This window comes from Felis catus, chromosome B3 (assembly GCF_018350175.1).
Source record: "Felis catus isolate Fca126 chromosome B3, F.catus_Fca126_mat1.0, whole genome shotgun sequence".
Lineage (NCBI taxonomy): Eukaryota > Metazoa > Chordata > Mammalia > Carnivora > Felidae > Felis > Felis catus.
This window is the reverse complement of record NC_058373.1, coordinates 83,336,552-83,480,730: the sequence shown is the minus strand read 5'-3', so window position 1 is coordinate 83,480,730 and position 144,179 is coordinate 83,336,552. Positions and strand designations below refer to the sequence as shown.

At 42.3% G+C, this 144,179-nt stretch overlaps 2 long non-coding RNA genes and 1 other non-coding gene across 8 annotated transcripts in view; all 3 read left to right on the top strand.

The window, feature by feature from the left end:
• The window catches only part of LOC102899197, a 146,462-nt gene extending 126,555 nt beyond the window's left edge, over positions 1–19,907 (top strand). For both annotated transcript variants that reach the window (XR_006599510.1, XR_006599511.1), the window contains 3 exons: positions 2,270–2,407; positions 6,119–6,204; positions 18,665–19,907. This is a non-coding gene — a long non-coding RNA (uncharacterized LOC102899197). The remainder of the gene's footprint in view (positions 1–2,269; positions 2,408–6,118; positions 6,205–18,664) is intronic.
• A 15,925-nt stretch (positions 19,908–35,832) lies between these two features.
• Positions 35,833–35,939, top strand: LOC111561028. The gene has a single exon (XR_002743398.2). It is a non-coding gene; the product is annotated as a U6 spliceosomal RNA (small nuclear RNA).
• A 31,707-nt stretch (positions 35,940–67,646) lies between these two features.
• LOC109500802 lies at positions 67,647–133,729 on the top strand. 5 transcript variants are annotated; one of them, XR_006599507.1, is made up of 8 exons: positions 67,647–68,150; positions 69,676–69,761; positions 79,901–79,975; positions 114,831–114,924; positions 118,872–118,946; positions 121,194–121,399; positions 131,246–131,334; positions 132,726–133,729. It is a non-coding gene; the product is annotated as an uncharacterized LOC109500802 (long non-coding RNA). The 5 variants fall into 5 exon arrangements; XR_006599506.1 differs by having other exon boundaries at positions 67,648–68,150; positions 118,872–119,054; positions 132,729–133,729; XR_006599505.1 differs by having other exon boundaries at positions 67,648–68,150; positions 118,872–119,054.
• The last annotated feature ends 10,450 nt before the right edge of the window (positions 133,730–144,179 follow it).

Genomic DNA, 144,179 nt, shown 5'->3' with positions numbered 1-144,179 from the left:
AGTGTCAATTTTGGAAGGTAGCCAGATACATGATCAATTAGAAAGGAGAAGAATTTGCTTAAGACATTTCTTAATCAGAAAAGTAAAATCTAGTAATGCCCTATGAGTGCTGGCCCCTCAGCTCAGGAGCAGGACTGTGACTGACCTACTCATTCCCCAATTTCCTAAGTGGCTGCCTCAGGGGAGCCCTGGGGAGCCTGATACCAAGTGGAGGAGCTGGATTTGCCTTTATGTCCCATAAAATAAATATTTGGGCTTCCAGGGAAATTGGAATAATCTGGGTAAGGAAGAGTGAGATACTTTCCCAGGGCTGGAAGCCCCAGAGAGGCAGGTAAACCCTGGGTGACCTGGACAGAATCAAGACTGATACTGCCTAGCCAGTCAGAGGCATGAGGCAATGAGCCCATCCCTGGAGCGGTGTGCAGACAGGGAGGAGCCTTTTCTGATCTGCCTTTAGGAGGGGAGGAGGGCTACTCCCTGGGCTTCAGGGCCAGCCCCAAAGCCAGAGTGGTGCTTGCCACTGTCTAGGAGGAAATCTGCAAAACGCAATGAGCAGAAGCTTTGGAGAATTGCCCTCGCTTAGAGGGAGGTGGTAGAATGTGATGGTTAGAGCTGGGGTTCAGGAGTCTAGCTGCCTCGATTCAAATTCTGACTCTGCCCCTTGCTGCCTGTGTAACCCTGTTTAACGCCTCTATGACTCCATTTTCTCATTAGTAAAATGGAGATAGCAGTGCATACGATGTGCAGCTTTTGTGAAGGATAAAGGAGCCCCTGACACACACGTAGGGAAACGGTGGGATGAAGCGGTTGAAGAGAACAGGCTCTGGAGCCAGGCGGCTGGGTTTGAATCCTGACTCCAGCAGCGACAATATGCATGATGTGGGGCAAGAATCTCTGTGTCGTGGTGTCCTTTTCTGGGGGGGGGGGGGGTAATAACAGCATGCACCTCCTTTATTTGGCTGTCATGGAGACTAATGAATTCATCTAGGTGAAGGGTTTAAATATATTTTTTTAATGTTAATTTATTTTTGATAGAGCACAAGCAGGGGAGAGGCAGAGAGAGGGGGTGACAGAGGATCTGAAGCAGGCTCCGTGCTGACGGCAGCAAGCCTGACGCAGGGCTCGAACTCATGGACTGTGAGATCATGACCTGAGCCAAAGTCAGCTGCTCAATCGACTTAGCCACCCAGGCGCCCCTAGATGAAGGGTTTAGAGTGGGAGGTGGCTGCACTTAGGGAGCACTCCCTCAGCTGTGATGATCAAGATGCCTTCTCCATCTCTGCGTGAGTGTTTGGGGCCTACAGTAACAATATTTGCATTCTGCTGGAAGCACTAGCTAGAGGGAGAAATCCATGAGCTCAGTTCAGATTTAGCAGGAGATCCCTGACTGCCCTGCCTCTGGGCGGGTGGCTCTGTGGGTAGTTGAGCTGTCTGTTCCCTGACCTTGTGGTCACACGGACTTCTTTGTTTTCTGCTCTGTCCCAGTCTTATCTTAGCTTCGAGGCTGTCCACCAAAGACATTATTCCCCTCCCACTGCCCCCAGCGGCATTCTCAGACCCAGCTGGGCAGAACAGGGCTGCCACGGCCAGTGTGGGGTGACTGATGGCTCACCGGGAGCGGGGCTTCCCTTCTGCCCTGGGGCCTGGTTGTGGAAAGAAAGCAAATGAAAAATGGCAGCAATAAAGAGGATTGTTTCTGGTAGACAATGCTTCTTTGCTTCCCAGTTAATGATGTGACTTAGGCCTAAGACGAAGGAGTCTGGAATCTGAGCAACCTGGTTGTCCTTCCAGCTTCTGGAACCCACTTGCCATATTGCCATTCTCCTGTGCCTCAAGTATACCTTTCCTTAAATTAAGATCTTGCCTTACAAGGGCCTCATCACGATTTGCCTGTTCCTGGGTGGCTTGCTTTGATAGACTGAGGGGCAGGATGTGGCTGAGACCCACAGCAGCTAGTGGTAAATATTCCAGAACACCAGCAGGCAGGAGAGGAGACACCATCTTGGCCCATGCTGCCAAGCTGGAGAAAGTCACATTAGTAGTTAACCTCCTGGGGCCCCTTTTTATAAAATGAAGGTAACATGAACTGGCTTTGGGAAGTGACCTGAGGCTAATGAAATCCTTGGAGAAAGAGCTAAGGAATATCAGGTGGTGGTATTTATTGTGTTGACAGAACAGCAATGCTCGTCAGATCTTGTGATTTTAAGGCCTGAGAGTGGTCATCCTCAGGTGGACAGTTCTTCCCGCTTCTACTCCTCCCTCCTTTCAGCCCCAGCCCTTCTCTGAAGATCAGGAAGATTCTCAGGAATGGTTGCCCCTTGGACTGGTGGAGGAGCAGGAATTCTGGGAAGAGAACCGTTCCAGGAGCCTGGCCTGCCCTTGAGATACAGTGAGTTTTCCTCTGGAGGTGAGTCCTCTGAGAGCCCAAAGAAGGCTGCCCTCATCCTCCTCACCTGGGCTGACCTGGAAAAACTGCAAAGCACAATTCATGCCGTTTCTTTGCTCTGCCCTCCCTTGCTTGCTTGCTTTCCTTTCCAAAAAAAATTTTTTTAATCTTTATTTACTTTTGAGAGAGAGAGGCAGAGCGCAAGCGGGGGAGGAGCAGAGAGAGAGGGAGACACAGAATCCGAAGCAGGCTTCAGGCTCTGAGCTGGCAGCACAAAGCCTGACGCAGGGCTCAAACTCACGAACCCAGAGATCATGACCTGAGCCACCCAGACGCCCCTGCTCTGCCCTTTCTGTAAAGTGTCTTTCCTCCGGAGCGGGCAGAGCTACTGTCCTGGCCTCCAGCTCAAATATCGTGTGAGGAAAGACGTAGTACAAAGAACAGCAAATAAGCTTATAGCTTCTAACCTCCAACCAAAGAGCGTGACTGCAAAAGAGAGCCTGCAACGTCCTGCTAAACTGCAACTTTTGCAGGTAAAATTTTCAGTCAGCCACCAGAGGGTGCCCACAGAGTTCTCTGAAAATGACCAAAACCTGAAGAATTAGGGGAGAAAGACAATTTTCAGTGCATGTAAGACCAAGACAAAATAGAGCTCGCCCACACCTGACTCGAACAGATACACAGGCCAGCTGAGGAGCCAGGAGTTTGCAGCGGGGAGGAGAGCCAGGGTGGGAGTGATAGAAATCACCTGAGTTTTAGCTAAACAAGTTGCTTCTTGATTTTCAATTGGCAACTGCAATAGTACTTTGAGGATTGGCTCAGGGTGCATGTTCCTTCTTTGGCAAAACTCCCTTCCCCACCCTTTCCCCATCCTTGTGTACAAAGGAAATGCAAATACATGTAAATATTAGCCTAAGCCACAGGCTTCTTGGAAGGTAAGGCGCTGCCCCTGCTGCTGCTGCTGCTTTAAAAAAAAAAAATCCTATAATGCAACTGAAAAGACAGATTTTCTGAGCCACTGCTCCTGCACCAGGGGGAGGCTCTGAAAGAAGAAATGGAGAAGCCATGGTTCTCTGAAGAGAGGGCCTTGTGTGGAGCGTGCCTGGAATGAGAGGAGCAGAGGGAGGCTCCTACACTCTCCCCGGCGGGGTCTGGCATCCCTGGATCTCCAGGGCCTGGCACCGTGACTGACACACAGTAGGTGCCTGTGGATGTTTGTTGAATGACTGAATGAAACGAATGGGAAGTAAGCCGGAGTGGGTGGGTCACTGCCTGGGCTGGCTGGGAGCTTTCACAGGGTGAGGGGAGAATTGGGAAAGGGGTGGGTGAGGGTGGAAGGTTAACTTTCCAGGGAGGAGAGATCCCGTGTTCTGGTTTGCCTCTGCCTCAGGCCTTTTCCGTGGACGTCTGAGACTCCAGAACAAAATGTTTTGACTTTATCCTAAGGCTGGTCAAACCACCCAGGGGCCCCCCCAGCGGCCCCATTTATTCATATGGTCTACTCATTCACAGTTACTGAGTAGTGATGGGGACCCTGGCAGTAACCCTGTGTCCCCACTCAAGGCACCTAGTCTCCTTTAGCCATTCCTTGGTGAACTGGGTATGTAAATGTTGGGGGGAAGTGAGCCCATTAAATACTGGGAAGGGGTTTTGGCTCTCTGGAAACCCAGCTAGTGGGGAAATGGGCTTAGGCCTTGGTTCCTGGGCAATTGAGCCATTGATCTTTCTGGACAAGTGCGAGCAATATGTGTATATATGCCGTGTGTGTGTGTGTGTGTGTGTGTGTGTGTGTGTGAGCGCGCGTGCGTGCGTGTGTGTGCGCGCGTGCACGAGGCGTCTGCAAGCATGAGTATCGGTTGCAAGAATGCCTTGCCCTTGATGTAACAAATTACCACAAGCTGGATGACTTGAAATAACAGAAGTGTATTTTCTCACAGCTCTGGAGGCCAGAAGTCTGAGATCAAAGGGGCAGCAGTGTTGGCTTCTGCCGGAGGCTCTGAGGGAGAATCTGTTCCATGCTTCTCTCCTATCTTCTGGTGGCTGTCAGTAATTCTTGGTGTTCCTTGGCTTGTAGATACATTGCTCCATTCTCTGCCTTTGTCTTCACATGGTGTTACATGGCTTACAATTCTGTTTCCGTCTCTTATAAGGACTTGTCGTTGGACGTAGGGCTCTCCCTAATCCAGGATGATCTCACCTGAAGACCTTTACCTTAATTACATCTGCAAAGGCCAAATAAGTTTACATTCTGAGGTTCTGGGTGGATATACCTTTTTGGGGAACACCGTTCAACCCAGTACAAACAAGATGCAAATGTGTTCATTGTTGGATTACTCTACTGGTGGACCATGTGTGTGCTTAAATAAGCAACAAACGGGTACTGAGAGTGAGAGAGACTGATTTTGTTTTTGAAAGAATTTGATACTTCAAAAAAATGAAGTCCTTGTGGAACAAATATGATTTAAGATAGTTTTAAATTTGAATTTTACACAGAAGTGGGAGAAAGAAAGCATATTTTTCCCTGCCTTGGTCCCTAAAGATGTTGATCAATGTAATTAGTGAATTATAAATAGTTCAGTATGGTGACAAGGTAGAATGTGAAGGAGTCTTTTTGTTGGCGGTGTTTTTTTTTTTTTTAAAGTTTATTTATTTTGAGAGAGAAAATGCATGGGAGCAGGGGAGGGGTGGAGAGAGAGGGAGAGAGGGATCCCAAGCAGCCTCCCGGCATCAGGCTGTCATTGTAGAACCTGATGTGGGATTCGATCTCACAAACCGGTAGATCATGACCTGAGCCGGAATCAAGAGTTGGCTGCTTAACCGACTGAGCCATCCAGGCACCCCATGTTGTTGGTTTTATTCTGTTTTGTGTCTTGCAATTATTGAGGCCACTGGTGACCTTAGCAGGAGCAACCGCCATGTCCTTAACATCCTTGGGTTGGGGTTGAGGATTGAATGAAAGTGAGAAGATTGTTAGTGTGGGTATCTTTTTGCAAGGAGCTTGATTGTGAAGTGAGAGAAGAGACATAGTGGTCTCTGAGATGCGGTCTGTGACCTTAGAAGGTTAATTAATGATTTGCTATTTGTGCTTGCCACAATTAACTTTAACTGCTGCCAGAACTTCTTAGGGATGGTATCCACTGATGACATCTCTGAAAGGGTGCAAACTGAGGTTGCTGTCTAGCCCAAAGCTTCCCCTCAGGTGTGCCTTGGGTAAAGCAGCGGCTCCCCACCAAATTCAACAGCTTGACAGAACCTCAGTGTGCCAGCCCAAGCCCTCTCTGTCCTTTGTACAGTGTCTCGCCTGCCTGGCTGTTCTTCCTCCGTTACCTGCTTATCTTTTAAAGCTCAGCTGGAATATTCCCTGTTTATTCTACCCTTCCCCCTTGAAGTTGCTCATTCTTTAGAACCCCCATAGCACCTGTAAATTACATACATAGCACTTTTCATGATAAGCATTATCAGCACCAATGACCTGTTTCCATTACTACTCGAATCCAGGTTTTGTGCAGTAGATGTATTCTTCTAAGCAGCAATGTGCCTCAGACGAAACTCACCCTTCCCCAGGCCAAGGGTGGGTCTGATGGGCCTGAAGGTAATCACATTCCTGTTGCCAGAGGTTGATTCAGGGATGGTCATGTCACCCAATTCTGGCCAATGAGACATGGGAGACTTTTGAGAAATGTTTTCTTGCTCCTAAGCGAACAAAAGAGATGTTGTCTCTTCTTTCTCAAGGTCTTGTCATGTCTGGAAATATTGAAGCCATCTTGCCATCACCTTGAGAAGGAGTTGAAGCCTGAGGATGGCAGAGCAGAAAGACGGTAAGAGCCTCGATCTGTAATCACATAGCTGGGCCACTGAAACTGCCTACCCAGCTCTCTGCCCCTTAAGAATTACAATTATTGCAATTAATGCATTTCCTTATTGTTTAAAGATGCTTGAATCTGTTTCTCTGGCTCGAGGCCAAAAGCATCCTAACTGAAACAACTTGCCATATAATAAATATTGGTCAATTATAACTTGATTTTAAAGTGATGGCCTTCGAAACAAAAGAGCATGTTGTCTGAGTTCTTGTCATGCACTAGGATTTGGAAAAGTAAAATACGGTATTCCCGTGGCCTTCTCCTTAGAGGCCCAAGGTTATTTCATGTATTTGACTATGCCACTCAGATGGTAGAAGCAAAATTTCTTTTTCTGGAAGATTAAGAAAAAATTGGTCTTGAGCTATTTGAGGGAAAGTAAACAAAGTTATAAGACCCAGAGAAGAAACCTCATTTCCATTGGATCGCTGACCCAAAGGAAAGTCTCTTTGGGGAGATACATAAGTAAAGCTTTAAAAATTGAAGTACAATTAATTATAGTTCACTTTGTTTTGTTTTGTTTTTTTCTTTTTTTTTATTCTCAAGTTATGTTAACATACAGTGTAGTCTTAGCTTCAGGAGTAGAACCAGTGATTTCATCTCTTACGTATGACACCCAGTGCTCATCCCAAAAAGCACCCTCCTTAATGCCGGTCACCCATTTAACCCACCCCCATCAACCCTCAGTTCTCTGTACTTAAGTCTCTTCTGGGTTGCCTCCCTCTCTGTTTTTTTTTTTATTTTTTTATTTTATTTTATTAAAAAAAAATTTTTTTTTTCAACGTTTATTTATTTTTGGGACAGAGAGAGACAGAGCATGAACGGGGGAGGGGCAGAGAGAGAGGGAGACACAGAATCTGAAACAGGCTCCAGGCTCTGAGCCATCAGCCCAGAGCCTGACGCGGGGCTCGAACTCACGGACCGCGAGATTGTGACCTGGCTGAAGTCGGACGCTTAACCGACTGTGCCACCCAGGCGCCCCTCCCTCTCTGTTTTTATCTTATTTTTCCTTCACTTCCCTTATGTTCATCTGTTAAGTTTCTCAAATTCCACATATGAGTGATATCATATGGTATCTGTCTTTCTCCGACTAACTTATTTCATTTAACATCATACCCTCCAGTTCCATCCATGTTGTTGCAAATGGTGAGATTTCATTCTTTTTCATTGCTGAGCAGTATTCCATTGTGTACGTGTGTGTGTGTGTATATATATATATATATATATACACACACACATACACACCACATCTTCTTAATCCATTCGTCAGCTGGTGGATATTTGGGCTCTTTCCATAATTTGGCTACTGTTGATAGTGCTGCTGTAAACATTGGGGTGCATGTGCCCCTTTGAATCAGCATTTTTGTATCCTTTGGATAAATTCCTAGTAGTGTAATTGCTGGGTCATAGGGTAGTTCTATTTTTAATTTTTTGAGGAGCCGCCACACTTTTCTCCAGAGTGGCTGCACCAGTTTGCATTCCCACCAACAGTGTAAGAGGGTTGCCCTTTTTCACATCCTCACCAACATCTGTTGTTTCCTGAGTTGTTAATTTTAGCCATTCTGTGTGAGGTGGTATCTCATTATGGTTTTGATTTGTATTTTCCTGATGATGAGTGATGTTGATTGAGCATTTGTTCATGTGTCTGTTAGTCATTTGGATATCTTCTTTGGAAAAATCTTCTGCCCATTTCTTCACTGGATTTTTTGTTTTTTGGGGTATTGGTTTGGTAAGTTATTTATAGATTTTAGATGCCAACCCTTTATCTGATATGTCATTTGCAAATATCTTCTCCCATTCCATTAGTTGCCTTTTAGTTTTGCTGATTGTTTCCTTTGCTGTGCAGAAGCTTTTTACCTTGATGAGGTCCCAGTAGTTCACTTTTGCTTTTATTTTCCCTTGCTGATTATAGTTAAATTCTAAAAAATTAAAATAGGATACCACTGGCTCATGAAGAGAGAAATGAAACAGAATCAATATCGAGAAGTAGAGCCCTAAACATAGGGGGATTTAACATATAATAAAAGTCTCATTTCAAATCACTGAGGAAAACTAGATGTTTTATCAATGCTGTTTGGACAACATGGTAGCCAGCTATAATAATAAATACATAAATAAATTTGAAACCATACCTCACACTTTACCAAAGAAATTCTGAATGGGTCAAAGATTTTAAATATAAAAATGTGAAATCACAAAAATATGAAAGGAAATATGGACTATATTCTTGTAATTTATGACCAAAGAAAACTTAAAATTTTTTTAATGGTTATTTATTTTTGAGAGAGAGAGAGAGAGAGAGAGAGAGAGAGAGAGAGAGCATGAGTGGGGGACGGGCAGAGAGACAGGGAGACACAGAATCTGAAGCAGGCTCCAGGCTCTGAGCTGTCAAGACAGAGCCTGACGCGGGGCTTGAACTCACAAACCAAGAGATCATGACCTGAGCTGAAGTCAGATACTTAACTGACTGAGCCACCCAGGCACCCCCGAAAAAAACCTTTTAAAATATGACACAAATTATAGCAGATATAAAATAAAAGATTGAAAAATTCAACCATGTTTTTAAAACTATGCATGCAAAAACAACCATAAGTGGTGTCAAAAGTCAATGGACAAATTGGGAAACATATCTGCAACTTGTTCCTACATAACCAGTAAGAAAAAGACCAACAGCACAATACAAACGTGGATAAAGGATATTGTGTTAGGTGACATAGACTGGCACTTTAGAAGTTATCTATCAAAATTACAAATATGTATAATCTTTGATTCAGAAATTATATGAATTATTTGTACTAATTCTATTAGTAGCAATTCTTTTAAATTACAGACATATTCCTCGATATGGGAATCCCTTATTGAACAAGATTATTCATTGCAGCGTTATTTGTAGCATCAAAAAATTGGAAATAGTGGAAATGATCACTAACGGGAGAGAAATAACCGGTGGTTAGACAAATGGTCCTATGTTAATATAATGGGTTACTACTTGTCGTGGAGGAGGATTGAGGAGCTCTTTGTTACTTGTGTGATCTCTGATACATACTAAGTAAAAGTAAGGAATGGAACAGAATAGTAAGTTACTATTTGTGTAAACAGAAGATGGTGGGAGGTGCTTTGCGCAAGTTTACTTGTATGTTTCTGAAAGGAAAAGTAGGAAATCAGTGATACTGAAGCCTCTGGAGAGGAACTGGAAGGCTAGAGCATGTGTGTGGAAGGGAGGCATCACTGTATAAAATTATATGCCTTTGACTTCTGAACGATGTGAGTGTATTACCTATTCCAATTCCAAACCGAATAAATTACACTTAAAAAGATATTTTGAGCAGTGCGTGGGTGGCTCAGTCGGTCAAGGGTCCTACTCTTGATACTGGCTCAGGTTGTGAGATCAAGCCCCACATTGGGCTGTGCACGGAGCATGGAGCCTGCTTGGGATTCTCTCTCTCCCTCTCTCTCTCTGCACCTCCCCTGTTTATGCTCTCTGTATCTCTCAAAATAAGTATATAAACTTAAAAAAAAAAGGATATTTTGAAAGCAAGGAAGAGGAATAGAAAAGCCCTCAATGCTTTAAAAACCAAAACTGAGGGATGCCTGGGTGGCTCAGTTGGCTGGGTGTCCAACTTCGGTTCAGGTCATGATCTTGTGGCTTGTGGGTTTGAGCCCTCCATCAGGCTCTGTGCTGACAGGTCAGGGCCTGGAGACTGCTTCAGATCCTCTGCCTCCTTCTCTCTGTGCCCTCCCCCGCTCGGGCTCTGTCTGTGTCTCTGTCTCTCAAAAATAAGTAAACATTAAAAAAAAAATTAAAAAAAAATAAAAATGAAAACTGAAAATGAGGAACTGTAGATCTAATTCAGTAAATGGGGGACACCCCTGTCTAGCAGGAGTAGGGCCCAGCATCTCCACCTTCTGCAGCTCTCTACCGACCTCAGATAGGGTGGGGTTTCATTTGCCAGCCCTAAGCCCTCTCCCTACCACTTCCCATTCCTCCTGCCCCAAGGTCAAGCTGTCTGCCGGGGATTCGCCTCTATGCTTCTGTCTTCTTCATACCCAGGGCAGAGCACTAAGCTGAGGGCATCCTACTTTTCTTTGCTGGGCACAAGTCATGGGTGCAATTGTTTGCCTGAAGGGTGGAAGAGTAATTGAGACCCTTAATTTTGGAAAATTAGACTAAGGCAGAAGAGAATGAAAGCCGGTAGGATGTAGGAAGTTTTCACCCACAGAGTATTGTAACAGGGTGAGTGAGAGGAAATGGTAATAAATCATAGAAAGGAGAACCACCTGCTTGCCACACTTTGGCTGAATTTTTCTCTTCTCAGAGTTCTGTAGTTGATGCCTTATTAACATCAGAGAGGATTTGATGACTTGTGGTATTCAGTCCTGACTACTGAAATGAAAAGGATAGAAAATGAAAAGTATGGAAAATGAAAATCAATTGCATTCTCTAATTTTAGTCAGCCCATTCCTGGAGCATATTGAATACTACTTTGGGGTCTTTCATTGTTCAGGTTATTAATAACAAAGAACCAAAGTATTTCACATTCCTAAAGAGCCTTTCATCTCAAAGGAGCCAATGTAATTCACTAATTCAGTTACCTGAACTACATTTGGTAATTATTTGAGGATCACTTCACCCAGGGGTGAATTTCAACGAGTTGTGTGACACCGCCAACAGTCACTTCATTCTCCAGTCAGTGCGAAAGAAAAATGAATAGCTAATGGGGATGTCCTCCTGAAGGATTTGCCCAGTGAAAACTTCAGGGAGATGGATGCTGAAAGAATGTAATTAACTGCCCGAAATTAGTACCTCCACTCTTACTCAAGGTTTCCTGACCTCTTTACTAGAGTCAGGGTGGAGAGGTGTCTTATCTCAGAATGGGGCTCTCTAGCAGCCAAGAGACCTGTGAACAGCCATCACTCCATTGCTATATTTTTTTGAGTAGCTATAAATGGTACTGTATTTTTAATTTGTTTCCACAAATTCACTGTAAGAATATAGAAGCGCAATTAATTTTTCTGTTGTTATAACTGATTTTTGTATGTTGATCTTATATCTGCGATCTTGCTGAACTTACTAGTTTGAAGAACGTTTTTTTAAGATTCCTTAGGATTTTCTATGTAGACCATGATGGCATCTGCAAATAGGGACATTTTTAGTTCTTTTGTCTTATCTGTATGCCTCTATTTTCTTTTCTTGCCTTATTAAGCTGGCTAGATCACAGGAACAGCAGTGGTGATAGCATACATTTTTGCCGACATCTTTACCTTGTACCTGATCTTTGGGGAAAAACATTCAGTCTTTTACAATTAGAAATAATGCTAGCTATAGGTTTTTTGTTGGCATTCTTTATCAAACTGCTGTTCCTAGTTTTCTGAGAGTTTTTTTTTAATTGCAAATAGGTATTGAATTTTTATCAAAAGTTTTTTCTGCATCAATTGATACAGGCGCATGAAATTTCCTCTTCATTAATATGGTTGACTACATGGATTGACTTTTGAACATTGAACCAGACTTGCATCCTGCAAATAGCAGTTATTCCAATACTATCTATATTAAAGTTCATTTATAAGGAATAGTGTCTCAGTTATTTGGGGGTGGGGTGGGGAGAAGAGAGAGGTTAAGTAGCTGGAGCTCTTCCTGCCGAGGGCATGGGGCTTGATCCACTTTACTGAATCCAGTAAGACTTCTTCCTCTCTTTCATCTACTCTCTACAATTAACCAGAGGTCAGGAAACTGTGGCTAGCATGACAACTGCTCATTACCCTTGAGTCTGGTCATTAGAAAGTATAACATGGAGTCTGGCCACTGCAAAAGCTTGTGTTTGTGGGAACAGGCTCATCAGTCACTGCTGTCCCAGAAAGAATGATCTCCACTTCCCTTCTGCATGCCAGATAACACATGAGTACATTTTAATGGCAGACGATAAATCATATCTAAAACCCTAGCAGAGGGGCACCTGGGTGACTCAGTCAGTTAAGCGTCCAACTTCAGCTCAGGTCATGATCTCGAGGTTCGTGAGTTCAAGCCCCGCCGTTGGGCTCTGTGCTGACAGCTCAGAGCCTGGAGCCTGCTTTGGATTCTGTGTCTCCCTCTCTCTCTGCCCTCCCTGCTGATGCTCTGTCTCTCCCTCTCTCTCAAACTAAATAAACATTAAAAAAAAAAGTTTTTTTAACCCTAGCAGAAAAGGAGTCAGGAAAATAAGGTTTTAAGCCTTCCAACCCCTGTGATGCAGAGGGGAGCATAGAAACAGGCAGAAATAGATGCTGAGGGCCAAAAGACAAATTTTAGCACTTCCATCTGCCTCACTGAATCTGATAGGAAACAGAGACCTTCCATCTCCTCTTCTTACTCTAAATTTTTCCTCTTAAATTTTAATGTCCTCTTTCCTCTTTTATTTCCCTCATCGTCATTCAAAAACCTACTCAGAAGGATGTATTTGCAAAGGTGGACTTGGGGTGGAAAAGAAAGAGGTGAGATGCAATGCAAATAGGATATCTGTTATTTGAATGATCTATTTGAATGTGTGGAGATGTTTGAAAAGATGAGAAAAAAAGAAAGAAAAGAAAAAAGAAAGAAAGAAAGAGATTGACTATTTCCAGAAGAGTCTAAATTTGGGCAGCTGGAGTGGTCTGAGTGGGCACATATGTAGGCTGGAGATAGTGTGCAGAGTGAGCAAGGGTTAAGTAAAAACAGGGCTCATGAAAGGCCTGGGGCTCAGTAATGGGACATGACTCCAACAAAGTGAGAGGAATAGATGGGCAATGATCATGTTCAGAGAAATCGAGCCAAGGACTTGAGTAGGACAGCTATAGCTTAGCTGGCAAGTCAAAGTTGAAATCGAGTCAGTTGGGAAGGAGAATTTGGAGTCAGGGTCTGGGATTGCTCCAGGGACTCTGATTGAGCAGGCTCTGGTTCTCAGCCCTCAGCTGCTGCTTATTATTTGAGGTGGCATGGTGTGAATAGGAGTCTCTATAATCAGTGAGCCTTGTGTGTATCACTTTTGATTCAGGGTCTGAAGTGATTTCTGTGGATGGGTGGGGGCATCAACCAGACAGTTGCTGATTTCCAAGACCCCAAGATCTTTGTACTTTAGCTCTTTCCCCAGGTCCCAGGTGAGATATTCTGCCAAGAGAGAGCCTGATTAGAAGTCAAAGTTGTGTGAAAGGCCCAGAGATGGACTTCCTTCCTCCCTTGCCTTCCTCCCTTGCCTTCCTCCCTTGCCTTCCTCCCTTGCCTTCCTCCCTTCCCTTCCCTTCCCTTCCCTTCCCTTCCCTTCCCTTCCCTTCCCTTCCCTTCCCTTGCCCCGCCTCGCCTCCCCTCCCCTCCCCTCCCCTCCCCTCCCCTCCCCTCCCCTCCCCTTCCCTTTCCTTCCTTCCCTTCCTTTCCTTCCTTCCTTCCTCCCCTTTTCCTGTTTCTTTCCTTCTTCCTCCTTCCCTTTCCTCCCTTTCCCTTCCTAAAAAAAAAAACAAAAAACAAAAACAAAAAACAAACAAAAAAAAACCAGTTAGGAACTTTTTCCCATGTGGAAGACTACCGAACCCTTGAATAAATAAGTATATTAAGTCTGATGGATCAAAGAGGTCTGGACTATGGGAGGTAACAACAGCCACTGAGTAACAAAATACCTTCCTTAAGGACTCAGCTCCCTAGATTCCTCCAGTCTTTATGTAACACCTCAGAGCACAGCTGCCCACAGCTCTCCAGCTCATTAGTCTTCAGGGAGTTAGAATGCAGCTTGAAGGTATTGGGGATGACTGATTTTATTCTTGCATGGATCAGGGCATTTTGTACTGCTTGGTGGCCCCAGACTGCTCCTTAGACTGGTCTACAAGTATGGGATATTGGTTTCAAGAAGCATGAAACTGGCATCATCAGATTCATTGGCAAGTTTGGAGAAGTATCATCTCAGGAGCAGTGATATGCCCCAAGTGTCCTTCTCACATGTGAAGTACTAAATGTTTTTTCATGCCAGTGATTTTCAAATTATTTTGCCTTTAAATTATTTTTTTCTCTATCCAGATAAAATCTTACTTGGAAACTGAATATAAAAATCAAATGAAAGAGGAACTATTTCGATTGAACATTGGTGACATTCAGAAACCCATGTATTTACCCCCTCACTCCTTTGGACTATTTCCAAAAATTTTGCAGGGCTTCAGTAAACAGAATATTAAAACACTGTATTAAATGTTCGTTAAATCTGGTTAGTACTCTTAGTCAATTTTAAAGAGGAAGAAACAGACACAGAGGGGGCTAAAGAACTTACTTTGCCACAATCATGCTGTGTGACTGTATAAGTTGGGAACTGTACTTGGACGATCTGAAAATTGGTTTAAGCAAGACAGATCTTTATTCCCCTCTCATCGAATAAGATGGCTTAGTCAGTTAAGCCTCCAACTCTTGATTTCAGCTCAGGTCATGATCTCATGGTCATGAGATGGAGTCCTGCCTCGGGCTCAGTGCTAGACGTGGAACCTACTTAAGATGTGTTCTCTCTCTCTCCCTCTCTCCCTCTCTCCCCTGCCCCCACCCCTCCCATGCTCTCATGCACATGTGCTCTCACTCTCTCTCTCAAAAAAAAAAAAAAAAAAAAAAAAAAAAAAAGATGTCCAGAAGTGGGCAGTGTAGGACCGATGTGGTGGTGCCATGAGATTTTGGGGGGACCTAAGGTCTTTGCAGCTCACCATTCCAAAATCCCTGGCGTGACTCTTCAGCCCATGTTTATAGCATGGTTTCTAGAGCTCCAGCCATTTGATCAGCATCTAGAAGGTATAGAGAGGAAGAAAAAGGGCCTGCCATCTGAGTTAGTCTCTTCAAAGGGGGCTTTCTAGAAAGCCTCAGTGTCTTTTACTTACATCTCACATAGTCATAAAAAAAACTTAAACTGGGCATTTTGTCAGTCCTGGAGCTCTGCCAGTGAGGAAGAGGAGAACTGTTATTGGGTGGGTAACTGATGGTCCACCACGAACTTGATGCTTTTGCCCTCCAAGTGAGCATGTGTCTTAGCTTTTGGATTAGTCCCGATTGGAAATGACCTGCCTGTCCTCCTCCTAAACCCACAAAATCAATATTTTGGCACCTAAATAAACATTTTTCCTACTCAGAAGAGGCTCAGATATCCTTTGTCAGATTCATGTGTCTTGCATTTTATATAACTGAATTTGTTATTTGCTCAGGTTGCTTGACACATGTCACTTTTTGAAAGAAATATCGTACACGTTTTGGATTCTCTCCAGGTGGCAGGTGGAAAGGTATAGTTACATGGGGTTTGTGACCAAAAGTAAGAGCCAGGTTATTCCTCAGCGCACATTAATCCCCATCTTTTGACCCTTTACTGCAAGAAGATCTTCACTAGTTTCTCACTGAGATATTGCATTCCCTATATGCTTAGGAAAACATCCACCTGTCATGGGTGATGGGGCACTATTGGTTCACGCTGTGCCACCACTGCCTGTGGTGTGGTGTGAAGGATGAATACTGGACGTGGACTAAAAAAATCTGGACTCAGCTCTGTCCCTTACCAGGGGCCTAGCTGTGACCCTCAGGCAAGCCCCTTCATTCCTCCAGGCCTCAGTTCCTCCTTCAGTAAAATAGGGGGTTAGACTAGAGGAGCTCTGTGGACCCTGCCAAGGCAAACATTCTGATTGTATCTTCTGCTCCCATCCCCCTTCCCTTGCCCTCACTTGGATTGGAATGTGACCGACAAATGCTTCCGGCGACTGTGCTAGGGTTCTGAAAAGTCACCTGTCCCTTTTCTTCCACCAGAAAGAATTACAATAAAAACAAACAAACAAACAAACAAACAAAAAAACCCAGCCTGTTTTCTTTGAGTTTCCCTGAGGAAGATTTGTTTTCCAGACTCTAGGAGGTTTTCTTAATGTAGGTCTTTAACTAAAATGCCTCCAGTTGTAATTTAGTGCCTGTTTGCTTTTGTCCTGCTGTTAGTATCATTCTTGTCTGGTTATTCATAGGAAAACTTCAGACAAAATCAAAATTGCAATAGGATGAGGAACATTTTCCAAACGAAGATAGTAGATCCAGATTTCTCATTGTCTATTCATGAGTTCACTTACAAGCTAATTCCTTCGACCCAGAAACCAGGGTGCCTGTGTACAAGTCACTGCATGGAAGATGTGGGCTCCCACCCTGACCTGGTCTATACTATAGATAAAAGTGCCATTAAGGGTCAGGGCCTGCCCCATGTGTACCACGTTCATAGTTAATCTTTACAACAATCGTATGATGTAGGCATTTATTATGGAATTCAATTGCTTTTGTCTGCCTCATCTTTATTTTTTTTTTAATTTTTTTTAACATTTATTTATTTTTGAGACAGAGAGAGACAGAGCATGAACAGGGGAGGGTCAGACAGAGGGAGACACAGAATCTGAAACAGGCTCCAGGCTCTGAGCTGTCAGCACAGAGCCCGACGCGGGGCTCGAACTCACAGCCCTCATGGACCGCGAGATCATGACCTGAGCTGATGTCGGCTGCTTAACCGACTGAGCCACCCAGGCGCCCCCTCTGCCTCTTCTTTAGACTGGAGAGCCTACACAATCCCCCTTCCCTAATCATTTTGTTTACCTAATTTGGGGACACTTATTATGTGCTAGGCATTAGGGTTATGACCAAAAAAACAGAAAGGGTGTATCTGACAGGTCTGCCAATCTGTTAATCCTAATCCCCCCCAACTACTCCCAAGTGTGTCAAGCTTGGCCCATCATGAAACTTTGTGTCTTTTTCGATAGTGATTGGGCTGGGGGTTGGGAGAATGACCAGTAGGGCCAGTTAGAGTTTCATATACCATATGATCTGATTCTGGTTGCTGGAAAAGACAGATCATATTCATATAAAGATTCAGATGTGTATGGTACCTACTCCACTATTATGCTTTGTAGTTTCATAAACCAATAAAATCTCTTTTTGTTTAAATCATTGGTTTGAACCATATAAAACTGCCATTTTTTTCAGATTAGATGTGAACAATTTCATCTGGTTTAACCTAATGATTTGAATTTCTGCTGCCTGCGATGGAAAGAATCCCCATTAATGTGGTAGTATTGTTATCTCCCATGCAGATTAGGAAAATGAGGCCAGGTGTATTTGTTTACCCCAGGTCATTTAGGTACTAGGCATAGCAAGAACTGAAACCCAGGTAACTTCAAAGCCTCTGTTCTTGATTACTCCGGTGCCATCCCATAAAGTCAGACAACGACTGAAGAGAAGAGACTTCTCCTCCAGGAGTGGTCCGCAGGCAGTTGCCTATCAGTAAAGTCTTTGCTACTGATCCAAGAGGAGGTAAGAAATAATGAATCAGAATGTAAATACAATATGTCACTGAGTATACGCTTTAAGTTCAGCTGACATTTGTTTTTTTAATTGCCAGACTTTCTTGATAAAGTAAGCAGTGCACTGACTTACATTCTGATGCATGCTCTTTATCCCCTCTTGAGCTGACATCAAACTACGGACCGGTACTTGGAGGAGCACTGGTAGAGGACCGGGTTTGGTGCCCACCTGACAACCATCCTCCTGTCTCTCGGGACTTCCACAGAAGCCATGTCTATGCCATGCGACCCTGTCCCCCTCTTCTGTTAGTCATAACTGATTTATTCAGGTCATTTGTGTGAGTCACGCTGGACCAACCAGATTTTCTTGTTTAAGAATATAGAATCTGAAAAAAAGAAACAAAGGAACCAGGAGGTGTTGGTTGCTGGGCTACAAAAATAGAAGAATGAGCCCAGAAACTCTTGTTTTCATGTCTCTGGAACTGGTGTGGTTTTTGACTTCTGAGGAGTGGGTGTTCAGTCTTACATCTTGTAAGGTTATGAATATCCTTTCAAGTAAATTCCCTTTGGTCTTAAGCTAGCCAGAGTTGGTTTCGAGAGAACTTTAATAGTTTTGAAAAATATAGGCAAGACCACCGGTTTCACGACTCAGAATTCTGTTTATGATTTCAATTATGTGTTAGCCTGGCTGACACCATCCTCCATGATTTTAGGTCTCAGTAATAGCTGGAAACACTGCTACCTGAGCCAGGGGGCCCCACTGTAAAACGGAAACAAAGATGTACATAACCAGTTACCCCTGGCAACTATAGTTACTCCGATAAAGACTAAACATCTTAGTTAAAGCAAATAAATAAGCAACCTTTGTCTGTTTAACTATGGATAAATAGGAACCAAATGATTGAATTAACTCATTGCTAACTTTAGGACCAGTACTGCTCTGGGGTGCAGCACTCACATCTGCCCATCTAGCTGGCTCTCAAGGAATGACCGTGAGCTCTGGGAAAACAAACGTTATCTCAACCTGCCAAATACGAGCAACAGTTTCCTGAATTCACGTTGGCTTTTTGGGAAACAACAACAACAGTGGAAACACAACCTAAATCCTCTTGTTACGTGACCATATCTTTTTTAGATGCAATGTTTGATTTAAACAAATACTTTGGTCGTCTCCTGAGATCATCTCACTCGTTGAGGCTCCAAGTCCCGATAGAAGCAGACCCTTCCGGCTCAGTGAAGGAGGCAGTGAAAATGGAGGTTTGAAGCTGCATCCTGAGCAGCGTGGAAGGGGCTGCATGGAGTGATAGCAGAAGGAGAAAGGAAGCAAAGCACCATGTGCCCGCTGCTCTTACTTAAGTGGAGGAAAAACAGTGCTGGAAGGTGTTGGGGTGGGGGGGCTTCAAAGCTTGAAGCTTTCATCATTTATTTCTGAATCCGGACAATTGTCTCCTCTGTGCTTACCTAGAATCTCTGTGATCTTGGTTCTGAATAGGTTAATCTATTTTTAAAGGGTATCCAAATGCTATTAGGATAATTCTTGCATTCCTTTGCTCTTTCTATTTAAAAATTAAAGTGCTCGCGGTAATAGATTTCTCTGCCAGTATAGCCAAGAGGATCACCTACAGATGCTCTCTGAGTAGAAAAAACCCTCGAACTTGAGATGCAAATACCTGTGCTTATAATTTTCTCCGTTTAAAACCTCTTCTTAGTCTCTGTTTAAATTCTAATGATTTAGGTGCAGAGTTCTTTTTTCTTAATTGTATTGCTGGACATATATTAGGCATAATCTATAAGATTTTCAACATGATATCATACATCCAGCATTTTTATTGTACTAAATTTCAGGGCTAATTTAAGTTTAAACTCTTTATTTTAGAAAATCAGTAACAGCAACTAATTAGCACATCTCATTCTGGATGTATTTGCCAACCAATTTCAGAGACTCATTTGCCTGTTAAGAGATTTTATTGAACACCAGCACCACAGACTCTCCTTTTTTTCTAGTAAACAGCTCATGCTTATTATCTTATTACAGGAATGCCACTGGTTAAATCAGGCTCTGAATATAAATAGCCATATTACTGCCATCAGGCATCAATGTTTATTTAGTGGCTGTGAGTCATGCATACCTCTTTGATCGGCTTTGGAATGAGCCGTTGCAGTTTTTGTTCAAAAAGGTTATTTGCAAAGGCTACAGAAGTATCAGTTAGATTAAACATGAAATTAATCAGTGTGGAATTTTATCAGCCATTTCTGCCACCAAACACCAGGTGTCAAGAGCATGTGCAAATGAGGGCTGAACATAATGAAGCTGGGGGACAGCTTAGTAGGGAGGTCAGAAAAGATTCCAAGAGGTCTACCATGCTCGGGGAGGAGAAATGAAGGGAGGGAGGGAGGGAGGAAGGAAGAGAGGAAGGAAGGGAGGAAGGAAGGAAGGAAGCAAAGAGAGAAAGAAAGAAATATTGAAGGCCTATGGAATCATCTGGAACTCATTGGCAGTTTCACACTGCATATCTCATAGCACAGTATATGGAAAGAGAATCAAGTGACCTGAGTTAGTGTGAGCTCTGCCCTGTCCTACCCAGTGGTCTTTGGAAAACTGTTTAATATGCATATATGTGTTACAAAGCATATATTTTTATAACCTCTGATAAATTTGTACAAAAGCGTATTTTTCACCTCAACATTTCTTGAGGCTAAAAATATCAGCGAGAGACCCAAGATAGCTGTCATGTGGTTTTAGTTGATGAAACTAGGTTGGCGGAGGAGATGAGGCCCTTTGACTGGAGGGCTCATTTAAAGCGGGTCCATTCAATCGTTCAACATTTAGTGGGTGCTGCAGCCGGTCAGGCACATGTGCTGAGGGAGGCCTGTAAATAACGATAACACACCACGTTTTGTACTAGGATGATCGCCACTCTAAATTCCTGGTGACCTCACTCTCCACCAGCCCTCATCACTGCGTAGCGATTCTGCAGTATTCTGCCAGGCGACTCACCCTGCTGGTGCCTCAGTGCCTGTTTCCAATGTTCTCCACTGTCTTCAAGCTTCCGGCTTTCCCTGAGTTCCTCTTCCTCTCAGCAGATGATCTAACCTTGGCTACAGTGAAAATGAATTCACCTACATTCACGCTCATCTTTTCCTTATTCAGTCTCACCAAAGGGAACGTCTTCCCTCTTATAGTGGGCGATCCTTCTTCTGTGATTTGGACCCCATTTCTTCCCAGCGTTCTTTTGCCCACCCGGAATCTTCCCTTCTTCCCTCTCTCACTGGATCTTGCCTGTCAGCAGATAAAAATGTTTAGTGTTTCCAAGTTAAAAAAAAATCCTCCTTTGAGAGTACTTCTTGCCAGGAACCTTCCTTCCTCATCACAGACAGCTCCTTGAAAGAATTTCCCCCCTAGAACTCTGACTTCCTCAGGTTCTGCTTGACCTTGAGTCAGGTTTTCTGGGAGACTCTGACCCAGAGATTTGTATGAGGGTGGTATATGGAGGCAGGTGTTCTAGAAACCACCTTGGGAGTGGGATGAAGGGGGCAGGATTGGCAATGTAGGTACAACAGTGGCATCATCCAACTCTAGGAAACTCTAGAGCTGGCATGGCCTCTCAGAGATGACCTGAATTGAGGCAGAGGGGACAGGCCTTTGTACCCCACAACAACCTGTCATTGGATGCACAGGACAGGTGTATAGACTTGGGCAAGGCCGCTTCCTTTGATAAAGGGTAATTCTTGGAGGGGGATTTGGCCATGGGCCACTGGCAGACAACAGTCCTTGCAGCTGGGGGAATGAGTGCTTCATCCCTAGATGGGGTTTGTGGGTGGCATAGCCCAGTACACACTGCTTGCCCAGCCTTCTAGAACCTGGCTTTCTCTTGAGCTCCAGACAACATTTATATTCAACTGCCTATTGGATATTGCCATCTGGACACCTCACAAAAGCCAATCAGACATATTCACATTTAACTCATCACTTTCTACCCCTCCACTCACTCCTTCTTAGGGTTCTTTGTCTTAGTAAATGAAAGATAGAAGATAACTTGTGAGGGTTATCCTTTGTCTCCTTGGTAGGTTACTTCAGGGTCTGTTTGTTCTTTGCAGCCCTTCTAAGGAGTCTTGTGTGCTGAATAAACATGCCCACTAAAGAACCCACCCACTGTCTGTTTTTGCATCCTGTCATGAAACAGGAGCCAGGCTGTCAAGGCAGCACACTGCATTATGGTACGGCTGTCCTTGCTCACTTCACTTGTCTTCATTCTCACTTCCTTGGGCTTGCATCTGCCAAATATATTGTTATGGCCTTAACTCTGGTCTCAGGCCTTGCTTTCTGAGGACCTGTGAAAAGATACCACCTTTTCCCTGATGGCCTGTTTTCCAGTAAGTCCTACTGATCCTAACTTCTAAATAACTCTTCAGTCTATTCTTTCATCAACATCTCCATTTGCCATCACCCTTAGTCAAGCACCATCAGTTCCTCTTGGATTGTTACCTCAGCCTCCTAACCAGTCTCCAGGCTTGCTTCCCTATAAGCTATTTGCTACTGTCTAGCCCTGACACATAGTAAGAGCTTAATATTAAATTTTTTTTTTCAACGTTTATTTATTTTTGGGACAGAGAGAGACAGAGCATGAACGGGGGAGGGTCAGAGAGAGAGGGAGACACAGAATCGGAAGCAGGCTCCAGGCTCCGAGCCATCAGCCCAGAGCCTGACGCGGGGCTCAAACTCACGGACCGCGAGATCGTGACCTGGCTGAAGTCGGACGCTTAACCGACTGCGCCACCCAGGCGCCCCAAGAGCTTAATATTAGTTGCAAGAGTGAATGAATACCAGAATAGGTGTATCACAGCGTGCTGCGTATTGTAACTGAACTACTTTATAACCTTGATGTAAGATTTTTTTCTAGAATTTTTAACATTTCACGCTCGATCTTCCCCTCTAGGAGAGATCACATATTAGTGGGCCATCTGGTGACCTCATAGATAGGCCCAAGGGCTTTAAGATAGGACACTAGAATTCTTTTTTTCTGCTTAAACTGAGTTATAGTTGAAGTTCTCTTTTTTCCTTCCTTCCTTCCTTCCTTCCTTCCTTCCTTCCTTCCTTCCTTCCTTCCATTTCCTTTCTTCATTTCTTTCTTCTTTAGTTTCTCCTTCCTTCCTTCCTTCATTCCTCCTTCCTTCCTTCCTTCCTTCCTTCCTTCCTTCCTTCCTTCCTTCCTTCCTTCCTTCCTTCCCTCCCTCCCTCCCTCCCTCCCTCCCTCCTTCCCTCCCTCCCTCCCTCCCTCCCTCCTTCCATCCATCCATCCATCCATCCATCCATCCATCCATCCATCCTAGATGGGGGTAATCCATACAACACTTTTACTCTTCTGTGCTGTTCTTTGTTCTTCTGCTTCTAACATTTCATGGGTTTTTAGGTTAAGTGAGTGGTAATAGATGTGGAGCTCTTAGAGCTGTGCTGGGTATATACTAGGGACAAAATAAGTTTTAGTCATCATCATTACCATTATCATCCTATCATGCAGTTTTTTCCCTCCTATTTCCTTTCCATTTCCTGACGTTTAAAATGGTTTTAAAATATTTAAATTGGGGGCGCCTGGGTGGCTCAGTCAGTTAAGCGGCCAACTTCGGCTCAGGTCATGGTCTCGCGGTCCGCGAGTTCGAGCCCCCACGTTGGGCTCTGTGCTGACAGCTCAGAGCCTGGAGCCTGTTTCGGATTCTGTGTCTCCCTCTCTCTGACCCTCCCCCATTCATGCTCTGTCTCTCTCTGTCTCAAAAATAAATAAACGTTAAAAAAAATTTTAAAAAATACTTAAATTGAGTAAATTGAGTAAATTCTATATACAGCTCTCCTAGGAAACAAAATATGGTAGAAATCTAAGTGGTCATCAACCTAAAATTGGCACTGTCCAATGAGTTATGTAGTGTCTGTACACTATGTTTTTTGTGGATATAAAATACAACTTAAACCTCAAGATTTAAGAATTAATATTCAATTTAGGAAACTTACAAAGTAAAAATAATACTAGTTTTCTTCAAGCCTTCATGTTCAAATTATAATTCTTACTTTAAAAATAAATATAATAAATCCAGGGAGGTATTTGATTCTAATTTGATTGAGTAGCTGAACAGACCAAATTCCCTAAAACATTCTGTTCTATTTACATCACAATTTTTAAAATTCCCTTGAACATTTTAAATTGCATTTATAAATTGAATGTATCTGATTATTTAAAGCACTTCTACTGCCCAACCTGCCCACCAAAGCCTTTCCAGCTCTAATTAAGCTAATTAAGTTAATGAATGTGGTCCATCTCAAGCTAAAATCCATCCACTGGAATATCCATTCCAGTTTTGCTTACAAACTTTGCATAATTCTCTTTATCTTTCAACTGAAGAGCGAAGTCTAAAATAAACTGCTCAGTGGTACATTTCAGATTAGAATCGAAGACCAAATCTATCAAATTCCCTAAAATCTCCTAAACACTTCAAATACTTCAAATATAAAATATACACAGATCATTCCTAAATGCATGAACAAACTATTAGTAGCAAACTATGAGTATGGTCTATTTCGTCATCTCTATATTTAATTCTAAACATTCCAGAGTTGACAGATAGCTTTTACCATCTCAAGCAAGTTGGTGTTGCCTTTGGACAGGAATTTTGGCTGGGATACAGTTGTAAGGTCTGAATGCCAGGGTGCCCTGTCTGGACACTGAACGAGATGCTGAGCACCTTTTGAATAGCCACAGTGATGACAAAGGGATTCCTTGTCTGTGCCCTGCACACGGGGCTGTTTTCACAGCTGACCATCTGGTTTCAAATTAGACCATTATCCAATTCTTTCTCCTGATGCAGAGCCCGTAGTTCTGGCTAGTTTACCTGTTGATAGGTATTGATTAATCTACTTACCACTGATTAACTTGAAAAAATTTTTAAATTTACCTTTCATATTTGAGTATTGGCCACAATCCTAAAGATATTTATACTGACAGGCTCATTCTTGTCATTTGTGGGAAAGGAAGAGGAAAAAAAGACACATTGAACATACTTTAGGTACAAAACACATGTCATCATATATGTATATATGTTATTTAATCTTTTTCACAGTTGTGTGATGTAGGCACAATTATGTTCATTTGACAGAAGAGAAAACTGAGGTTCAGACAGTTAAGTAGCTATTAAGTTATGAGCAGGGTTACAAGCCTAGTTCTGATTCTGTAACCCCCAGTTTGTGCTCTGTGGGGAACTTCATGTAAGCCTCCTGAGACTTCTAGCTAGAAAACGAGTTTGGCCACACATGCAGAAGGGTCTTGGGGTTGTGTTTTTTAAAAAATTATTTTTCCTGCTCTCTTTTTTATAATAAAACAGTCACAAATAGTTTGAGGCCATGGCTATGAGTTGAACATCTGACACTCGCTCTTTCCTTCTGGGAGGGATCACACATTAGGTGATCTCAGAGACAGAGGCCAAAGGGTTTTGAGATAGGAGACTAGAATTCTTTTTTTTTTGTTAATAAAGTACAGTTGAAGCTTACTCTTTTCCCCTCCCTCCTCCCTTCCTTCCTTCCTTCCTTCCTTCCTTCCTTCCTTCCTTCCTTCCTTCCTTCCTTCCTTCCTTCCTTCCTTCCTTCCTTCTCTCCCTTTCCCTCCTCCCTTCCTCTCCTCCTTCCTTTTCCCTCTCTGTTCTCCCCCACTTCCTTTCCCTTCCTCCTTTCCATTTGGAAATAATTTCAAGCTTTTAGAAGAGTTGTAAGAACAGATTTAAAAAATAGGGGCGCCTGGGTGGCGCAGTCGGTTAAGCGTCCGACTTCAGCCAGGTCACGATCTCGCGGTCCGTGAGTTCGAGCTCCGCGTCGGGCTCTGGGCTGATGGCTCAGAGCCTGGAGCCTGTTTCCGATTCTGTGTCTCCCTCTCTCTCTGCCCCTCCCCCGTTCATGCTCTGTCTCTCTCTGTCCCAAAAATAAATAAACGTTGAAAAAAAAAATTTAAGAAAAAACCTTCCATATTCCCTTCACTCAGATTCACCAGTTGTTAATATTTATCGTTCTCTGAACTCTTTGAGAGTGTGTGGCACACATCATACTTCTTTGCACCTGAATACTTCGGTGTATATTTCCTAAGAATAAGGATATTTGTTCATACAAGTACAGTTCAAATATGAAATCAGGAAATTTAGAAATTGACATAGTATCTAACTTGCAGATCTTATTTAAATTTCACCAGTTGTGTCCCTTTTAGCAATTTTGCTTTTCTGGTTCACAATCCAATACAGGATGAAGTATTATATTTACTTATATGGCTTTTTCGTTTGCACAGTCTGGAATGATTCCTTGGCTTTCTCTGCCTTTCATGTCATTGACATTTTTTTTTTTTTTGAAGAGTGTAGGTCATATATTTTCCAGGATAGTTCTCAATCTGAGTTTGTCTAATGGTCCATCATGATTAGATTTAGGTTATGCCTTTTTGGCAGGAATCCTACCTAAGTGATACTGTGTCCTTCTCGGTGTGTTCTGTCAGGAGGCACTCGGTGTCAGTTTGACCCATTATTGATGATGTTAATTTTGATCACTTGGTTAAGGTGGTGGTGTCTCTGCCAATTTCTCTCTTGCAAATTTACGACTTTCCCGTTTGTAATTAATGAGTCTTTTGTAGTAGTTTTTTGAGACTTTGTAAATAAACTATTTCTCATCAAGCTTTTACCTACTAGTTCTACCATCCATTAATGATCCTTATCTGAATCAATTATTACTGTGATAGCTGCAAAATGTTGATTTTCTTTTTTTCAACGTTTATTTATTTTTGGGACAGAGAGAGACAGAGCATGAACGGGGGAGGGGCAGAGAGAGAGAGGGAGACACAGAATCGGAAACAGGCTCCAGACTCCGAGCCATCAGCCCAGAGCCCGACGCGGGGCTCGAACTCACGGACCGCGAGATCGTGACCTGGCTGAAGTCGGACGCTTAACCGACTGCGCCACCCAGGCATCCCCAAAATGTTGATTTTTCTAACTCCATCATTTTTTCCCTACATTTATTAGTTGGCATTAGAGGGAGCACTTACTGGTATCATTCATTGTAAGTCTGGGCTAGTGGGTTCTTATTTTTGTTCAATGGGTTATTGTTCATTACTATAAGTATTAATTTTGGTGTTCACACTGTCTCAGATTTGACCAGCAGAGGCGAAGTTAAGCTGGTTCTTGTGTTCTTTTAACATGTCCTCATTATTTGGGCACTTGTTTACTTTCTGACACAAGGTAGTCCAGACTCATCTTTTACTTTCTCTGCCTATGCCCTTGAATCCGTTGTTTCTCCAGAGAGCCCTTGTTCCTTTTAGTGGGGAATGTTGTCTAGAAACCAAGATTTGGATGCTCCTGGAGTGTCAAAGCTGTGAGGCCCTTTCAGCAGACAGACCTAAGAAATAGACACATACATCTAGTTCTATGTTCATATCTATGTTAAAGCTATAAATTCATACTGTGCACAAACACACACAAATAAGCGTATCTATTTCTATACTTATACATACACTAAACTACAGATTCATACTGTATCCAGTTTCACTCCAACAACACAGAATTCTTTAAAGCCTACCCCCTCCGTATTTGTATATCTTCTCCCAAAGCGAGAAATCTGGTTCCCCACATCCTCAAAATATTTATCCATTTGCTCCATTTTACAACACAGAAAATAATTTCAGAATTATGCATCCATACCACTGAGAAAAATGTACATACCAAAGTGGAGGTCAGTGTTTGTAACTTGTTTTAGTCTTTAAATCGAGGTTATAGAAGCAAAGTATTATGTTCAAAAGGTATTTGGCTTAATTTATTTTTCTTCGGTGTGCTTAGGTTATTTGTTTGAAATATAGTGAGACTCCTGTTTCTGTTTGTATTCCATTTTAGATTTTTCATCCATCCCATTCTTGTGGGCTTAATTTTATGTATTTGAGTAAATAGAAAAGTAATATACTCCCAAAAGCCAAAAGGATACATAAAAAAGGATATTCCAGGAACGTGGAGTGTTCCTTTATCCCTTTATACCTTGTTTTTACCCACTGAATACACAAACTCATTAGTTTCTCCTTTATTCGTGCTGTGATTCTTTCTGTGAAAATATGTAGATGAATGTCTGTATTCTTATATCACCTTTATTTTCTTACACAAAAGGCACCATACCATCGATATTATTTGCACCTCACTGTTTTAAAGCTAAATCTATATTCTGTAAATCACTCCATATCATTTCAGAGAGAGCCTCCTTATTCTTTTTTATAGCTGTACAGTACTCCACTGAATGGATGTGCTGCAGTTTGATCAACTACTTATTTTTGTCGATACGGCTTTTCATTATGGTAGAGGTATAGTTTCAGGGCAAAGTGATAAAAGTGGGTCAAAAGGTAAACATACATGTAGTTTAGTTAGACACTGCTAGATTCCCTTGTATAAATGTGTATCATTTTGCATTTCCACCAGTAATTCATAAGAGTGACTATTTCCCCAATGTCTCGCCAGCAGAATGTTTGGTCAAGGCTTTTAAATTTTGACAACCTGATAAGAAAAAAAAAATAAATAAAAGCTATTGCAGCATTGTCTTATTTTGTATTTCTCTTATTATTTTGAAGCTGAACAGTTTCTATATGTTTATGATTTGTTTTTATTTCTTTTTTTGGTAAATTGTTGATATCTTTGTACAATTTTTAGACATTTATTCTTCAGCTTTTCAGGGTTCTACATATATTAGGGGTATTAGGTGGATACCCCTAATATTGAAAGATCTCTCCATCTCTTTCATTGTCCATTTCTTTATCTTTATTTCTATATAATTTTTATTTTATTATTTTATTTTTTATTTTTTAAAAAAATATTTTTATTTTTTTATATTAAATATAATTTTTTATCATATTGGTTTCCCTACAATACCCAGTGCTCCTCCCAACAGGTGCTCTCCTCAATGCCCATCACCCACTTTCCCCTCCCCCCTACCCTCATCAACCCTCAGTTTGTTCTCAGTATTTAAGAGTCTCTTATGGTTTGCCTCCCTCTCTCTCTGTAACTTTTTTTCCCCCTTCCCCTCCCCCGTGGTCTTCTGTTAAGTTTCTCAGGATCCACATAAGAGTGAAAACATGTGGTATCTGTCTTTCTCTGCCTGACTTATTTCACTTAGCATTATACCCTCCAGTTCCATCCATGTTGCTACGAATGACCAGATTTCATTCTTTCTCACTGCCAAGTGGTATTCCATTGTATATATAAACCACATCTTCTTTATCCATTCATCATTTGATGGACATTTAGGCTCTTTCCATAATTTGGCTACTGTTGAAAGTGCTGCTATAAACATTGGGGTACAAGTGACCCTATGCATCAGCACTCCTGTATCCCTTGGGTAAGTTCCTAGCAGTGCTATTTGCTGTATCCTTTCTTAACAAAAACCCTTGAAAAAGTCAGGATAGAAGGAACATACTTAAACATCACAAAAGCCACTTATTTATTTATTTTTTTAACGTTTATTCTATTTTTGGGACAGAGAGAGAGACAGCATAAACGGGGGAGGGGCAGAGAGAGAGGGAGACACAGAATCGGAAACAGGCTCCAGGCTCCGAGCCATCAGCCCAGAGCCCGACGCGGGGCTCGAACTCACCGACCGCGAGATCATGACCTGGCTGAAGTCGGACGCTTAATCGACTGCGCCACCCAGGCGCCCCACAAAAGCCACTTATGAAAGGCCCACAGCTAATGTCATCCTCAATGGGGAATAACTGAGAGCTTTTTCCCTGAGATCAGGAACACGACAGGGATGTCCACTCTCACTGCTGTTGTTTAAAATAGTGTTGGAAGTTCCAGCATCAGCAATCAGACAACAAAAGGAAATCAAAGGCATCAAAATTGGCAAAGATGAAGTCAAACTTTCACCTTTTGCAGACGACATGATACTCTACATGGAAAACCCAACAGACTCCACCAAAAGTCTGCTAGAACTGATACATGAATTCAGCAAAGTCGCATGGCACAAAATTAATGTACAGAAATCAGTTGCATTTTTATACACCAATAATGAAGCAACAGAAAGACAAATAAAGAAACTGATCCCATTAACAATTGCATTAAATACCTAGGATATCATTAAATACCTAGGAATCATTAAATACCTAGGAATAAACCTAACCAAAGATGTAAAATATCTGTATGCTGAAAACTATAGAAAGCTTATGAAGGAAATTGAAGAAGATATAAAGAAATGGAAAAACATTCCGTGCTCATGGATTGGAAGAATAAATATTGTTAAAATGTCAATACTACCCAAAGCAATCCACACATTCAATGCAATCCCAATCAAAATTGCACCAGCATTCTTCTTGAAGCTAGAACAAGCAATCCTAAAATTTGTATGGAACCATGAAAGGCCCCAAATAGCCAAAGCAATGTTGAAGAAGAAGACCAAAGCAGGAGACATCACAATCCCAGACTTTAGCCTTTACTACAAAGCTGTAATCATCAAGACAGCATGGTACTGGCACAAAAACAGATACATAGACCAATGGAATAGAATAGAGACTCCAGAATTGGACGCATGAATGTATGGCCAACTAATCTTTGACAAAACAGGACAGAATGTCCAATGGAAAAAAGACAGTCTCTTTAACAAATGGTGCTGGGAGAACTGGACAGCAACATGCAGAAGAATGAAACTAGACCACTTTCTTACACCATTCACAAAAACAAACTCAAAATGGATGAAGGACCTGAATGTGAGACAGGAAACCATCAAAACCCTAGAGGAAAAAGCAGGAAAACACCTCTCTGACCTCAGCCGCAGCAATTTCTTACTTGACACATCTCCAAAGGCGAGGGAATTAAAAGCAAAAATGAACTATTGGGACCTCATGAAGATAAAAGTCTTCTGCACTGCAAAGGAAACCATCAATAAAACTGAAAGGCAACTGACAGAATGGGAAAAGATATTTGCAAATGATATATCAGACAAAGGGCTAGTATCCAAAATCTATAAAGAACTCACCAAACTCCACACCCGAAAAACAAATATTCCAGTGAAGAAATGGGCAGAAGACATGAATAGACACTTTTCTAAAGAAGGCATCCAGATGGCCAACAGAAACATGAAAAGATGCTCAACGTCACTCCTTATCAGGGAAACACAAATCAAAACCACACTGAGATACCACCTTATGCCAGTCAGAGTGGCTAAAATGAACAAATCAGGAGACTATATAGATGCTGGAGAGGATGTGGAGAAATGGGAACCCTCTTGCACTGTTGGTGGGACTGCAAACTGGTGCAGCCACTTTGGAAAACAGTGTGGAGTTTCCTCAAAAAAATAAAAATAGATCTACTCTATCTACTTTTTTAAAGGACATAATTCTCAGGGGCACCTAGCTGGCTCAGTCAGTGGAACATATGACTCATGGTTTTGGGGTTGTGTGTTTAAGTTCCATGTTGGGTGTAGGGATTACTAAAAAATAAAATAAAGGACATAATTCTCTCTTTTGTCCCTTAGTGACACACTTTTATAGTAACATTGTTTTAGAGACTCTTTTCTTTTTAATGTTTGCTTATTTTTGAGAGAGAGAGTGTGAAAGTGCCCACGCATGGGGCAGGAGCAGAGAGAGAGAGAGAGAGGGAGAGAGAATCCCAAGCAGGCTCTGCACTATCAGCACAGAGCCCAACATCCAGCTTGAACCCATGTCATGAGATCATGACTTGAGCCCAAGTCAGACGCTTAACCAACCCAGGTGCCCCTGTTTTAGAGACCGTTAATGACAAGTATCTTTGCCTAGATAATTATTGGTGAACAGAGGCCCTGTGAAGATGTAGAAAATCACATTCACCTTCAACCTCGGGGTCTTTCCTAAGTGAGGCGTTGCTCATCCAGCACTTAAGGGACGATACCTATTGGAAAGGAAGGGGTGATGTGAAACCAAGGCATGTCACTGGCACATATACCAGAAACCCCCTCAGAGATCACACGGTGATCTGTAGATGAGACTGAGCCTTCTGCAGGAATTGGCCCCACTGAAACCTCAGGCTGCCACACGTCTTGTCTTAGGGAAGGACTGGAAGATGTGGGGCCACAAGATTCTAGGCTGGTGATAGCAGCAGGGGTCCCTGTGTGTGCATCAGGTAAGAGATGGTCACATCATAGAACCAAAGAATTTGAGGCCTGTAGGAGAATTTACACATTACCTGGACTCAGAAACAATCTGACCTTATTTCATAGGCAGGAAACAGGCCCCCACATGTAAGCAGCTTGCCCAAAGTCATAAATGTGACTTATAACTAAAAGGCCTTTTCAAAGGTAATCCGTGTTGAAACATCTGCATTCAGATGCGTTTTATATTTTATTTATTTTTAAAAATTTTTAATGTTTATTTATTTTTGAAAGAGCGAGAGAGAGTGAGAGAGAGAGGAGAGGAGGGGCAGAGAGGGGGGGGGGGACAGAATTCCAAGCAGGCTCCATGCCATCAGCACAGAGCCTGATGTGGGGCTCAAACCCACAAACCATGAGATCATGACCTGAGCTGAAACCAAGAGTCAAATGCTTAACCCGCTAAGCCACCCAGGTGCCCCAAGATGATTATATTTTAAAGGTGTCATCCTGGTCAGCTGTGTACTTAATTCTAACAACTGCCATGGCCAGAACTTTTCTGAAATTCTCTTAGCAAAGGAGAGCTGAAAATTTGCTTTGGCTGGTCTGTGCATTCATTCATTCCTTCGCTTTAATAATACTGACACATGTTTCTGATTTCTTTTTTAGACTCGAGTCTAACACATACTCTTCTATCAGCACAGGTTTTTTGTTTGTTTTCAAAAATGGATCTCAGTGTAAATAATTAGGTTGGTTTTCTTTAGTTACATTCTTGTTTTAAGGATACACCCTAATTAGCTTAATTGGACTCCTGTGTTTCCTCAGTCTCTTATACAACCCATTTCTATCTAGATTAATCTCATCCATTATGTTAGTGGTTCCCAAACTGGTAATCATCAAGTGTGCTTGTTAGACATACATATTCAACCCCACGACGACATCCTGAATCAGACTCTCCACGTGATTGGAAATAAGAAATTTTAACAATTTAAGGTGAATGCAAATGTTGGAAAATGATGATTCTGTGTTAGTTTTGGGAGCTTAACTCTCAGCTGGCGGCTTCACCCCAAATCCTTACATGTGGATTATTCCTAGGTTCTGAGGGCGATGCCAGTAAAACTTTGCGGTCTATGGCAGAATTATGGGAATAAACATACAACTTCTCAACAGAGGCAATTCATCAATCTGTGGGAGGCTACTCTGAGAGGGAGAGAACTTCTCAGGATGATGAGGCACGTGTCTAAGTCACAGTGCTTTGCAGTGAGAGCCATTCTTCAGAAAATGCAGGAGGCTCTGGGTAGTCAGTTCTTCGTCCATTACAGAATTGCTTGACATAAGGCAGTCATTCCTTCAGTCATCAAGATCTGTTGACCAGAGAGCTTGATCAAGCACCAGGACTGATTGACTGACATCAACAACACCGGTGTTCTGGTGAACAGACTGACATCCTGGCTGGGACTGCTTCTCATCCCCGTTGTCTTCCATACTACCACTGGGGCTGTCTGCTTAGGCTGTCATGAATTCACTCTCTTGATTTCCGTCTCTTATCTTGGAACGTCTTGCTCTTCCCACTCTAACACTTAAAATTTAGTAAATGTTTGCTGAGTGATTGCTTTGTGTAAGGCACTGTGGGGTGGGGAAGCAAGATGGAAAGCCACTAAGAAAAATGAATACTCAGCCAAACTGTCGAGGCTAATAAAAATGCTTAAGCAACAGTTCCTGCTCTCAGGGAACTGAAGTTCACTAGGGGGATAAAACAAAGAAAGAACTATTAAAACTTGGCAATGAGAATAGGCAAGGAAAAAGCAGGTATAAGGCAAGTAGTTTTGGTGCAATAATTAAAATAGTTTGGTACTGACGTAAGAATAGATACATTAATGAAATTGAATAGTGAGCATAGAAATATACTCAAACATAAAAATAAATAAAATTTGATCATCTCATTTTGAATTGGTAAGGAAAATACAAAATATTTAATAAATTATTGCGGGACAACTGGCAAGTCTTCTGGAAAATGAATTAAACTGAATCCTTACCACAGTCCTTACACAAAATTAATTCTAAATGGATATAAATGTAAAGAAACCATAAATGCATTACAGAAAACACAGGTGAGAGACTTTCTAATTTTAAGTACAGGCAGCCTTGTTTTATTGCTGGATTGTGCTTTGTAGATGCTGTGTTTTTTTTAAAATTGAAGTTTGGGGGTACCTGAGTGGCTCAGCTGGTTGAGCATCTGACTTCAGCTCAGGTGATGATCTCGCAGTTTGTGAGTTTGAGCCCCACATCAGGCTTACTGCTGTCAGTGCAGAGTACTAAGTTAAAAAATTTTACAAATAAAAATTGAAGGTTTGTGGCCACTCTGGTTTGAGCAAGGGCACCGGCACCATTTTTCCAATAGCATTTGCTCACTTCAAATCTCTGTGTCACATTTCAGTAATTCTCGCAATTTTTCAAATTTTTCATTATTATATTTATTATAGTAATTTGTGATCAGTGATCTTTGATGTTACTATTGCAAATGTTTTGGAGTGCCATGGATCACACTCATATACAATGACACACTTAAATTAATAAATGTTGTGTGTGTTCTGACTGCTTCAGCAACCAGCCATCCCCCATCTCTCCCCCTCTCCTCTGGCCTCTACTCATTGAGACATAACAATATTGAAATTAGGCCAATTAATAACCCTACAAAGGCCTCTGAGGGTTTAAGTGAAGGGGAGAGTCGCACATGTCTTACTTTAAATCAAAAGCTAGAAATGATTAAGCTTAGTGAGGAAGGCATGTCAAAGACCACGATAGGCTGAAAGCTAGGTCTCTTATGCCAGATGGGACAAGTTGTGAGTACAAAGTAAAAGTTCTTGGAAGAAATTAGAAGTGTGACTCCAGTGAACTCACGAATAACAAGACAAAACAGTCTTATTGCTGATACAGAGAAAGTCTGAGTGGTCTAGATAGAAGATCAAACCAGCCACAACATTACCTTCAGCCAAATCTTCAACTCTGTGGAGGCTGAGAGAGGTGAATATATTGCAAAGGAAAAATCTGAAGTGAGAAGAGTTGCTTCATGAAGTTTAAGGAAAGAAGCCATCTCTACAACATCAAAGTGCAGGATGAAGCAGCAAGTTCTCCAGAAGACATAGCTAAGATAATTAATGAAGGTGGCTATACCAAACAATAGATTTTCAATGTAGATGAAATAGCCTTCTATTGGAAGAAGAGTCCAGTTAGGACTTTCATAGCTAAAGAGGAGAAGTCAATGTCTGGATTTAAAGCTTTAAAGGACAGGCTGAGTCTCTTGGTAGGGGCTAATGCAGTTGGTGATGTTAAGTTGAAGCCAATGCTTATTTACCATTCTGAAAATCCTGGGGCCCTTGAGAGTTACGCTAAATCTCTTTTGCCCATGTTCTATAAATAACAATAAAGCCTGGTTGACAGCACATCTGTTTACAACATGGCTTATTGAATATTTTAAGCCCATTGTTGAGACCTACTGCTCAGAATAATAGATTACTTTCAAAATACTACTGCTTATTGACAAGTTACTTGGTCAGCCAAGAGCTCTGATGGAGATGTACGACATTAATGTTGTTTTATGTCTGCTAACACAACATCCATTTTGCAGCCTGTGGGTCATTTTGATTTTCGAGTCTTATTATTTAAGAAATACATTTCATCAGGCTACAGCTGCCATAGACAGTGATTCCTCTGATGGATCCGGGTAAAGTAAATTGAAAACCTTCTGGAAGGGATTTACCACTCTGGACACCATTTGTGATTCATGGGAAAAGGTCAAAACATCAACATTAACAGGAATTTGGAAGAGTCGATTCTAACCCTCATGGATAACTTTGAGGGGTTCAAGACTTCAGTGGAAGGAGTAACTGCAGATGTAATCTCGTGATACAACGTTCACAAGTGAGGAGTTGTTGCTTGTGGAGGAGCAAAGAAAGTGGTTTCTTGAGGTAGAATCTTCTGTTGAAGATACTGTGAAGATTGTGGAAACAACAACAACCAAGGATTTAGAACTTAGTTGATAAAACAGCAGCAGGGTTTGAGAGAACTCTAATTTTGAAAGAAGTTCTGTGAGTAAAATGCAACCAGGCAGCATTGAATGTTATGGAGAAATCGGTGGAGAGGAAGGGTCAACCAAGTGGCAAACTTCATTATTGTATTATTTTAAGAAATTGCCACAGCCAGTGCTTGCTCTGGTAGCACATATACTAAAATTGGAAAGATACAGAGAAGATTAGCATGGCCCCTGCGTAAGGATGACACGCACATTTGTGAAGCGTTCCATATTTTTAAGTAGTTTTTGAAAATTAAAAAAAAAAAAAGAAATTGCCACAGCCACCCCATCCTTCAGCAACCTGAACAGTCAGCAGTCAGCAGCCACCAACATGGAGGAAAGACCCTCCACCAGCAAAAAGATGAAAACTCACTGAAAGCTCAGATGATGGTTAGCATTTTTTAGCAAGAAAGTATTTCTTATGTACTTAATTTTTTAAGAAATTATTTATAAATTAAGGTATGTACATTGTTTTTTTAAACATAATGCTATTGCATACTTAGTAGACTCCAGTGTAGTATAAACCTAACTTTTACTGAAAAACCAAAATATTCATTTGACTCACTTTGTTGTGATATTTGCTTTATTGCAGTGGTCTGGAACTGAACCTACATTATCTCTGAGGTATGCCATAAAGTCTTTTCCAAGCATGAAAAAATAACCTAAAGGCATTTTTAAAAGAGTGATTTTCACTACATAAAAATCTAAAACACACCATAAACAAAGTCAAAGACCAATGACAATGGGAAAAATATTTAAATCACATATGGAAAATAAAGGGCTGATATTTATAATATCCAAAGAAATTTTACAAGTCTATAAAAAGATAACTGAACAGAAGTTTAAAGAGACATGAATTGTGTATTTATAAGAGAAAAATTACGAATGCAAATAAAAATACACTTCAATAATTAAAGAAATGTAAATGAAAGCATTTTTTTGGCCTATTTGATTGGAAAATGTATTTTTTTAATTGACAAAATGTCCAGTAAGTTTTGTTGTGAATGGAGTATAAATTAGTGTATAATTTTAGAAATAAATTGGCAACATTTATTTAAAATGGGAATGTGGCTTCTTTGTGATTCAGAAATTGTATGTTTATAAAATTACAGGTTTACTCCAATAACTGCAAAGGTGTATGTACAAGGTCATTCACTGCAGCACTGTTAATTAAATGAAACACTGGCAACAATCAATAAGGTTAAATAGATTATAGTACATGCATATGATAGGATAGAGTAACAATGCTCTGAACTGATGAGGTCTGCAATGGGTAGTTGCTTAATTGAAAACTTTAAAATGGGGAATCATAAAAAATGAGTCATATTTACTTTCAACATAAAATTTTCACCTAAACTCTCTAAATGTAAAATCATTCATCAGTCCTTTTTTAAAAAAATATTTATATTTTAATTTACATCCAAGTTAGTCAGCATATAGTGCAATAATGATTTCAAGAGTAGATTCCAGTGATTCATCCCCTATGTATAACACCTAGTGCTCATCCCAACAAAGTGTCTTCTTTAATGCCCTTTACCCATTTAGCCCATCCCTCCCACCCTCTTTTTGATTGCCAAGTAATACTCCATTGTATATATATACCACATCTTCTTTATCCGTTCATCGACATTTGGGCTCTTACCATACTTTGGCTATCGTCAATAGCACTGCTATAAATATTGGGGTGCATGTGCCCTTTCGAAACAGCATACCTGTATCCCTTGGATAAATACCTAGTAGTGCAATTGCTGGGTCATAGGATAGTTCTATTTTTACTTTTTTGAGGAACCTCCATACAGTTTTCTAGAGCAGATGCACCAGTTTGATTCCCATTAGCAGTGCAAAAGAGATCCTCTTTCTCTGCATCCTTGCCAACATCTGTTGTTGCCTGAGTTGTTAATGTTACCCATTCTGACAGATGTGAGGCGGTATCTCATGGAGGTTTTGATTTGTATTTCCCTAATGATGAGTGGTGCTGAGCATTTTTTCATGTGTCTGTTAGCCATCTGGATGTCTTTTTTGGAAAAGTGTCTATTCATGTCTTTTGCCCATGTCTTCACTGGATTATTTGTTTTTCTGGGTGTTGAGCTTGATAAGTTCTTCATAGATTTTGGATACTAGCCCTTTATCTGATATACCATTTGCAAATATCTTCTCCCATTCTGTTGGTTGCCTCTTAGTTTTGCTGATTGTTTCCTTTGCTGTGCAGAAGCTTTTTATCTTGATGAGGGCCCAATAGTTCATTTTTGCTTTTGTTTCCCTTGCCTCCGGAGACTATTGAGTAAGAAGTATTGATCAATCTTTTGATGTTAAGAGAAGGTCTTTTCTTTGAGTAAGGGTTTGCTGACTAGAGTTCCACTCACCTTTCCTGCATAAGACCTATGATGTCTCTGCTCATCTTCCCCATCTTGTGTCCTACCTTTTTCCACCTTGCTCACATTGGCCTCCTCTAAGTTGCTCCAGTTGCTAAATTCCCACTAAATGGTCTCTGCAGTATTTTCTCCTTTCCTTTTTCTGCCTCTTTGCACGATTGTCTCTTTCCCATGCTTTAAATGTCATTCTAAATGTCTTTTTAGAGTCACCTTCTTTGATGACCTCAGTCTATCACTAGGGATAATTTTTCTTGCAGTAATTCTAGCTTAATTGACTTATATTATAAAAATGTAATTTATTGTCTCATCTATCTATTTATCTATCTATCTATCTATCTATCTATCTATCTATCTATCACCAGTCATAGATCTGGCCTAAGAATACACCATAGCCATAGTTTAAACTAAATGACCAAGATTTGTCTTCTATTTTTCACCCTGCTTCCTTAGTGTTGGCTTGATTCTTCTCTTCTTTCCAATGGCTGTCAACAACTCATGTAACATCTGGGTACTAAGATAAACACAACTTGACTCTGATGGTCCTTATATGGGTCTTGTGCTTGTTTATCTTAGGCCATTTTTCCAAAAGCAGAGTCTGATGCATGTGTAAGTGCTCTATAAGAAATACTTATAAAGTGTCAAGTATCTTCTGACCACATAAGAAACTAGCAACCACTAATAAAGGAAATTCACAAATATGTGGAAATTAAAGAGCATACTCCTGAACAACCAATGTATCAAAGAAGCCATCAAATGGGAAATAAAAAAATCTTGAAATAAAGGAAAATGGAAATACAACATACCAAAACTTGAGGGAAGCAGTAAAAGCATTTCTAAGAGGTAAGTTTATAGTGATAAACACCAAATTAAGAAAAAAGAAAGATCTTAAATAACTTCAGGGAACTAGGGGGAAAAAAAGAACAAACTAAGCCTTAAGTTAGCAGCAGAAATAACAAAGATCTGATTAGAAATGAAATAGAGACTAGAAAAACAATACAAAAGAAAAAAACAATAGAAAACAATAGAAAAGAACAAAACTAAGAGTTGTTTTTCTTGAAAAGAGGAACAAAGTTGACAAATCTTTAGCTAGACTAAACAAAAAAGAGAGAAGACTTAAATCAGAAAAAAAAAAGCAGAAACATTACAGTTTTTGCTACAGAAATGCAAAGGATTGTTAGAGATTACTGCAAGCATTATACACCAACAAAGCCATAAGATAACCTAGAGGAAATGGATACATTCCTAGAAATAGACAATCTATTAAGACTGAATCATGAAGAAGTAGAAAATCTGAACAGATTAGTAATGAGTAAGGAGAGTGAATCAGTAATCAAAAATCTCCCAACGAAGAAAAACTCAAGACCACAGGGGCTTACTGGTGAATTCTATCAAACATTAAAAAAAAAAAAAATTAATACCAGTCTTTTTCAAACTTCTCCAAAAAAAAAAAAAAAAAAAAACTGAAGAGGACGGAATATTTCCAAACATTTCACAAGCCAGCTTTACTCGGATAGACAAAGACATGACAAGAAAACTATAGGCCAATATCCCTGATTAGCATAGATGTAAAAATCCTCATCAAAGTACTAGCAAACCAAATCAACAGCACATTAAAAGAATCATATGCCATGATAAGTAGGATTTATCTCTGGGATGCAAGGATGGTTCAACATATGCAAATCAATAAATGTGTATTAACATAAAGGATAAAAATGATCTGATCATCTCAATAGATGGAGGAAAAGCATTTGACAAAATTGAGCATCCTTCCATGATAAAAGCTGTCAATGTATTAGGTGTAAGGTAATGTATCTAAACATAATAAAGGCCATATATGACAAGCCAACAGCTAATGTATTCAACAGTGAAAAGCTGGAAGCTTTTTTTCTAAAATCAGAAACAAGACAAGGATGCCCACTCTTGCCACTTGTATTTAAAATAGTATTCAAAGTCCTAGTCAGAGCAGTTAGGAAAAAAAAGAAAAAGAAAGAAAGAGCATCCAATCAGAAAGGAAGAAGTAAAATTGTCACTGTTTGCAGGTGACATAATCTTGTATATAGAAGACTCTAGAGACTCCATCAAAAAACTGTTAAAACTAATAAATTCAGTAAAGCTTCAAGATATAAAAACATAGAAAAATCAGTTACATTCTATACAGCAACCATAAACTATCTTAAAAAGACATTAAGAAGACAATCCCATTTATAATAACATCAAAAAGAATAACATACTTAGGAATAAGTTTAACCAAGAAGGTGAAGGATCTGTACACTGAAAACTATAAAACACTGATGAAAGAAATCAAAGAAGACACAATGAACGGGAAGTTATCCCATTTTCATGCATTGCAAGTATCAATTTTGTTAAAATGTTCATACAACCCAAGTGGTCTACAGATTCAATGTAATTCCTACCAAAATTTTAATGGCATTTTTTCACAAAAATATGAGAAACAATCATAAAATTTATACGAAGCCATAAAAAAAATCCAAATAGTTAAAGCAATCTTGGGCAAGAAAAACAAAGCTAGAGGCATCATACTTCCTGAGTTCAAATTATGTTACAAATTGTAGTTATCAAAACAGCATGGTATGGGGCATCTGGGTGGCTTAGTTAAGTGTCTGACTTGGGCTCAAGTCATGATCTTATGGCTTGTGAGTTAGAGCCTCGTGTCAGGCTCTGTGCTGACAGTGCTGAGCCTGGTGCCTGCTTCAGATTCTGCGTCTCTGTCTCTATCTGCCCCTCCCCTGCTTGTATATTCTCTCTCTCTCTCTCTCTCTCTCTCTCTCTCTCTCTCTCTCTCTCTCTAAAAAATAGGTAAACACTAAAAACAATTTAAAAAAATTAAAAAGAATCCAGCATGGTACAGGCATAAAAACGGGTACATAGATTAATTGAAGAGAATCAAGAGCCCAGAAATAAACCCACTCATACACAGTCAACTAATCTTCAACAAAGGTGCTAAGAATACACAATAGGGAGAGGATAGTTTCTACAGTTAATTGTGTCAGGAAGACTGAATACACACATGCAAAAGAATGAAACTGGACCATTTTCTAACACCATACACAAAAATTAATGCAAATGGATTAAAAACATCAATGTGAGATCTAGAAGTATAAAACTCCTAGAAGAGAACATGGGAGGAAACCCCTTAGCATTTATTTTGGCAATGATTTTTTTTCGATTTGACACCAAAAGCACAGGCAACTAAAGCAAAAATAAACAAGTGGGACTACATCAAACTAAAAAGTTTCTGCACAGCAAGGGAAACAATCAATGAAATGAAAAGGCAACTTACAGAATTGGGGGAAATATTTGCAAATCATGTATCTGCTAAGAGGTTAATATCCAAAATATGTAAGGAATTCAAACAACTCAGCAGGAAACAACAACAACAACAACAACAACAACAACAAAACAAATAACCTGACTAAAAACTGGTCAAAGGACCTGAACAGGCATTTTTCCAAAAGACATACAAATGGACAACAGGTACATGAAAAGAAGCTCAACATCATTAATCATCATGGAAATACAAATCAAAACCACAATGAGATATCATGTTGCACCTATTAGGATGGCTATTATAAAAGTAAAAAGATAACAAGTGGTGTTGAGCATGTGGAGAAAAGAGAACACTTAAACATAGTTGGTGAGAGTGTAAATTTATACAGTCATTATGGAAAACTGTACAGAGTTTCCTCAAAAAATTAAAAGAAGAACTACCATATAAGCCAGCAATCCTAATTCTGTGTATATATCCAAAGGGAATGAAATCACTATCTTGAAAAGGTATCTGCACTCCCACGTTCATTGCAGTGTCATTCAGGTAGCCAACGTATGGAAACAGTCTACGTATCTGTCAGTGGATGAATGGATAAAGAAGATGTAGACTATTATTCAGTCTTAAAAAAAGAAGGACATCTGGGGGCACCTGGCTGGCTCAGTCAATGGAGCATGTGGCTCTTGATCTCATGTAAAGATGAGCTCTTGATATAGATGTAAATATTACTTAAAAAAAAAGTAAAATCTTTAAAATAAAAATTACATTTTAAAAAAAGGACATCTTACCATTTGCGACAACATAGATGATTTTGGAGGATGTTCTACTGAATGAAATAAACCAGACAAAGACAAATACTGCATGATCTCACTTAGATGTAGAATCTAAGTAAGTCAGACTCAGAGAGACAGGGAGTAGAGTGCTGGTTATCTGGGGCTGGAGGGTGGGAGAGGTGGGGAAATGCTGGTCAGAATACAAACTTTCAGTTATAAGGTGATTAAGTTTTGGAGACCTAATGTGCAGTATGATGACTATTAAAATCCTTCCTTCCTTCCTTCCTCACATATTTGTGAGGGAGAGAGTGGAACAGGATAAGGAAGGGAAAGATACTGAAGAATTAAGAATCTCAGGTCAATTCTAGCCTTGGCGTGATGCACAGAGGGAACATAAACCTCAATGCAAGGATAATGTAGCTTTTTTTTTCCCAGTGTTTCTTTATTTTTGAGAGAGAGCGACAGAGTATCAAAGGGGGTGGGGTGCAGGCAGAGAGAGAGGGAGACACAGAACCTGAAGCTCCAGGCCCTGAACTGTTAGCACAGAGCCCTGTGTGGGGCTCAGACCCATGAACCATGAGATCATGACCTGAGCTGAAGTCGATCACTTAACCCACTGAGCCATCCGGGCACCCCAAGGGTAATGTAGCTTTTTGTGTCTATGTATCAGTCAGTTGTTGGCTGAGGACTGCTCCCAGGTTGGGCAGATCCCATCAGCCAGGGCAATGAATTCTCTGGAGACAAAGGGCAGGTGTGTGCCTTTGGCAGTCAATACAGCACCTGGGGGATATGTTGCTGCCTAGCAAAGGACATCTGAACTGGGCACCACAGCATCTATCACACCACTGGGGCCAGGAAGATTGCTGTGCTAATTGGTTTAAGCCAGTTAGAGTCCACTTATGAGCTATGGATGGGGTCAATCCCATCCACCCAACGTTGCTGAAAAATTCATGATAAGTGTAAGCATGGAAAATGAGAAGAATGGATGGTGATCAGGTATCCAAGATATGTTCATATACTTCCTACTCTTAATTAGTTGTTGTCGTATAACCCTGTTTATTTCCTTCAGAGCACTATCCATAGACTATAATTCTCTTAATGATTGCTTGATTGCCTGTCTGACTCCTGGAATGTAAGGCCCAGGAGGATAGGAACCTCAGTTGTTTTTTGTTTTGTTGTTGTTGTTTTTGGTTCACCGTTGTAGCCTAAAAATCTATTGGCATGTCTAGTACTAAATATGTTGATTGCCTTCCAGATAGTACTCTAAATGTGCAAAGGCACCATTATAAGAAGGAAAAATGTTGTGTAGATAAAGAAGATAATTCTACACCATTAGTTCTCTAACTGTAGTCCCCAGACCAGCAGCATCAACATCACCTAGAAACTAGTTAGAAATGAAAATTCTTGGGGCGCCTGAGTGGCTCAGTCAGTTCAGTGTCCTACTTCAGTTCAGGTCATGATCTCATAGTTCGTTTCATGAGTTCGAGCCCCATGTCAGGCTCGCTGCTGCCAGCCTGTCGGTGCAGAGCCAGCTTCAGATCCTCTGTCCCCATCTCTTTCTCTGCCCCTCCCTGCTTATGCTCTCTCTCAAAAAATAAATAAAATATTTTTTAAAAAAAAGAAAATTCTCAGGCCCCACTCTGGACCTAATGACTAAAAAACTCTAGGGGTGGGAATCAGAAATCTCTGTTCAGTAGGCCTGCCAGATGATTTGGATGCATAACAAAGTTTGGGAACTACCAGTCTAGAACAGTTTGACTAAAATATGGGATTTATGCAGGGTGGGTAGTGGTAAATAAAGTGGTAAGAAAAATTTAGGACCATATTATTATCAGTTTTAATGTAGTAAACAAGTACCCTATATGCTGTTGATTTGTTTTTACTTTTCTGAAATAAAACCTTTTGTTGGAAAAGCCATGAATTCTTTGAATTCTAGACACCCTTGTTGGTGTTTGGAAGGTAGGAGTGGGTGGGATTAATGGTGTTTTGGTTTTTCAGGACAGGAGGGGTATAATACTCCTGATAATTCATCCTCACCCTTACCTTCACCCACAGGCAGCTCCTTGCCCTATGCACACAATTTCCCTTTTTTTTTTTCAAGTTTATTTATTTATATTGAGAGAGAGAGAGAGAGACAACACATGAGCAGGAGAAGGGCAGAGAGAGAAAGGGAAAGAGAATCCCAAGCAGCCTCCACACTGTCAGTGCAGAGCCCGACGTGGGGCTCGAACTCACGAAACCGTGAGATCATGACCTAAGCTGAAAACCAAGAGACAGAGGCTTAACCGACTGAGCCACCCAGGTGCCCCGCAAAATTTCCTTTTCTTTATTCTTTTTTAAAATAAACTTATTTTTTAGCATGATTTTAGACTTAGAAAAAAATTACAAAGATAGTCCAGAGAGTTCCCATATAGCATCCCACCTAGTTTCCCCTATTATTAACATATTCATTTGTGTGGCATATTTATTACAATTAATAAGCCCATATTGATCCATTATTGATCCATTCTTTTTTTTTTTAATTTTTTTTTCAACGTTTTATTTATTTTTGGGACAGAGAGAGACAGAGCATGAACGGGGGAGGGGCAGAGAGAGAGGGAGACACAGAATCGGAAACAGGCTCCAGGCTCTGAGCCATCAGCCCAGAGCCTGACGCGGGGCTCGAACTCCCGGACCGCGAGACCGTGACCTGGCTGAAGTCGGATGCTCGACCGACTGTGCCACCCAGGCGCCCCGATCCATTATTCTTAACTAAAGACCATATTTGACCCAGATTACATTAGTGTTTATATAATGTCCTTTTTTTTTTTTTTTTCCTGTTCCAGGATCTACCCAGGATGCCACATTATATTTAATCACCATGTCTCCTTAGATTCGTTTTGGAATTTCTCAAACTTCCCTTCTTTTTGACGATCTTGACAGTTTTGAGGAGTACTGTTTGGGTGTTTTGTAGAATGTCTCTCACCTTGGATATGTCTGACGTTTTTCCTAACAATTAGATAGGGTTTGGTTCTTGGTTACAAGATTAACAGAGGCAAATTGTGTAATTTTTGGCACATCCTATCAAGGGTACATACTATCAATGTGATTTATCACTGTTGATATTGACCTTGATCTGAAGCCTCAGCTAGGGTATCTGTAGAAAGAGGATGGATTTATGAAATGGTACACAGGGAAAGTTTTCAGAACTTGAATTTAACTTAGATTTTGGGAAGATGTTCGTGGTAATGAAAAGGAGAGGAGGAGCCAAAACCTTTGGTTAGGGTACTTTTCTAGTATGTGTGACTGGGCCCATGGCTGGTGTTTGACAACTACAGCAGCTGGTCTTCCAGGTAAAGAAATTTGGTCTGTAGTCAGTTTTCTCCTCGGGACCTGGGGAGAGTTCGGGCGAAGAGTGTTTCATGGTTGAAGCTCTCAGTGCCCTGGAACACAGGGGTAGAGAGTGTGATTGGTACAGAGGCCCTACTGGCTATGTCTGCCAGTCAGATCAGCTAGCACAGTCCTTCCCAGAATGACTTAGACAGTCACCTGGAGGTGATATCAGGACGTTTCTAGGGCCTTAGGCTCTGGAGGGATGAGTCTGGGGATATTCCGCAGTAATATCCCAGCTGCTTAGTCATTTGAAAAAGCAATGGATGCCTGAAGTCAATTAGGAGATGTAGAGCTGGAATTTTCCCCCAGACAGATTGGCCATCTATTTCATAAGACGAATTTGACTACAGAAAGAATCAAAGGGCATACATTAAAATATTAATATTGTTTATCTCTGGGTGTGATGGGTTTTGGGGTTGTATGAGTTTTCTAGGGCTGCCATAACAGAGTACCACAAACTGGGTGGCTTAGAACAACAGAAATGTATTGTCTCATAGTCCTGGAGGCCAGAAGTCTGACATCAAGGTCAGCAGGACCGTGTTCTCTCTGAAGACTCTTGGGAAAGATCTTTCCGTTTCTCCTCGTAGCTTCTGGTGGTGGCCAACAATCCTTGGTTTGCAGCTGCAACACTCCAGCCTCTGCTTCTGTCATCACACGGCATTCCCCCTGTGTGCCATGGCCAAATTCCCTATTCTTATCAAAGCACAAGACATATTATATTTAAGGCCCACCCTAGTCCAGTATAGCTTCTTCTTGATTATATTACAACGACCCAATTTCCATTCACAGGTCACTTTCACAGGTTCTAAAGAGACGTGAATTTGAACAGGGGTGGTTGGTATTTTCTTCTTCATATGTTTCTGTTTCACTTTGGTTTCTTTTTGCAACTTACATGTGTTACATCTATACCAGCAAAACAACAACAAAAAAACAAGCAAACACACAAAAACAAAAAAAATGCAATCCCTACCAGGAATACTCTGAAAAATAATAGAAACTGCATTTGGTGTAGGGGCCAGAGCTGTCCTGGAACATGCAGGAAAGGTTGCTTATGCCAATGATGGTATCCTGTGCCAGGAGGCTTCCTACATAACCCAGCCAAACCCTGGTCAAAAGACAGGGAGGGGTGCTGGGGTGGGATGCCTGGGGAAATGTTTGGGCATCTCTGCTCAGGCCAGGGCTGAGGGTGGAGGCTTCTCTGTCTTGCTGTGGGCTGGGCTGCTGGCTTCCTAGATATGGGGCTTACCCAAAGAGATCATTTAGGCTTCCTGTGGCAGCACCCCCTTCCTGAACAAACACAGGAGGGCAGCTTCAAAAAGTGTGAATGTGATAACTAAAGCCACATTCACTCTGGCTGGGTAAATACTGCCTGGGAATCAGTCGCTGTTTTCCCAAACTTTCTTAGGTACTGGGGCCCTGCGGGGAGGTGACTTCTCTCATGACAGCCACACCCCAGGTCGCCCTTTATTAGTCACAGCACATGCTTTACTCTGCTTGGTTATGCTCCCCTGACGTTCTGCACGTCCCACCATCCAGCAGTACGTGTTTACCCCTCCCCAGGGCTGGTTGGACTGAACAACATTTTGTGCAACCCGTTCTAAAGGAGCAGCTGGGAATCGGGTTTAAATCATAGATATTCAGCACGGCAGAATTAAAAATCCCTTAGACGCTTTTGTTTATGGGTGCCAGGGAGAGAGAGCAACCAAGGGAGAAAGAAGGAATTCTTAGTGTGTTTCATTTAACCACAAATTCTGTCTGCTTCCTTCAGAAGGCACTGGTGTCCGACTGATTTTTCAAATGTAAGAGCATCCTGTTTGGAGATGGGGGCTTTGAGTGGATAATTCTGGCTATTAAGGAACAAAAACAACGGGTTCTTTAAGGGGGGGATGGGCATTCTTCAAACAACTGTTCCTAGGCCTGAAAACTCTCTTAGAATGTCAATATCAAGTTCAGTCCCACGTGACTGAGGCAAAAGGCTTTCATCCTTTTTCTACACAGCTATTTAACCCTTTACTAGGGTAAAGGACAGCCACAAGAGAAGAAATAAGACTTCTCTTCCTGATCCACATCTAGCCACAACTGATGGAGGGCTCCCATTCTGTACCTCCCCCCCACCCCCAGCGCCATTGTTCTCCTCCTTTCAGAAAAGAGAAAACAGGCTCAGAGAAGTTGAGTAGCTTGCCCCAAATTGTAGCTGTTGGCAAACTTGAGCCTCCATCTGAGTGACTACAAAGGCTGGATTCTTGACCATTACATCGAGCTGCTTCTAGAGAGGGTGACATCCACCAAAGTGTCCTCAGCAGAGGCTCAGGAGAAGAGCAGGCATTCACAGATGGGAGTTGGATATGTTTCCATTTCTATCTTTACTGTTCACTTACTGTGTGAGGTTCCATAGCTCACTTACATGTAAGTTTGGTGTGTTTTCTTCCAGCATTGAAAAATTCACATAAATATTATATATACGGACTTTTTGGGTGGGCATGCTTTATAGAAGTGGGATCACGCTGCGTGCGTTATTTTGCAACTCAACTGTTTTCAGTCAATATATTTTTGAGATTGACCCATTTTGACACACATAGATGTGATGGAATCCTCTTAATGGCTCTCATATTACTCCATTGTATGAATGTACGTTTTATAAATAAGTGCACTTAAATTTTCAGTTTTTTGCTATTATGAACAATATTAACATAGATATACTCAGGACTCCCACATTGCAGAGCCCTGGAAAGTTCCATTCCCATTTCTGTGTATGTAACTTCTGGAGTTCTGCAGTACATACTCGGTGTACCTTGCTGTACCTTGCTGGTGTCTCCTTCCTTCATTTTCTTTTTTTTTGTAAACAATATTTATTGAGTGCCTAGTGAACCCAGGGCATTGTTCAAGTGCTTTGCTTCTATTAAGGTATTTAGTTCTCCGCAAAGTCCTAAAAAGTATTGTTTTTACCATTCTCATTTCTCAAACAAGGACAGTGAAGGGCGTTGAAGGCATCTGTTGGCTCCGAAAGCTGCAGAGCTGGCATGGGAACTCGGACGGCCAGGCTCCGAGTGCGGGTGTTGAACCATTACACTAATTCTCCCTTATGTTTCACTCTCTACTCGGTTGATGTTCACTCTCAACTGTACCCTGGAGAGTAGGGACCATGGGGGGGCGCTTATTTCGCATTCCAGTGCCCAAGCATGCCTCACCTCCCTTAGGGGCTCAATAATACTGTGTTTATCATTTTACTCTTTGTTCAGTGCTCCTTTCCTAATTCACATTTCCTCTTTCTCTTCCCCATCTAGCTCTTTCCCCTCATAAGCATCCTTTCTCCTGCCCTCTCCCCATAACATGGCTACCCCATGGCTTACAGGCTTTCAAAGATGACAAAGGCACATCACAGATCCATCAACAGGAAAGCTTTATAACTTGCCCTATTTGGGAGAGAATATTTTACCAAAGGGCAAAGGAGGACTTGACTTTTTTCTGCCCTCAGGAGGCCCAGTTTTGCAACCCTGTAGGTCTAGGGCTGAACAGGAGGCACTGCTGTGTTCACACGTTCAGTCAAGAGTACTTCTAATTCTGTCCTTCAGCCGTCAGGCACGTAGGCAATTTCCTCTTATAAAGTTGGTGGTTGTAACTAAACAGGTGCAGATTTGAGGAAATGCAGGCCGTCTCCACTAAACCCCGGCTGCCTGTGCGATTAGGTTGATAAGGGACTTCCCCCTCCCCCCTAATGTATTCACCCCAGGCCCCCTCCCCCAGTCTGCCCCGGCAGGAGCCCCCGCAGCTGGGCCCCACAGCCCAGGCGGGGAGGAACAAGCGAGTCGGGCCAAACGTGAGCAGGCGAGTGTGCGGCTCAGAGGAAAGCACACAGGGACAAGAAGGTCGAGTTCCCGCTGGGGAAGGACCACCGTCCAAGGCTCTGTCCTTCCCTTCACCCTGCCGCCCCTCCTTCCCGAGGGGGCGCTCGGCGAGGGAAGGCGAACCCCACGGCCGCGTGGCTTTCCCGACGGCTACCCCCGGGGCCCCTCGCTCCGCCTCGGCCGCCCACGCGGAGAACAGCTCGGCGGATCGGCCCGCGGAGCTGGGCGGCGGGACGTGCGGCTGGCCGGCGCGGTTCCAGGGAACCCTCCCCGGGCTTAGGGGTGCGGCCGAGCGCGCTGACTCACGCTCTCGCTACGTGAGCGGCGAGCCGAGCCGGGCCTGGCGGGGGTGGCGGGGAGGGGGAAGGAGGGGCCAAGCCCGCGCCGCCCGCGCGCCCTTGTGGTTCTTCGCGGGCAGCTGCGCGGGGCCGCGCCGCGCGCCCGCCGAGGACTTCACCCCCGGGCTGGCCGCTGGGTGCCGATTTTGATCTTCTTTACGGCTTTATGGCCGCTGCGGGGCTGTGATCTTTGATCCGCAGCGAGGGCGCCCGGCAGTTTCTGCTAGGCAGGGGCCGCCAGAATCACGTTAGGTTCGCATGGGCGCGGGGCTTAGCCTCTCCTTGCTCCTGGGGGAGTCCACTGAGGCCGGAGGCCCGGCCTCTGGGTTTGCACTTAACAGCATCTTACCTAAGCAAAGAGCCGTCTAGTAGTCTACGGGCGCTCTCGCACTCTCTTTGTTTCATCTGATCCCTAAAACAGCCCCGTGACATGGGAAAGATAGGAAGGGCAGGCACTGTTCAATCCATTTGACAGATGAGGAAATCAAAGTGTATGTTTAGGTATTTTATCCTTTGGTAAGAAAACAGTTGGCTGTACCTTAGACGTAGAAGTACTTAGTTCTTGGGTAAATAAATTTTATTGCTGGAATAGCCTATTTTAGCATCGTCTTCTGTTCTCCTGTGTTCACTGGGAAGACCAGTTAAAGAGGGGAAAAGGGGTCCTGGGAGTGAGGGGGGTGCTCTGGGGGAGGGAGAGTTTATATTAATAGGTAAAATTGTCCCGCTGTCTACACAGCTGTTACCTTTTTGGTAGGCTTTAAATGGACACAGCTGAGCTTACGGTAAGACCAGTGTTCGCTGAATAACTGGCTAGTCCTCCTCAAATACACCGAGGGTGTCCTTGGATGCCTGCCATGGATGAGGGTCCTGCTGGTGCGGTGCACAAGAGCCGGACCCCGAGCACTAGGCCCACCTCTGAATCTTGAGGCTTTGGTCATTGCCAGTGACTCTGGGCAGTGTGACTGACATCATTGGGCTTCCTCGCACTTCGGGTTGCTATGAGGTTCAAGAGGAGAATGTATTCGAAGGAGTTTCCTTAACTACCATGGCCCATAGAAATGAGAGGCGGGATTCTTTTCCTTGGTCATACAATATCAGGGGTGAGAAGAGAGAGACATTGTCCACTTCAGAAAAATCTGTGTCCCTCTTGTTTGCTCATCTGGGGTAAACCATGGAGAACACTGTTTCTATAGAGTCAGTAGGAACAAAAATGAGTTAATTCTCATGGAAATTTTGCCTTTAGACGCAGAACACTTGGTTACAGGATCTTGACTACAAACACAGAGCTAAGCCACTTGTAGAGAGCACACACCAGTTTGCCTACTTTGTTTTTGTCTTGATTTTTTGTTGTTTTGGAGGGGATGGGGGCTTGCCAAAGTCTTTCTAGATTATAAAATTAATACATAATTTTGTAAAAACAAATAAAATATAAAGAAAAAACCTTTATAATCACACACACACACACACCGATAATGTTAGCATTTCAGGTATATTTTCCTACATATTAAAAAAACTCATTTCAGGGGCGCCTGGGTGGCGCAGTCGGTTAAGCGTCCGACTTCAGCCAGGTCACCATCTCGCGGTCCGTGAGTTCGAGCCCCGTGTCAGGCTCTGGGCTGATGGCTCAGAGCCTGGAGCCTGCTTCCGATTCTGTGTCTCCCTCTCTCTCTGCCCCTCCCCCGTTCATGCTCTGTCTCTCTCTGTCCCAAAAATAAATAAACATTGAAAAAAAAAATCTTTAAAAAAAAAAACTCATTTCAATACAATTGGGACCACAATTTGTGTTATATCATTTACCTTGCTTAATGTTATATCATACACATTTTCACATGTCCTTAAACCTTTATTGGTCAAGTTATGAATGTATTATATTTTTTCAACATTGTTAGAAGTTTAGGTTGTTTCCATTTTTTGACTAAGCAACACTAATGAGTATCTTTGTGTATAAATATTTGACCATTTTATTTATTATCTCCTTAGCATCCATTTCCTAAAGTGGCATTTTTTGCTCCAATAACATAAACATTTTCATGATGAGATCACATTGCCAAGTGGCGATTTCCATGAATGCAGGGACTGGACCGGCCTTTTTTATTGCCGTATTGCTGGCATCCAGCATGGAGTTGGTTAATGTGCAGTGTTGAAGGAATGGACGCAAGGAAAAAAATCTGGTTTATGGCAAAACTTGCCTAGGAAATATTAAAACTAAAATGATCTTTCATCCAACTGGTTCTAAGCAGCTGAGGCTAATAAAGGACCTTGAACTCTAAGGGACCTCCCCCCTCAACTCAGACCCCATCTCAGGACCTGCCTGAAGACTCTTCTGAGGGGTGAGTAATGGCACTTGTTGAAACCAACTGCCTACCCAGAGTGCTAGTTTTTGGTGCTTAACTAGAGTAACCTCCTGGCGTTCCTCCTTCCTAGCACTTAGAAAAGAAAACAGAACAAAACCCTGACTTTTCCTTTAGGGTACTATTCTGCAAATGTCTCCATTGGTGTGTGTTCCCTTGCCTGGTAGATTCGTTGGCTCAGCTATGATTTAGGACGAAACAAAAAACAAAAAACAAAAAAAACCCCCTCAGGTGCTCTTGGTTTTTATTCTTTGACAAACGAGTATTGTCAAATTGAAATACATAGAACTTGTAGCACTCTACAATTTTTTTTTTTTTTTTGCACTCTACAATTTGTCTACCGGTTTCTAAGTGTGTTTCATTGTTCCTTTGCTAATATTGCATATTATAATTTTCATAACTTTTGTTATTTAATGGATTAAGATGTGATTTTTTTTGCCTACTAAATGAGCTAGACTGAACCTTTTAATACAAATGTTGTGATTATCCGTTTATCTTTTTATTTATTGAGATCTTAGTGATTTCTCAGTTTGTGTGACCCTTTTATATACTAAGGATATTGCAGAGTAAATTCTTCATAATATTTTTTAACGTTTATTTATTTTTGAGAGAGAGAGAGAGAGAGAGAAAGTTCAAGCAGGGGAGGGGGAGAGAGAGAGAGAGAGAGAGAGAGAGAGAGAGAGAGAGAGAGAGAGAGAGAGAATCCCAAACAGGCTCTGTGCTGACAGTGCAGAGCCAGATGTGGGGCTCGATCTCATGAACACTGAGATCATGACCTGAGCTGAAGTCAAAAGCCAGATGCTCAACCAACTGAGCCACCCAGGTGCCCTCTTCATAATATTTTTAAAGGGAAGCAACACCAGGAAGATCCTGATGCAACACATTATTTTGATGTATTAAACCTTTGAAGTAATTGTTTAAATTACCTCTTGCTGGAGGTTTTCCTAGGTGGAATGGGTGGTTTCTAGCTCCTGGAATGATCTAAGTAGAGGCTGTTTGATCCCTTGGGAGAAACTGAAATATCTAAATGAGAGGTTGGGCTAGTGATCTTTAAGTTCTCTTAAAACCTAGAGAGTTTATGATTCTATCATTTGTCCAAGGATATAAGGCTAATAAGGTTTGGGGCTAGTTTTCTTTCTTTACTTTGTAAAGTCAGCCAGATCCTACAAGAATCAAAGGATGATTTCTTGAGGCAATTGCCCTTATGTATATTTTTTGAGAAAAGCCCAGGGTGGTTGAAGGGTGTGAATGTGCTTTGTATTGCAGCTGTACCCTGGCCCCTTAGGACTTCATTTATCAGAAATAAACATGCATTAAGGGGCGCCTGGGTGGCTCAGTCGGTTGAGCATCCGACTTCAGCTCAGGTCACGATCTTGCGGTCTGTGAGTTCAAGCCCCGCATCGGGCTCTGGGCTGATGGTTCAGAGCCTGGAGCCTGCTTTGGATTCTGTGTCTCCCTCTCTCTCTGCCCCTCCCCCGTTCATGCTCTGTTTCTCGCTGTCTCAAAAATAAATAAAGGTTAAAAAAAAAAAAAGAAAGAAACATGCATTTTTACCAAAAGTTTTTACATGAATAACACTGATTTTGCAATCTAATTCAATTTATGGTTTCTTCTATATAATAAGTTTAGAATTATATTTTACATATTTCTTCCTTATTAAATGTTCTTTATTATTATAGATTTTTACATATTTACCTACACGTAACTAGGCATGGTTATACATAAAAACTGTGTGTACTGTATTTTATTGGTAATATGGTTGTTGTTTTTTTAAGGCGATTGTTTATGTTGTTTTCAGTTAAGTGCCAACTTTGGAACTACTTTCTTTTTTTTTTTTTTTTTAAATTCATGATTATATTCAAAGACTTTATTTTTTTTTTTTTCAACGTTTATTTATTTTTGGGACAGAGAGAGACAGAGCATGAACGGGGGAGGGGCAGAGAGAGAGGGAGACACAGAATCGGAAACCGGCTCCAGGCTCTGAGCCATCAGACCAGAGCCCGACGTGGGGCTCGAACTCACGGACCGCGAGATGGTGACCTGGCGGAAGTCGGACGCTTAACCGACTGCGCCACCCAGGCGCCCTTGGAACTACTTTCAACATAAAAATTAACTCCACTGCGATGTCCGTGCAGATTCCTATTGCAGATGTACTTGATGGCTGAGTCTTGACACAGCCTAAGTGACATGGATTTTACGAATGCACTTGTTATGTGATATGAGAGCTCTGTGTGTTCCGACAGCCCTTGTATTTCCTTTATTGGAGTGCTCATTACTGAGGGAACGACATATTTAATCACCTGTAGGCTAGAAGTTTAGGAGGGAAGGGACTTGATCCTGTTGCATCCCTAGCACTCAGTTTAGTGCTTGGCATTCTACAAAGTCTTTGTTGAATTGAATCAAATGTGATAAATCACATGCAAAAACTAGACATGAAAGTGTGCAAGAGGTTATGGACTGAGTTTGTGCTGAGAAAGCCGAGTGTACTGAGGGCCTGCACTGGGGTAATGGTTAGACGAAGCTGAATGATTTGAGCACCTGTAGGAGCTAGTGGTAACCCAGCATTTCACAGGCTTTACCTTGTGTAATCCTCACAACTTGACTCTTTGAGAGTTTTTTGTTTGTTTGTTTTCATGTTTTTTTTTTTACAGAGGGGGTTTAGAGAGGTTAATTAACTTTGTCAATAAGTAAATGGCAGAATTGGAATTTTCTTTGGGTTTATGCTGGCTTGGACATCCAGGCTTTTTTCTCTTGGCCAGGATGCCTGCAGTAAGACTAAGCAGCCCGGTCTTGACTGGGGCAGAACTGGAGAGGAGAGGTGTGTTGATTTAGAAAAGGCCTTTGTTCCGTCAACCTAGATGAATTTTGTCTTTGTATCTTTTCTCTCCACACCCTTTGGGTTCTGCATGCCCTCTGCTTTGGTTTTTCTCCAGACGGCAGGGCCCTCATGATGTTCCTCCTTATAGGGCCTCACCTTCTCTTCCAAACAAGCCACACATTCTGTCCTTCCCATCCAGCTTTAGTCCTTAGTATTCTTTTTCCATTTCATCTGATAAACTCTGCTGGAAAAGAAGGGGATAATTGTTACAATATTTCCCCTCTTCCCCCTGTGCTCTGTTAAATACAGATACTAGTTGTAGGGGTTCTAAATTTGCAGGGGAGGCATCTGGGCAGAAGGGTATTTTGTCTCCAACTAAAACCATAGAAGGCCCCCACTTAGTCTCGGAGCAGGCACAAAGGCCCTTAAGATCTCCGGATCAATAATAAAAGCCAACATTTCATCTGTTCAGTATGTCCACGTGAAGGCCTACTGTGAACTACTGTTCTAGGTGCTTAATGTAAATTAACTCTTCTATCCTCCTAACATCCCAATGAGGTAGGTGATAATGTCCGCATAGTTGGTGAGAGGAGAGTTGGGACCAGAACCCTATGGGTTTGGCTCTACAGTGCTAGGGACACTCAGATCTGTTGGACGAGGTGGAGAGGCAAGGTGAGAAGGCCAGAGAGAGGGAAGGTGGGAAAGAGTGTTATCAGAAAAAGAGAAGCTCTTAATGGCTTAGGAATTTGATTGAAGATGAAACAAAAAACAAGGTCAGCCAGCGAACCGTTTTTGAAATCCATTAAAGAGGTAGTTTAGACCATTTAGAATGGGGAAGAATTAGGACCTGTGCCAAGGGGTCAGCCACAAATTGTTGAGGCCCAAAGGAGGGGGAATACCACTGGGTAGGGATCTGCCACTCTGTGGTTGATTACAGGTAGTTTGCTATTGAGTGGAACTTGTTGGAAGCACAGCCAGCCAGGAGGGAGTGCAGAAGGAGTCTGCCAAGGGATATTGTAAGGGAAGGTTCCAGGCTGGAAGTGTGAGCCAGAAGGAGGGAGGAAATGAGCTTTCCCTAGCGGGAGGATTTCACCCAAATGGAAATCCAAATGTGGGTCTCCAAAAGCTGGAGGGCTGCAGGAAGGGGCCTGATCTGTCTGGGAGTCCCAAAGACAAGATCATTCCTCAACTGAGTCGGGGGTGGATTCCTGGGAAGCCTCTCATAACATTACAACGTATTAAGTTCTAAGCTGTAATAATTTCTCAGAAAAGTAAGTGTTTCTGGAAAAGAGATTTAGAAGGTGTGAGAGAAACGTATTCCTGGGTAAGTGGCTGAAGGCAGGCAGCCAGGCCCTCAGCGGTATTTTGTGCCAGGGTGATCCGTCGATTATTCTGGTTTGCCTGGGACTATCCCAATTTTTGCACTGAAAATCCAGCCCCCTGTCAAAATACTCAAGACTGCTCACATGTTACTTCTTGATAGAGGCCTTCCCTGGTCGTTGTCTGAGATAGTATTCCACCCCATCCCCAGTGGTCATATCCTGATCCCACTTACGCCCTGAAATCATCTTTGTTTATTTGCTTACTGTCTCTCCTCCAAAACTAGAATGTGAGTTCCAAAAAGGCAGGGATTTTGGTTTGTTCACTGTTATATCCCCAGCACACAGAACAAGACCGGGCACACAGCACATGCTCATTATATATGTGTTGAATGAATGATCACTGTTTAAGGTTTCTAGTACTGTGCTCAACTCTGGATATACGATGGTGAGCAAAACCAGAAATGGTTCTTGCATTCATGAGGCATAGAGTTTAGTGGAGGAGAGAGAGACATTAATGACATATTTTCACGTATACAAGTAAAATTACAACTGGGTTGACTGAACAAATGAGTAGGAGCCTGAAGGAGAGGTAGGTACTGATGTTCTGAGAAGGTATGATGCCAGGTGGAGTCTGGGGCCCTGGGCTAGTGAAGCTTCCCCAAGGAAGTATTGATTGAGTTGAATCTGAAGGTTGGAGAAAAAAATGCTTTCTAGGAAAAGGAAATTGCACATGCAAAAGTCCTGTGGCAGATTGGAGCAGGCTTGTTTGGAGAACCACAGCCCTGCCCTATAGTTGGTGTGCAGAAAGCAAGAGCCGTTGTGGTACCCTGTGAGGCCGGGCTGAACAGGGAGGCATAGCCGGGCTCCTTGGGGCCTTGTGGCCTTGTGCATTGGAGGTCTTGCTGAGGATTTGGTTATTTTTTCCTCAAGAATGATGGGAAATCATTGAAGAGTCGCACGTGCATGCGTTGTGTGTGTGCGCGCGAGTGTGAGATGATTCACCTTTTGTACTTTGAAGCAAGCGTTCATTTGATGGGTTCCTCCATCCCAGTGGCTAAATGGTTAAACTAGGCAGGGAGACAATAATTAAAATGTTCATAATTATAAAAAGGTACCTTACAGTCTTAGTTCTTTTATTCTTCTGTCTTTTGTTGGAGTAAATTCCTGTGGCCTTAATAAAGGCACAGCAATGAGGGGGATCAAATTTGTGGCCAACTAGTTTTTTGAGGAATCATTCTAGAACTTGACACTCTGTAAAGAAAATAAATTTGTGAAGCTACTTTTTTCAAAGCACTCTTCTAGGCTCTGTGGGAAGAGATGAAGGAAACCACATGAATGTTCTACCCCTTTGGGGAGCTTAGATGTTTAATGACGGGTATGCAAATGAAAAAGGCACAGGACAGACCCAGAAACAAGTTCTACAAGACCTGCTGCCTGGAGATACTTGGGCACATGTTAATGTACAACCTCCTGAGAGCAAGGTCCGTTTCTAAATCATTTTTGTCCCTCCCACAGAATTTAGCTAAGTGCCTTGCCCAAGAGATGTGTCAAATGAATAAAGCTGAGTCTGATCACCTCAGCAGAGAACAATCAAGTCATTAAGCAAATCAGACCTCTAGCGATCCTTCCATTATAAAAAGTACTTCTAAAACATGAAAGCTTCCTGACAACAGTTTTGTGGCCGTTTTTTGGTTGCTCACTGTGTGTGTACCCAGTGCCTAGTATATTGTCATTCAGTAATATTTATTGAGTGAATGAATTTAGTAGCTTGAGTGAGAAGCTCTGGAATGATCTGAGGACTTCGTGAGAATTGGTTAAGTCAAATAATGGTCCCTCTGTATGACGGGATATTATTCAGCATCATATCTAAAGATATTATTCAGCATCTAAGTCGTCTTGTGTGACAGACAGAAGGCAGGGTAGTGAAAGCACAGGCTTTGGAGGCCCACTGCCTGGAGTGGAGGCGCTCACCAGCTGTGTGACCTGGGGGGAGTTATTTAACCTCTCTGTAATGAGATTTCCTGAGCTGTACGGTGGGTATAGTAATAGTACATACTTCAGAATTCTTATGAGAATTAATGAGCTGATACCTAATGAGTTAATATATATAAAGTATGTAGGCCAGTGCTTGCTCTGTGGTAAACACCCAATGAGTATTAGTTCTAAGTGCTTTACACATGGTGACTCTTACTCCTCACAACAACTCTGTGAAGCAGGCACTGGTCTGATCCCCCCATATTTTAGTAAGTGATATATTACAGTTATTTCTCTGAATGTGATAGGTAGAAATTGGGACAGTTTTGTGAAGAGGAATGGCATGATCTAATTAAAAATTTTTTAAATGTTTTATTTTATCTTTGGGAGACAGAGAGACAGAGTGCAAGCAGGGGAGGGGCAGAGAGAGAGGGAGACACAGAATCTGAAGCAGGCTCCGGGCTCTGAGCTGTCAGCACAGAGCCCGACGCGGGGCTCGAACCTACGAAGCGTGGGATCATGACCCGGGCCGAAGTCGGGCCCTGAACCGACTGAGACACCCAGGAGCCCCTGACATGATCTAATTTAGGTTTTAACAGGATCCCTGTGTCTGTTGTGTTGAAAATAGCCTGAGGAGTGTGGAAGGGGCAAGGCCAGAGCCAAGGAGACTACTTAGGAAACGCTAGCAAGAATCCAGGTAAGATATGCTGTTGGTTTGCGTCAGGGTGGTAACAGTGGAGGTGGTGAAAAGCCATCTGTTTCAGGGTATCTTTTGAAGTTAGAACTCCATTCCAGGACTTGCTGATGGAATGGATAGGAGGTGTGAAAAAGATGAGTCATGGGTGACCACATGACTTTGGATCCAGTCAGCTGGAAGGATGGAATTGCCATTTACTGAACAAGGAAAGGCCGCAGGAGACTGGGGTTGGAAAGTATAGTTTGAGATGCCTGTTTGTCACCTAAGCTGAGACGATAAGTAGTCAGGTGGAAATAGGAGTCAAGAGTTCAGGGGGAGAGTTCTGGGCTAGAGATAGGAATGTACAGATCAGCCTACAGATGGTATTACAAACCGTGTGACTGGATAAGATCACCAAGGGAGTAAGTAGAGATGGAAAGCAGAAATCTAAGGGTTGAATCTTTAGACGTTGGGAGATGAGGAACCAGCAAAGACTGAGGTGGACCAGCCAGTGAGGCAGGAGGAAAACCAGGAGAATTTCAGATCCTGGTAGCAACTGAAGAAAAGATTTGAGGGTTTTTAAAAATTTATGTATTTGAGAGAGAGAGAGACCGGGGGAGAGGGGCAGAGAGAGAGAGAGAGAGAGAGAGAGAGAGAGAGAGAGAGAATCTTGAGCAGGCTCCGTGCTCAGCACAGACCCTGACATGGGGCTCGATCCCACAACCCTGGGATGGTGATCTGAGCCGAAATCAAGAGTCGGATGCTCAGCTCAACTGACTGAGCCATATAGGTGCCCTGAGTGTGTTGCATGTTTTTTAATCTTGGAAACATCCTTGTCAGGTGCCCCTGGATTCATGTCAGTGGTGTCAGAGGTGGAGGAACCAGGGCTCACCCAGGTTGGGCCCAAGATGCATAGTTTGTAGCAGAAATTGGATTGGAGACCAAGTTGTCCAACTCCATGTCCAGTACCCTTTCGTTGCACCACACTTCGGCACCACTGTTCCCTCTTGGTCAGAAGAGGGAGACTTGCCACATCTATTTTATAGAGTTACTCCCCACCCCAAACCTCTAAAATGGTCTCTTCTAAACTAGTCATTCAACTTGTGTGCCTTGGAGCAAAAACCTATTTGGTATTCAAGTAAGAGCGCTATAAAAGAAAACCAAAAAAGGAAATAGGTTAGGCAGCACCATTGTCAACAGCTGAAGGATATGATAGAATTAGTGTGGGCTGCTTAGGGATTTCAATTTGGAATTCCCTGGCCCCATGAGAGTTAATGGGCATGATTATAAGTTCTGTGTTCAGGCCACAGAGGGTCAGTTGTATAGAGTTGTGTGTGTATGAGAGAGAGAGAAAGAGGAGCAAAATCTTGTCAACCTGATCAGCACGTTTGTGAACTGACCCAGGAGTGCCTGGACTCCGGTAGGTGCTCAGGACTCTGCAGAGAGAATCCTGAGGTCAGAAGGATGAGAAGTGGCTGAGGTGGTCCCACTATGGAGAGACAGGGCAGGGGCAATGATCCATTCTCTGCTTGGTTCCTGATCTTTATAGAGAGGAGGGTGCTATGGTGAAAGCCATCTGGCAATTTAAATGTGCCTTCGCTGCTCCACCTTCCTCTACCTGTCAGTGGCATGAACTTGGAACTGGGAAAGCAGAGTGGGACACAACGGTGAGGGATTCTTTACAGTGGCACTGAAGTATCTCTAAGAGCTGGGGTGCTAAAAAAAAAAAAAAGAATGAGAACAAAAAGTTCAGGATAGAAGGGATCAGCAAATAGCCTGGTTGAAACTAAGGACATGGTAAACTGGGAGAGAAAAGAATCCGTTAAGGAGCTACCTGAATTTTGGGGGAGGTAGGCTGTGAGACAAGGCGACTCAGAAACAGACTTTGACAGGACAGAGGAATGGAGGCCGGGATCTGTGGTGTCACCGTCAGTGGCCTCTCTGGTCGTTAACAAACTAATTCCAGCTGAGACGGCACCCCCAAAATTTTCTGGGAGGGTAACCCAGGGTTATTTAAGCTGGCATTGTTTCTTAGAGGGTAAGCAATTTATTTTAATTAAGACTTAATTTTTTAGAGCAGTTTTATGTTCAGTTTTAGAGAGGCAAAATTAAGGGGTAGGTACAGAGATTTCCCACATATGCCCTGTCCCTATACATGAATGGCCTCCATCATTATCAGCATTCCCCAGCAGAGTGGTACATTTGTTAAAATTGGTGAATCTGCCCTGATACATCATAATCCCTCCCGGTCCACAGTTTATGTTACAATGTCATTATACACTCGTACAAACCCACAGACCATACACCAACCACCAAGGGTGAACCGTAATGTAAAAACTGGACTCTGGCTTAGCATTTTAGTTTTGTTAATTTGTATATATTTAGAATTTTAAGTATTTGCAATATTTAAGGGAAATTAGCCCATTTGAGAAATGGCCAGTTTTAGATACCAACTTAAAATATGTAATTAAGAAATTGATCTAGGTTTGTGATTTTTATTTTTTTATTATTTAAAAACATTTTTTTAATGTTTATGTATTTTTGAGAGAGAGAGAGACAGAGCATGAGAGGCAGAGGGGCAGAGAGAGAAGGAGACACAGAATCCAAAGCAGGTTCCAGGCTTTGAGCTGTCAGCACAGAGCCTGATGTGGGGTTTGAACTTACAGAGTAAAAGATCCTGACCTGAGCCAAAGTCAGAGGCTCAACTGACTGAGCCACCCAGGTGCCCCTAGGTTTGTGAGTTTTAAATTAAAAGACATTCTAAAGTTACTATCAGTATTAGAATATTTGAGAGACTGTAAGGTTTGTCACATTTTAAAGTTTATTTTATTAGAGCTGTAAGAGATTTTTAGACAATTGATGTACTTATAAAAGATTAAGTATATTATCTCTTACATATTAATATTCATGTATTAAGTATATTTTATAATTTAATAGTATATAATAATTTAATATTTAAATTATAACATGTTATGTATTATTTATATATTAAATATTATAAACATACACATGGTTTAAAATGAGTGAGGTTCATAAACTGAATCTGTAAATGGAATCAAACATTAATTTAAAAATCTCTTAAATGTGATTAACATTTGCTACGTTTATGAAGATTAATAATATCTCTAAATTGAACTTAAAAGTTTAAGGAAGATCAAGATTTAAAAAAAATTTTAATGTTTATTTTTGAGAGAGAGAGAGAGAGACAGACAGACAGACAGACAGCACAAGTGAGGGAGGGGCGGAGAGAGAGGGAGACAGAATCTGCAGCAGGCTCCAGGCTCTGAGCTGTCAGCACAGAGGCCGATGCATGACTTGAACCCATGAACTGTGAGATCATGACCTGAGCCAAAGTTGGACACTTAACTGACTGAGCTACCCAGGTGCTCCAAGATGTAGATTTTTAAGTTTGTAACTTTAGCAGATTGAGGATTAAATGTGAGAAATCAAAGTAGCTCTCTGAAATCTTTTCTGTGTGAAGAGAGGGCCTTGAGATCACCAAAAAAAAAAAAAAAAAAAAAAAAATCTCATTATTTTATCAAGGGTCCCGTAGCAGCTCCTAGGTGTCTTGTCCCTCCCTGTGTTCAGTAGCTCTTACTTCCAGGTAGCCTGCCCTTAGAGGACAGCTGGCTAAGGCAGGATCCCATGGGGGAAGCCAAGGGCCTTGATGTCTGAGAGCCCTGGGGAGGTAGAGGCAGCTTTGCTCCCTTTTAGCTCAAGGGCATATTGATCTGCACCCTGGAGACTGGGCAAAAGGGCTAAGAGATACAAAGACAGCAGGGAAAGCAAAATGCGAGGGTAGACCACCGGGTAAGAGGCAGCGCTGGAAACAACAAAGGAACCAAAGATGGTAGAAGCTGTGGACACACATTTAGGAGAGGATTGTGGCTTAAGCACGAAACCAGCATGGTCACTGTCTCATTTTATAGATAAGGAAACAGACTCTAAGAGGTTAATGACTCACCAAGATCTCATGCCTAGTCAGAGGTACAGATGAGACTGAGGATTGGATCCTTTGACAACTCCTAGTTCAGGATTCTATTTAGCGCATTTCTTGGTATCTCATGCAGGGTAAATGGTTTTACTATCTTTACTCTTGATGGTCAACATCAAGGCAGAGCATGGGTTGGTGGTTCAGGTTTTACAATTTACCTGGAGGGCTACTGCCTGACTTCCAAGGCTTTGGATAGAAATTAGTTTTTAAATATACTCACCTCCTCCCTGTAGACCTCGAAGTCTCTTCTGGAATCTGGGCCTGAATCCTGGGCCTTTCAAAGCAACCCAGTTCTGAGGGGAATATCCTCAGGATTAAGATGTCTTATCCTGGTGGAGGTCTTAGGAGGAACACCCTTTTGTTCCTCTGAGGAACCTGTGCAAAATGCCAATATGGCGCATCCAGCTGGGATAGGTTCAGGTGGGAGCGGGAACAGGAGCAGTTTGGGCAATGGGCCTAGTGGGGAATGAGGGGCCAGTCGGTGTATCCTGGAAAATGGGAGGTTTCTGAATAAGGGTGGGGATAGAAGATCTGTTTTAGCAAGGCTGCCCCTGAAAGTAAAGAAATGGGGAGAGGCCCAAAGCAGGTGTTCTTGAATTTCATCCTCCAGCCAGCTCTCTCAGGGAGGAGCTTCCAAGGGATTTCCCTGAGGTGGGGTGAGGAAGCTCTGAGTGAGTGAACATCTCTAGGGAAGAAGGGCAGTGATGCCATCAAGGATTGTATGAAGTACAAAGGGGCCCTCATTTTGCATGTTTTTCCCATGGCCCTTACCACATCTACTGTGTTTAATAATATGCTTCATAACTGGGCGGGTTTGCAGAACTATTGTAGTAACCTCTCTAGGGAGACAACGTAGGCAATAGTATCCGCATTTTCTGACTGAGGAATCTAAAGTCCCAAAAGGACAAAAACGTGCCTAAAATAAAAAACCTAGGAAGAGGCAGGGCGTGATTTCTGAACCTGAACCCACTCCTCCTACGCCTTTCTTCCATTCTTCTTCTTTTCCTTCTCTTTTTAAAGGCTTTATTCGTTTTTCTTCTTTATGGAGGCAGTATATGATCCTTGTTAAATGTTATTAAATATATTAATATGGAATAAAATATAGATCAAGAAAATAAAATTTGAAAAGAAGAAAAAATTATAATTCTGCCACTTAGAGATGATCACTATTAACACCTTGATGTATGTCATTTTACATTCTTTTCTTTCTATCTTTACTCTTTTTTTTTTTTTTTTTAATTTTTTGTTTATTGTGGTGCCTGGTGGCTCAATCAGTTCAGGGTCCGATTTTGGCTCAGGTCGTGATCCCACGGTTCGCAAGTTTGAGCCCTGCATTGGGCTCTACGCTGATAGCTTCAGAGCCTGGAGCTTGCTTTGGATTCTGTCTCCTCTCTCTCACTTGTGTTCTGTCTCTCTGTCTCTATCTCTTTTATTTATTTATTTATTTATTTATTTATTTATTTATTTATTTATTCATTCAACGTTTATTTATTTTTGGGACAGAGAGAGACAGAGCATGAATGGGGGAGGGGAAGAGAGAGAGGGAGACACAGGATCAGAAACAGGCTCCAGGCTCTGAGCCATCAGCCCAGAGCCCGACGCGGGGCTCGAACTCACGGACCGCGAGATCGTGACCTGGCTGAAGTCAGACGCTTAACCGACTGCGCCACCCAGGCGCCCCTCTCTATTTCTTTTAAAAATAAACATTAATACAATTTAAAAAATGTAAAGTTTTTGTTTATTTATTTTGAGAGACAGAAAGAGAAAAAAAACGAGTGGGGGAGGAGCAGAGATGAAGAGAGAGAATCCCAAGCAGGCTCCGCACTGTCAGTGCAGAGCCCAATGCTGGGCTTGAACTCATGAACTCTGAGATCATGACCTGAGCCAAAACCAAGAGTCAGATGCCTAACTGACTGAGCCACCCAGGTGCCCCCATTTTGCATTCTTTTCTATGCATACAATATATATCATTATCAGTATGGTCTCATACAACTCATAATTTTTATAACATAGTTTTTTCTCCTTGTTTTCTTTCTTTCTTTCTTTTTTCTTTTCTTTCTTTTTTTTTTTTTTTTTTTTTGCATTGGTCCAGAGAGAGGGTAGAAAAGAGCCTTTAAACTCTTAAAAATTTTTTTTGACCAAAGTAATGTATGTATGTAATAAAAAAGTCAAAACAATACAACTCTTAAATCAAGAAATGTTTTCCATGCCCATCCTACCCCATACTTGATTCCATCTCAGAGGCAACTACTTCTAAATCTTAAAACTTTCTAAATAACAAGCTTATACTGCTGCTTGTCAGTTTTTCAGGTTTAGATATTATGCATTGACTTCCTCTCTGTATGATGATTTGGTTTCTTACTTTTGTGTCCCCCTTGTCTCTTACTCTTCCTTTCCTCCCTTTCTCCAAATATGGCCATAATACTGGTAATATGGATTAAATGAACATTCAGTGATCACATTTCTACAGGCGTGTAAATATCATTAAGGCTGAGCCTTATAGGGTACTGGGATTGTTCTTCCTATTTTATGTAACTCTTTGCCCCTGGAGTTAATAACTTGACTTATTTTTGTTTTAATTTGCTTGGTTTACTTGCTTTGTTTTCTATACAGAGCTCTCCCACATAACTGTTAATCACATCTTGATCTATTATTATTCTTCTCAAGAGAGAAGCCTTCTAGAGGCTCCTGTCTCCCTTCCCCTGTCAGGACTGGTGGCTCTCCAGAACTGCTACGTATTTTCATCACCATTACCTTGGACTTCCCTCCTCTCTCCTGATTTGGATCGCCTAGTTCTGACTCCTGTGTCTTATGTCTTGGTTTACTCTCTTGGTTTTATTGTATATACTATCCAGGAGTGGCCTGAGACTGCTTATATGCTTTTTACCTTACTGCATTTAAAGTTCACCCTTTTAATGGATGAGGAAATAAATGTTGGTTTTGTTTTCAACTCAAACCAAGAAAAGGAATTCATCCTACGTGGAGCCCATCAATTCCTGTTCCCAGAATTAGGGTCAAATTTGTTTTCTTTTGAAATTCAGCAAGCTTTTTACACTTGGAAACTTTGATTTGCATTGACCTTAATCACAGGGCAGTAGGAAAAAATAGAAGAAAAATCTTTATCTGAAAATCCAAGCTGTGACTTTCCTTCTATCGGAGGAAAGAATGGCATAAAGTTTGCTCAATTTAAAGAAAAGGGGAACTCGAACTGAGTATCTTCAGCCCACCCACAGTCTCCCCACTTGGAGACTCTGGCAGGCGATGTGCAAATTGTCACATGTGGCTGGCCTGGCTCTTTCCCAGATTTCTGCCCTGTATGTGGCCTGTCAGCTCTCAGATGTGGTCCGGTGCTTCGTTTGCCACATTTTATTTCAGTAAAGCATACAAGCCTTGGACAGGTGCTGGGGATATTGTGGTGGCTTCTGAAATCGTTTCCCAGAAGGCAGTGACTCATCACAGGAAACCCCTTTGTTTTCTCTCTGACCTTCCCTCCGTTTCCTGCTCCACCCATCTGTGCGTGAGTTTTCACATTCCTCACCAACAGACAACAACTTATGTCTAACTTTGGTCAAGAGTGGTAAGTGGAGATAGTTTTGGGAGTATGTTGGGACCACCTCTTCCAATAGCAGTGCCCATAAGGGCAGCTGGCATGTTCTTAATGCCTTGGCATCTCCCCGTTGAGGTATGGGTCAATTTCCATTCTATGACTCCTGGAAAATCCCTTTTTCTGTGTCCCTAACCAGATGGACTGTCACATTGTAAAGGAGGTGGATTGGCTGTCTTAGGCTTTGTAATAAATGACTGCTTTTGTTCAACTCCTTTTCTAGAAAATATACATCACTGTACACTTAGTAACAAGCGTTTAATTGTTTTTGATGGATGTAAACTAACTCAAAGAGGATGGTTGCGCTTGTTGACCCACAGTGCTTCATATACAGTCAGGGTCTTCAATGGATAAGTGTTGAAATGAATCTTACAGTTCAGATTCCTACATGTTTAGAGTTAGAAGGGAAGTTAGAGACTATCTGGTTTTGCTTCTTCATTGTTTTTAAAGTTTATTTATTTATTTTGAGAGAGAGTGTGTGTGTGTGAGAGAGAGAGAGAGGGGGAGAGGAGCAGAGAGAGAGAGAATCTCAAGCAGATTTCGTGCTGTCAGTGCAGAGCCTGACATGGAGCTCAAACCCATGAACTGTGAAATCGTGACCTGAGCCGAAACCAAGACTCAGATGCTCAACTGACAGAGCCATCCAGGTGCCTCAGCTTTTTCATTTTATAGGCAAGGATCTTGAGGCTCAATGAAGTTACTTTCTCATGGTCACCCACTCAGGTCCTGGCCTCGTTGGTCCTGGCCCTTCTGACACTGTCTATATGCTCATGCCTGCCTCTGTAGGGCTCTCTAGTTGTACTCCAGTCCCCACTTCCAATTGCTCCCCTTCTTCACTCTCTACTACCTTGGAGCCTTCAGCTGGCAGAGAGACCCTTCTGAAAGGTCTCACCCTTCCTGTCACTGGATTCCCTTGAAGTCCCTCCGTGGCCAGGCCTTTTTCCAGACTGCAGGCATATTCAGACTACTGACTTTGGTTTCCCTTGGCTGAGAATCCATGACTTTCCATGAAGAGTGTGTTTCAAAGTAGTTCTTCAAAAATTCAATGGCACAATACTCACTAAAGAAAATTTGAAGGCACAAACAAGTGTTTTTTAACTTTTCTGGTGTTTTCTTTGGACATTCCCCACCCTAGCCCTCCCTTCCAAGGAATAGGTTGGTTATTTGATTTGTTGTAATCATCATCTTACTCATTCAATTTTGTATCCCACTATTTTCCACTTGTGTTTTTTCAGTATAACTCTATGGGAGAAGGATTGGGAGCAAATACTAGTCTGCTTTTTTATGAAACCTTCTATTAGAACACTGTTGCTTATTTAGAAAAATAGGTTCCTCTCCTTTTTGGTTGGGCAAACCACAATGTTCATGTCCACGGCTATTTTGAGGGGACAGGAAACATGCTCCTTATATCCCCTACATCTTCCTATCTTCCCCACTACCCCATATGGGGGAGCTGGGGTTGAATTCTCTGTCACTGCCAATGGGACACTGTACTTCCTGATAGTCTATGAACCAGAACCCTTCCTCTGCCACCACATCCATGTTCAATCCTTATTTTTTTTTCTTTCTTAAGTAGGCTTCATGCCCAGGATGGAGCCCCCTGTGGGGCTTGAACTCATGACCCTGAGATTAAGACCTGAGCTGAGATCAAGAGTCAGACGCTTGACCGACTGAACCACCCAGGTGTCCCCACATTCAATCCTGTCTTCTAGTCTCCATGACGGTAAGAGCTTGACCCCACCCATGATGTTGACCCGTTTGCCATCTCTGATCTCTTGTTTGTTGTGAAGGAATCTGTCATAAAATAATCATCCATGAAGCCTGCACACTGTACAGCTCTGTGAAATCAGCAACCAAGTCTTTCTTAAGTCTTTTGCATGTCTCTATATCACCAGTATGATGCCCAGCATACAGAAGACACCTAAGAAATGTACAGTGGGTGAATGAATGGGTAACTCTAATTGTGATTGCAGAATAGTCTTCCTGTTTGGTGACTCCAAAAGCAAAGCCACAACTGTGATGAGGACATTCTCTCCAGAACATTTCCTACCACCAGGGAAAAAACAAACTGAATCAAATACTGAAAGTCAAGAAGGCTGAGAATTATCTTGGATAGGAATAATGGTCCCTGGTGTCTCAGGTTCTTTCTTCTTACTTCTCATAGTCCACAGACCGTGCATATTACAAAATCCTTTTTATCATGTAAGAATCTCAAATGCCTGATTTTTCTTTTGTTATTTTCCTTAATTTTGAAGCAAAAGTGGTTTATTTCCCAAGATAGGAGCAGCAAGCTCCACTTTAAGGGAAAGCCCAAATCTTCATAAATTTTCTTCAACACCTCAAAATCTTGGTCATGGGCTAACCTTGCTTGTGACGTAGAATTGTTTCTCGATGGAAGACTACTCGGCAGTAAAAAAGAATGAACAAAGTGGTAGATACAACAACCTGAATGAATCTCAAAATAATTTTGCTGGTGAAAGAAATCAGAGCAAACATCAGTGTATACTGTATGATTACACTTCTATAAAATTCTAGAAAACGCAAACTAATTTCTAGTGACAGATAGTGGTTGCCTTGTAGGTGGGATGGGAATAAGTAGGAGGCAGGGATTTTTTATAAAAGGACACCGGAAAACTTTGGGATGTGATGGGTATGCTCATTGTTATGACTGTGGTGATGACTTCACAAGTGTGTGTGTATGTCACAGCTTGTCGAGTTGTACATTGTAAATACGCAAATTTTACTGGATGCCATTTATACACCAATAGAGGTGTTTTTAAAATTGTTTCAAAGAAATGGAGTCCTCTGCCCCACCTTATATTTCCTACCTCACTTTCCAGCTTCCTCCTACTAAAAGGGGATCATACCCAATTTTGTTCCTAACGTGCAGTCAATCCTTTGTTATGATGGACACTGACAGTTCTTTGCTTCTTCTGGAAGTAAAGAAAGTATTTAAACTGGGTCATTGTTGCCTCCCACGTGATTCTCAGCCCCTCCAGAATGCTATAAAGAAGGTTGCCCTCTTCTCCTGTCTGTAGCCATTTAGGGACTGCCCCCCTCTCCCGCCCTCCCCACCATAGCTCCAGTGACAGGTTTTTGAACAAACAGCCACTGTTTGTGTAGCTGGCACTGGCATTACTGCAAGCCTGGGTGGGCCGTGACTTCCCAGAACCAATGATAACCATTCTCAGACCTTTCACATGTTTTGAAGATGCTCTTCAAAATACCCATTGGTTTGTTCTACACAGGATGGCCTGAGACATTGACCTGCCAGTGTTTGCCTGTTCCTTCTCCTACATTTCCTTCATCGCTCTCCAAGGTGCCTTAGGATTAGGTAAGGTCTAAATTAGTAGTAAGAAATGCAGACAGATCTCCTGAGGAAGTCAGCATTATTCTGTTAGAGATATTTCTAGAACCTAAGGAAGAATTGGGAATAAGACCTTGGAATATATAGATGTGGGATGTCAATAACCTGCTGAGGTGTTGGCTCTTCTCTCACCTTGCATAGATAAGAGGTTCAGGGTTTAGGTGGTTGAGTAGCAAAGCCCTCAAGTTAGAGCAGGGCTACTCACACCTGTGCTGGTCTGGGAACAAGGTAAGAAGTTGAGAGCAAGTGTTTAGAAACTTTTATAGGAACATGCTAGCATAATTTTATAACTGTTGGATCTAATAAAAAAAGTTGGGCTTATATTTTGCATGCCTTTTACTTTAAACTCTTTTTTTAGCAATTTATTTTTATTTTACAAAAGTTGTAGTTCATCATGGTTTGGAAATTACAAAGAAAATGAACTGGCTCTTCACTACAGATTATTTGAGAACAACTGAGCTAGTTCCATGGCCTCCAGAAGGCAGTTCCGGACAGCTTTCTTCCAAAGATGTGGTGGATGAGCGAGGGAGAGATGTGGACAGTGCCAGGGAAGAGGAGGACAAGGAGTCTCCCTCTGTCTGTAGTTCCTTCTCCTTGACCAAGCTACACACGCATCCCTGGGAAGCATTACACCAAGAACAGCCACAGTTGAGACAAAATTGGAGGGGACTGCAATAAGAGGAGGGACAGGAAAAGCTGTGGTTATCACCTGGAACTCCTGACTTATCAAATGTCCTTTATCATGGACTTTAGGGGCAGGTGGAGGAAGCAGCTGAGAAATAAGGATTTGAGGGGAACCAGAGCTCACCACTCAGCAGTCTGGAATGAGCTGAAATTGTGAGTCCCACTCAAGAAAATTCCCTACGTTTAAGATGCTTATATAACCCAGGAGGAGGAGGAGAGAGGCTGTCAATCATTGCCCTGTAATACATGTAGATACACTGACATATTCTTGTGGAATCACTGACTGGAGGAATCGTCCCCAAAGAAGACAGAGAGGGACAGAAAAGCTTTAATGAAAAGAGGTGGGATCAGAAAAAGGCTAAGTGTAAAATGGCTTCATTATCTATCTTAAAATGGGGAGTCTTTACCATCATATTTTAGAGCTGTCTGTGCTGGTGTCTGCTCTGTTTTTGTAGTTAATCATGGTATGAGGTGATACTCAGTTTCCCAGGGGACATGAAATAGACTATTGACCTGCTGGCCTTTGAAGCAGTCAACCGACAACCCCTTTGCTATCCCATATCCTGGAGAGGTGGTAGGATGAAGATGATACCTTTGTCTCACTGCCTCTCTTACATGACTCAGTATGCCTTCCGTCACTGTTGCTGACAATGATGTGCTCCTTGACTGAGAGGAGAGAATCAGGTTGGGTGGGTTCCGGCTCTTTAATGTGAGAAAAGCTTTTGTGTCTTAGCTTTGGGAAAGAAAGGAAACACCCAGCCCTCTTGTTTTTTTGTTAAATTAGAGGGTGCTTTCTGCCTTGTAAATTCTCCTGAAATATATGTTAGCTTTGCCTTGGTGATGACGCAGACATGTCTGAGTGTGCCTGCTGTGTGGCAATGCATTATTTCTAGTCCAAAGTGTTGGGTCTCAGGAAACGTTGAGATTAGACCTTAGTCTCATGTTGGTTGGTGGTACGCCAGAAAGAGGGGCCTGCAGCATGGTGGGCTGCATCGTAAAGCAGAAGCAAGCTGGAAAACTCGGCTACATTTTCTCCTGTGCCAAATCCAAGTCAGTGACAGTGCGGTCATAGTTACTTACATTCAGGGATGCTTCGCAAGGTCTGGACCCAACTGCAAAGAGTTTTAAAGGACAAGAGTAACATGAAGGCTGTTACCAGCTACCAGACGATGCTATAGTAATTTGTAAAGCCAAGCTGGCCCCTTCTGGGGCGGAAGTGACTGACTCCCTCGATCAGGGAGACCAGGCTGTGGTTCTAGGTCTTTACTTCTCCCAGTTTCCTGCCCTGAAATAGTCAGGGATGGCCTGAAATAAAATTCAACCCACATCCATTGCCCCTGAAAATGTATAATCTGTTTGGCTAACAAGACTGGTCCAGTATGAAACAATGTAAGAAAATATTAGATTGTGGCAAAGATTACAAGTTATACAGGTGTTTCAAGCAAGAGGGGCTGATGTGGGTTTGAGGACTCAGGGAAGGTTCCTGGAAGAGTAGGGCTTGAACTGGCACAGAGTCCTTCCCTCCTTTGGAATGGGGTTTGCATTCTGGACTTAACGTTGGATGAATAGATAAGATCTCTGGGCCACAAGATGGGGAAAATAACCACTACGTCCTACACTTTCTGTGAGCATTAAATCCTAGCTGAGTAAGTGCTTAGTAATGTTCCCTCTCTTCCTTCCTTTCCATGGCTGCAAGGAGTTCCTTCTGGGATGAATTCCTGGGAATGGTTTACCAATTTAGATGTGAAGCTTAGATTTGCAAGATTGTGATTTCTCCCTGTGGGGAGGCAGTGCCATAAACAAACCAGCAGTCAGTAACTCCTTTTCCTAACCATGCACCCAACTGGGCTAAGTATTTCTCTCTTGAACTCCAAGGCAGAACTTGTGCCCAGAGAGATGCTTTGCCCAAGTACTCACTTGGCTAAAAATACCAGAGTTCTCAATATTAATATTATGATTAATATTAATCAAGTTCTTAAGCAGTACAGCTTCCTTCCTAGCCTCTCTTCATTTATAAACATTTCCCCATTCTGCTATACCCAAAATAGGAAGTCCTAGCTCTATACTAGAGTATAGTTTTTTTTTTTATTATTTTTTTTAATGTTCATTTATTTTTGAGAGAGAAAGAGACAGAGCATGAGTGGGCGAGGGGCAGAGAGGGAGACACAGAATCTGAAGCAGGCTCCAGGCTGTGAGATATCAGCACAGAGCCCGATGTGGGACTTGAACCCACGAACCATGAGATCATGACCTGAGCCGAAGTCAGACGGTTAACCGACTGACCCACCCAGGAGCCCCTATAATTTTTCATTCTGGAAAAACAGCCCTAGGAATATGATGCCTTTAAAGTTTTTTAATCAGTAAGAAATTGGTCAGATAGGGAGGAAGTATAACATGATATATAAGACCATGGACTCTGGATGCAAAGTACCTGGACTTGCTTCCTGGCTCTGCCACTTTACTAGCTACGTGAGTTTGGGCAAATTATTTAATCTCTGGGTGCCTCAGTTTACTCATCTGTCAAGTGGGAAGATACTTGTGCACAGCTCACAGGGTTGCTGCGATAGGCAAATGAGTTAAGATTTATGTCAAGCACTTAGAGCAGTAAGTGGTCAATGTAAGTAGTAAACATGTGTTGGCCATAGTGAATATTATTATGTCCTAGTGAAATGGGGAGAAGGAATGTTTCAGGCCTTGATGGATGCTGTGCCCTAAAGAAAGGACACCAAGACAGCCCTCACTCATGGGTCCTGGTAACAATGGGAGGCGTAGAAAAGAACACTCTGAGGGAGATAGGGACCCAAGTGCCAAATCCTAATGAGGTCATGTTTGACCACTGACATTGAAATTCCCATCGGAGTGCCCATTAGAATTGGACAGTCTCCGTTCTAGAGCCTGGAATTCCTGGATACGGCCTCTCTGCCAGCCCGGCCCAAGGCTTGTTTTGATGAGGGTGACATGCTAACACAGGACTGAGTCAATAACAGGCCCTTTGTTGTGTCTCCTGGACCTCTGGATGCCACTGTACGGACACGTCCAGCTTGGCTGGCAGCTGGCATCTTAAGGGTTCAGGTTGTTATCAGATGGGCACTCACTAAGTGGAGTCCCTCCCGATCTGGCGGCGTGTGCTTTTGCGCACGTAGCCTGCATACCTCATATCTCTGCCTGGGCAATTACATCCCAGCCACCCTGCCCCATTCCAAGGCAGCCAGAGCCAGCTGGGACAGTGCTTGGGGAGGGAGCCAGGTGTTTTTCCCTTTCATCCTTTTTGATTCCGTAGGCATTTTCTCCTAAGCTTGGCTCTAACTGCAATGTCCAACATAGAAAAACAAATCCAAAAGGCAGGAGCTAAGCTAGATCTGCGCATGGTGCTGCATTTTGCTGTTCGGAAACGAAGCCAAAAGGCACAGCCTCTGTCCTCCGGGACAGAACACCTATAAGCAGCATGGCCTTTCCCCAGCTGCTGCCCGCCAAGTTAGGGTACTACATATATCTGCATATGAGTGGTTCACTGTCTGGTCTGATGTTCAGATCTATATTTAAGCACTAGTGTGGGTTTTGGAATCCAAGTGTGTAAAGTGCATGTCTGGGCATGGTCTCTTGGCCAGGCCTGAGGGTTTTCAACCCACTCGGCTGGTCCCCAAAGCTGGCCTCTTGCATCATAAGTGATCCCACGCAGTTCTGATGACATATGGTTTACGACAATTCACCCTGGTTTGGGAAATCTCCCTGCTAATGTTTTCTTATCTTGGCAGAGAGAGAACCATGTTAGAATATTAGCAATTGGTACCATTTATTAAACACATGCCATGCCCCAGGCAGCTTGCTAAGGGTGCTTTACACAGTGATTTCCCACAGTCTTCCTGCCAGCGCTCCAGTGGAGGTAGAGTGATCAGCTCTGCCTTACACATGAGGACACTGAAACGTGGTGATGTTAGGTAACTTGCTCAAGGCCACTCAGGTAGGAGGTGGGAATGCCAGTATTTGAACCAGGCGTTCTGATCCCCAGCACGTTCCTACTCACCATAGTGCCCACTGCTGTGGTGTCTCTCTGCATGCACATCTTCAAGGATTAATTCAATGCTCAAGAATGATCATCGTCGTTATTATCATTAGTTTAATCAGTCAGCAGCATACAGAACCTTCTCCCTGGTTGATACTTTGGGCTAATCTGCTACATCCTTGATGTTGGTATAATAATGCAAAAATTAAGTTATTTCCTTATTGATTTCTATTACTTTGATCCGACAGATATTTAGTGAGCATTTACTTTGTGCCGGGTATTATACTGAACCTAGGAAAGAGGGCCATTACACAGTACTTGCTTTCAAAGAACCACACGGTAGAAAAATAAATAATCTTCCTAATTCCCAAGATGGCCCACAAGGCCTTCTGAAATGGGCCCTGCCTTCCTCCCCAGTTTCATTGCTTTGCATTCTCTGCCTTTGTGTCCTTTTGTTTGTAGAGCTTCCTCCCGTCTCACAGCCTTTGTACCTTCTGTTCCATCAGCCTGAAATACTCCACATGTTTGCCCTCTTAACTCCTCCTCATCCTTCAGATCTCATCTGAAATCACTCTTCTTTAGGGGATTCTCTCACAATCCTATAGATTAGGTCACGTTCCCCCTATTATATCTTATCATAGCTCCCCCCCACTTTAAATTTTTGTAATTATTTAATTAATCCACCAGCTCCTTAAGGGCATGAATAATGCTATTGTTGTTCAGCACCAGTCTTGTAACACACAGTAGGTGCACATCAAGTACTCTGAAGTGAATGGGGATTATAAACAATTTATTAGAGCAAAAACTGGGATGTGTTAGTCCCCAGTCCTCCAAGAATCAGACATCAAGACAGGATTAAACGTGCCAGGATTTTATTAGGGAGGGAAGTTGGGAGGGTCATCAGACTGTGAAGCAAGTATGATCCTAGAGTGAAGAAGGGAAGAAAGGAAGGTGGGGAGGACCATCATATATATTCTGGTGCAGCCTGGGGAAAGTTCTGGGAGGCCAGCCAAAGTTGGACATCAGAGGAGTGACCCCTCTCCCCCATGGAACAGCGTGCTTCGAATCCCCGTCGCCTTCACTGATTGGCTGGGAGCGCCATGGGAGGCGTGGTCTGGCAGCAGGGCGCGGTGTTCAGAGGCAGCTGCAGGTGCTCCTTGAGTAGCTTCCTGCTCTTTGAGGGGCAAGTCTGAGGGGCTAGTTCTTCTGACTGTCATGTGATGGCTCCAAGACGAGGGGGGATGACACCCAATTGATAGGGAGGATGGAGATTACCAAATGTATGGCTTCCACAAAAGGGTGGGAAATCTTGATTTTGAGGCTCAGCAAGTATTTATTGAACACACACTATTCTTTGACACCGAGGAGGACACAATGGAATTGGCTATCCGTGGGCTCTCCTCGAACAGATTGAAGCTAGCTAAAAGACAAAGTAAGTTCACATGCCTGCTTCCTGAGCCTCAGCTTCCTTGCTTCTAAGATGAAGATAACTGCAATCTAGCTTGTGTGATGTGTGACAGGTAGATCTAGTGGCTTCTGTGAATAGGGTTGGGGCTCCGCAAACAAGATTTGAACGAATTTAAATAATAACAATTCCTTGCCTTCCCCAATTTTTCAAGCTTTTCTAGTCACTTCAGCAGGGCTGATAAATTTTCTAAGTTTTCGAAGAAACTTTTGGCTTGGGATGCCTGCTTTCTTTGTAATTACGCTCATCAACAGTCCCCTGGGGCTTTTTCTTTAAGAATATTTCAAGTAGAAGAACCGCAGTTTAAATATGTGATCAGCACTAAAGGAAGATTTAGTGTCGAGTTACTACATTGAAGGAAATCTCTGGGAAAAGGCTCTGTGTACTTGGCTCAGTGAGCTCACTTCAGGGGTTGGTTTCTTAACTCTTAACCCCAAGGCAGTGTTCAGTTTGTTCTGTTACAGTACAGTCATTGGGACATTGCTTAATCAGGTTCTTTCCATAGGTGAAGGCGGTGGATCCCTGAGGGAACTGGAGATGTGGGGTGGGGTGGATCTCCTCCCTTTTCCTCACTGCCAGAGCAAGGGGGTGGTCTGCCTTTGCCTTTCCCCATTCCCAGCACCCTTCTCATATATTCCTTTTTCAATACATTTCCCCCCCTTCAGTTTGCCCCCAAATGAATCCTATCTTGGTTTCACTTGTTGGGTTGGCCTGTTCTTTCTAGGAATGGGTTTTAATTCACAACTGTTTCCCAAGCAAGCAAATAGTAAATGCAGATACTGTGCCTCAGTATTCTCGTATATAGAATGAGGGGAATAGGGGCACCTGGGCGGTTCAGTCGGTTAAGTGTTGGACTCTTGATTCTGGCTCGGGTCATGATCTCACTGTTTGTGGGATCAAGCCCTGTGTAGGGCTCTGTGATGACAGCACAGAGCCTGCTTGGGATTCTGTCTCCTTCTCTCTCTGCACCCCCCCCCCCATTGTGTGCATTCATGGTCTCACTCTCTATCTCTCTCAAAGTAAATAAAGAAACTTAAAAAAAAAAAAAAACAAGAATGAGGGGAATAGACTGGCTAAGGCATAAGATGAATATATGAAATGTGAACTACTCTAAAAAAAAGTATCATGGGAATGAAGAAGAAACAGGTTTTCTGGGTGAGGAGGCAGCATTTGATCCCAGATTCAGTGTTAATCATTGAGAAAGGAGTGAAAGAGACCCCATACTGATGAAGTAGCCTGAGCAACAGCAAGGTGTGTTTGCCATGCCCCGCGGAGACAGGTAATTTGTAATGGCTGGAAGATACGGAGGGATCCAAGGACAGATGAGAAGAAAAAAGTGAGATGGTGGGTAAGCTATGGCAGTCCTTGAAAAGCTCGTTCAGGAACATCATAGGTCAAGGAGAACCATTGATGTTTTGGAAGCAAGGGGACAAAGTTTGAGCTATTTAGGAAAAAATACCTAGGTAAAGGACAAAAAACGAGGCAGAGTAATACAGTAATTTAGGTGAGAGAATCATTTCTGTAGAAATGAAAATAAGAGGGCAGATCTGAGAGGTAGAATGATGGGGGAGTAGAGAAGAAGATGGTTTTGAAGGTAACCCAAGGTTTCAAGTCCATGTATACTGGGTCAGGGAGGGACACCACTGAGTAGGGGAACTGAAGACGAGATGTCTGCTAAGCTGAGAATGGGGATCTTCACAACAGATCATGTTGCATTTGACGGGTTGGCCAGATATGAGTCTGGATATGATACTGGAAGTTCAGATCTGGAGATCAAGAATGTGGTCAGAGCTGAAGATGAAGATGTGGGAGCTGTCATCACAGGGATAGTAGTTGAAAGGGCAAGTTGTTTCGCTTCCTCAATCACCTAAAGAAAAGCATGGGTTTCCAGTTGTATGGGTGAGAGCAGGTGGAGGGATGGTCTCTGGTGCCGGGATGGCTCGTCCTGATCCCTGCAACACAGTCCTTGGATCTTTGAGATTCCAAGAAAAGGGCATATTAGCCTTATCCTCCTTCACTTAGCTCAGCTTCGCCTCTTGTCCCTCAGTTGTCCAGCTTCTAATTCTGCAAACAACAGCTGGAGAGCATGAGTGAGGGCCAACTCGGCAGCTGTGTGTTGGGAATCAAGAAAGCATCCAGGATGAAGATACTGTCTGGCTACAGCTGCTGCCAAGATGGGTGTGTGTGTGTGTGTGTGTCAGAGAGAGAGAGAAAGGGAGGGAGGGAGGGAGGGAGGGAGGGAGAGAGAGAGAGAGAGAGAGAGAGAGAGAGAGAGACAGTGACAGTGATGGGGGGGGGGGTACTCATAGCCGGGAGTGGGTAAAAATTGCTGACCAACTTTCTTCTAAGGGTGGTTAATGAAATATTCTTAAAAAGTTTTAATTCTGTACCAGAGAAGATTTCACTTTGTATTTGATTCCAAATCCTAGTGATTGGAAAATCAGAAATCTACCTTTCTGGATCCTCCAATTGCTCACGACCATGCTTTGCACACACACCCTGGCTGCCCTGGCAGCTGAGTGTGCTCAAACACTCTGGGGTTGGCTGGAAGCTGCCTCTAGGCTGGTGCCTCAAGGAGGGATCTAGAAATATGTGAAAAGATTAAAAGTTCAAGAAAAGGCTGTTGTTCCCAATCCCAGTTGAAGAGAGGCCTCTTCCTGGAAAGTGATAAGGGATTTGTGCATGTGGTTTTGTTCCTGGCCAAACATAAGTCTTGAGCTGGGTAATGTGTTTCTAATCATAATTTGGATTACCCCTCACACTAACCAAATGCTTGGTTGTCTGAGGAGGCCAATCCTCGGGCCCCAGAGAGACATGACAAACCTCCACCAAAAAGCTAGGAAACTCCCGGCCAGTAGGCACATTCTGAGACTGGTAGGCTACAACTGCAGTCTCTCTGTGCTGGGAAAGGCTGGAAATTACTGTTCACAGTGTGTGGGCTTCTGCAGCCTGGAGCTGTCCCCTTTGGTCACTGTTGATATACTCCTCTCAGGGACCAGCTGGAAATGGCTGGCTCAGGCCAAGCTGAGCCACTGGGGCCATGTGGGGTTTGGAGGCGGGGCTCCCAGAAGGAAGCCAGAATGAATATTGAGACACCAGTGGCTCCCAGGTTTCTCCCAGGTCTTTTTTTTGGCAGATAGGAGAGAAAACCAAAGAGGTAGGGCAAGCTAAGTAAGAGTTAGCATAAAAGCCTCTTAGGGGCACCTGGGTGGCTCAGTCAGTTAAGCATCCGACTTTGGCTCAGGTTACAGCTGTGAGTTTAAGCCCCACATCAGGCTCTGTGCTGACAGCTCAGAGCCTGGAGCCCGCTTCGGATTCTGTGTCTCCCTCTGTATCTCTGCCCCTCCCCTGCTCACACTCTGTCTCTCTCTCTCTCTCAAAAATAAATACACATTAAAAAAACGTTAGCCTCTTAGATCATCCATATTCATTAAGACGGTTACTATGAGTTTGCAGTTCACTGTCGAGGGCCACACAAATTTTGCTGATTTTGAATGTAGCCAACTTTTAAGAACAATGTCACCCAATTTGGAAATGCAGAGTTCTTTATGAAGGAAGCCCTGCACTTCAAGAGTACAAAATGGGCTAGGAAATGAGAAAAGGGTGGTTTTGCTAAGTCAGGATATGGGAGGCTTAGAGAAGATAAATGAATAAAAGGCAGGCAATTTCACAAATGAAAATGGATTCCATTTCATTAATGATGTGCAGGAAAACTTTACGTGATTATTAGCACTTATGGCATACAGATGACATGGGCCCCACCCCCGCTGCGAGCATAGGACAGGATGTGAATTCCACTGCTTTGTCACCATTGAAACCTCTCTCTCTCCCTCTCCCTCTCTCTTCCCTGGCCCCCTCAGTCCCCACACGTGCATACATGTGGTGTGGTTTCAAAAGAAATGTTGGTGGTAGTTTAGAGGGCAAGACATATAATTGTTGTGTTTCTCTTTTCAGCTCTTAGGAGGAAAATACCCAAGAAGAGGTGATTAATCACTGTCTGAAAAGTGCTTTGAGATCCTCTGAAGAAAGGTAATTACAAGTATGAGACGTTGTTCCTGGATGTGTGATTATATGTGATTATATGTTAGAGTGGTGCTAGACTGCTTCAAATGCATTCCTCTCCTACATCTCCAAACAGGAGAGGGCTGGGATGTGGGAGGGGGGAGGGACTAGGAGGAAGAGGAGATATTGGAACAAAGACCATATGTAGCGTTTCATGTCAAGCGGGAGGAAGCCAGCCTGGGGACCTGGGGTCTATGCAGAAGATGGACATTTGAGAGCGGAACCAGGACTTTCCTTTGTTCCCCGGGAGAGTTTGCCTTCACACCCCTTTACAATCCGTACTCTGTGGACTTTTAGGGTGATCTCTTTGTTCAGGTTTTCCCCAAGAAGTCAATGACTGTGTATCATCACAGGGGAAACCACCTTCAGTTTTCCAAGAGAACTGGAGGATTGTTTTCCGGGTAATTGTTACGTGGGTAATAATCATTGATCATTAAAACCTTTATTATTCTCTGCACTTAAGGAGCTGCTTTCCTTAGAAAGTCCCGTATCTTCTCTCCAACCACGTCGTATTTTGAGAGGAGGGGGGCTCTAATGTGCAGTATGTAGCCAGAGTGAGGCCACCTCTCAGACTGTCAGCGGTCTCTGACCTCAGGGGTCCAGAAACAGTAGAGGGTGTTGGTTAAACCTCAGATCCAGAGCCGGCTTGAATTCTGGACCTGCTGCTCCTACTCACAGCACTTGAGGCACGTTATTCAAGCCCTCAGAGTCATGGTTTCTTCATTTGTAAATTGGTTAGGAATGGTATCTACTTCTTTGAGTTATTGTGAGCATTCAAAGAGTAATCGTACATAACACAGGGCTTCATAGGTTGGAAGGGCCAAGTGTTTGCTGTTGAAGCTTCTGTTGCTGCTACTACTATTTCCTAAGAAACTACAGGCTCGTTTAGAACAAATTATTTAGAGCAAATGACTACTACTGCCATCATTAATAAAGTCTCCTAAAGAACTAAAGGTTGATTTAAAGCAAAATGCTCAAGCAGCTAAGATTATTTTTGGCACTCTTCCACTTCTGTTCTCAGTTTCTCCCTTTTTGTTTTGGTTTTTCCAAATTTCTGACACATTACCAGGGCTTAAAGTTTTAGTGATGTGTTCCACATATCCCCTAAGAATGTAAGCGACTTAAGGTACAGATACCTCCAAGGATGAATTCAAGGAGACTGAAAGCTTGACTTTTTTGTGAAAAGCAAAGTAATAAAACTTACTGACCTCTCGAACTTTGAAGCTGGACTTGAGGGACCATCTAGTTCAAACCCAGCATAGGCAAAGGACTCACCTTTGGAGGCGGGCATAGTTGGTTGATCGGAGAATGGGATTTGAGTCTTGGGTTAAGTTAGACTTAAATTAAGAGCTATGATCACATAAAACATGGTATGACTGCTTGTGAAGCTACTTCTCCTGAACTACCCTGTGGCAATGTGCCATTGGTCTCCATAAAAAGATGTTATAAGATTGCCCATAAAACTGTATTTTGTGCACTAAAGGAGATGTAGCTGAAGCGTCCTCCTGGTCTCTTTATGAAAACACTCGAGTGGCCATACCATTCAGTTCTAAGTACCGGGAACAGCTGGCACTTCTGGAACAACTGTTTGTTTTCATCTGATGAACGTCATGAACGTTTTATGTGATCATTGATCATGTGATTAATGCTTGTCGCACTGGCTGCTAGGAAGCTCAAGGTCAAATTGATATTCCACCTCTATGAATAGAAGCCAATAGCTACTACAAATTTCAGATGTTCACTGCAGCTGAAAACTTTATAGCTCCTTTTCCTAAGCTGTGCTCACTACAGTAAGCTGGGAACACATCCTATGACACAATGGATATTTCTAGGGGGAAAAGGGAGTTTTGGCGCACTTTATATTGCATACTTTGCTTCCTTCTTGGATATTCTTGATGCTTATATGGGTATCTTAAATGTTCTGAGAAGCCTGATAGTTTCAAATCAAATACAAAGAAAAAAAACCTTTTTAAACCTGTACTTGTAAAACTTGTTTGACCGCAGAATCCTTTAAAAATGTTATCTCCAAAGTCTAGTTTTATTTGAAATATGTTTTGGGAAATGCTACCTCTCAGTAACATGTAATCAAATCCTGTTTTTTGGATTTATGTCAGTACACAGGTTGGTTCTTGACTTGAGTCTTCCTACTTTTGCATAGCAAGGAGAGAGTTCAGGTGTGTATATTAGATCAGTCAACTGATGAGGTCCCTTTGAGCTCAAAAATTTGGTGATTCCTGATTAACAAATGAAGAAAAGTTTTTCACAAGTGTCTGCTTATGGAATTAAGAATTTAAGTTTACTGACATGAAGACTAAAGTTAGAAATTAAAACGTTGTGTAATATTTCTGACATTCTTTATTATATCTAATCTAAAAGATTGCTTTAAATATCACGTTTTTAGGGGTGCCTGAGTGGCTGAGTTGGTTAAGCATCTGACTCTTGATTTTGGCTCAGGTCATAATCTCACAGTTCATGAGTTCAAGCCCCACATTGGGCTTTGTGCTGACAGTGCGGAGCCTGCTTGGAATTCTCTCTCTCTTTCTCTCTGTCCCTACCTTACTCATGCTCCCTCTCTCTCCCTGTCTCTCTCTCTCTCTCTCAAAATAAATAAATAAGCTTGAAAAACAATTTTTTAAAAAAATCATATTTTTAAAAACAACCCCTAGGGATATAAAACAAAGATAAAAATTTCCTTTGAAAAGCATCAAAGTCAAAAAGTTATAAAATTTTCATCTGAACTCCTGTTTGGTTGTAGAATTTAACCCCTCTCCTTGCTCCTTTGATAAAGGCTTACATAATCGGGGTGATGCAACTTCATGGTGTATCTTGAGGGGATTGTGCAACTAGGTTTACTCCTCAGACGTGTGCCCCATGCAGAGCCTGTGATGTTCATTTCACAGGCACCTTTGCCTTTACGATCCCTTCCTCTCCACTCTCCATTAAAACTCAACAAACAAAAACAACAGCAAGGACCTCAAACCCCAGCCACATATATATTACTTGGGTGGGAGCCTGGGACCTGCCTTAGACAACGCACTCAACTTCTGGGGTTGCTTCATCCCTTTGACCGGTGAGCTAGACCCAAGGGGAAATTTTGCGAAGGAAAATCACCTTCAAAGAGAAGGGATAGGCTGCAGGGAGAAAGCATAGGTGCTCCTGCTCAGGTCCTTGGTTGACATTCAACTCCTTCAGCAGCCTACCTAACATGTCACCATAAACCCAGCGGCTTTCATTGCCTTTCTCTTTGTGTATGACTGTGGAAGCTGTGCGATTTTGTTATTGCTCTGGGCCACTTGTCTCTCCGATTGTATTTCTGTGCTTTTCCTCCATGTTTGACAATGCCTACCATGTATCAGGTATTATGTCACAAAATTGCCTATGCCCCTGTCCTTGACCTTGAGGAGTTCACAGGTTAGAAGAGCAGATGGGCACTAGAAACAGTTTCCATTCAATGTGACAAAGACTCCAAAAGAGCCATGTATAATGACTAGGGAGGCAGTAACGGAGGTGACATTTGAGTCAAGTCTTAGAGAATGTGTTAGACACTGATTTTTCCATTAATAGAATTACTTTTCTGCTTAATGGCCACCAGCCTGCTAGAAGGAGAAGTATAAACCAATAACTTGCTTTGGATTAACTCAGGAGACTAACTGACAGAACCTATTAGCTAAAGGCTAGACTCTTATTTCAAGCAATTCAGTGAATGTTCAGGCCTTAATCATTTCAGTTATCAGAGGACCAGACCATCTGGAAAGTAGACTCTCTAGAACTTACTCTCAAGTTTCCCTGATGTAAAACATGTTCTAAGTATAGTCTTTGATTTTGGAAATTCCTAGGATTAGCTTTGGTGTGTGTTCAATAATACCTCATTTCCCAATCTCATGGCAGATAGAAAATAAGTGGCATATTTAAATGGCTGTATAGATGAAAATAAAGCTCATTAGTGAAGAACTGGTTTTAATTTAAATTTCAGAGGAAATTGTGCAAAGTGCAAGAACATGAAGGGTCAGCTGGCTTCTTGAGTTTGCTGACCCTGAAAGGTGGTTAGTAGACTGAGGGCTGGGCAGAGTCTTGTGGATTCTTTTCCAGTTACTTTTCTGAGACAAAACCATGGGTGTCAACCATGTGACGTAATATCCAACACTTCGCTAGCTGTACGAATAGTTCTCTAAGTTGATGTTAATAGAAAATCTTTCTCTTTAGCAAATGCTTTTTCTTTAGACATAGCATTTCATTTCTTCCTTTCCCCTTCCCCCAAATTCAATTTAATAATGATTTTTGGCCGTCTCTGTCTATTATATCCAGAGCCCAGGGTATCCTTATCTTCTGTTCTGTCAGGGTTGACGTGGTATCCATCCAGATGGTTTTCCAGTCCCCAAATTTAAATAGGACCCTTCACCACCAAGACCATGCGGCTGGCACCACATTTGAAAGCGGTGCTTATGTTCCAGTTGCTAGTTTAAAACTTAGAATCAGGGCATCTTTTGGGATGAGCACCCGGTGTTGTATGGAAACCAATTTGACAATAAAGTTCATATATTTTAAAAAAATAAAATAAAAAAAGATAAAACTTAGAATCTGCTATTTCCAGACTTGAGAGTTTTGCTCCTCACTATCTGTGGTTGTACACTCTCTGGTGGTATTTCAGTACGTATGTATGACTCCTACCAGCCCACAAACTCATTAAGAGCAAGGAATGTGTCTCATTTGTCTTTGTATTCCATAGTTCATTACATAAAGGAGGTGCTTAAGAAATATTTGTTAAATAGATGCTATGTGTTTATCCTAAAAGTTCATAAACTGGACAGTCAGATGTAGGTTTTCCTGTGCAAGGAGTGAAAACGGGAAAGTATCATGTATACAAGTCTCAGAACTTGACTTCTCATAATATTCTTTTTTTAAAGGGAAGATCAAGGAATCTTCTCATAAGTGACATGTGAATTTCTCCCCATTGTGATCCAAGAATCCCCATTTACTTTGTGCTCAAATGGGACATTCTACTTTAGGATCTTGTATTTGTTTGTGGATCAAATACTCTCTCAAGAAAGGTGAAATCTGGACTGAAAGTGAATAATCTTGCCCTCTGTGGAAGGCTGAGGCAAGTCATTTCAGTGTTTCTTGTCTAAAATCCCAATAACACAGCTACGGGTAACTGGACGTCTACTCTGTTTCAGGCATTCAGGCATATAATCTCATTTAGTCCTCACAAGGATTTCAGGACCTGGAGGGTTAAAGTCTTCCTCAAGGTCACATAAGTAAAACGTACCTAAAACTAAACCTAGGAACAAGCCTCCCACAATCTGGCATTCTCCAAATCTCCGTGAATGAAAATTTTAGCATCCAGGTCTTCCAGCGAAGAATCTTCCCTCTGTGTCCCACTTCCAAGTCATGCTGGTGGAATGTCCACCCGTCCATAGACACCCTACCCTGCCCAACTTCCATTCCAGCCCTAGCTGCCATCTGCTCTCCATGGACAGCTCAGTAGCCACCTCAGAAGTCTACCTTGCCCTCCTCAAATCTATTCCCCACACCAAGGCTTGAATGGTCCTCTTAACACTCATGTATGATATGTAATTTTTCTTGATGAAAAACCCTCCACTGATTTTTCTACTTACTTTTAGGGTAAAGACCGAAGTCCTTAACCAGGCCTACCGTGACCTGCCTTGTTTGGCCCTAGAAGACTGTTACAGTCTCTTCTCATTCTCTGGGCTTCTACTATTCCAGCCATTCCCTCAGCCTAGATTGTTCTTTCCTTCCCTTTCATAGTGTAGGCTTGACGCCCACTCTGCTGACAGAGCTCAGCTTAATAGTGTCTTCTTCAAGGGACTTACAGGTACTTCATGGCATCGTGCGCCTCTCATTCATAGTGTTAATTTTCTGTGTACTTCTTTAATTATTTTGTTACTATCTGGCTCTCCATGAGCCTGTAAGCTGCATGAAGGCAGGGACTATGTCCGTTTTCGTTCACTAGACCCTAGCCGAGAACCTGAAGGTAGTGAATAGTTGCTAAGTATTTGTTGCATAAATTAATGCACTAACAGCTGGCAAGTGACAGAACAGATTTGAACTCAGAAGTTCAGCACCCTCTGTCTTTGGTGTGTGGCCAGGCCCCCAAATGGCCCTTATTATCAAAGGACCTCAGGTGTGGAGACAGAGAGGAAGGTAGAGATGGGGAGGCTCATGCCTCCCTCTGGACCTGGGAGGGGCTGTTGATTGAGCTTGTCATTGAACACTCACCCTGCTTCAGCATTACTACCGGCACTTTGTATAGATTCTTGCAATTAATCTCTCTCAACAAGTCTTCAGGAGGTTAAGTAACTTGCCTAAAGTCACCCAGAAATTAGGTATGGAGCATGGGTTCAAGCCTGAGCCATTTGGCTCTTCACCCACATTTGCAAGCTTTTGGCTATCTGTCCTTGGCTTCCTTTGTTCAATGTTTCCCCCCAACTTTGAATCCTCTGATTTTAGTTTCTGTTCTTTTTCTTCTAAATCTCAGTTATTATTTCTTCTTTATTATGTCTCCTTTCTTCCCCCACCTCTTTCCTTGCTCTGCCTTGCTTCCTTTTCTCCCTCCTAATTCCATTAGTGATGAGAACCATGACGTTATTTACCTGGAAATTATATTTCAGGACGCTTTCTCTCAGCAGCCAGGAGCTTCGGGCACACTTTGCATCTTTGTAAAACAAAATGCAGATGAGAATTATAAATCTCTAAGCTTGCAGGCTCATACTTTCATGATTTGTTAAGATACAGTTTTAAAATCATCTCTGATTTTGAGCTTTGAATTTGGAGTAGTAAAGGTAGTAAAAGCAATATAAAGAAAGGGAAGTAAACTTCAAAACTGCCTTCTTTTTTTTTTTTTTTTTTTCCCTGTGAGAAGTCCACTATAAATTGTGGAGATGCCTCTCAAATAAAATTAGATTCCGCTGCTGCCTGCTGCTTCCCTCCACATTTCATCTCTTTTCTCTAAATCGCCGAAGCCTCTCTCGGGACACTAGGTAATCTGAAGAAAGAATAGAGTGTTCAGGCACCACAAGTTCTCCAGAGAGCTCAGGCACATCGATTTGCATTTCTGGGTCAGCATGATTTCACTTTCATTTAACCCTTGTACTGACCCTTGTTTTTCAACACTTTGGCTCTTCCCGCCATCTGAGAGCAAGCAATGTGTTCCACCCGTAGAGGGTAAATGTCCCCCCAGCAGCCCAAAGCATACAGACTACCCCAAATTCCCCTTTTCAAGGTTCCCGGCATCATTAAAGTCCGTGCAGTGAGGCACTGGCCAGCATTGTAGGTGTCTCTGAATGCAGATTTAATCACATTTAAAAAGGTAGTTTTGTGAGTTAATGGAAAAGGAAATGAGTAGTACAAGTTCCATAGTCAAACATGCCCATGGCTGCCATGGTTTTGCACCTCCTGCGAGCTTGTTAATCCTTGACGTAATGAGAACAACAACAGGGAAACATGGATGTTGTTGTATTCTGTCTCTCTTTTGTAGGAGTCATGCTGGGAATTCTATGAAGACCCCCAGTGTGTCAGAAAGAGGGACATGACATATTTCTAAGGCTTTAGAAAAGGCTGTTTCTTCTATCTTATTCAGAGTATAATTTCCATTAAGAGGGAGCAAAGATCCCAACAAGATTTAATTACTTGTGCCGTGATAGATAGAGGTCATTAGTTGTTCATCTACGATGAGGTCCGCTTGGCTAGAAGACCCTTGTGCAAAGGTAAATGTGCATCATAAAATGGAAAGCCTGCACAGATGTCGGGTATGAACCTGATGTTAAAGTAATTGAGGTAAAATATTAATGAAATGTTTGTCCCTCAAAGCTTTGCCTCAATTAGTAAGAATGATTTTGTTGCCTTTTTCGTAATTAGTGGTAGTAATGACGTATCTTGACGCAGTTGTTTTAAAAAATATAGTAACAACATTATAAAAATATGGGTAGACCATGAGAATAAAATAAAAATCACCAATATTCTTAATTCCCAGAGATAATCACTGATAGCGTGGTTTTTTTTTTTTTTCTGTTAGTTTTGGTGTGAATATAAAACTGAAGTTATGCAATAAGTAGGGTTGAAATCTTTTTCACTTAACGTATTGTGAGCATTAAATATTATTCTGCTTCTGCATAGGGTTCTGTCATATAAATGCTTTATAAAGAATTTAAACAATTCTCTATTGGCGGACATCTAGGCTGTTTCCAAGTTTTTGATAATGTGTGTAGTTCTCTAATGAGTACCGTTATAGCTATATTTTAAGCATATCAGTGATGATTTCTTAGAGAAACGTCTGGATACTTAATTGCTAAATCAAAGAATGCTCATTCTTTTAAGGCTTTAAAATACACAAAAACACGCCTTCGGGAAGGCTAAATCAATTTATACTAGCAGTATATACCATTGTACTTATTTTCATATACTTTCCCCAACACTACATATTATTTTAATTTTTTCCCCAATATTTCAAGTGAAAAATGGTGTCTCATACTTGTAACCTGTACTCCTTACATTCTTAATGTCGTTAAACATCCTTTCGAGTAATTATTGACCATTTAAGGGGCACCTGGGTGGCTCAGTCCGTTAAGCATCCGACCCTTGATCTTGGCTCAGGTCATGATCTCACAGTTTCGTGAGTTCGAGCCCCAGACAGGGTTTTGTGCTGGCAGCATGGAGCCTGCTTGGGATTCTCTCTACCTCTCTCTCTCTCTCTCTCTCTTTCTCTCTCTCTCTGCCCCTCTTGTGCACATGGGTGCTCCCTTTCAAAATAAATAAAATTTAAAAAGTAATTATGTCCTTTGAGCATTTTTCTCATGTGTTGTGTATCTTTCTGTCGATTTGTATGATTTTAAGAAATCTAATTAGCCTACTAATTCTTTGTCATTCTTTTGATTCGAGTTAAAAAAAAACCCTCTAAATTGAAAGTGATGCAGTTTTCTTTAGAAAGAAGAGCAGCTGAAACTAGTTGCATAAACAACGTCTGCTCCGACTGCTGGTGTGTGTGTGGGTTTGTTAACTTTGTGTGTACCTCACTCGTTTTCTGGCAGATTCTCTCCAATCAAGAGTCAGAAAACATCATCTTTACAAATAGTTGTGGTTTCGTTTTGAGACAAATAAATTATTACTTTAAGTTAAATAAGGGAAAATTACAAATAGTTTTGAGCATTAGCCAATCTTCTATTTACAGCATCCATTTCCAAAGGCTTTCGATTCAAATACTCTTAAAGGGAAATTTACATTTTCTTTTAATTCACCTGCTGGGCACTTAAAAAGAAGTTGATGTTGGATAAACTATGTCCCTTCCCCTCACCTCTCCCTTGCCCTGACTCCCTCTTCCCTTTCCTTTTTGTCCCTTTCCCTCCCTTCCTCTCCCCACCCTTCCCTTCTCCAGCCCCTACCCCTTCTCTTTAATTGGCTACAGGACCTTAAGTAATGTTCCTCTTTGCTTCTAGGCAGTAGGGATAATTGTGCCTCTACCTGCCTGAGGCAAGAGGGCAGGGGAGGTGGTTGAGCTGCCAATGAGATCTCTTAAGCATGCAAAGTATAATTTTCCTGCTACTTAAAAATGTAGATGTGCTCAGGTGTGCGCCCACTCACACGCACATGATCCTTCATTTTTTTTTTCAGTTTGCCTTTCCGAATTATAAAATGTATATGTAATATTTAAAAATCTCTACCAAGACTGCTATTTTTTAATGACTGGCAGTAACTCCTTTTGTTAACTAATGGAGATAGTGATGGCTACATCTTAACCCAAAGAGGGGTTGTGTAAGGGTAATTAAACAGGCCTGTTCAGTTGTCCCTCGTCTGGAAAAGGACTGCTGTCTTTATTTTTTTTTTTTAATTTTTTTTTTCAACGTTTATTTATTTTTGGGACAGAGAGAGACAGAGCATGAACGGGGGAGGGGCAGAGAGAGAGGGAGACACAGAATCGGAAACAGGCTCCAGACTCTGAGCCATTAGCCCAGAGCCTGACGCGGGGCTCGAACTCACGGACCGCGAGATCGTGACCTGGTTGAAGTCGGACGCTTAACCGACTGCACCACCCAGGCGCCCCAGGACTGCTGTCTTTAAACAGAGCAATACAATGGCTCGTTTCCAGATTGTTGGGTGGGAGTAAGGATAATACTTTCTGTGATGAAGTTGGCATTTCCCATCTGTTGTACTTGAGACACAGGCCTCCTCTCTACCAATCACAAATATAAAAACTCTGCTGATACTTTGACCATCTGGATTTCCCATCATACCCTGTTTTCACACCTGGAGATTCAGAGCAGACCTTTGATTGATGTTTTTCAAAATTGTCTCATAAAATTAAAGGACAGACGAACAACATTTTTCTAAAATTGTGAACAGTAGAGCCACCATTCGTAACATTTGTTACTGCTTCTAGAATCGTTAATAATCTTAGCTTCAAGATTTTTCAAAAATGCATTTTTTTTTTTTAAAGCAAAACATCGCCTGCTCAGTAACTGCTTATGTTTAACAGTGTCAGAGCCAAGATTAAAGTGGTGGGTAATAGTAGTCCCAAGTTCAATATTAAGTTCAGTGAGTTCCATACTCTACTTTAAAATATTTCCATGTTCATGGTTTGCTTTCTCTTAGAGGGCCAGATCCTACCTTCATTTGGTCAGCTGGCAGGCTCTACTAATTGAATAGCTATTTGAAATACCACTTTGAATCTGTCCTAGGGTATGGCATTATTCTGAATTATTACGAAATTAGTCATTTCCACAGACCTCTCTGCCCTTATCTTCCTCGGTACCAAGCCCAGCTTGGGTTCTCAGTGCTGTTTTAGAAAAATGCAGTAGGCCCCAAGTTTCCTTTCCTCCTTAGTCACTCCTCAAGCAGCAGCTTGCCTATTTTTTCTGTTTCCTAATTTTTAAGAGGAATGACCGACAAGGGTTTAAGCTTTGGTTTCTCTTTAGATCCTATCAGTCTCCTCAAACACAGTAATCTCTGTTAGCCCCTGGTGTGCTGCTGGGGATTACTGGGCCCCACTGGCTAGCTGCTGCCTTTCCCCTGTAGAACTATTTGCTTTCAGGAAGCTGGGAGCTAATTCCCCTAAATGGTACGCCCTTGGAGACCCTTTAGCGTGAACAACAGTGCAGAAACAGGAACTCTCATTCCTTTCCTGGCGTCAGACAAAAGGACCTGGGCGCTTAAATATCACATTTTTTATTTCCTTTTTAGTTCACCTGAGGGAGCAGGTGCAATCTTATGGCAGAATGAAGATGACCCTGGCTAGGATCATTTTGTCTGTTAACTCTGCCTCTGCGAGGAAAAATCTTTTCAATAATTGTTAATATGTTTGAAAGGTCTAGGGTGCAGGGAGACAATTAAATACACGATTTGGACCATCCACTCTGAACTATGTAGCATTACTAATAAAAGTGATCAAAGAAACCTTCATCAGGTTAACAATGTGGAGTTTGAAACACATTGCTGCCTCTTCGGTGGGTTTACTTCCTTCTTTCTTTGTAAAACTTCACAGTGAGTAGCCCAGGGTGAAACTGGAACTCGGTGTGGGGGAAAGAGTCCGGGTGGAGGAACAGTCATGTTATTAAGTTATTGCAAATGTAGTGACTGGTGATTTCACACGTACGCATTCCACATTACAGGAAGCTCACACATATAAGAAACCATGCCCTTCTGGCCCCTTACCACCAAATTTTCCATTGCCTACCTCTAAAATCTAATGCTTGCTTATTTTATCACGTCAGCTGCTTTTCTATAGTGAAGAAGGAATGTGGTCACTTGAACTTCAAGGATAAGAAAGTGATCTGCGTGTATCAAGCAAATCTAAAGGACAAAAGGAATTTTTTAAGTTGCTTGCAGTATAGTATAATCTTCCTTCACAATGCTTCCTTTGAGATGGCTTTTTTTTTTTTTTTTATGAAACTAAAATAATCTTGCCAGTGGGGTCATGGAAAATTTTACCAACTCCATTTGTTCATAATTGCCCATCCCTTCCCATTTCTTTTCCTTCTTTATAGACAAAACTTAACAACAAACATTTGACTTATTTTTGTATTATTAAAAGTCATTTCTAAATAAAAGCTTATAAAAAATTGAACAGTATAAAGGAATAAAAAAAAAAAAAAAACGAACATACTCTCTCCCTCAGTCTCCTGCCTTCCAGCCACATTTACTTTTTACTTGTTGGTAGAACCAGAGTCAGTTAGGGTTTCTATGAATCCTTGACAAATGTGGTAAAGACACATGGGGAAAGAAGGAACTGAATGTCAACCCTTCTTTTCCAACATGCACAAGTTTCCAGAAGTTCCACAAGGTGAAGGGGAAGGGGGAGAGAAAGTTAAAGGAGACCAAAGAGACAGGAGAAGAAAGACGCACCTCCCTTCTCTCTTGGATGTCAGCTCCTTGAGGTGGGGTTTCTGTATTAACTGTCTTTATAAATTTATCAGGTTAGAAGTAGTGCTGCTGAGGGGCGCCTGGGTGGCGCAGTCGGTTAAGCGTCCGACTTCAGCCAGGTCACGATCTCGCGGTCCGTGAGTTCGAGCCCCGCGTCAGGCTCTGGGCTGATGGCTCGGAGCCTGGAGCCTGTTTCCGATTCTGTGTCTCCCTCTCTCTCTGCCCCTCCCCCGTTCATGCTCTGTCTCTCTCTGTCCCAAAAATAAATAAAACGTTGAAAAAAAAATTAAAAAAAAAAAAAAAAAAGAAGTAGTGCTGCTGAATGAATGAATAAGAATGAAAAGCAGGAGCTAACTGGCTAAGGTTAGGCAGAGTTTGTTGAAATCATTTAGGCTTTTCAGTTTATCAAAGGCTTCCTTGCTTGTATTTTCTGTCAATACCTCAGGTTTTTTTTTTTTTTTTAATTTTTTTTTCAACGTTTTTTATTTATTTTTGGGACAGAGAGAGACAGAGCATGAACGGGGGAGGGGCAGAGAGAGAGGGAGACACAGAATCGGAAACAGGCTCCAGGCTCTGAGCCATCAGCCCAGAGCCTGACGCGGGGCTCGAACTCCCGGACCGCGAGATCGTGACCTGGCTGAAGTCGGACGCTTAACCGACTGCGCCACCCAGGCGCCCCAATACCTCAGGTTTTTAACCACTAAGCAGCCAGCATGTGCTGCTTGGAGGTTTAGTACCACAGGTAGTTGCTGTTAAATTGGACTAATATTAAAGATAAAAACCCGTTTGGAACAAATCCATACTTGGGAGGGAAACTTTGAGCCATTTCTGCCATTAACTCACTGGGGGATTTGTACTTCAAAGGTCATTAAGATTCACAGGCCCGCTGCCTCCTTTTGGGGAAAAGGGTCCACAAGGAATTCTCTAGGCTTAGTGCCCATCTCTCCGACCGCCATGACCACAACTGGTTGAGCGAGGAGCCAACACCTGACCAGAAGATAGCCTTCTTTAGGCTCTCCAGGCCCCCATAAGGTATCGGAGAGTAGCACTGGGTTGTTATTAACTGAACCAATCAAAGCCTCTGTCTTGGGAAGTCTGAACTTGAGATAGAGAGAGAGACCCAGAAAAAGAGAAAATTAGACTCATTTACAAACAAGGTAGTCCAGTGAGTGTCAACATGGAAAACTAGAGATGTGGAAAGAGAAGGTAGTAAGCAGAAGCCATGAGGCAAGAGATGACTTTAGTAATGGAAGAGGGTGTAGAAAGCCATCAGTTAGTAGAATGAGCACGTAGAGAAAGGAATGGGATTCAGGAGATGGTTTAGGAGTGACAGGATGCTGGAGAAACTATTTTATTCCCAGTGTTCTAGTTCCCCAAGAGGAGGGCCACGTAGCTCTGGAAACCATTTAGTTTGCTTCCTCAACCCTCCTGGGTATCCCTATCATGGAAACTCTTACCTTGAAGTGAATGAGTAGGCCTTCATAGTTTGCAATTTGAAAAATCCCCATTTGTAAGAAGAGCAGGTTGTTTAGAGGCAGTCACAAACATCCCCTCCACTGCAGTTTGAGAGAGACATTATAGAATGGCATAGAGATGGCCTGGCCAGAGCTTTACATGGTGGCAAACGCTCTGCTAGGGTCAACACAATTCAAGGTTTTGTTTTCTCTATCGTAGACTTTGGATCTTGATCTCATCCATGTAGACAGTGTTGGCTTACACCAAGTAGGAGATTTATAAGTCACTCAATGTACAGATTTACAGTGTGAGGTAGAGATTTCCAGAGATAGGACTCCCCTTTGTACAGTTTTTGGTGCTACTCAACACCTTCTCTTTATCAAAACTCTCTTTGGGCTCTTCACCCTTTTCTCTGAGCAGTACTTCTTTTCTTTCTCTTTGGGTTTCATGAATGTTTATGTTCCTTGTGGTTTGCCTTTCATTTCTCCTTATCTCCTTGCCTTCCATGGAAATGCCCTCCATTGCCATGGTTCTCCTCTGTCCCTATGACCACTTTAACACTTTCCCAGATTTCCAATTCTCCTGGACACTTGCACCTGAAAAGCTCACCAGCATCTCAAATTCAGTGAGTTCAAATGGAAGTTACTTTCTCCCCCGAAGTTCTTCCTCTTGTGTTCTTTGCCCTTCTCTAAGATGGGACCTCAGTGGACCAGACTCAAAGTTCAGAATCCTTTTTACTTCTTTTTTTTCTACCTATGCCCAACAGCAGTTGGGCATAGCAGTTCTAGCTGTGCAATACCAGTGTCATCCATTCTCCCTGTATATTCATTATCTAATGCTGCGTAACAAATCATGCCGAGGTTTAGCAGCTTAAAAATGACATATTTATTGTTCCACACAGTTCTTGAGGATTAAGAATCAGCTTAGTTGGTCTCACGAGATTGTAGGCAGGCTGTTGCTGGGGCTTTATCCATCTCAAAGCTTGATCAGGGCTGGAGAATCCGCTTCAAAGATCACCCATGTGGTCGTTAGCGGGTCTCTGTTGCTTGCTGGCTGTTGGCCAGAGGCCTCAGTTCCTCACTGGGTAGGTCTTTCTGTAGGTCGGCTTATTACATGGCAGCTTGCTTCTCCCCACAGGCACAGAGAGGAGGGAGGGAGAGGGAGAGGGACGGGGGGAGGGGAGACTTAAGATGGAAGCCACAGTCTCTTTATAACCCTAGCTTGAAAATCACACCCCATCGGTTTTTGCAATATTGTACGTGTTAGAAGCAAATCACTAAGTACAGCCCACACTCAGCATGAGGGGAATTAAGACAGAAGTGTCAAAGAATTTGTGGACATTTTTGCTTTTAAAACCACGCCCCCTGCTTCTTTGGTTCTACTTCCATGGTCCTAAGTCAGGCTCTTGTCACTCCTCACCAGTATTCGTTCTTAAGATAAACCCCAAGGTATTTAATAGGGGCCACTCGGCCCACATGTCTGGTTCTGTGCTTTCACTCGACTGTGTTCTATTATCCGTCAGTTTGCTTTTCTCTTTTTCTGGGTCTTCTCTCCCTCTCTCCCACGTTCAGACTTCCCAAGAGTGATGCGTTAATGGTTCAGGCAGTCAATAGCTGGTGTCACTCCAGGTCACCTGGAATGGGGACTGGAGAGCTTCAAGGAGTCTGTCTTTTGGTCAGGTGTTGGCTCCTGGCCCAATCTGCTGTGCCCAAGGTGGTGGGTGACTTAACCCTGCCTCACGTTTCCTTATCTCCAGCCACATTCCCCCCACCTCCTGCTCTGTGCCCCAGGCCTTTTTCAGGAGGTCACAAGGGCCATTTTCCCTCCCGCCACAAAGCCTGTGCATGTCCTGCTCCTCTGTCTGCCAAGCCCTTCTTTCTGGTCCCCACTTGGCTCACTCCCGAGCATCTTTACATCCCGATAGGTGTCGCCTCTTCAGGTATGACTTCCTGATCCTTCGTCTATGTTAGGTTCCTTATGAGCTCTCCCAACACCCTGTACTTTTCCTTCACAACTCTTATTCATGTGGTTATTTAACATCGCATTCCTTCCTTAGACTGTAGCCTCCACAAGGGCAGGTACCTTGATGCTTACAATGTCTGACACTTAGTATGAGCACAGCAACTATTTATTATGTGTCTCCAGGCTCTCCTGGAGCCTCATATACATGGTGGCATGATTACTCTTTTTCCTGCATCCATGCTTCTCCCTTGCTCACACACTTTCAGTGGTCCTTGAGTGCCTGCAGGGCAGACCCATCACTCTTTTGTCCGGCATTCAAGGCTCTGTGTGATGGGGGCCAGCTCTCTTCTGGTTTTGTTTCTCAGCATTCCTATTAACAGCCCCAAAAAGTTCTAACTGAAGTGAATTACTTGCTGTTTTTAAAGCACACTTTGTGCTTTGTTCTGTGTCTTTGGTCCTCTTGGTCTCTATATCCTGGAATGTATTCTTCCTGAGATGATATAAAAATCTCTTTAGGAAACTTTTATTTGTATCTTGTACATTGCTTGTTTATATATATATATATATATATATATATATATATATATACACACACACACACATATACATACATATATATATATGTATATATATATATATACCTCCTGAAAATTTTGCTGAATTTAATTTAAATCACAGACATCATGACATTTCACTTTTGAATACTATGAGAAAATAAGAGCATTTTCTTTCTCAAACACAATACCATTTTTATACTTACTAATTAACAATAATCTCTTTATACCATCTAATATGCCATCTGCTTTATATTTCCTGAATGTCCCCCAAATGTCTAATTACAGTTGACCTCGTTGAATTAAGGGTCAGCCCAGGTCCACACCCTGCATTTGGTATTTAGGCTCCTGATTGACTGTTCATCACTTGTGGCTTTGGCCCCGTGTCATTTAGCTTGGCCTCGGAGATGTAGGTCTGACAGGTTTAGGGCACATCCAGCTTGAGAGTCCCAGGAAGGCCACAGGTTCAGGATTTTGACTGCTCGGGGAGCAAGCTAAGTTGAGCCAACTATTTCTTCCTAAGCCCTTCTAAGAGTAAAATCTGGCCTGATCTTCTGCTCCCTGCCCCCTGTTGGCCATGCTCCAGCCACACTGATCTGCTCTCTCTTGTCACTCAGTGTACCCAGGGCCTTCACACACCAAGGCCCTCCCATTTGCTTATTTGGCTGCCTAGATTCTCTAATCCCCACTTGGCCTACCCTCCCTCCCTTCTCTCTCCAGCCTGCCCTTCTACACACATTATTTGCCTGATGAATTCCTATTCATCCTTTAAGAATCGGCGCAAATGTTACTTCCTTAGAGAAGCCTTTTTTTTTTTTTTTTTTTTTTTGCCTCTCCCACCTCCATACTCAGACCAGGCCAGAAACCCGTTAAATTCTCTTGTTGGACCATACTTTTCCTTTGCAGCACTTATTTATTTTTTTTTTTTAATTTTTTTTTCAATGTTTATTTATTTTTGGGACAGAGAGAGACAGAGCATGAACGGGGGAGGGGCAGAGAGAGAGAGGGAGACACAGAATCGGAAACAGGCTCCAGGCTCTGAGCCATCAGCCCAGAGCCTGACGCAGGGCTCGAACTCACGGACCGCGAGATCATGACCTGGCTGAAGTCGGACGCTTAACCGACTGCGCCACCCAGGCGCCCCACTTTGCAGCACTTATTTATGCAACTGCAATGAAATAATTATTTGTGGGATTACCTTTTGAATGTGTCTTTTCCCAGCTGAGACTTGAAACTCCACAAGGAAAAGAGCCATATTCATGTTGCCCACAGCTGTATCTCAGAATTTTGCAGAGAGCCTGACAAACATAGGTGAACAGTAGAATATTAATGGGCAGATGGATGGATGGATGGATGGATGGATGGATGGAAGTACATAAGAAACCAGTCAAGTTTCTGAGAGAGCTTTGAAGAATGGATTAACTAGGCCAGTTGGATACTCTAGGACCTCCTATACGTCTGGATGGGCAGTTTTGGAGAACGGTCAGAGATAGACTGCTTTTGGGTTAGAGAAGGTGAAAGGAAAGATATTTTTTCCATGGTGTCAACCTGGCAAAAGGATGTCTTTACTTTCTTTGCATTTACTCCTGAGATATAGAGAAATCTCTCAAATCCATTCATCCTTGATGACAAATCACAAGGAAATTTTCAAGTCCCTGAAGTTTCCTGGCTTCGAAATTTATTTCGTTATAGGTGAGCATCTCAGAAATTGATGTTAAAGAGAGACAGAGCCTTGGATTCCACACATTTCCCTGAAAAGGACTAGATTCCACACAACAAAAACTCTATTACAAAGCAATGTTAATCTTTTGGAGAATTTCACTAAATAACTTCCTACAGAGATCTCAGCGGTTCCTTCCATAATGTTCTGAGCAAATGTGCTGAAGCCACTTAAGCACAGTGCTTTCCTCATGATGGCAGAGCCCACAGACACTATTTACATGCCCCAGTGCCATTTAGATCTTAACTATAAATTACCGCATAAAGGTTAATAGAACTGAGCCAAGCTTTAGGAAAGGCCTTGTGCACAAAATTGCCTCATATATTGGTGGATGATAATAGAAATAAACACTAGAAAGAACAAGAGGTGTGGCAGGGATAAAAGAGCAAAGTTCTTTGAATATTACTGGAAATCCCTATCAATGGATCAGCAGGGCAGAGATGTTAATTTCGAAGGAACTCTTTTATTCCAGCAGCAGAAAATTCATTTTATGGTCATTTGTTTCCTATTGCCCTTTTGGCCTTCAACTGGTAAAACAGTCCATTTAAAATGCCTCCTGAATTAGCTCCAAGATTTTCCTTTGGTGCTGATAAGGTCTACCTCCTGAAAGAATAACAGCTAACAGTGTTGGTCAAAGAGGCTTTCTACTCCCCAAACTTCAGGAATGTCCAGCGACATCTTTAAGTGAAAAAAGCCGCATCCACCTTATGTAACAGTAATGTGATGGTCAAATGGTTTTGCTTCACCCCCATACTTGTGGGTTATATTTCGTATCTGCTTTTGAACAGTTGCTGGGAACCTAAAACATTTCTAAGTCCATGGTTCTCTCAAATGAAGCATGACAGGTACATGCCTGGGTTTGAAATGAGTTACAGTTGATTTTCTAGTCACCCTGACAATTTACATGGGAAAGCAAATGGATGGGGTTGGTAGCTTCAGCTCTCTCTCTCTCTCTTTTTTTTTTTTTTTGAGTCTGTCAGATTCCAGATAAGAAGGTGTCTACTCTACCCAGTTCCCCAATCTTACTGATTTAAAGGCCTAAGTGAACGTACAGACTGTTAGCAGATTATCACATGTCAACCCAGGAGACTGAAAGGGAGAGTAATGCTCAGCATCTGGTCCTTGGGTCTCCTCCCATAAGAGAGCAGTTGCAGTGACACCTCCATCCAGCCCTCCTCTCAGCATCCCGGTGTGAGGGCTCATGGGCTGCAACAGATTCAGACTGATCCCCTGTACACCATCCATGCAAAAGTGGGCCTCCGTTCTGGAGGAGGCAAGAACGAGCAAGACCTGGCAGAGTTTCTAGGTGTCACTTCACCCATCATGGTCTTGTGGCTCCCTGAGGAGGGGAGAGCTGTTCCACAGCTCAGAGGAAGATACTCCAGTAGGAAGTAGAGAATACTGTCTGAGACGGGGAGAAGAACTCCTGTGGGAGGGAAGTAATCACGTAACTGTGCAGCAAGACGACAGTGGTGTGAGTGACGCCCTGGCAGTTAGGAAAGATGCCCCCAGCCGCTTACGATGCCAGGTTTCAGTTTCCTCCCTAAAACAACACATGAGGACCTTACCTTTCCTGTTCTGTTTTTTAGATCAGAAGCACACACACGTGATAGTGTGTAGAGAGATAAACACTTAAGTCAGCTTTGTTATTCTCCAAGGAAGCCCCAGATCAGAGATCAGAAACAGAAATTGCCATACCGTGTCAGCTTGAAGTCACTGGAAGCTAGGTCTGTCTCGGACAGGATTTCATAAGGCAGGCTGGGGGGAAGCAAGTTTTCTATCTGACAGAGGCTCAGCGTTCACCCCAAACATCTTGTTTTCCCTGACCTCTGGCATCCCCAAATTTATCCGAAAATTTTAAAGCTTTTTGTATTTTCAGCTTCTAAGGATAAAAAGGTCTCACATTGCATAAAACAATGGTTTCCTTTTCTTTCTTTCTGTGTCTCTCTGTCCTCCCCCTGCCCCAACCTATTTTCTGTCTGTCTGTCCATCCCTCCATCTATCCGAAAGCTACCTCTTTCAAGCTTCAGGGAGGTCCTTCCTGGTTCTAGTAACCTGAGATTTGGCAGACAAATCCATGTTCCCTTTATGAGTTTATAGATTTAACATATATCCCTTTACAGCTTTGGTTTTTTACGTTCGTCCTATAAACTATGAGCAATCTGAAAGTCCACTCACTCAAAATCACTTTTCCTGATAACTCTAGTCAACATTGTTCTCTGTCCCTTTCCTAATTTGTTTTCTGATACTACTTGGTGCTTTATTACATGTTGTGTTAGTTTTCTAGCTGCTGTAACAAATTGCCCTAAACTTAGCGGCTGAACACGGCACGCATTTATCGTGTTGGAGTTCTGTAGGCGAGAACTCCAACAGAGGTCTCATTGGAGCTAAAATCAAGATGCTGGGATTTCATTCCTTCCGGAAGCTCTAGGGGAGAATGTGTTTCCTTGCTTTTTCCAACTTCTAGAGGCTGCCTGTATTCCTTGGTTCACGGCCCCCTTCCTTCACTGCAAAGAGAGCAACATCGCATCTCTTTGAGGCACCTTCCGTTGTCACATCTCTTTCTCCAGTGTTCTCTGCCTCCCTCTTCCTTTTGAAGGACGCTTGTGATTACATTGGACCTGGATAATCTAGAATAATCTCCCTATTTTAAGGACGTCAGATTAACAGTTTAATTACATTTGCAACTTTAATTCCCCTTTGCCATGTAGCCTGACAAAGTCACAGGTCTTGGAATTAGGATGTGGACATTTTGGGGGGCTGTTGCCCAATATAGTGCCTCCCATATATTGGTACTCCTTTATAAAGTTTTTCCCAGTTTGATGTATGGAGATTTTGATCTAAGTAGACTGTGGACTTCTTGAAGGCAACTCTGTGACAAAATATTTTGTTTTTCTACATTTTTGGTCTTCTGCATACCATTTTCAAAAATGCCAGAATTTAATAGGATCTTGGTAAGTACTTGCCAGCCCCTCCTAATGGCTTTGATTCTTCCATTTGATTCTATCTTTCCTGGAAGTTTGTACGTACAGAATATTCAGGCACTGGTACACTGCATTTGTACACGTGGAATTTTACTGGAAGGAGTTATTGGGAGTGATTAGTAGTTAGCCTCTTCATCACTCTATTTTGGTTTTACAATGGATAAAAATATCAAAATTAGAAGTTGTGGGCATGTGTAATGAGAAGAAGATAGGAGAAACAGGTGACAAGTACAGAGATATCTTTGGGATTCCTCCAGCAGCCCCACCAGGAGGCAGATGGTTTCTTTCATGCAACAGTGGGAGCCAGACTATAGACCAAGCCGAATTCTGATAGCCCTTCCTTCCTGGAAAGTCCCAGAACCTCCTACGGTAGAAAACAACCACAATATTTCTAGCAGATTCCAAAGAGAATGATTGACCAAGGATGTCACATTCTATCTCTAAGACTAAAGAATTTTTTCCAGCAAGGAGCTGAGAGATGAAAAGGAGCATTTTACTCTTGCTTATTGGCTCTCTCTTTTAAGTGTTGGCCCAGTTAAAATATGTTTAACCACAGGCACCACAATTATTAATTCATTTAACTAAAACCAGCTATTTGTCAGGAACTGTATGGGCCCAAAGGTCAAAGAACATTTCTCTAATAAACATTTTTATAGAGTTTACTGTGTGCTAAGTATTTTTCTAAGTGACTAAACCATCCTACTTGGTTAGTTCCCATAATAACCTCCCAAATAAGGTACTATTATTATGCCAGTTGGGGAAACAGGTTCAGGGTGGTTAAATAATTTGGTTTGGTGCTAGAGCCAGGATTCTATCCTCGTCCTAGACCTTTGGCTCTTGACCTCTACACTGTGCTGCCTCCCTTTTAGCTAGTCCCTGCTTACAAAGAGGTTATATGATAGGTAATGATCGAGAAGACAGAATATGCAATGAGCTCCATATATAAATTGAGCTACTGCTTGTTTTTTACACTCTTCTATCCCCAGCACCTAACCCTAGGGACTGAATAAATATTTGTGGAATATTGTTGAAAGACTTTCGGGATTAATACTATGAAGTAAACAGGGGCACCTGGGTGGCTCAGTCAGTTAAGTGACCGACTTCGACTCAGGTCATGATCTCACAGTTTGTGAGTTCAAGCCCCACGTCGGGCTCTGTGCTGACAGCTCAGAGCCTGGAGCCTGCTTCAGATTCTTTGTCTCCCCCTCTCTCTCCCCTCCCCTGCTCATGCTCTGTGTCTCTCTGTCTTTCAATAATAAAGAATTTAAAAAAAAAACATTAAAAATAAATACTATGAAGCAAACAAATTGGATGAGATGACAGATTCTTAAGGGAACTGACAATTTATGGTGGGTGGTGAGGGTGGGCCTCTCTGAGGAGGTAACATTTGAGCAGAGACCTGAAAATGAAAGAAAGGGAGCCATAAAAAGAGTATGGAAGAGCATTCAGTCACAGGACCAGCATGGTCAGGGGCCTAAGGTGGGCGAGAGCCTGAGATGTGAAAATGGCAGGAACCAGTGTGTGGGGAGCAGGTGTGGAATGAGGTGAGGGGAGGATGGGCAGAAGCTGGGCACTATAGGGCCTTAGGCCACTACAATTCCCTGTGGCAGGATACTGTGTTAAGCGTCATGGAGGGACTCAAAAGAAGGGCACCTGGGCCCTGCCCTTGGGATTCTTCAATCCAGTTAGAAAGACAAGGCAAGCAAGAAAAAAAAGAAAAGATGTCTTTCAGCCACTACCCCCATTCTTTGGTGAACATCTTCAATTGTGGTTTTTATTTCTTTCCTTCTTTCCTTTCTGGTGACTTAAAAATCACTCCTCTTTGGTTCTTTAGAAGACGTTGACCCAAATCAGGGGCTGGCTTTTCACTTTCACACCTTGAAACGTTGGAACGTCTGCTTTGTTATCTGGTTAGATTTTTGTTCATGCGATGAAACTCTCATCTACAGTAATTTTAACTGGGTCCAACTAGGTCATGAGGTCCTAGAGCTAATATTTTACATCTGCAGTATTTTTCCCAAGGTTGAAATTTATCTAGGAAATATTACAGCAGGCCTGATATCAGCCAGAGAAATTTAGGCAGCTGAAACGAACTGGTAGAAAACAGAGTTTTCTTTCTTTTTCCAAAACGGCATTGTTGAAATATACCCCAAGAATACAGTGCAGGGTTGTAGCGTATTCGGAGTTGTGCAATTGGCACAACTAATTATAGAACATTTCACAACCCCAAAAAGAGACCCTGTGCCCGCTAGCAGTCATTGTCGGGTCCCTTTCCACAGCTTCCCGGTCCTAGGCAACCATTAATCTACTTTCTGTTTCTATAGATTTGCCTATTCTGAACATGTCATATAAATGGAATCAGTGCAGTCTGTGGTCTTTTGTGACTGGCTACTTTCGCTTCACATGTTTCAAGGTTCCTCTGTATTGTAGTATGTGTCAATACTTCATTCCTTTTTGTTGCTGAATGGTATTCCATTTTATGAATACTACTACATTTTTGTTTTTCAGTTGATGGGTATTTACATTATTTCTACTTTTTAGCTCTAAGAATAACACTGCTACAGACGTTCACATACGAGTTTTTGTGTGAAGGTAGTTTCCTTTTCTCTTGGGTTTATACCTGGGAGTAGAATTGTTGGGTCATGTGGTAGGTAACTCCATGTTTAACATTTGAGGAATTGCCAAGCTATTTTTTTTCAGAGTGGTCACAGCATTTTACATTCCCACTGGCGCTATATGAGGCTTCTAATTTCTCCATTTCTCACTGCTCTGATTGTGTCTTTTTGATTAACCTAGTGCATATGAAGAGGTAGCTCATTGTGGCATTAATTTGCTTTTGTAATTATGTTTCTTCTTCTACTTTTTAAGAATGCCCAACTCTCCAAAATTATGGTTTCTGAATCATTGTGGTATGAACATGCCAGTGTGAAGGAGGTCACATCGTGGCATAATTATATTGTGAAAGTGGAAATAACAGATGAACAATGAGCTCCATATAGAACCAGAGGCTTCTAAAGTATTTGCCATCCTAGTTTGGGTTTAAGACATTCTTTAGAGATTCCATATTATAGAGAATGCTGTAGTTCTGCCTGAGTATTGCAGTAGATCATTTACAACAGATGTCTTCATTTATCTGCTAAATATGATCTAAGTACTTGAGAAACATTCTCTGAATCTTATCTGTCAAGTTTATATCGGTCCAAGTCAGTCTTATTTCTCCTATTTTAGAAAGGACTATCAGGGCGCCTGGGTGGCTCAGTTGGTTAAGCGTCCAACTTCGGCTCAGGTCATGATCTTGCAGTCTGTGAGTTCGAGCCCCGCGTCGGGCTCTGTGCTGACAGCTCAGAGCCTGGAGTTTGCTTCAGATTCTGTGTCTCCCTCTCTCTGCCCCTCCCCCACTCATTCTCTCCCTCTCTCTCTCTCTCTCTCTCTCAAAAATAAATAAACTTAAAAAAAAAAAAAGAAAGGACTATCAGGAGGGAATTGAGTTGCCCAATATTGTATGGTAGGTGAGTGGTGAGGACTTATCTCCTGATCCTTAATGTTAATTTAGAAATTAATAAATCCTCAGAATCAGAAGAGATCTTCAAAATCATACATCTTCTCATAAGATTTCCCACAGTAATATACATGATTGAGTACTTTTCAATGACATGGAAGTTCTCCACTGTATATAGCAATCTCTTCTGTTGTTGGCAATTCTGATATTTCTTTTTCATGCTGAGTCACCTTCTGTCTCCATGTCACTTCCACCCACTGCTCCTTGTTCTGTGCTTTAGAACCATGAAGAGTAAAAGTACTTAATGATGCTCAGTAAATATTTGTTGAGTGATTGAAATTATTATCGAATTATTTACAGGAAGTGGTCATATATTGTTTTTATAATTTAAAATAAAAATGAAAAGAGGAAAAAAAATCACTAACCTCTCTCTCTGTACACACACACACATACTCACACATCCCCTTCCACCTCATCATTCCAGACTTTTGTTTCCTCTTTCTCTCTCTTTTTTATATAAATTTATTGGTTTTAATATGAATACAGAAGTCATATTTTTATTGTAGAAAATTCATAAACATTAAAGAAGAAAAATCTTATTTATTAAAAAATGTTTTTAATGTGTATTTATTTTGAGAGAGAGAGAGAGACAGAGAGTGAGCAGGGGAGGAACAGAGAGAGAAGGGGAGGGGCAGAGACAGAGGGAGACAGGCTCTGAGCAGGCTCCAGGTTCTGAGCTGTTGGCACACAGCCCGACAGGGGGATTGAACTCACAAACCGTGAGATCATGACCTGAGCTGAAGTCGGCCGCTTAACTGACTGAGCCACCCAGGCATCCCAGTGTTTATTTATTTTTGAGTGACTGAGACAGAGTGTAAGCAGAGAAGGGGCAGAGAGGGAGACACAGAATCTGAAGCAGGTTCCAGGCTCTGAGCTGTCCTCACAGAGCCCTATGCGGGGCTTAAACTCACAAACTGCGAGATCGTGACCTGAGCCGAAGTTGATTGCTTAAACAACTGAACCACCCAGGCACCCCGAATGTAAGATTCTTAATGGCTGTATAACATCCTGTAATACAGACATGTCATAATATCTTTAAATGTTTTCCTTTTGATAGACATTTAGGTGTTTTCAAATTTATAAAGAGAGTAACATTCTCTCTTTCAGTCTTCTCTTCTGCAAATGAATCGTGTCTGTTACCTTAAAACCTCCTCATATGCCTTTTTGCCTCTGGCTTGTTTTACTGTTGGATATACTCTAAATTGCCAATCTCCCTCTTCAAAAGTGGTTTGCAGAACTGAGCACCTGATCCAAACAGATGATGATGATGATGATGAATGTGGAGTTCAGGTGAACCAGTACATAATTTTGGGCATTGCACTGGTATCCATGTGGACCAAAATGGCAATAGTTTTTCTTGTTTCCTTTTATTGGGCTTCTAGGAACACAGATCAGCCCTGCCTCACATAGCTTAACTGCTGCTCTTTATTTTCAGTGTCCCTGACTATTCCTTTGTGGCCATTTGAATTCTCAGGTCTCTCCATTTCTGCTGCATCGTGGGTGATCTGTCCCCATGCGCTGGCTGGTCACTTTACTTGGTCTGGCAGATCTTCTTTAGCACCAACAATTTGCATCACCTTAAAAATAGTCTAGATATAAGTCTAAATGATTAAATGCAAACAGCTTTTCTTAGTTGAAAAGACTTTACTTCCCAATGGATAAAAGTAAGGAAGCTAAGTGATATATGAGGTTTCATAACTCATTTGTCTTCCTCCCATTTTGCAATTCGGGAGCTAATATTGGAGATTAAATAATGGACTTCGTTGACTTCAGTGCACCTGCTGCTGAATGTGTAAATTCATCCTTTCTCATACAGTCAGACATGACTCGCTAAGCAGCTTCCAAAGTAAAAGTGGTGACATGAATAATTCTGCCTGGAAATAAGGTCAACCCTGTTCTCCTGAGATCTGCACTGTGAGCAGGGAGCAAAGAGCTACATAAACCTTGTACCTCGAAGAACTCTGAAGATCTGTCCCCCTCCCTTCCCCCCAATGCCTAAACACCAAGAAATGAAAGACAGGACAAGACATTTAAAAATCTGGGTTTTGTGGAAAGAAAGAGCATAATATATGAAGTAAGGGATGCTTGTGATGAAAAACTATTCTTGCAAAAAGTGGGAATTCTATAGATGCATAAAAAGAAGGGTATACAAATAACAAAATCTGTTAACAGATTTTTTATTAATGATTGGATAAGTGGTTTTTAAGTCTAGATTTTAAAAACTTTTCTGCAGTGACCATGTATTACATTATAATAACAACAAAATTAATTAGTGGGTTTATTTCTTGTACTTTGAGTAAATTAAAAGGTGCAGATGTTTTTCTTCCTTCTGCTGAATTATTTGGATAAAAAGTAAATTTGGGTGGGAGACTGAACAAAATTACTTCAATGTTTGTTCTAGCCCCTAAGGCTCGATGAAGTTACCATCAAATTCAGTCAGCAAAATAGATGGCAAAGCATGATACAGCACAAATCACAAGTTTTTTAGATTTACAGTTGTGAATAAGCCACTCAACCTAGCTGAGGTGAAAAAGCAACATTTTTTTATAAGGACACAGACAGGGCTGATAGACAGTTGGTTGTACTTATACGGTGATACTGGTTATTTACGTTCTAAAGTGCTCTGTTTCTGTTGCTCTGAGACCAACCCCCCCCCCCCCCCCCCCCCCCCCCCCGCCCCAAGGCCTCCTCACTGCCTCAGCCACCCCGGTTTATTGGTTTATCTGCTGGGGATTTCTCAGGGTTCTGTGCCCCGTAACAAAAGAGGTAATAAGGCCTGGAAGGGGAGCAGACTTCGGGACTGGGTAGCAGCCATCTGACCCTGTCTTGCTTTTCTTCCCTCTGCCCTTGTTAAATATTTTGAAAGTCACACCTAGGATACATAGAACTCAAGGACAAAGATTCAGCTGGACCTCGGAAGGCACTGGATCCAGGCTCTTAGAAGCTCTCCAGCCTCTTCTGTTTGTTTTCTGTATGTCTGCTCCATCCTCTCTTACTGCCTTCTCTGTCTTTGTATTTATGTGATGGAAATGACGACTTTTAACAGTTCTCAGAATTTTCACTTGATGGGTCTGGCCACTTAGAGAGAGATCTTTCTCCCTTTTTCCCTCCTTTCCTTCCAATTTCAAATGTCCAGGGAAGAAAATGAATGGCCAGTCTTCAGTCATGTGCCCACTCCTTTGCCAGACATTCATGACCCTATGAAGAGAGGAGATCATAGTGCCCAAGCAGGCCTTTCTTTTCCCATTATAAGTACGTGGATGGAGGGGTGGATACTTCCAGATAAATACGGGAATTTTCTAGAGATCAAGGAGTGAGGTATAAAACACAAGATCCCTGGCAAATGACTATTTCTTAACCTTCCCTTGATAGGGGCTTTTTCCAACAATCTCATCTCTTCATAAAAGAGCCTCTGTGGGGTGTCTGGGTGGCTCAGTTGAATAAGAATCCAACTTTGGCTCAGATCATGATCTTGCTGTTTGTGAGTTTGAGCCCCATGACGGCCTCTGTGCTGACAGCTCAGAGCCTGGAGCCTGCTTCAGATTCTGTGTCCCCCTTTTTCTCTGCTCCTTGTCAGCTTGCTCTCTCTCTCTCTCTCAAAAATAAATAAACATTTAAAAAAAAAAGAGAGAGCCTCTAGGGGCTCCTGGGTGGCTCAGTTGATTAAGCATCCAACTTTGGCTTAGGTCATGATCTCACGGTTTGTGGGTTCGAGCCCTACATTGGGCTCTGTGCTGACAGCTTGGAGCCTGGAGCCTGCTTTGGATTCTGTGTCTCCCTCTCTCTCTCTTCCCCTTTGCCCTCTTGTACTCTGTCTTTCTTTCTCTCTCAAAAATAAATAAACATTAAAAAATAATAAAAACTAAAAATAAATTTAAAAAATCTATTTTGGATTTTGCAAGAACCACTGTATTGGTAACAAATTTACTTCTAATGAAATAAGATAAAAATAAATGGGTTATTCTGCTTTGGGGCTTTATGAGTCCATTTTTAAACCATCATTCACTCAGATCAGACCTTTAATAGTCACTTGTCATAAAGTTTCTATTAATTATTTCATATTTTAGTAGATTATATATTTTTTATGAAGTTGGATTGATGGCTTTATTTCATAAACTACCGTTGTTCAAAGCATGTTTTCTCCTACTTCTATTATGATTATAAAATAACATAATAATGCCTCACAAAATTCAAATTACAGAGAAAATATTCACTCATAATCCCATTCCCTATACAACTATGATCATTTTCAATATTAATATATATTTTTATGAAGTTTCACCAGTAGTTATGTTTAGTATTGTATTTCTCTTGTTTCAGTGTTGCTACTTATTATTTTTTATTCATAATTGTCATCCCTAAAATATGAATAAAATCTATTGAGTGAATGAACATACTAAAATAATGGAATAATCTACTTCACTATTTTTGGATATTTAGATTATCTCTTTTTTCTGGAACAAAAGTGTATCCTTTCCCCCTTCCTAAAATTGTGTAGTTCTAGATGGTCCGTGAAATTCTAAGGGCTTGCCGTGCCCATAGCCTGCCTCTGAGGAAAGTAGCCACAGATAATTCTGTCTTCATAAAGTTGTCATACTGTAGGGGCACCTGGGTGGCTCAGTCGGTTAAGTGCTCGACTTCGGCTCAGGTCATGATCTCACGGTTCATGAGTCTGAGCCCTGTGTCACGCTCTGTGCTGACAGCCCAGACCCTGGAGCCTGCTTTGGATTCTATGCCTCCCTCTCTCTCTTTCCCTCTCCCACTTACGCTCTGTCTCTCTCTCTCTTTCAAAAATGAATAAACATTAAAAAAAAAAAAAGTTGTCCTACTGTAGATACTGGTGGACTGGGGGATCTGTGCCTGGACCAAAAGGCAGATATGTTTAGGCTGGGTATCAGAAAGGCCCATGAAGTGGCTCTGTAAGAGATTCTGATCAAAAGCATGGCACCATATTGGATGGGGTCAAACTGATCCAATTATCTCCTATATCTTGGCAAGTATAAAGGTGAGATTACACAGAGAAATCAAGATGCTCTATATACCCTTTTGGAAAGGGGAAAAGGTTACCAGTATACAAGTTATGATTCACCAAAGCCACTACTATATTCTGAATAACTGTGAACTGTGTTTCCCATTTGGCATGAGGCATGGTGTACTTGCCAATGTCAGAGGGCTGGGACTCAGGTTCATAGTCCAGCTTCTGATACTGTCATCCCGGACTCATGGAAGTAACCTTCCATTGTCTAATTATTTTTTTATTCTTTTGGATGACTTTCTGGGGATGAATTACCCAAAATGGGAGTAAGGAGTATAAATATTTTTATGGCTCTAGATACATATTTTCAAATTACTTGCTGGTAATATTTCTGAGACTTTTCCCATGAATCTTCCACTCTTATTATTCTGTATTTTCTGAATCATTTCACCCATCTCTATAGCTATAAAGACTGTCAAGTTTAGGATTCCATTCAGTAAGATTCGCCATTATTTTATGAATACAGAAGTATGGTGTTAATTAGGTTCACATGATGCTCTCTCATCACTTAAAATTTCAATTTCATAACTTTAAAAAAGTTCTTTTAGACTTTCGTGCATGTATAAAAAGGAAATGTAAGCACAGTATATTGGTTAATGTATTATTTACAATTTTTCAGAATCCAAGTCCTCAGAGCTACTTTTTGACTCAAATTCATCTTTGTTTTTCCATCACAATTCTGTCTCTTGTTCTATCATGAATATTGATAAATCAGCATTGCTTAAAAGAATTAGTAATGTCTCTAAGAATTTCCTCAAAGTCGTTGACACCCATTCTGAAAATTTTAATATTGGCCCTTTATGATCTTACCAAAACTTATTAACAGAAAGTCTTTCGACAACAACAGGACTCACATACCTTTCTCAAGTAGTCTTTGTGTTTTGTTGACTGAAATGTCCAGAGGTTACATTTGTCTAGTCCAGCCACCTGGACATGCACAGATGACACATCTGTTGTCTGACAACAATTATAAGATATTATCAATTGTAAGATACATCCTGATTTCAGAGACGTTTATATATATATATATATATATATATATATATATATATATATACATACACATATGAATGACATGGGCTAAAGACTAATTATAGGCAAATCTATAATCCCAGCCCAGACCTCAATATAAAACTGTCCTAGGTTTCTACTTAGATGACTCTTACATATCTCAAATGTGTTTATATTAGTTCCCCATCGATGCTGTAAAAAATCTCCACAAAACTTTAGTGGCTTAAGTATTAAGAATGTATTATTTTACAGTTCTGAAGGTCAGGAGTCCAACACGAGTTTCACTTGGCTAAAATCAAGGTTCAGCAGGGCTGTGTTTCATTTAGGACGTGCTAGGTGAGAAGCTATTTCTTATCTTTTCCAGCCTTTAGAGGCCCCCCCACGTTCCTTGGCTTGCAGCCCCCTCCATCTTTAAAGCCAGCAATGGCCCATCTTTCTCCCCTCTGCTCTCTCACTTTCCTGCCTCTCTCTTTCACTCAGAAGGACATAGGGTCCACCCAGACCGTGGACTGTCTAGGATACTCTCATCTCAAAATCTTCAATCACATCTGCACAGTCCCTTTTCCATGAAAGGTAACATGTTCACAGGTTCTGGGAATTAGGATGTAGACTCCTTCGGGTGGGGCATTACTTTACCCACCACAGTGCCCAAACTAAACTCAGAATATTCCTCCCTGATCAAGTTTGCCCCTCCTCCAATCTTTTCTTCCTCAGTGATTTAAACCACAGGCTGTCAGTTGCCCAGACCAGAAGCCCGGATGTCATCCTAGAATCCTCCCTCTTACTCAGTTCTCACATCCAATCCATTCTTCTTCCTGGAAAGCATGTAAGTCCACTGAGTTCTACCTGTGTGGTCACTGCCCCGGGCCAGATGCCCCTCCTCATCTCTTACCTGTTTCGCTGCTGAGGCCTCCCAACCAGTCTCTCTGTCACCAGAAACGATAGACCTCAAAACACACCAGCGGGACATTCATGAGCCTCAGTGTTGCGTCCACTTTAGCATATGCAGCCGGGGAGAAGATGCACACGTAGTAAAATGCTGAAGGCGTACATTTGGGTAGCACTTTACAAAACACTTTGACATTCTTACCAGAGTTCCTCAGTTCTTCAGCCACGTGAGTCAGGTACCATTCTCCTTGTCGGTGAAGTTAAATGACTTAGACTCAGGTTTCAAAACAAAGTTGCATTGCTTTCTCCTACAGTGTCACCTCCTCACCCTGCTCGCTGTCATTTCAAATTCCACACATTCAAAGACAATTCCTCCTCTGACTTCCCAGGTTCTGTCATTGAACCCCCTACCCCAATGCTCACCCACCTTCAGATTTACCCTTGACCTACTCCATCCTTATCCCACATCTAGCCAGACACCGAGACTGGTTGAAATTTCTTTTGAATTATCTCTTGCCTCTGTCCCCATTGCTTCCACTGTAGTCAGAATGTCCTGTTTTCCCTCACTGCTAAGTCAATTCGGCTGCCTTGTTCCTAGTTTTCCTTCATCCCATGTATCACTGCCAGAAATAGAATCTGAAAACACCATTTTATAATGTCACTCCCTGGGTCAAAATCCCTCAGGGGCTCCTTGTTTTCTATTGCACTGACCACAAGCCCCGCTGTAATTGGACCCCTACCCGTCAAGTTTACATAATTACCACGGTATTCCAAACCCCTGTTGCAGACAGGCTGACCACCTCCCGGGCCATACTATTTTTTCTCACCATGCATTCACACTTGTCAACACCTCACGCAGAATGTCTGTTCTTCTCCTTTTGCCTTTCCAAACCTTGTTCCCCTTTAATACCTGACTCAGTTTACCTCACTCCTGAAGCCTTCACTCATTAACCATCCTCCGAGATCATGCTCCTTTCTAACTTACAGAGTGTGATTAGGACTTTGTAGTCAAATGCCTCCTGTTGTACATGGTGTCTCATGCACATCAGTCTTGTCTCCAACCAAACTGCAACCAACTTGAGAGCAAGGCCTGAGTTTTCTGTTTTCTTACAGATTCCTTTAATTATCCCCAAATTGGAAATTCATCTCCAGTTTGGGAATAATTTATTAGTTCAATTACTTTTAATATTTCTTTAAAAAATTTTTTTTAACGTTTATTTATTTTTGAGACAGAGAGAGACAGAGCATGAATGGAGGAGGGGCAGAGAGAGGGAGACACAGAATCTGAAACAGGCTCCAGGCTCTGAGCTGTCAGCACAGAGCCTGATGCGGGGCTCGAACTCACGGACCGTGAGATCATGACCTGAGCCGAAGTTGGCCGCTTAACCGACTGAGCCACCCAGGCGCCCCATACTTTTAATATTTCAAACGAAGTCTACCTGACAGCTCAAGGATTTATATTGATTGATGGATAACTGATAATAGCTGAAAATCCCAACTGAATCATCTTCAGTTCTTGAAGAGGGACAGAGTATAAATAACTAACATAAACTAAACACAACCATCATGATAGTTGATTCGCAGACTATTCAGTGAGATCTTTCTTGGGTGTCAAGTGCTATAGGAGACTCTAAAGTTGGAGAAGATGGAAACGATTGAAAGAGGGTCTGACCCACTCCCCCAATCACAGGGAATGTAGCAAGTTTAGGAAGGGTAGTGTGCAGAGCATAGTCTAATGATCAAATCAATACGGGCATAAAATGAAGTCAGCATATGAGAACAGTGTTCAAGTAAGATCTTCTGATCCAGAGATGAGTGGTTAGTTTACAAAGTGATTGAGTTGTTACTCTGAAGACGTCACAGCACTGTTCTACAAGCAGTAACACCACCACCAAAACCAACAGGAAAGCAGGCAACTCTATAACCAGAGTACCCAAGTGAGAGCGCATCCACTCTGAGAAGACCTACCCCGTCAAGATTTCTCTCTACATGTGATCTTTTTACTAGCTTTGAAGCTCAGTTTTGCAATCCAGTCAAGTAAGGATTGTTCAGGTCTTTACAGTGAGAAGAGACAACTTTCTTATTATCTAGTGATTTTCAAGGCACTGCTTAGAAAGCAGCAGAACCCCTTCCTCCACAACACACACACACACACACACACACACACACACACACGCACACACACACTCGCACACACACACTACATGTCAAAGTCATTAGCTATTTGTACCCTAGATGTGGAAGAAGGAATTCCCCAGATGATTTTTAAATTCTGGGGCAATTACTGCATACCGTTTCGAGAGCCAGAAGTAAGAATCAATCTGCCAAGCAACTATTAGGAATGGAATTGCTTCTGCTTCAAAGTATATGCTGGATTAACTTCTAAAGTAGTTAATTACTTTTCAGATCATGCTGTGGTGTCACACAGCCTGAAGGGAAAAATGCTGCCACCCAGGCTAAGGAGGTGGGAGAGAGGGAAGGTCACGATTTCTGTTATCTTGTAGACGGTGTCTAATGGGACTAGCTTAAGAGCCAAAGAATCAAAAAGCATTTTTTTTGTTTTAGCCAAAATAATATTAAATAACGTTTATTTTTCTTTAAATAAATTAGTTGTTGAAGTGAATCAACTGCTGGTTGTTTGGTTATTAGAAAGATTTTACCTAAATTGAAGCTGCTTGTCAAAGACTCAGTAAGTAGCCGAATGTTTGGGTTGAATTACTTTCAGATCCCTTTCTGCTTTGATAATGGACTAAATTTTCCGAGCCAAAGATGGCAAGAGTACAGAGTCCCAAAATTCATTTCACTTCCAAAGTACCTGATGAGAGATGAAGAAAACACTGGTCTAAATGAAAAGATTGGGAGCACAGATGGCACATGATATGTCTGTACTGCTGTTTTACCCCTTTCAGACCCAAGACCATCTTCATTTCTCATGGCACTCTTAACTCATGGCACCGACTCTGCTCCCGGCTTCAGAATCCTGCCCAACAGAGTGCTTTGGGAGACCACTACTAGTCAACTGGACTGGACCTGGAGATGAAACCTATTTGCAATACCTGATTTAGCAAGAATATAAGCTCAGGATGGAAAAGCTCTAGAAATAGACACGCATTCTCAGAGCTTGTCAATGTCTGCCAAACCTAGGGGAAAGAACCTCTTTGGTTCTTTGAACCTGTGTGGTTGATCGACACTCTGATGGATTTCAGTCTCAGGATACCTTATCAAAATATTAAAGTTGAAGAGGCCAAAGTAATCCTGTTCTATGTGCTCCTTTTTATGACTCAGGAAACTGCATCAGACGTGAACAGCGCCAAGCTGAGCCCTGGGCTTCCTGCTCCTGTGTTCTTTCACCGTCTCATGCTGCCCGTCTCCTGACCAGGTGCTGGGCCCAACAGATCCTTAGTGTCTTGCTTATATTGTATGTGCATTTACACATGGACTTGTATTGATTATTGTATGAAATAATGCTATATGAAAGATGATTCATTAGTAAACTAGCAATTTTATCAATTTGTAAAATTCTCATCACAGCTTACTGCAGAGGTTAACTTAATGGTCAAAAACTACACAACCTGGATGTCTGCTGATTTTTAAATACCAGGAAGTTTAGCATCTACTCCTAATGTGGATGGAAAGAAATGGAACCAGATCTCACAATGAAGATAGCAGTTTATATAAATTCAAAACATAAGAGAGATTATTAAATGATCTATAACAGCTTCCCAGGATGTCAGCATTTCCTACGCTTACTTAAATTTTTAACTAAAAAGAAAGGCTCAGTAGTGTTTTGTTTTTTATTTTAAGTGTTCAGAGGAATAATATTTAAGGTTCTTTGTAGGACCCACAGAGGAGACAGAACACAGACCTCTTCTGCTCAGGTTTCTCTTTCACTAAGAAAACGGTCCTGGCCTTGCCATTGACCTCTTCCCTTTTTGCCAGGCTACCTAGGTTGACTTTTCCTTTTTGTGCCAAAAGCAAATAAGGGATAAATAAGGGGTCTGTGTAAATAAGGGGTCTACTACTTTAAACCAGCAGTTCTCAACCTTAGCTGCACATTAAAATATCTGCTTTTAACAGTCCTGGCCCAGATCAATTGAACCAGAATCTCTAAGGCTGGTCCCCAGGCATTGCTAGTTTTTAAAGCTCCCCAGTGTTTCCAGTGTGTAGTCAAGTTTACCAAACACTGACTTGAACCAAAAGGATGAAATGTTACTGCAAGAGCATCATAAATCAGATGAAGGCCAGGCCCCAGATGCAGTTCCGACAGCATCAGAGCCACACCCCACATTGTCTTTGCTGTTCCTGGTGCATAGCGCTGTAAAGTTAGCATCCTTCTGCAGAGTGTAAGGAAATCAGGGAGCAGTCCCAGGCTGAGGCAATGGATAGATGGATCCCAGCGTTCTGGAGCCAGCAAGTTTTACCTTGCAAGGCGCACATGTGAACATCTCTTCTCATATTCCTAGCTTGAAATCAGCCATAGTGAGAGTATTTACACAATAGAAATTGGCAAACCCTACCAACTGGGGCTTGTTTTTCCTTAGGGAGCCAGTGTTAAACATTTAGCAATACCAAATTGTATAGATCTCTAGTCTCTGACCCTAGTCAACCCTGAGAAAGGGAAACTTAAAGGCACCCTTGGCTCATTAGCAAGTCTGAGCTTATAATATTATTGCTTCTTTAATTATTTGCTAATAAAGAGGGGGAGTAAAGTCAAATAGCAAGAATAATTAGGAGTTTGCTACTACCACTATGATCCTGGTAGCTTCCCAGATAACTAGGAGAGGATAACAAGAATTTAATATGATCCAATACATCCCTTTTCCTTATCACCTTTGTCTATCACTTTTGTCTAGGTGTCTGTCATTACTTTAAGTAGAAAACCAAGATAGAGGAAAGGTGGATAGTTATCATAGTAGTTAAATTGTAGTTTAAACTGCTCTAACACAGAGACTCCAAATCACAGGGAGTTAGGCAAGAAAGAAAATGTTAACTGTCTTGGAAATTTGGTTCAAGGCTGTTATGGGAGCTTTCACCTCTGACAACTCCCAGCTCCTGTCATCACATCTGCGTACCACCTAATCAGGAGGGGAGAAGGAGTAAGGGGAGCACATACCATTCCCAGTTAAAGACACAACCAGAATGAGTTACATCACTTCCACTCATACCCACTGGCCAGAACTGTGTCTTAATGGCTGCCCCTAACTGTAAAGGAGGCTGGGAAATGTAGTCTTGACTAGGCAATGTGCCCAGCTAAACATCAGAAAGCTCACTATTAAAAGAAGGAGAGGGTGACTATTGATGGATAAGTGGGAGACTTTGCCGCACCATCCTACCCATTTAAATGCAAGTTTGTGTGTTATTGTCATGGCTGGAGGTAGAGACTTCGTAGGACAGTACTTTAAAACATTTTACAGGCTACAATATCTTCTCAAGGTTTTTGAGTCCTGACTCTCCCGGGAGTTTCCTATGTTAATAGAAAACATCATCTCTGGAAATTCACCAGAGAACTTTTAGAGTTTATTTCAATGTGCACATGGGGAAATATTGTATAGTATAAAACTTGGTCATAGACTTTCCCATGTAGCATTTTACTTGATGAATTTGGGGCCCAAATAAGTCTTTCAAAGACCATTTTATTAGGACTTAGGAAAACACATGGGATGTCTTTATAATCACAAACTACAAAACTGTAGGCCATAAATATGCTCAGTGTAAATAAATTGGAATTAATGTAATTTCCTGTCTTTCCCTCTCCAATCTGCTTTACATCATACTAAAGTCTTTCTTTAAAAATCATTTCTGTCGTAGCACTCTTCTGTTTAGACACCTTAGTGCCTGTGTTTTAAAGTCAAAATACTTTTGCTTGCTGTTGTGGGGCTCCATGTGGGTGTGCTGGAGTCCTAACCAAACATGTATGACAGAAAAGAGAGGACTGATCAGGTTCTTAGGAGACTTGGATTCTAGGTCTAGTTCCCCCACTATCTAGGTGGGTGACATTGGACACACCCACACTCTGACTCTGGGTAGAGCTGACCCTGAAGCTAAGATTCAGGACTGCCTAGACCAGCAAGAAAAAGAGCCTTCTTTAAAGTAGTTGCAGAAATCAGCTCCTCACATTATTCTCAATGATTCCTGCCTTCTGGTGTCCACCCCCTTGACTAATCCCTTCACCTGGAGTGTGGGCTGTACCTGATGACTTGCTTCTAACAAAACACAGCAAAGGGATGGCGTGTCACTTCTGAGAATAGATTACAAAAGAGCAGGCTTTTTGCTCCCATTCTTTCTTTGGTTTTTCTTGCTTTCTCTCTGATGAAACAAGAGGCCATGTTGTGATCTGCTCTGTGTAGAGGCCCATGTGGCAAGGAATGGAGAGCGGCCACTAGCCAGCTGCCTTGTTGTGAGCAACACCCTTGCGTGGCAAGGAATTGATGCTTCTGGTCAACAGTCAGCCAGGACCTGAGACCTGCCCACAGCTGTAGGAGGGGGCTTGGGAGAACATCTCCCCTTGGTCGAGCTTCGAGATGACTACAGTCTTGTCTGACGACTTGATTGCAGCCTCTTGAGCGACTCTGAGCCAAGGAACCCAACTAAGCTGTTACCTGGTTCCAGATCCTCAGAAACTTGTGATAATGACTATGTTGATATTTTAAGCCACAAAGTTTTGGGATGTTTTGTTATGCAGCAATAGATAGTAATACTGAAGATCCAATATCATCTGAAAATGTAGGGGAATTAGGAAAACATTATTTAGAGGTTAAACCTATTAAAACAATTTAATTTTCAAAATCATGTGCATAGTAAAGTAAATAAAAAATTAAGTAAATAACACCAGTAAGTCTTGGTCTAGTAACTAAGATATTCTCAAACTTTGACCTTCAAAGAAACATGTTTGATCTTCCAGAGAATGAGGGTTGTCTCCTCGAGAATTGGGAAGTAAAATATCTGAGGCAAACATTGTTATATAGGCCAAAATTTAAAGGCTTCAACCAATTTCCTGTAATTGTGATGAAAAAGAAGAGGAACCTCATTTTTAGGAATATTATAGAGCTATACTGTCCAATACAGAATCCGCTAGCCACATGCGATTATTCATAGATAAGTTAAAATTTATAACTGAATAAAATGTAAAATTCAGTTCCTCAGTCGTACTAGCCACATTTCTAGTGCTCAAAAGCCTCCATAGACAGTGGCCACAAAATCGGACAGTGCCAATATAGAACAATTCCAAAATCGCAGAAGATTCTATTGGCCAGTCCTACTGTAAAGTGTTTTCATGATTCCTAATACCAATGCTTATGAAGTTTGTTTCACTGTTGTTCTCTTCAGGAACAGTTAAGCCAGTGTAAAATGTCCAGTGTTCCTGGCTACTCTGGAGGTATCAGCAGCTCAGCCAAACTGAAGGTATTCTAAACACATTGCAGAGCATCTAAATTGAGTGGGGAGAATTTATATTCTAAAAAACATTGGAAGGCTGGGACCATAAAGGACTACCAAAGACTCAGTCTTAAGGTGAGCCAGTGGGAATCACCACTTCTGATACAAGCTCCCAAACATAGGCCAACTCATATTATCAATCAGGGCTTCACTTCCCATATTTATCAAATGAGAGCAAAGGGCCAATGATCTCTCAAGTTCCTTCAAGCTTTAAAACTCAATAACTATATATATTGCTCTAATGAAAAAACTGTCACCTGTGCAGATTATTTGGTGACTCACAAATGCAGGTTAGGAGTCCTACACCTGGTGTAAAACCGCCTCCTTGGGGCACCTGGGTGACTCAGTCTGTTAAGCGTCTGACTCTTAATCTCGCCTCAAGTTGTGATCTCATGGTTCATGAGTTCGAGCCCCGTGTCGAGTTCTGTGCTGACAGTGTGGAGCCTGCTCGGGATTCCCTTTCCCTCTCTCTCTACCCCTGCCTGACTTGTGCTTACACTCTTACTCTCTCAAAATAAATAAACTTAAAAAAACAAAAAACCTCCTCCTTCAGGTTTCCTCCAACATCTGGTCTCCTTTCTTCTTCCTGGATGATATCAGAGCCCAGAAAGGAGAAGTGGGGAGAGAGAGGATGATTGCACCTTGGGAGTTCAGCCACCTTCCTCTAAAGATCAGGCCATTCCTAACTCCTAGGCACCTTGTATATCCCTCGGTGGGTCCCGTAGGGCTGTGGGAATTTCTTTCACATCATGTGACTGCCACAGGGAGGCAGGACTGGTGGTCTCTCAGTGCTTTCTCTTTCTAAGGATATTTCACCACCATTTCCACTGCCCCGGGGATACTTCATGTTGTGGGCTAAGATGCTTGAGGTTTTCCTGAGCTACTGTGTCCTGGAAGGCAAGAAATAAGTCCTTGTGCTTTGGATTCTCTCAAATTTATCTGTTCATTCCAAGTACTTCCTACTTCCTGTGGGCTCTTGGATCTTAAGGTTTGCCTGGGGGTGGGGGGTGGAAGAGGGAGCTCCCACACTGACAGATGACCTCTTGCCCTTCACCTCACTGCTACTTCATGTTTAACCCCAATGGGTTTCCACCTTACCCTGCCTCCCTACGCTGTTTAGCAAACTTTTTCCTCTCAGGCCCTTAAAGAATTCTGAAAAACTTCCATATTTTTATGTTGACATCTGAACATTTTTATCTCCATTTAATAGTTACAAAAGATGTTGTCTCTGATGTATTTTCTGTTGTATGTATGCTCTAAATATATTTTTGTTAAAACCTTAGGTTTTGCTCATTCCACGTATGGAAAATAACCACAGAGAACCTAACCGGCAAAGTCAGTTTTTGTTATCTATCCAGTCAGCCAAATCCGCCATGCTTTCTGTCAGGACAAGTCTAGATTTTATTTCTCAGTTTAAGTCAGTGTTTCAGTGTAAGTCCTCACGACAACCACATCACTTCTGAATTCTAATATGTAAAAACAAAGATAAATAGATGAGGCACTTAGCCGCCATGCATGACGATGCAGCCTGAATGAAATGAGGCCCCCGTGGCCCTCAGTATTTTCCTGGGAGCTCACCCGGTACTGCTCCCAGAGATCCCTTCCTTGGTGGCGTGCATTCTCCAAATGTCCAGTCATTTGGTGACCCAGAGGTTGTGGTACCCTTGGGATTCTGGATAATGAGAGGTATCATTTTCTTTTGTAAAGAAGGAGGATACTTGGAAAAAGCAGGTTAATCTACAAACTCTAAAAGAGCGTTAATTTTAGGAAATAATGCACATGGAAGTGGACCGTTTGGAAAACAGTTCCCTTAAAATTCCCAGTGACCATACATCCCTTAGCAAATCTTCGTGCACTCCCAGAGATACACACATACCAGTGTGAAGACCGAAGCCGTGTGAAGTTCTGTGCTCAGACCCCTGAGCTTTGCTCTTTAAACACTGAAAAAGAAAACTTTTTGAATCAGGCAAAACCCTTTTTTCTCTTAACAAAGCCTGGAATTATCTTGCTGTGAACTTAAGAAATTTAGTTTGACACTCTAAGCTGAGTAATGACTTTGTTCTACTTAAGTATTCAGCCTTTCCCTGAAGTAGTCAAACCCATTGATTCAATGAGTGAGGGGGTCATAGGACAGCACCACTTATGGGGAATGAAAATTACTTTGGTTTAATATTTCAAGGGCATCATCTTTCCTTTATCTTTCATTTGGAACAGAGCTTAAATGGACTGAGTTGTTCCAGAGCAGAGCCAAAGGCACGGAGGCAGACGCAGATTTGGAGCTGCTCTGAGGCAGACGCCAAGTTGTGAAGCAGTGGGAGGGGCTGCCCCACGTAACCCCCACGCCACTGGGGCCTCTGCCTGTGGAACCCAAGCAAGATGGACTTGCCCTCCTCCCTCGGCTTGTACCAGAGTCCAGACCTGTGAGCAAGAGTTTGGCGAGTTCTTGTCTTATGGTTAATGCTGACTCTGGGTACCTGCCGTCAGTTGTGCTGTATCTGTTTCGCAGCGTCTCACTCGAGGTTTAAAGTCACCCACAACTTTAATTTTCACTAAAAAATTAGAGTGGGTGGAAGTAAAGCAGAGAAGACAGGATCTGTTAACATCATGGGGGCAAAACCCCGAACAAGCCAAGTAACATTCTCATGGCACACTAGGTAGAAAGACCTCCCGCCAGCCCCTCTCAGAGATGGCTGTAATGGTCCCAGCCTCTCTCCAACTTGTGGTATGCCCTCTCTCCTCATCTTTCTCTGCAAAGCTCTCCTCCATCCCCATCAGGAGAACACAAATTATTCTTGTCTCATACAGAGCGCTTGAGCATGGGGATACCCCATGGTTTTGGGGGCTTACCACACCCTAGTGCCCCACAGTATTCTGCATTTCTCCCAACTCTATTCCCATCCCAGATGGAATTCTGCTGTCATCAGAATTATCTTGTTATACTTGGAAAGTAGTGAGTTTCCCATTCATTAAGTCTGGGTGAGGGTCTGACAGAATCATGCAGAAGGGATTCCAGCCCTGGCAGTAAAAAGTTGGGGAAGTTGAATTAGGGAAGACTTTACTGTTCCTTCTACATCAAAACTCTTGGATTCTACCCTTGAACTTGAGATATTTTTAAATGAAAATAATATTACTATTGGTTCTAATGATGGAAGTAATAAGTGCACACTGTTTTAAAGAAACCAGATAATACAAACATAGAAATTGAAAGAATTTACCCATATTTCCTTTACCCAGAGAAAAGCACTGCCATTTACATGTTGGCATACATCATTTCAAATTCCAGATTTATACAGTATTATTTATTTACTTACTTTATAAAGATGGATTGAAACCTGCCACTTTATAACCTGTTTTTTCCCCAGTGAATATAGCTCCACATCAACAGTTATAAACCCATATCATTTAAAAATTTTTTTTTCTTTAATGTTTATTTTTGAGAGAGAGAGACAGAGCGTGAGCAGGGGATAGGGGGGTCAGAGAGAGAGGGAGACACAGAATCCGAAGCAGGCATCGGGCTCTGACGTGGGGCTCGAACTCACAAACTGTGAATTCATGACCTGAGTCGAAGTTGGCCGCTCAACCAACTGAGCCACTCAGGTGCCCCTAAGCCCACATCATTTTTTTTTTAATTTTTTTTTTTAACGTTTATTTATTTTTGAGACAGAGAGAGACAGAGCATGAACGGGGGAGGGTCAGAGAGAGAGGGAGACACAGAATCTGAAACAGGCTCCAGGCTCTGAGCTGTCAGCACAGAGCCCGACACGGGGCTCGAACTCATGGACCGCAAGATCATGACCTGAGCCGAAGTCGGACGCCCAACCGACTGAGCCACCCAGGCGCCCAAGCCCACATCATTTTTAATAGCTACCTGGATTTCTGCAGCATACTTAACCAACACCCTATTGTTGGACATTTAGGTTGTTTCTAGTTTTTAGATCATGCAGCAATAAGGGCTCTAGTACATAGCTCTTATGAAGAGAGTTTCTAAAGTTTCCCTTGCCTGAAAACTTGAAATTAACCACTCTACCACACATTTTACGCTTGTGGGAGTCTAATTTTCTTCACTTTCTTAAATTCTTTAAGATGCTGTTGTAAAGCCATTTTAGAAAATGAAAATGTTATCAAAACAATACTATGTTGTTGCATCATTAGGTAAAGGCAGCTCTTTAAAAATTTAAAAAAAGGCTTTATTTGCATATGCTCCAATGTAATATACCATGTTAGAAAATATTTCCTGTAATTATTATTGGTAAACCTCATAAGGATAATTTTTATCAATTTGCAACTCATTCTATCACTCCAGGAAAAGTTGGAATAATCTCAATCTCCTACAGGGAAATCCAATTTACATGAAGTTATATGTCCATAAAGAAACAGCTGGACTATGATCCAAATGACTGTAATGAAGCTGATGATATTTAACAGTAAAGTTTTCTGTAATTAAATTGAAGGGAGCTCCAAAAATTCTATCTAGAAAAAATTCTCAGATGCCCTCACATCTAATGGCAGGATTTCCTCTGCAAAGAGAATTTTTTCTGTTAATGTTTCCGGGTTGATTAATCTGAGTTTGTGTATGACCTGGTGACTATATTAGTTAGGTGTACCTTTCCGGTTCCAAGTACCAGAAATCAGTTCAGGCTAACTTAAGCTAAAATGAGAAATATGTTATGGGAATGCCGAGGTGTCGTGTCAATGGAGTCTTGGGGAGGTTCTGACACAAAGACCTGGAAAGTTGGGTGGCTGCTTTGGCTGGGAGTCAGCACTACCAACCGGCTCCTTGTCTTTGCCTGTGCACCGGCCTCTCCTGAGTCTGTTGCCCCACAACTCAACCTCACTTATCCTTTACATGTCCAGCTCTCTCAAGAAGGAAAGTCAGCTGATTTTTGCCCTCTGCCTCCCAATTCCAAATCTATAGAAACAGGATCTATAGAACGGGGATCCGATGACTCCCCGTTCCTCAACTAGCTGTGGCCCGGAGGCCAGAGCACATCCCACAACATGGCTGCGGGGCAGGCAGCGGCTGGAGTGGTCACTGTGAGTTGGGAAAAATGCTCTGAAGAGGTCCCTCTGAGCATGAAGCTTGAGAGAGAGGTGAGCCCCAGAGATAGTCAAACACCATTAGATTGTAGGAGTTGATTATAAACATGGGAATAGATGAAATGGTTTAGTTAATTTTTAATTGTGTGGAGTAAGGAGGGAAGGACAAGCGCAGAATCCTGAAGAATATGACTTGAAAGCTGAACAAAGGAAAGGGAACCATTTCTCCCAAACTAAACCTGACTTGTCAGTGAAGAGAACTCCAGGAATGTGTCAAGAGCTGCCAAAGGCATTTGCTTTTCATTTCTGGAATTTAACAAGTTCACTGCTTGTTTCCCTCAAGGGATTTTCTAGATCCTTTGTCTGCTTCCCTTTCCACCTGGTGTGGGTTTTATAAATTTTCCACCTTGATCAGTAATGACTCAGTTGTGCTTTTTGTTCTGGTATTTCTCCACACAGGGATGAATCCAGGTTTGAATGGGACCTTGAAGTTCACACAATAGTGGAGGCCATTTTAAGAAAAGAAAATACAAAATTATACATATAAAATAATACACAGAAGTATCTATTTAGGGGCACCTGGCTGGCTTAGGTGGAGAGTACTACTCTTGATCTTGGGGATGTGGGTTTGAGCCCCACGTTGGGTGTAGAGATTACTTAAAAATAAAATCTTAAAAAAATACATTTATCTAGTATGAAAAGAGAAATGACAATAATTACAATTTTTTTAATGTTGACAAATGCCACAGTATCACAAAATCTAGAAATTCACATAGTTTTAAAACATGAACTCCATTAAGGGGCGCCTGTGTGGCTCAGTCAGTTAAGCGACAGACTTTGGCTCAGGTCATGATCTCACAGTTTGAGGGTTCAAGCCCCACACCAGGGTCTGTGCTGGCAGCTCAGAGCCCGGAGCCTGCTTTGTATTCTGTGTCTCCCTCTTTCTCTCTCTTTGCTCCTCCCCCACATATGCTGTCTCTGTCTTTCAAAAATAAATAAGATGTTTAAAAAAAAATTAACTCCACAAAGTACCTCTAAAATACTTTTCCCCTAAATTTGTGACTTCATAGTTTTAATCAACGATTCATATGGTAACGATTTTGCAATATCACTTCTTGTAAAGTAAATAGAAAGGTAATTTTCTCTTTCCTCTAGCATAGTTGTTTAAACTTTTAAAAACTGATAGTTTGGAATGGTTTCTTTGAGCCTCACAACCATTACTGATGATATGTCATGCAAATATTTAAGATTATTGTCAAATCTGGGAAAACCGTCAGGCTTCTTTTCCTCTTTGAGCTGTAAAATTTGGAAGAGTTTTCCATAGACTGGCTTCTGGCTCCATACATTTCAAACCTGCTTCTCCACTAAACACATGCATCCAGCGCTGAGCTCTGTGGGGGCATTTATATTTCAGTACAGCTCTGGCTCTGGACTTTGTGTGAGGACACCTCGCACAGGAGTTGTCAAGAGCTCAGTGTGGAGGCTGGTCTTGAACAGGCTACTCACCGGGGTGGGAGAGAGACAGGTGAGTGCATGTCTTAAGGTTGGAGAATCTGAAGAGGAGATGGCAGGAAGTTGAGGGAGTTTGTGGTAATGGCTTCAGATTTTACTTAGTAAAAGTATTTATTTTGAGAGAGAGAGTGTGCGCATGCACATGAGTGGGGGAGGGGCAGAGAGAGAGGAACAGTGAAATCACGACCTGAGCCAAGATCAAGAGTCAGATGCTTAAGGGAGTCACCTGGGCTCCCAAGTTTAGATTTCACCGTGAGACAAGGGTGGCCGCGAGAGAAAGACGTTACGGATAGGGTTGCCAGATTCCAGCAAATCAAAATATAGGACATATTAAATATGGCAAGGGACATACTTACACTAAAAATTATTCATTGCCTATCTGCAATTCAAATTGAACTGGGCATTATGTATTTTATCTCACAATCCTAGGTGGGCCTTTCAAGAGAAAAGTGAGGCTCTGGAATCGTCACTGAGAGACTGAGAGAGCTAACCAAAGATTAGTACAATGAGGGCCCGATTAGAATTAGACACTAGAAACCTCATGATGGTGGTGGTGGGGTATTTCTCTAACGGAGCCCAGAGGCTCAGGTGCATTGGCATTCACGCAGCCTAGGATTACAGAAACAAGGTTTAAAATATATGATAAAAGATGGAATTCAGCTAGGTTTCTCATCTTTTTATGCTTACTATTTGTGCTTTCAATAAAACCGAGGCAGCAGAAATTTTAAAAAGAAAGATGTACTGATTATGGATTGGAATCCAAATCACAGAATATGTTAACATAAGAATATTTTATTCTCCACTTCCCAAACATGCCATAATATATTCACCCAAAGCAATAAATCCCAAGCTGCACGAGCAAATTATAAACAAATGATAGAAGCTGAAGTTTCCTCTCAAAAGAGGCTAAGGAACAGATAATTTAGAAAGAACAGATTTTATTGGAACGTCAATAGTTTTCATGACACAGATACTTAAACTACTCGTTTTCAGCATTCCCATATAAAGAAAATTATAAAAGGTTTTTTGGGTTTTTTTAAAGAAAAGATAATTTGACAGATGGAGTCTTTTTATGGGATCAGTAGAAGTGATAAAATTGAATAAATTACCAAGATTTTATCTCCATTTCTGTAATTCTCCCTAAAGATTTAGAGGTGGCAGATTGAATCAACTGGGAAATAAATTTGCATGTTTATAACATGTCTAAAACAGGAATTAAAGACAAAAACTTCTCACTTGTTTTCAAGAGTGGTTTGTCTTGAGGAAACTTGCTCTTATGAGATTACATGTTTCCTAACCCAGTATCAACGTTCATCAAATGAAAATGTATTACCAAAGATATGCAAACAGAGGTTTGGTGAACAGTGTACTGTCTATTATTACCATTCATGTTAAAGAACAAATAAAAATAATTATAAACCAAAAACATAGTTTAGTTTAATGAACTAAATTCTAGGTAATTTTAATTTTTATTTATTTATTTATTTATTTATTTATTTATTTATTTATTTGAGAAAGAGAGAGAGAGAGTAGGGGAAAGGGGCAGAGGGAGAGAGAGAGAGAGAGAGAGAGAGAGAAACCCAAGTAGGTTCCATGCTCAGCTCAGAGCCTGACGCAGGGCTGGATCCCATGATCTGAACAGAAATCAAGAGTCAAGACGCTCAACTGACCGAGCCACCCAGGAACCCCTCTAAGTAATTTTATATGTGAGATAATTTGCTTATGAACAGGCCGGACTAGATTTTGAGTAAAATGGAGCCATAGTATTTTGGTGCACAAGATAGCTAACTTTTATGATCCCTGAGTTATGTGATCACATTACAGAACCAGCAGTTCTGCCTGCCCCGTAAGGAGAAAGTGCTGGGGGTGGGGGATGCTACATGCACAGTGTGTCTTACTCCAAGGAAAGCACCGAGGGACCAGGTGCATCTCGTCCCCCCACAGAATCCCCAGTGTTAACACCTCCAGCAGCAATGGCTTAGATCAGAAAATGAATGGGACCAGGTGCTGGGATGTACAGTTTGCGGTGAACCAGGGGAGGTGGTATCTGGAGAATCTGTCACTCCCATGCCCCTTACTTGATAGGTGAGAATCCTGACACTTAGTGAGCAGAAGTGGCTGCTCCAAGCCTCACACACTCACCAAATGAGTGGCAGAACCAGGGCCCCAATGGCCAACGGGGAGTGAGGCAGAGGCTGAAATGTGAAGTCTTAGGGAGCAGAAACATCTCTGAGGGCCTAGTCCCAAGTCCTGCTTCAGCCAACACTCTCATTTTCCACGGGTTTTTGGCATTTTCTAATTCAGGATGTGCATAAGGAATATTCTCTGTGTTCTGTAACTTTTTTTCTTTTTTGCTTGAATTTGTTCCATAGTAACAGCTTTCTAGATGTATCAATGGGTACTTTATTTATGTACCCATTGATAAGAAAAATATGCGGTAGGTAAGAGATCATGTGGAATGGATTCATCAGTTTTTTTAAAAAGCAGAAAATCAACTCCTGCTTCCTGGTATATTTTTGGCCGCTTACCCCTCTTCCCCATTTGCAAATGTTTGCCTTTGTTCTTGTATTCAATTAATTTTGTCATGTAAACAGTAAGCAAATCATAACATTTAGGGTTCTTTGCTTTTGTATTCAATTGTACTGCAATGTGTTTGAAGCAGAACCCCTCTCATCTCCAGCTCAATCTCTGGTGGGTTAAAAAAAAAAAAGCATGTTAGGATTTATTTTCCTACTGGGTGTTTTCCCTCTTTGTGTAGGATTCCAATTCCAAATTAGTGTGGTTGCTATGTGTGGAAGGGAGACGTGTCAAGAGAATGTGGCCCCAGGGAAATAAGAAATTGGAAAGAGGTTGGTGCTTCCAAACTTTGGTGCATCTTCCTTTGAGGAGACACTAAGATATTATTTGGATAAAAGATGGCCCTAGAACAAACATGACGTTGACTTGGCTGGGGAGAGAAGCCGAGAAAGCTTGTGACTACAGTTCTCTTTTCCCTCTTCTGCCAAGAGCAGAGCATATCTGCTGGCCCATCTCACCTGGCTCCAGACACATCCCACACTCACTGGAGACCTCCCCCTCTGTGCTCGGCCTGCCCGGCGAGTGTTTGTGACAGCAGGGGAACTTCACTTCTTCTCTGATTGAGTGTGTGAGGCCTTGGAGGTAGACTGGGTGTAAACCTCAGCACTGTTGCTTACCAGCTGTGTCACCTGGGGGAAATCGCTTGGCTCTTCTTCGCCTCAGTTTCCACAATTGTAAAACTAGGATATTAATTAGTAACTTGGAGAATTGCTCTGAAATTAAAGATGTAAAGCACTTAGCAGTGTCTGTCGTAGCAAAGGCACCGACTCTGTGCAGCCTGCTCTCTGTCCTTCCTCCCTGACCCCCCTACTGCACTGCTGCAGTTCTGGCCAGGTTCTGAGAGCAGCCTCTCAGTTTCCAGTCCTACCCCAGCCTTTCTCCAAATCTAGGATCACATGATATTGCCTGCCTAAAGTTTTACATGCATCCCTTTGCTAGAAATCCTATGGATAGGCTTTGTTTTCTTGCCCCTCTATACCTTCTCCACTGCATTCTGACCTAGTGATCCCATCTGTAATTGTGCCTCATCTATAGGGAAGACTCTCAAATCCTTCTCCTACTCTGACCCTTCAGACCAGTGTTTGCCCTCACCGTTCCTAGATCTGACCTGCTCAGAGGATACCATATTATTTGCAATTAGCCACTTTGCAGACACGGCCTGTGAATGCATGTTAACATCATCTGTTTTTTGAGCATATAGTATATCCATGTCCCTGCACCAGAATACAACACAGGAGGGAAAAGATGTGGTTCCTGCCCTCAGGGACTCCTGGGTCAAAGAGGGTTCCGGTGCCAGGTACGTGCATGGCATCTCTATAAACGGGTGTCACTGGAAATAGAAAGTTATTTCCATGTAAACACTACGTCATGTCCTTTAATGCTGTCAGTGGAGCCAAGAATGAACCATTGGCAGTACTATCAAGTGGGAGAGGATAAAGGAAAGGAAGGAAAGAAGGAAGGTTGGAAGGAAGAAAGACTTAAGAACAGAAAAAGAGGGAGAAACCACAAAGGAAGAGAAAGCGGGTGTATATACGATATACCACAGAAAACGTCCGAATCTTGGTATTCTTGGTAAAGGTAGAAATGTCACCGAGTTGAACTCCCATCGAATGCTTCAGTTTCCCCTAGCATCTCCTCCCAGCTGTGTTATACTTCTGCCTGAAAAATTCCAAGGCCAGCAACTCACTGATGAATACCCCTGGAGCCCAGTCCATCCCGGACAGTGACAACTGTTAGAATGTTCGTCTAATTATACGTAGAATCTAAAATTGCTTCCTGTGGTTTTTTACCCCATTGATTTTGGTTCCCCTCTGGGGCCTTAAAGCTAACCCACACTTCTTTCTGTGGCCTTCGAAACCTTTGTGATTTGGGTCCTGTCTAGCTCTTGCACTTCTTGTATATCATGTTTGCTGTGGCTCTTTTCAGTTCCTCTAACACACTAAGCACATTCCTTCCTGAGAGCCTCCTGACAAGGGCTCCTGTCTCCTGCTCTTTGCATGAAACACCTGCACAAATAGATGCACGTGAGGTCTTTTAGGTGTCAGCTCCAGTGCCACCTTTTGAGAGGAGCCTGCCCGCACTGCCGTAGCTAAAATAGCACACTCTTAGAAGGCTTAATTTGGTGATATTTAAAAAAAAAAAAAAAAAAAAATCTGATGGCAAAGCTCCTATATGTCCTATGTGAATCAAAAGACCAATAAAAAAACTGGGGAAAATATTTGCATATTACATGTTATAGTGATAATTTCCCTAAAATAGAGAGCATTTCTACAATTCAGTAAGAAAAAGACCAGTTGGGGGTGGCTCCGTCGGCTGAGCATCTGACTTCAGCTCGGGTCATGGCCTCATGGTTCCTGAGTTTGAGCCACATGTTGGGCTCTGTGCTGACAGCTCGGAGCCTGGAGCCTGCTTCAGATTCGTATCTCCCTCTCTCTGCCCTTCCCCCACTTGTGCTCTGTCTCTCCCCCCCCTCCCCCCCCACAAAATGAATAAGCATTAAAAAAATTGAATAAAAGAAAAAGGCCAATTAGGTTATTGGTCTACTGTAAAAAAAAAAAGAAAACAGGCAAAAGATAGGAACAATTCAAATAAAAAGCAGCCCACATATGCTGCTCAAACACATGAAAAATTACTCAAAAAAAAAAAAAGAGAGAGAGCAAGAGATAATTTCATCTATCACATTGGCAAAGATAAATAAATAATAGTATTACACCAGCAAGGCTATGAGAAACAGGTACCCTCGTATGCTGCTGGTAACATTGTAAACTGGAACAGCTTTTATAAAGGTAATTTCATAATATTTATCAACATTACAAATACACAAATGCTTCTTTCACCCAGTGATTTTTGCTTCTAGAAATTTGCCCTACAGATATGTTCTCAAATGTGGGAATTGATGTATGTACAAATGTACTCATGGCAACGCTTTATATAATAATAAGAGGCTGGAAACAATATATGGATCTATCAATAGGGGGATGGATAAATAAATTATAGTGCATCCTTACAATAAAATAGTATGCAGTTATTAAAAAGAATGAGGCAGATCTGTTTGTGGCACTGGAGTGCTTTGGGTGTATTTTATATTAGCTTACAGGCATTTTATATCTGCTTTTTTTTTTTTCTTTTTTTTTTTTAAGGATAGCCTCTAAAATTGTATCAGCTTCAGGCCCCACAAAATCTGGATGTGCTCCTGGTCCCAACACAGTTGGTTGACAAACACCCTTCTGTGAGTAACAGAGGTTCATTCTACAGTAATGAGGAAGAGGAGGATATGGGCGTGGGAGTGGGGGCCATGGTGGACACGGTTGGATCAAAATGGCGAGGTTGAAAAAGTTTCACCGGTGATTCTGATACGCTTCCTCCTTTGCAAATGCACCACTGCTGTGTGTTCAACCCACAGGTCCCCAATCTTGCCCGGCCACCCGCGCTTCTCCTATAAGGCTCTGAAACCACACTCACTCTCAGATGAAGACTAACCTTGCAGTTAAAGCCCAGGTAGCTCTATTTCATGGCACCTCCCTGCCTTGGTCAGCCTAGTTCTCTAGGCCCTTGAGGTGCCCCGAGAAGCCAGACCAGAGTTGTTTCCTCTCTCTGGCTTTTTCCATTTCTAATTTGGATGAAACACCACTACTGTTCACCGCGTGTTTATCAAAAGGGTGGCAAGAACTGAAGTTCCCAGATCATTCTCTAAGCCACTCAGTCTTCTTGGAAGCAAGCAGCCTCTAAACAGTTCTTTTTAAAATCACCTGGGTATTCCCTTTCTTTTTTTTTTTTTTAATTTTTTTTTTTTTTTAAGGTTTATTTTTTGAGAGAGACAGAGCATGAGCTGGGAAGGGGGCAGAGAGAGAGGGGGAGTCACGGATTCTGAAGCAGGCTCCAGGCTCCGAGCTGTCAGCACAGAGCCCGATGCGGGGATCGAACCTACGAACCATGAGATCATGGCCTGACCCCAAGTCAGCCGCCTAACTGACTGAGCTACCCAGAGGCCCTTGGGTGTTCCCTTTCTGTCTCTTTTTGCCAGTTATCAGATAAAGCACACTGCTGCTGGGGAGGTTTGGAGAATTTTGAGGAGGGTGGGGAGTAAATGGGGCTGGCAGGAAAGATTACAGTGTCATAAATCAAGAAGTGAAGTTACTTGGATTTTTTTTTTTTAATCAATTTTTTTAAAAAGTAAGTGAGGCATAGAACTTTGAAAGATGGAGGGACACTCAGAAGTAGCTCTACCATATTTGGTCAGACATGATTCCATTTACTTTCCTAAATTTTTCCCCCTCCCTCCCTTCCTTTCTTTGAATGAATAAAATTGGCTAAAAATACTCTATAAAGATTTCCTTTTTTGGTTATTAATATTATTTTGGGGGTACGTCCCAGGCTCTGTGTTCATCTGCTTTGCCTTCAGACGTAGAAGACAAAGGCATCTTCAGGCAGTACCCAGCTGAAGATCTCAACGCAAATCCACAAAATAATTTGAGGAAAGCAATTTAGTTTTTAAAAATTGAATAGAACCTTGACTACAGTTGTGTTGAGAATGAACACGTGAGGCAGGGCAGTAACCAGCCACTCTGGGACAGTCCAGGAAGTTTTGTCAAACACAGCCCACTCTTCTTCCCTTGCCAGTAGGAGCCAACTCAGAAGAAGGCAGACGCCAGAGAGGACCCAGGCGGCCGCCAGAGGTGCAGCAGAGTCGGGGCTCTCAAAGAGGCCACACCGCTGTGGATCACACTAAAGAGAGGCAGGCCTGCTTTGGATAAAGTCTCAGCTCTTGAGCAGTGAAGCCCAGGCAGGCAGGCAGGCACATCGACAGAACCCCAGAAGACTCCATGCCCTGTGATAAGGACCAGAGAGGGGGTCACAGCACCAGAACCCTGCCATTAAGCTCCCAGGGTTCCCACCAGCTTGCCACCAGGAGAAGCTGGAGAGTGACACCAACATCTACGGTGTGTTTCTTATGGCTCAGCTGGCAGAGGCCCTGGGGGACTTCCAAGGCATCTGGGAGCTAAATGGGATACCAGAGTTCCAGAGGTTCCTGTGAAGGCCCGAAACGGGCAGAAGAACATCAAAGGCTTCTCAAGTAAGATGATTAATCAAATAGGATGTCTCAAAAGGTGCCTTTTCCTACTGATAAGAGCTAGACACTGGCGAGGACACCTCAAGCCCTTTGAAGAGAAAAATAAGCCCATGTTGTTGTGGGAAGCTATGGAAGGATTGGCTTTTCGGCACACTTGATACCTACTGTTCCCACGCAAGTCCGAGCTTCCCAGACTCACCACAACCGCTGTCAAAGCCTCTACCTGGTCTCTGCTATATCCAGCCTCCCCCCCACATTCTCTGCACAGCTGCCATAGTCCTCTTTTAAAGAGGGAAAGTGAGGGGCGCCCCGGGGGGCTCGGTCGGTTGAGCGTCCCACTCTTGTTTTCAGCTCAGGTCATAATCTCACGGGTTTTGGGTTCGAGCCCCACATTGGGCTCTGCCCTGCCAGCTTGGAGCCTGCTTGGGGTCCTCTCCCTTTCTCTCTGCCCCGCCCCTGCTAGTGCATGCTCTCTCTCTCAAAATAAATAAACATTTGACACAAATAATAAAAAGGGAGGATGCAATCGTGCTCCCTCCGCAACTGAAAAGTCTCTACCAGCTCTCGATCTTATTTCATAAATTAAAAAAAAAATCTGTGGGTCGGCAAACGTTTTCTGTAGTGGGCGACTCAGTATTTTGGGTGTTGTCTGACCTGATATCTACTGTGCAGTGATGGGCTGTGCTAGGGTGAAAAAAACCAGATTGCCTAAGGGAAAAAAGCTGTCATGCAAATGTGGAGGTAGACGCTTCCACCAAGAACGGTACGCAGCGTTTCAGTAAAACCGTATTTGGCCCACAGGCTGTATGCACCAAGTTCTGAGAGTCTCTGTGTTCACTCTCCTTTCTTTCTGGGATACTTTTTCCTAAGATTTTTGCATAGATGGCTCTAAGTGGTAGCTAACTCACTAAACAGATTAAAAGTATGCTCGGAGACTCAGCAAAAAAAAAAAAAAAAAAAAAAAAAAAATCCCTAAAAATGAGAAAATATTTTGGAATGAATTTGATTTTAGATATTTCCCCAAAAGTATTCAAGTAGTTGTATTGAGGGTGGGGGGTAGAGAGATCGGGGCTTTGTTGACACTCTTTCCACTTAAGACTTGGTTGGCTTTTTAAAGTTTTCATGACCTGGAGAGTGGGAAGGAGAGAGACATCGTAATTTTGACATGTTCAAGTCTTGGTGTGGCCCTGCTCATGGGGTGTTCTTAGGGAAGGTTTCTTCGACCAGTGACATGAAGGTGCCCCTCTGCCACCCATCACATTCTGCTGTTACATTTTCCCATTGCACTTAATCACTACCTGAAATTGTTGTGTTTTGTTTTTTTTTGTTTGTTTTTTGAGTGAGCACAAGTGGGGGAGGGGCAGAGAGAGAGAGGGAGACACAGAATCCAAAGGAGGGTCCAGGCTCTGAGTTGTCAGCACAGAGCCCGACGCGGGGCTTGAACCCACAAACTGTGAGATCATGACCTGAGCCGAAGTTGGACGCTGAACCAAGTGGGCCAGCCAGGAGCTCCTAGACTATTTTTTTTCCTTTTTTTTGAAATTGTGCTTTTTATGTGCTTCCTCGTTGGTTGTCTCCCTTTTGTCGGTAGGCCTCCGAAGCCCAGGAATCCCATCTGTCTTGTACCTCTGTATCCTGCACCTCGTATAGTGTGTGGCAGAGGGAAAACATGCAAGAAAATATTTGTTGACTGACTGACAGACTCAATGAATGAATGCCTACCTGAAGGATATAAGAACGCAAGAGTAAAAGTGTTTCAAGAATGAGATCGGATCCTAAGTGCAATTCTCTGCTTGACCTTCGTAGAGCCTTAAAAGTGACTCAGAACCCAGGTTGGATAACTGGGTCAGCTTTAGCTAACGGACTTAAATCAATTTAGGCAAAAGCAAATCTGTCAGCTGAAGAAACTTGTACCAAATCAGTTTTGGTAGAACATTTTGCAACTACATCATGGGAGGATTTTTCAGCTCTTTATTTATCTTTTGTCAATTTGGTCTCTTTTCCCAAAATGTTTACTTTTTTCTTTCCACTTCTTAGATTTTAATTAACTTTTGGCTTATTCTCTACAGAAACATAATGTAAACATCCAACAATGAAAAAATTATCGAGAAAATCAGATTTCCTTGAGTTCTACACATGAATTTAGAAACACAGTTAAATATGAAGCACATTCATTCAGTGTATAGCAAGCATCTGATTTGTGTCAGGCACTGTGCTGGGCATCAGAAAATACCACAGTGAACATGTCCCTGCCTTCAGACTTCTGGGAGAAAAGAATGTAAAACAGACCAAAACCAAAACCAAAACAAACAAACAAGTCAAGTTTTGATAGTTACTATGAAGGAAATAAACAAGGAGCTGAGATGGGCAGAACTTACTTTTGTTAGGGTGATAATAAAGGTCTTTGTGAAGAAATAAAATGTAGGAAATGATCAGAAGAAGCTAGCTTTACGTAGGGTAGGGAAAAATGTAGTCCAAGGTGAAGATACCATATATGCACTAACGCTGAGGTAGGAGAGCTTAGCTTGTTTCAAGAACTGAAAGAAAAGTGGTGTGGCTGATTCACAGTGATGGAAGAAGACAAGGCATGATGACAGCCTAGTCCCCGGGGCTTTGTAGGCCATGTTAATGAGTTTGGACTTTAAAAGCAGGGGTTTCCCAAAGGAGAATGATGCCACCTTATTTATGTCTAAGGCAAGTCGAAAAGAAGGGAGGAGACCTGAGAGAAGGCTTCGTAATGCATATGGGAAGCAGAGGTGGGCCAGACGGGCCGTGGCAATGGAGATAGGGAGGAGAGGACAGAGTTACAGTTTGGCAGTAGAGGAGTTATTGGTGAATTTGATGCCGGAACTGAGAGTACTAAGCATATCAGTGAGTCTCTAATTGGAAAAACAAATCATTCTAGGTATTTCAAACAGAGGGAATTCAACTTAAGGAATCAGTCACAAGTGTTGGAAAGATTTAGAGGAACACAAAGGGAAGGTGTGGTAACCTGGAGGTAAGTAAGCATCTGCAGGAAGTCAGGACCATTCCTAATGCTGGAGGGAAAAGAGGGAGGCGGTGATGGCACCTGACACTGTGGGAAGCCGCTGGTGCCGTTGGACCGGCCACTGCCCCAACCGCTGATGCTGTTGCTGGAGCTGCCGAAGGCTATCGGAGCCCCTAGCCGCTGGTCACTGCCACAGCCACTGCCAGAAGCTTTTAACAAAGGGGAGGGTGTCTCCCCATCATTTCATCCAGTTTCCCACCAATGCTTCCCACTGGCAGCATCTAACTTTGCCAGCTGGCAAGAGAGTCTGGGAAGTGCAATTCACAGGATTCCAGTCACCTCCGACAGAGCACCGCACAGAATGGCGGGAACGGTACTTGGCACCAACCGGCCAACGACCAACACATGGAAGAATGAAAGATTTGTTTCATGTAGAAAAAATAATCCCATATCCTTTACAAATATGGATTTATGTTTACAAAAACAATATGTGCCCATTGGAAAAACATTAGCAATTAAGAGAAACAATAGAACATAAAAAAAAAAACCTTTCATATTCCCACTTACTCAGAAATAATTACTAATAACATCTTGGTCTCAATCTCTCTCTTTTTCTCTCTCAAAAAGGGACTCTTACCCTACCTTCGGTTTTGTAACCTATTGTACTAACTATATGCCATAAACATTTGCTGGACATTTCCTTTGTTCCAACTAGCTCCCAGTGTTGAATATTTATGTTTTACTAACATTTTCCTATTATAAATACATAAAAAAAGGAATTATTGCCTGAAAGCAAATTTGCAATTTAAGAAAACAGTTCACAAAGAATACAGTCGTAACCTCCAACTTGACTATTATGAGATTATTTGCTTAGGTAGATAGAGAAAACTAATTATTTTGAACAGAAGGTAGAATGCCAGGTCTTTCTCTCCCTGCTGGGGAGAAGAAACCAGGACTCAGGGCAGAACTGGAAACGCGTGGTCTGGGGAGGGAGAGGTGCTTAGCCCCACACTCTACCAAAACTGTGCTTGCCTCATCTGTCTGGTCTCCGTGAGTCAGATTTCTGACAAGGAAGCTGGTGCCCTGGGGTGCACAAAAGGGGTGCCACAGAGCTGACGTGTCCTTCAAGAGTAGAGGCTCTTCATTACGGGTGCAGGATGACCATTTCTCTGGGGTTACCTGTTAGAACGTTTCTGAGGACGAGTAGCTGAAAACCGTGACTTGAACTGGTTTTTAAAACGAGAGACTGCGTTATCTCACATTCTCACATAACTAGAAGTCCAGAGGTAGGACAGACTCCCGGAACGGTAAGATAAGCCGCTCAGTGACGTCACCAAGGTCCCAAGTTCTTTCAACACTCTGTTCCGCCTTCCTCCGTGTTGGCTCCATCCTGAGGCTGGCTCTCTTCGTGGTGACTAGATGACTGCCAGAGGCCACCGAGGCCGCACGTTTAGCATAGAGAAAAACAGAGAGACAGCTCCCTCCAATAGAAATTCTTTTCAGTGCAAATGCTGCTACACGTTAACATCACCAGGAGCGCTTTATTAATTATTTATTTGTTGCTGTTATTTCATTATGATTAATTAATTGATCTTTATTAATTTATTACTCATTTCTGATGGTGATGGTGATTATGATGTAGTAAGTATTTACTTGCTATTTTAATTTTTAAGCTGCTGGATGCCTGGGCCCTATTGCTGGAAATATTAGTTTCCCAGCTGGAGGTAGTTTTTAGGAGCTGCCGAGCGAGTCTAATGTACAACCAGGGCAGAGAACCACTGGATAAGGCTGGTTTAGGTCACCTGCCCACCCCCTGGACTGACCGTTACCAGGGTAATGTCATGAACTGATTGGCTTAGAAAAGTGGATCTCAAAGTGTGACCTAGACCAGCAGAAACAGCCCCTGGGAACCTGTCAGAGATGTAAATTATTGGGCCCCACCCAGACCTGATCGGTCCTGGGAGTGGGGCTCAGTAACCTCTGCTTTAGCCAGCTTGGCAGGTGATTCTGATGGATGCTAAGGTTTGTGGCACATAGCCTTAGAGCATTCAGGCTCCTTCTGTGGAGCTAGGGAGGAGGTAAATATGTGAACAAAATCAAGGTCTGCGAGAACAGTGAGCCCCAAGTCACTGGAGCCTGTAGCACCCCTTCCTTTCATAGTCAGCCTGGAAGAGCGGGGAGAGGGGGAGGATTAGTGACCTGAACCCCAGAGACCCCTGGTTTTACAGAGATGGTCTCCCAATGGTGCCAGCAAGCCTCAGCCACCACAGTGGACTGGGAATAGGACGGGAAGAAGGCATGTTCTGTAAGAGCTCAAGTTTCTGTAGGAGCTCAAGGGCTGGAAAGACTGTTTTGGTCTACACTTTCCTGAAAACACTGTGACCTTATTTCAACCACGGTGCAGTTTCAACAGGATCCTGGAAAAGAAAAAGGTCAATAGGTGAAAACACAGGAAATCTGAACACAATAAAGACTTTTGTTAAAAATAATATATCAATATTGGTTCACAAATGGTGACAATGTGCCCATATCTGTACTAAATTAGATATTAGTAGTGGAAGGTGGACATAGGGCACATGAGGGCTCTGTATAAATCTTCACGACTTTCCTGTAAATCTACTATTGTCAAATAAAACATTTTTAAAAAATGCGATACATGAAGATGTGAAATTCTAATGAATGAGAACACTTTTGGAAAAGATTTTATAAAATGAAGCATAAAACATTCTTTAAAGTACTCCGTGTTAATAGAAACTTGACCCTGCTGTATTTTTATGATCAGTATCATGCTTTTAGCCAGAGCAAATGCTTTTAAAACATTTTCAGCTTGAACAAGAGTTGAACTGGAAAATATTAATGAAGATTCCTGATATTTCTCACTTCCCAGAATCTGCCCACGGCCTGAATTATCAAAGAACAAGTGAGAGAGGCTTAAGCTTGTCCATATGTTAGAACAATTAAGAGCCCATATAGAAAGTCACTTTCATTGCCATCCCTCTAGACCTGGAAAGGAGTAGGTTGGCTTGACTCACAGGGAATGGGACATAATCATATGCATCTTTCGCTAAACCCGATTCATAGCAGTGAGCTGGAACATAAGTTCCCTTCAGGCACTCTCCTCTTGTTTCCCAGCTCCATTTAAATTAAATGCAATTCCTGTGTCCTGAGGGGTGAGCCCGGCAACCCGCTGGACTGAGGTGAGGCTTCTCACCAAGCACTACTCAACTGCCAGCAACAGACCGTCACTGGATTTATGTGGGATTTCTGGCAACACTGGGTCATAATTGGAATGGAGCAAGGAGCAACTCCTAATTTGTAGTTTGGAAGATTACTCGTAATGTAGGCGACTAATTTATGCTAAGTTTTGCTTATCTCCTTTCTGCACCAACTATCAGTAAGGGAACCAATAATTAAAACTGTCATTGCAGGTGAGAGTGTTATAATTAAGAGTTCTAACAAAAGAGAGTACTTAAGGGCAAAAACATTACTATGCCAAGCAAGTGGCTCAAGATGAGTGTTTCCCCTGATCTTACTCCACTGGAATCTCTCTGATTTTGTCCAGTGTTGTTATAATCTCTTACTGCGTGACTGGGACAAGTTCCTTAGCCTCTCTGTGTCTCATTTTCGTCATCCTCATGATGCAGAAATATACGAGTAGCTGTTGCTCGGCGATGTCATCAGAATTAATAGAAGTAATGTTAACACTTGAACACAGTGCCCGGAATGTGGTAAATGGTGCAAAACTGTTTGATAAGTCAACAAATAGCACAGCCCTTGCCCACATTAAAGTCATTCACATGTAATGATCAACCTCTTGATACGGCATGGCAAAAACACAAAAGAGAATATTTGTAGCAGCTAGGGGAGAGGGAACCTCAGGCATAGCGGGACGCTGAAGGGGCAAGAAAAATGTTGCCAGTCTCTGTCAGAAATTAAAAAAGGGTGTGATGGGACTCTCCCGTATTATTGGTGGGAATGTAAAATGGTGCCCCTGCTGTAGAAACCAGTTTGGTGGTTCCTCAAAAAGTCATAGGATTGCCACATGACCCAGCAATTCCAGTCCTACGTGTATATACCCAAAAGAATTGAAAGCAGGCACCCAAATACTTACATATATATGCTTCTAACAGCATTACTCAAAATAACCCCACAGTGGAGACAACCCAAATGTCCATGAACTTATGAACGGGTAAACACATGGGGTATATCCATACGTTGGAATATTATTCAGCCATAGAAAGGCATAAAGTACTGGTAACACAGCGTAACACGGATGAACCTGGAAAACATGCCAAGGGAAAGAAGTCAGTCACAAAAGATCACATCTTCTATGATTCCACTTATGGGGAATATCCAGATTGAAAACAGATTGGTGGTCGTCAGGGGCTGGGGGTGGGTGGGAACTGGGGAGTAACTGCTTAGCGAGTACAGGGTTTTCATTTGGAGTGGTGAAAATGTTTTGGCGCTGGAGAGAGGTGGTGGTTTGCACAACATATGACTGTACTAAATGCCACTGCATTGTTCACTTTAAAAGAGTAATATGTTTGGTCAATTTTACCTCATTAGAAAAAAGCCCCCAAATACAGCCCAGGATGAGAGTGAGTGCTCTCTTTATTCTAGAGAAGACAGAGGTGCTCCAGGCTTCCCCTGCCACCCACTAGAGACTCCTTCGGGGCTGATTGACGTCCAGCCCCTTCGGGCCTTGCTTCTCTCATCTGGGATCCCTTTGAGTTCAAATTCTAAGGCAAAGAAATCCAACATCCTCCTTTCTCCCTGACTCTGGCACTTGCTTGAAAATGGATGCATCTGTACTGCGGATGTGCCCCGGAAGACGATAGGATTGTAGTTAAATGACACGGAAATTCATTTGTTTTGGTTAGTGATATGAAAATATTTTAATATTATTATAATGCCACAAATTAATGGATAAATAACTAAAACAAATATGCTTTAACAATTGGTTTGGAGTTTGCCACGCTGACGCTCGGACTCTGAGCCCGCACGCGGCTCCAGCCTGTCTGCGCCCCTCTGTGTAATCACACACTGTGCTTTTTGCCAGTCACAGTATCTCGGGTTCTTTTGCCAAGCGCAGTGCTGGCAGCCCCAAGTTGATCAGGAGGCGCTTGATTGATTAATAGGTGCCCTTGCCGAGCAGGGAGGGTGGCAAGGGATAATATCCTTTTAAACTGCCCACATTTTGCAACCGAATCATCTGGAACAGTTTAAGACTATCAGTCACTATAACCTGTTTATAGACGATTGCTCTAGTTACAACTAGACTCTAAAATTATTGAAACATTATTTGACTGATAAGCCAAATTCACCCAGGCCTGCGATTTCAAGTCCTGAGTCAACATGTTCATTCCGGGAGATGGGTATGCGATTTTCGGTATTTTGCTGACTGCCGCTTCCTCCATCTGCTACTACAGATTTCTAGTTCTCTATAAATTCCCTCCTAATTATTCCTATGAGTCAGGTGTATCTACAAAGAACCCTTAGCTAGGGGCTCCTGGGTGGCTCAGTCGGTTAAGTGTCCGACTTCGGCTCAGGCCATGATCTCGCGGTCCGTGAGTTCCAGCCCCGCGTTGGGCTCTGTGCAGACCGTCTGGAGCCTGTTTCAGATTCTGTGTCTCCCTCTCTCTCTCTGACCCTCCCCCGTTCATGCTCTGTCTCTCCCTGTCTCAAAAATAAATAAACGTCAAAGAACCCTTAGCTAGAAAAATTTCAGCCAACTACCAAGGATTATCTGTCATTTTTCCTTTTTCTTTCTTTTTTTTTTTTTTTTTTTTTTTTGTTCAGGGATATCTACCCCTAAGGTCAACAACACACCAAACCTGCAAACACTACAAGCCACTGCCTAATAGGGCCCATATTCAAGTCATCTCCAGCCACACTTCTCCTGGTTTCCCCACTATCTGTAACGCCCCGGGAGGAGATCACTGAATGGGCCAAAGCAGTTCCTGGCTAAGTGGGGGTTTAAGCAGAAGTGGGAGAAGGGCTTTCCTCCCTTTTGGTATCGCATCTCCATTTCACTCCTTGCCACAAATGAACAGTCCTTCAGCTTTGACTTTAGGTTTCCTGCTCCCAGGATTTGAACATTTACGATGGCTGGATGGGGAGACAAAGCCAAGAGACAGACACCCTGCAGAATGCCCGTCTCCTTCACTGGCCTCAGAGGTTTTCGTTCTGGACCCGGCAGATCTGCCTGACACTCTTACAGTGACTTTATTTTATTTTATTTTTTATTTTTTTAAATTTACATCCAAATTAGTTAGCATATAGTACAACAATGATTTCAGGAGTAGATTCCTTAGTGCCGCTTACCCATTTATCCCATCCCCACCCACAACCCCTCCAGTAACCTTCTGTTCTCCATATTTATGAGTCTCTTCTGTTTTGTCCCCCTCCCTGTTTTTATATTATTTTTGTTTCCATTCCCTTATGTTTATCTGTTTTGTCTCTTAAAGTCCTCATATGAGTGAAGTCATATGAAATTTGTCTTATGCTGACTAATTTCATTTAGCATAATACCCTCCAGTTCCATCCACGTAGTTGGAAATGTCAAGATTTCATTTTTTTTTTGATTGCCGAGTAATACTCCATTGTATATAAATATACATATAACACATCTTCTTTATCCATTCATCCATCGATGGGCACTTGGGCTCTTTCCATACTTTGGCTATTGTGGATAGTGCTGCTATAAACATGGGGGTGCATGTGTCCCTTCGAAACAGCACGCCTGTATCCCTTGGATAAATGCCTAGTAGTGCAATTGCTGGGTCGTAGGGTAATTCTATTTTTAGTTTTTTGAGGAACCTCCATACTGTTTTCCAGAGTGCCTGCACCAGCTCGCATTCCCATTACAGTGACTTTTCTTTGGGCAGGTTCCCCCAGGTCCTCAAGCCAATAGACCCCTCCTGCAGCCTTTCAGACAAGTCCAGACGTGCCCTGGACCCTCGTGGAGGTTGCCATGGCTAAGGGTTGCACACCAGATTCCCAGTCACTGTTATTAGGCACCTATTAGGTGCTGGGGGGGGGGGGGTCCCCAGGATGATGGGCTCCTGTCATTATGGAGCTGCTGTGGAAATTTGCACAACAGCTCCTTGAGGCTGGCCAAGTCAAGCCTTTACCCCAGTTGGTGCAGCTCCTGTTGAAAGGTCATGCTGACAGTGCCAACAGTCACTATCCTGGCAGGGAACCTCCTCCCAGTAAAACAGAAGTTTTACCACGGTTTCTTATGGACCGCTCCTCCTGAACATTCCTCAGGTTCTTAGGCCACCAGGTGCTCTGTCTGCTTCTTTCCACCATGTAGCAGCGGTGTCTTTTCCTATCCTACTCTTTGTTCTTGGCCTGGATTTCCCTCTGTTGCTCCCTTGCGTATCTTACCTCTAGCATGCAGAGAGGAGAGGGGGGTACAAAAAAGATGCAGAGGACTGTGTACAAAATACACAATACCTGTAAAGCCTGTACCTTCTTTTGTTCAACTTAAATGAAGAACCTGAATGCAATCCAACGTAAAATTTAAAATATGGAAATGACTTTGCATGCAATTTATGGATCTCTTTCCCCTGATTCTGATCTCTGGTGTTTGGCAGGAAACAGAATGAAAAATCCATAAAGCAGTCAGCTTACCTTTGGGTAACTAAAAAGTCTTCCAGGTGGTGTCCGTCCCTCCTGTGTAGGTGTAGATTCTTGTAGAAAAAGTGAGATTGGAAACCTAAAATTTAGTCTATTTTTGAGGGGATTTACCTATAGGGCTGTTACATGAGCATGTGATTGATTCTGAAGGCAGGCTTTCAGAGCATCCTATTTCAGTAAGAAGCTTTAAAGAGAGGTTGATGGAAACATCCAGCAAAGCAAAACGCAGCATTTTCAGGGTTCAATCAGATAATACCCAGCATTTTTTCATTGTGCACATCCACTCCTCCCCGCCCCCCTCCCTGTTGAGAGAGCACAGGGCTTTGCACACAGTAGGGGTTTGGGAAATGTTTGTTAATTTTAGTTAAAACTG